Here is a 134536-nt window from a genome sequence, read left to right as displayed (position 1 = left end):
ATTCATCCGAACAAGCATTTACAGTTGGGCGAGTTAGTGCGGGTTCATGTCCTAGCAAACTGCGCAGCATACGGGGAAAATTGCAGAAAAATCTTTCTCATTACCGTTCTTTCCTTGTGCCCCATCTTGTGCGCAGTTTGCAAGAAGATGATTCCTATAAATTTCGGTCCAAATGAGGCTCACCAGAAGACAGAAGGGAAAGCTCGCGTAATAAGAGAACGTACTAGCTCTTGCCCGGGCTGGCTGGCGCAAAAAGAAACATATCGTAACAGGTTATTTCTAACATGATAAGGCTGCAATAACATTCCGGTAACCACTAAGCACACTGGAACGCAATGAAACCTTTCTGCGAATTCTACTAATATCCCTTCTCTACTATTCATAGAATCGACGCTATAGTTGGCGATAACTTGTGCAACTTCCTGCTTGCTACCCATTTTCATGTTTAAATCACCGATGACTTACAGTGTTAGTTCCCTTTGTTTTTAATCAATGTTATTGCACAACCATTACCTCAAAAATTTTTATGCTTTCCCTGAACACACAGTTATCATGAATGTGCTCATTATTTGTGAGAGGCCACGCAGAAAGAAGGCAGTTCATATCTGCTCCGACAGGAGCCGCAATGAGCTACACTGTTCAAAAGAAAACAGTTCATTTTTTTTTCAATTAACTCATTCAAATAATTTTCATTAGATACCGTGAGAGCTAAACAGGCCATATTCGTACCGAACTTAACTCCGATAATAAATGTATCATATATTACGCTTAACTTCAATCATCACGTACTTTTGATATGAGTTCTTATTATTTATTGGGGTTTTATAATCTTCAAGCCAACGTTCAACATTCGTTTCGTTGCGGGGTGAATTGCGGTGTGCTCCTTGAAAAACAATGTCGCCAGCTGCTAGCCCCCCGAAACCATTCTACTACTGCTTGTGAAAAGAAAACGCATGACAAAAAGACAGCTGCTTCTCCAAAGAAAAAATAAACATGCAGGTCACATCATGGTCTTCGCTTGGATGACGTTAAAGATGGTAGCCACGTGTAGGTGACCATAAACGCTCTTTCAAAAATACTAATTTGTACAGCTCAGAAAACCTGCTTTTGTTATGGCGTTCATTCTGTTTGCAACTGGCCGCTTCTGCGTGTCACTCACCTACTGCAGCGAAAGTTCCCTTTTCCTCTTTAATTTCGTACAGCACGTGAGGAATATGGGACCCATGTGACCGGCCTTGCAATTTTGATGGCTTTATTCCTAATTTAGGCCCCAGGACGCCTTCCTAATAAACAAAAAGTCATGCCTCAGTACAACCTAGTGTAAACAACGTGCTTAAATTGAGCATGGCATCCTACTTACCACTTGCAGTCCATGTTCTTCGTTGACCACAACGGAGGCGAAATGCCGAGTGTCGTGATACAGGTCTTCTTCCAAGAGTGAGCCGTCCAACTGCGCAACCATAAATTTATCTTAGCACCATAAATCAAGCAGATTCACTTGTATGGTTTTTATTTGTAATCGCAGAACGCACATCAAAAACTTGCAGGACAACTGAGCTTTGCCTTCAAGGGTAGAACGCGATAGCGCCCATCGCGCCCCTTGCACGTAGGCTTCTCAATTGCTAGCCTATAGCTTCGTTTCTGGGCGCATGCCTCAGCCGTGTCGCAAGGAAACGAATGTCTGTGGGCGTAACGTTGGCCGTTTCAAACTATCCTAGAATGCCTGCTGCATGTACAGTTGCGCAGTGTTGATGATGATATGCTTCTACACATGGCTCATACCCCCACTGGGGGCCTGGCCAATAATTGTTGATATGAAGTTTTAAAGTTACATCTAATGATTTAACACGAAATACAATCAAACATATAAAAGAAGGAGTGCAATAATTCCACTACGTCTTAATTTTTATTTTTGCGAATCAGCCAAGGGCTCCCTACGCGTCCGTAAGGCACCACGGAAACCTGCGCAGCTGCTCATTTTGTTCTTGCTTTTGCTGCTGCTGCTGATGATTACTTATGTTTGAACGCTTTCTAATGGGTGGGCCTTTAAAACACCCCCTCGTTGCGCAATTCACATGTTTTGACGCCTTCCGCGATTTGACGCTTCTGCCACGCAGTTATGCATGCGTTAAGCAGACTCCTCCCACTACAACACATTGATATGGTGTCTTTTTTGAAGCTATTTCAATAAATTTCGTGGCTCTTTGGTAGTACACCTGCTTGCCATGCAGAAGGCCTGGTTTCAATTCGCACTGGAATGAAAGATTTTCATTATTTATTTTCTCAATTTTGCGGTCACGGACAACGCTGATTTTCTGCCCGCAGCCAACGACGCCGACAACTACACCGGATTTTCTGCGAAAAGGGCTCGTAAGCCCTATCGAGTTAAAACTGCGAAAATTCTAGTCAGTGCGCGGCACACTTAAAACCAGCCAGAAGAACAGAAAAGGTTTGTAAAGTTATGTTGACGTTTACAAAGCTCACATTTGTGGCCCGGATCAATGAACACACTTTTTTTTTGCCTGGAGAAGTATACAATCTGTCGAGGTGCAAAGATTGCAATACTTTAGCTTAGTTTTACTTTTACCCGTGTGAGATGCTTGCACACTGCCAACGCAGTGCCGCAGTGCGAGGCATGACGATTGGCATAATTGCGCGAAAGAAATTACTAAGTGTCCTTTTGTTTTGTGGATATGCTACTCCCACTTATTTTTTTTTTAATTTCACCTTTTCAGGCAAACAATTTCCAAATACGTGGTTTTATTGATAATATGCAGCTATCGAAATGTTCCTGTCGCATCGTTCCGTTTGTTTATTAGCTTTACTTATTTTGTTTTCTAAGGAAAAACAATCATCAAACACACTTACACACTACAATGAACAGGTACAGAATACAATATTTATAATAAAGATGTGCAAGATATTTTTCATACCTTAGAAAAATGAACATGAGGGCAAGAAAAGCAACACAACTACATTAAAATTGAAAACTACCGAACAAAACAAAAGTAAATAAAGTTTCAGGGGTCTGTGCACGTTGTGGTATGTACAGCCAGCCAAATATTAACTATCGTGCCCAGCGACAACGTTTTTGTGTGTAAGCGCCGTATGCTTAAAGAAAGTAGCTAGAAATTGTTCTGTGGGGATGTGCTTTTTGGGTAGGCACATGCCCTCACCCTTTTTGTGGAACTTAATTCCATCACATGGCGAAGATACACACATAAAAAAATTGCCGCTCGCGAACGATAGTTAATGATTTGAGCGAATGTACTTAATCTGTACTTCGTAATCGGTTGGGCTTATCACTTTGTTATCGCAAGTTAAGTTAACTGCTTTGAGTTTCAACAACCAGGTGGCGGCTAACTAACAGGTTACGCTTTAAATTATTTAAATGGAAAGGAAGCTTGAGACATTAGACTAGTTAGTTCTAAAAAAAGTATCCTTACGTATGTATGCTGCATCACGTGTCCTTGATACGTCCGCAGCAAAAATTCCTTTCCCATTATTGAGCTTTTCTCAAGGTTCAATGTCAGATCTTCGTTTATCTTCAACAGTTTCGTGCTTTTATCACTGCGGCTTTCGATGATCATCGGGAAAACAAGAGTTCCTTCATGTGATACTGAAAATGAGAATTGGGGAAGCCGAAGAAACACGGCGTATGTTGGAGCTTTAGTATAAATGATATTTCGATTTTACTAATGTAACACGCTCCCACGTGATTGAACTACCACAGCAGTTGTCGATATATGTTTGCCACAAAAATTTAAGTAAAAAGCACAAAACCAAAACGGGAAGTTCATGTGAATTTTAACGTGATAGCGGTAAAAAAGACCGTGTCAAAGAAAATACGGTCGTGGCGACGGTTGCCTAGTCGGTGAGCGAGAAATCCTGATGAATGAGTGGTTTAAGCCGGAATATAAAAGATACAATCAGAGTGGTTGTCACGTGTCATACCACACAGCCGCACCAGAGATTTAAACTGTATGCAGCGCAGTTTAAATGTTCACTATAATTAAGTTAATTGTAATATTGCTTGAAATAAGCATAAAATTGAACGAAGCACCGCACCATGTGAATTACGTAAAGATCCGTTGGTTAAAAGCTGCCAACCCATAACAAAGGGCTAAGGTTCGCGTATTGCCTTGTGTGCGCGTAGTGCGTACTTCGCTATTTCGCACAGTGACCAAATATGGCGTGGTAGGAACTTAGCAAATATATTTGCACTAGGCACCCTAGGAGAGTTTACAACGACCAATGTTACGCGCAGACACACCCATTTCATCGCGCCACGGTTGAGGTGGCCATCGAGAAGCGAACCCTGGCTAGCGCATGAGAAACTCATCCCAGCGGTGTCGATAATCATTCCAGTTTAATTCGAAAGGTTAAACTTCCTGCATGTTTATTTTGCCCACTCACGTCTGCCACTCTTGAAGCTGTGCCAGCTGCAACTCTTTTTGCTGTTCTAATATGTATCGACAACTTCGTCTTTTTCTACAAAGCCTTCGCAATGCCACGCAAGAAGTAAAGCACGAGAAAAGAAGTGGAGCTACGCCACAAACAGGTGGCCAGTTGCGTATTCTACCCACAAGGCCACTAGCCCCTCGCCTAGCATCCGCCTCTTGCCCTTCGCACTAAGGGTCAATTGTCGAAGCGTATTTTTTCTACATACCCTGTAGACGTACGCAGTATTCGTCAGAAACTAGCTTACAACACTTCCGCTGTAAAAAGTAGCGGGAAATTCGAGCCCGCCGATCACTAACCAATAGCGAAAATATTTTACTCCTTACAAATGCAACTAAATCTTTGTAGCACGAAACATGAAATATATTAGTCGGCTTGGACATTTACCTTCACATGTTACGCCATGTTAGTGTAAGTATGAATCTGTATCTGCGGCATTGTATTGGCCTTGGTGCCTTACGCATTTCATTAACCAAAATGAGCTCACGATTAGTCATAAACCATGGAAAGATTTTCCGGGTCATTGTTTTAACATTTCCAAGATGTACGTAATGCACACACTATAAACTGATTTTATTACAATATCTTACGTGTTTCTGTATGAGAAATAGTTTGCAAGAAAAAAAAAGCGCATCGTGTGTGCTATCTTTTCTCAATATAAAAAATAATTAGGAAAGGACACAAGATAATTTTCGCATACTTACTTTTTGCGCAGTCACTGAAGCATAGCAAATGTACACAAATGAACAATAAGCAAAGTAAGCTTTGCATAAAGCCTTTGCTACTACACCAGTGCATTATAACGTGCGTCAAGATTTCACACGTACAAAAATCAGAATTTTAGCGCTCGCTCAGGCTTTAGCGAGATTCACCAAAGTAGCATCTGAAACTTCCACGCAGCTGTGCGCTTTTACAGGGCAGGACACCTTCCGGCGTGACGTATTTGCTTAATGCCGTCGCTGAAGCTGCTTGGACTTTCTATGACCATTTTTTTCTCTCGCAGAACAGAGACCAAGCTGAGATGTCACCTGGTCTCTTAATGCGACCTTGCATTGTGCGTTTTAGGAACATTTAGACGACACTGAAAAACGTCAGATGTGTGCGAATATGCCGGATTTATTATATTTTCATTGTAATTTCGTTCAAAGAATAAAACTAAGACATGCACATGCGCGTACATTTTATTTTCAGGTATTACAGTAAACAATAAGCGCCATTGTAACTATATATTCTAAAAATGTAGATAGTAGGTAATATCTCGTCTTATGCATGCAATCCAAGTGCCCCAGGAATGTCCACTTCTTGCATTCCTTAAATCTCTGCCGAGACCTCCGAACATTATTTAACTGTTTACAATGTTGAAGTGAAAGCGAGAACCTAAGCTATCTATACTTGGTTACAACCTTCAACGGTGCCACCATTTTCTTCTCTCAGTGGATTGTATTGATCGTTCGGGTACATTGTAACGAAGGAACATACTAGGTACATTGTAAAATAAAGCTCATAGTGCCTCTGGCTAAAATATTACATTTAGTTGAGCATTGATGTCAGCATAAGTGGTAGAAATTGTCGGAAAGCTCAAGTTTTCTATCTAACACCGGCGACGAAACTTGTAGCTGCATGTAAAAAAAACCTTAAATACGTGCAGTGGTTTACGCCACGAAATGGAAACACCGCAACTTTCGTTATTCGAAACAGTGACACGGAACAGATGCATACAGCCATTCTGCAGTAGAATACATACTATTACAAATCATAAGCCTCTTATTCTAACAAAAACCGACAGAGCTTTTCCTATGCCAGGGAGTAAAACATCGAAAATTACAGCACATGCCGACAATATTTTCGTATTTTAACACGAAAGTGTTTATGCCAGGGTCTACCAAGACTTCACTGGCGTATTTACCTCGCAGATATGGCTTCAGTAAAATGCACACTAACGGATTACAAAGAAAAAGACTGGAAGAAAAAGTTCCGTCACCTGGAATCGAACCCACCGCCTCTCAGTCCGCGACAGTAGGTCAAGGGCGTTTTACGCGTTGCACCACTGAGGCAGATAAAGGAGACTCCACAAACGTGCCTCTCCCGCATTGTCTCTTGCTTTGCTATGCGGTGTCACCGTCTGTGAGCGGTCAAGTGTAGTACTGCGTTCGTCACTAACGAGCACCGATAACAAGCGAGTCAGCGACGATGCAGCTAGGCCATCTCCACGATGAGCGCACTAGCATCGACGAGTCGCCTCAGACGCAGTTACTTTCTTTGCTTTTCGCTACTTGTTAGCATGTGGCGGCTAGTGGTCGGAGTAGCGCGGCTTCCACATGCACCAACGGTTTTCCTCCACCACCTCTGCTTCGAGTGCGATAGCACCGACTGATAAAGCTGCTGCAATAAGCGCTGCAAAAAGGCGCGATGTGGACGGGCGAATGCCGTGCCTTGGTGGAGCGAGACAGAGGCGAGCGGGACCTGGAAGGAGGTCTCTCCTGGGGAGGTTTCCTGTGGGGAGGAAAGTCAGCAAATGTTGAAATGAAATTTTTCAGTTTCCAACGGGACTTGGTGTCCTTGGTCTCCCAGACATACCATTGTTCGTGAGAGCACTGGCTACGAAAACGCAGACACTCTTCGACGATCGTGATTTCCCTGGCTACATGCTCTTGAAGTAATGGAGTAGCTCATAGAAATGAAGTTTTACAGTGACTGCCTACATGGAACCGCAGGCTGAAACACCTCTAAAAATTGAATGAGCTGCCAGTGGCCCGAAAAACAGTCGATATTGGAAATTGCGCGCTACGCGGACAGAAAGACGAACAAGCATAGTGGAGTAGGGGCTGAACTGGTTTCGGACGGTTCGATATGTACGCCATGTCTGGGACGGTATCGCGCTGAGCACCAATAAGACTGCAGAGATATTTCCCACAGTCGATGCAATAGCCCATTGCAGTTTACTCGAAGTTTCCTAACAAGAGATTACTAAAACACTTAAAAAAGCACACTTGCAAGAGACGAAGAAAAAGAGTGTAGCACTCGAAAACTGAAAAAAAAAGTTGCAGTGGCTTAGCTCGGCTGTGCCAGGATATGCGTAGCGTTAGCAAAGGTTCAGTTGAATATTCTTAGCTCTCCTGATTGTCTAGGATTAGCTTGATTATGATGCTTACTGCTGCTCCAATGACACACACACGGTAAACGTATTATGTGGCACATGTATATCTATTTCGCCAGGCAATTACTTCGGGATCCGATGAGTTAAGCTTCTTCGCTCTTCTGCGCCGTTGAGCAGCATTTGCGCTCTCCTTCTCCATGGCTATACTACACTGGCAAACGCCAGTCAGAGGCGCTATCAAACGCTCCAGCGCAGTGTCAGACGGCGACTGCACAGCGAAGGCGAACAGCTGCGCGCGCGCCGACGCCAGTACGTCTGCCACGGCTACGACATCACTCCTCTGGAAAGCGCAGACCGGCGGCGGCGGAGTGAGCGGGAGGTGCCGCCGGTGCCGGCTTCGGTGCGCCAGCTGGGTGATATCATTGATCCTCGCGCATGCGCAGCACGGCTCTCGAGGAGGCGCGCGAAACTGGCTCGGCTAGGTCAGCGTACTAACGCTACAAAAATGCCACCGCAGTCATGCTCATGCCCACGTGCGTCATATTTGCTGGTTTCAAAGGTGTACTACAGACACACTAGCGATTAGCCCGCTTCGGACTTGTTCCGAATGACCACCGCCCCAACAGCGGTAGAAAGAATACGGAACAACATGGTGCGTTTCATTCCTCGGCAGTAAGGGAGCCTGCAACTAATGCAACGTATTTTTTATATTTACGCGTCATCCGCGGCAATAGAGTGTGGGGCTGTTTACACCGTTTGTTAATAACGGTCACATTGTATAATGGGGCGGCGGCTCGGCTTCACGGAAGAGCGGCACCAGCCTCACCGAACGACCTATTTTGCACTCGATAAAGTTTGCCTGATCATTTCTAGTTACCGGGAATAGCAGCTCGAAGAACACGGCGAAGCGCTTTTCTGTGGCGATGACGCACACGTTTATGTGAACTATAGAACGGACAGCTGCAGTTCCCCTGCTAACTGTCCACACGCGTTGATGTGTGTATGCGACGTTTTCAGTATGATTGTCCGGTATTAATCGTCTTCTTTTTAAAGCAGGTGAAACATATATGCAAATTCGATGCCTGTGAGTGGAGATTAGGCTTATTCGCAGGTTGAAACCGTTTACAGAGTAATATTAATTCACATGCACACGAAACTTATATCAACAGTATGACGCTTTTGTGGATACCGATGTTGCAGGAAATCAATAGTACCTCATGGTACACGTAGAACTTCTGCCATCATAAGTGAAAAATAAAGGAGTTCAAGGCCACTTTAGCACTTTCTATAAGTTGTAAGTGCGAAAACATCTTGCACCTTGCTCAACAGCAAATCAGTCGGTATCACCAGCCTCTCGTGAACACGACGCATGTCAGTGAGGTCCAGCGCGACGAAAGACCGAGGCACCAACAGATCACCAAGGCCAAGAGGAGCGCGCCGTATCTAAACACGGCGTGACGGAATCAATTACATCAAAATTTCGGTCCATGTGGCATAAGTTAATAATACGTAGTGCACAGGCCAGCGCTCTAAGGGGTTCTAGTTGAACCCATTGTGGAAGAGCCTCAGCGCCTTAACGTGGGGTCGCAGGTCCTGAACTCGCTACCGCCAATAAAAACTCACAGGGTCGCTTATGCAATCACCTCAGACAACCCGTAGGCGAAAGCCATCTTCTCATTTTCCTTCTCAGTCGGTGCATTGATCCGCCCAAGTCCCCTCCGAACGTTTTCTGCAGCAGCGTGGTTTTCCACTGCTTCCAAGATAAGAGGCATAGCAAGCTTTCTGCAGTTAATCTTGTTTTGCGCTACCTCTGTGACTGGCCCACGTTTGACCAAGCGATGTTGTCATATGATTGCGTCATCATGTGGCGTCACGTTATGTGACTTCAAGATGGCGTCATAGTAACGTCATGATGACGTCACAACTTTCGGCGATATGTGGCGTCATGGGGACGTGAGTGGTGACGTCATCGAGTGATCATGATTTTCTGCATCACCCTTGTTGAGGCCGCCGACGCCAACGGTCAATTTTTATGTTTGATGAGGCATCTAAGAGTTTCGCTTTGATATTAATAATTGTTGGGGTTGCACATCCTAACACAGCGACATGATTATGAGGGATGGTGTAAGGGGAGCGCTCTGGAAATGTTGACCGTCTCGTATTCATTAACATGCACCTAAATCTAAGCACACGGGCATCTAGCATTACGCTTCCATTGATCGCTGACGCCAAAGTTTGCGTGTTTTCGCAACCAAAATAGCGCATCCATTGAATTTACGGTCACCGCAAGATGCGGAACAGTGACGCGACCCTGGCACATACGTCACACATGACGTTTTTCCATTGCCAAAATACGAATCCAAGAGAAAAGCTCGGCCTGGCATTGCATAGGTATCGCTATTTCAATGCCAAGAATCGCTATGTATATGGGCGGCGCGTGTTACTAGGGAGACCAGGAACCTACACGGTGCCGCCACTCTTAGGATTTTGCAAGCGTCACTATACAGACAGAACCAGAGTAGACAGCAACCTGCTGCTCTACTAATGAAGCAATGCGTGAAGCTTCGGCTTAGGTCACGTGAATCTCTCGCGTGGGGCGACGGCCATAGAGTTTCCTACAATATTTACTAGAGGAAACTCTGGCGCTGCAATCGTTCTGCCACCGTGGGAGTGGTGGGCAACATTTAATTAATATTAATGCTTGCGACTTGTGATTTTGTTTATTGTTGCGTTTTGGCATTTGGTTCGGATAAAGGAATGAATCGTTGAGAACTTTGTGAACGGTTTTAAATTAGTAAGCCTAAAAAGGTCAACATGCTCAAGTGGAGCAGCTGAACGTTTGTTAAACTTCGTCTTGCTACGAAGCAGCTGCATGCCACGCGGAGCCAAGCGGAGCCGAAAGAACAAAGCTTAAACAAATCCATGTACTACCCATCATTCTCATGCTGGCTGAAACGCATTGCGTTGCAGCTCCCATGCGCAATAGTGCCAGATTTCCAAGAGGGTGAGGGAGGCTGAAGTGGTGGAGGGCCAATTCCATCTCCCCTCTCAACAACTGGCGCACCAGCACGCGCTCCTGTTTCTCCGCTAAGTTCCCTGGAAGTACGCACGTGAGCTGGCGTTGCAGTTAATGGGAATTTAGGGGCCTCTTTGCAGGGATAGGCGCTGGCTTTCTAACGCAATATCATTAAGGAGCTTGTTCCGCAGAAATTCCTGTGTCGGTTTTGGCGTCGGCGTTATTGGTTGTGAGCGAGAATTCGGCATTGTCTGTGGGCGAAAATTTGACATCGACGCAAGTAACTAAATAATAAAGAAATGTTCGGTCCGTGTGAAAATCGAACCCAAGCGTTCTGCGTTGCAAGCACATGTCCTTCCGCAGAGGCACGCCATCGCTTGAAATTGATTCGTCAAAAAACGCTCTAAGAATGCCATGTAGTGGGAGGAGTCTCCTTAATGCGTGTAACATTGCGTGGTAGAATTGTAGAATCGCACCAGTCGTAAACACATGGGAATTGCGCAATGAGTGGGTTATTTGAAGCTGTTCACCCATTCCAAAGCGTGCAGCAGCGCAGGTGCACGTGGCACTTTACGGACGCGTAGTGGGCACTTCGCCAACTTGCAAAAGGAACAATAATGGCGTAGTGGGTACTTCGCAACTGTGCATGTAGTCATCATCATCAGCCTGTCTACGCCCACTCCAGGGCAAAGGCCTCTCCCATGTTCCGCCAATCAACCCGGTCCTGTGCTTTCTGCTGCCACGTTATACCTACTGTAGCGAAGCGTTGGAAGCCTGTAATGGGTCGCCCTCTCGAGCGCTTACTAGTGGGTCGTCCTCTTCCGCTCTTCGCGGACGGCACGCTCCTCGCGCTCAGAGTCGGCACCCCGCCTTGACTGTCGCAGTCGTTTATCGTCGCCGAGTGCCCGCTAATAAACGTCTTTATAATTTGGTGGAGGTGCTGGGCTTTCACAACAACTTCGGCCCTCATTCGATGCCCCTGGCTCTTCGATCCCGTACCCTGCCGCCTACGATGCCTCAAGACGCCTCCCAGCGGAAGAATTTCGCCCTTCTTTCGATGTCGCTCAAACTTCTCTCGGCCGCACGTCGGCCGTTACGCATGGCATCGACACTGGCGACCACCTGCCACTGCGGCAACGTCCATATCGTGTATCTCCCGCCGAACGCCGTGTAATCACCGAGCAAGTCGACGACATGCTTCGACGTGATGTCATTCGACCCTCTAACAGCCCCTGGGCGTCTCCTGTCGTTCTTGTTGCGAAGAAGGACGGTTCTGTGCGGTTCTGTGTGGACTACAGACGACTCAACAAGATCACTCGTAAGGACGTGTATCCGCTGCCGCGAATAGACGACGCGATTGACAGCCTGCAAGGCGCCGAATTCTTTTCATCTCTCGATTTGCGCTCAGGGTACTGGCAAGTACCTATGGCTGATGACGCTCGACCGAAGACCGCCTTTGTCACGCCCGACGGCCTGTACGAATTTAACGTCATGCCGTTTGGGCTGTGTAATGCGCCCGCCACCTTTGAGCGCATGATGGATACCGTTCTGCGCAACCTGAAATGGCACACGTGCTTGTGCTACCTCGACGACGTCGTCGTGTTTGCTCCGGACTTCTCCACGCGTCTTCAACGCCTACGGCATGTTTTGATGCGTTTGAGCGACGCCGGTCCGCAACTGAATCTAAAGAAGTGCCGATTTGCAGCACGGCAGCTGACAATCCTCGGCTACGTCGTGTCCAAGGACGGAATTCTTCCTGATCCCGCCAAGCTTCGGGCCGTGACTGAGTTCCCCAAACCTACGTCCGTCAAAGAACTGCGCAGTTTCGTAGGACTGTGTTCCTACTTTCGGCGCTTCATTCGAAATTTCGCGACTATCATATCGCCACTGACGAAGCTTCTCGGAAGTAACGGGCCCCTCCATTCGTGGTCGTCGGAGTGCGACGACGCTTTCGCAAAGCTCCGTCGTTTGTTGACGTCGCCTCCCATACTACGCCACTGCGACCCTGCGGCCCCTACAGAGGTACACACAGACGCTAGCGGTGTTGGCCTTGGCGCTGTCCTTGCGCAGCGCAAACCAGGGTTCCCTGAATATGTCGTGGCATATGCAAGTCGTACGCTTACTAAGGCCGAGACCAATTACACCGTCACCGAAAAGGAATGCCTGGCGATCATCTGGGCCCTTACGAAATTCCGACCTTATTTGTATGGTCGCCCATTTGATGTCATCACCGACCATCATGCACTATGCTGGTTGTCGTCATTGAAGGATCCCTCAGGCCGCCTCGCCCGCTGGGCACTTCGCCTACAGGACTACGATATCCGCGTGCTGTACCGCAACGGACGCCAGCATGCTGACGCCGACGCACTCTCGCGCTCCCCCTTGCCTGACGACAATACTTCCAGCTCAGTGTCTCACAATGCAGTTTCGTCTATCGACATTCAAACCATCGCCACTGAACAGCGCAAGGATCACTGGATTGCCTCACTGATAGCCTTGCTGAGTGATCCATCGGCGACACCATCCACTCGCGCATTGCGTCGTCAAGCGCACCATTTCGCCGTTCGCGACGACCTCCTCCACCGACGCAATTACGGCGACGGCCGCAAGTGGCTACTCGTAATACCCCGCAGTCTGCGTTCTGACATATGCGAGTCGTTCCACTCTGACCCGCAGTGTGCACACTCTGGGGTATCGAAAACCTACCACCGCATTCGCCAACGGTTCTTTTGGAGAGGGATGTACCGCTACGTGCAGAAGTTCGTACGCTCCTGCATCGATTGTCAGCGCCGCAAAACTTCAACGCACCTGTCGCCGGCAGGTCTGCAACCTCTACCTTGCCCTGACCGGCCGTTTGGGCGCGTTGGCATCGATTTGTATGGACCACTTCCTCTAACGTCGGCTGGTAACCGCTGGGCCATCGTCGCTGTTGACCACCTTACGCGATACGCCGAAACTGCCGCCCTCCCAGCGGCTACAGCGCGCGATGTTGCCTCCTTCCTGCTGCACCGATTCATGCTGCGCCACGGTCCACCCCAGGAGCTTCTCAGCGATCGAGGTCGTGTCTTCTTGTCCGAAGTCGTCGAAGCCTTGTCCGAAGTCGTCGAAGCCATTCTCAAAGAGTGCAACGTTGTTCACCGGAAAACTACTGCTTACCACCCGCAGACGAATGGCCTCACCGAACGCTTTAACCGCACGCTCGGCGACATGCTCTCGATGTACGTCGCCGCCGATCACACAAATTGGGATGCCATTCTGCCTTTTGTCACCTACGCCTATAATACCGCCCCGCAGAGCACTACTGGTTTCTCGCCCTTTTTCTTATTGTACGGCAGGCACCCGTCGCACACAATCGACACAATCCTTCCCTACAAGCCGGACCCGTCTGAGTGTGCGCCTATTTCTGCCACAGCAAGACTCGCTGAGGAGTGTCGTGAGCTTGCCAAGACATTTACTACGAATGATCAAGAGCGGCAGAAGAGCATTCGCGGTGACACCACCACTTCTGCGCCCACGTTCCTCCTTGGAGCACTCGTATGGCTCTCGGTCCCTACCACTGCACCTGGCCTCTCTTCAAAACTACTGCCGAAATACGACGGCCCCTACCGTGTCGTCGAACGCACGTCCCCGGTCAACTACGTGATCGAACCCCTTGAACCATCTTCGGACATGCGCCGTCGAGGGCGCGACATTGTCAACGTGGAGCGCCTGAAACCCTACCATGACCCGCTCATAGTGACAAGCAGTTAGGTCGCCAGGCGGCTCCCTTTTCGTACCCGGGGTAATTGTAGCGAAGCGTTGGAAGCCTGTAATGGGTCGCCCTCTCGAGCGCTTACTAGTGGGTCGTCCTCTTCCGCTCTTCGCGGACGGCACGCTCCTCGCGCTCAGAGTCGGCACCCCGCCTTAACTGTCGCAGTCGTTTATCGTCGCCGAGTGCCCGCTAATAAACGTCTTTACACTACAAACTTCTTAATCTCATCTGCCCACCTAATTTTCTATCTCCCGCTCACGCGTTTGCGATCTCTTGGAATCCAATCAGTTACCCTTAATGACCACCGGTTATCCTGCCGACGTGCTAGGTGCCCGGCCCATATCCATTTCTTCTTCTTGATTTTAACTACGATATCCTTAACCCCCGTTTGTTCCCTAACCCACTCTGCTCTCTTCCTGTCTCTTAAGGTTACACCTATCATTTTCCTATCCATCGCTCGCTACGTTGTCCTCAATTTAGGTTGAACCCTCTTTGTAAGTCTCCAGGTTTCTGCTCCGTACGTAAGTACCGGTAAGATGCAGCTGTTATGTACCTTCCTCTTGAGGGATAGTGGTAGACTACCATTCATGATTTGATAATGCTTGCCGAATAAGTCCCATCTATTCTTATTCTTCTACTTATTTCACTCTCATGCTTCGGCTCCGCGGTTACTGCCTGCCCTAAGTAGACATACTCCTGTACAACTTCCAGTGTCTAGCCACCTATCGGAAAGCGCTGTTCTCTGCCTAAATTGTTCCACATTACTTTAGTTTTATGCATATTAATTTTCAGACCTACTTTTCTACTTTCCGTATCCAGTTCAGTAATCATGAACTGTAATTCGTCTACCGCGTTACTCATCAATGCAATGTCATCAGCGAATCGCAGGATACTGAGTAAATGCTCAGTAAGTTTACAAAAGTAATTGCTAATAGAATTAATACGACATTAGAGTTCATTCAACCAAAGGAGCAGGCAGGATTTCGTACAGGCTTCTCAACAATATACCATATTTATACTATCAATAAGGTGATAGACAAATGCGCGGAATACAACCAACCCATATACATAGCCTTCATAGATTACGAGAAGGCACTTGATTCGGTGGAGACATCAGCGGTCATGTAGGCACTGCGGAATCAGAGCATCGACGAAGCCTGTATAAACATAATGGAAGAAATTTACAGCGGATCCACAGCCACTATGGTCCTCCATAAAGAAAGCGACATAATCGCAATAAAGAAGGCCGTACGGCAGAGAGACACGATCTCTCCAATGCTATTCACCGCGTGCATACAGGAGCTTTTCAGTGCCCTAGATTGGGAAGAATTAGGCGTAAGAGCTATTGAAGAGTATCTCAGTAACCTGCGTACATCTAGTAGGCATTCTAGAATAGTTTGAAACAGCCAGACTTATGCGCACGAACGCTGCTTTTCTTGCGACACGATTAAAGGTGATGCGCACGGGACCCGATTAGGCCATCGCGTAGTATTCTTGACGGTGAAACTGAGGCATCGGGGAAGTATTTCGCTCGCTCGGCCATCGAAGGCCCTTGCTACAATAAACAATTATGATTTTAAGTCAGCCAGGAACTGCTTGACTTCAACTAAATAAGAATATTAGATGTTGATGGTGTGCAATCTGTCAGCTGCGCTATCATGTAGGGGTGGAGGTGAGGGTGCTACCCGTGGTCACAGACGCTACACTGCTACCGGCGGTCGTGACAATTGGTGCGCAGCAGTGACAAAACGCGAAGGAACGAAGTGTGCTTACTAGATGTCACGACCGTCGAAAACAATCTAGGCTCTGTGAGCAACGCTTACGGTTATGGAGACATGGGCGGCGTCACGCGAGTGATGCCAGTGAGTCCACTACCCCTATTATAGTTCGCTGCACTACGCCATAGCCAGAAAAGCAAATCGCGACGTAAGCAAGCGCTTTTCTACGACGCTTCCTGTAAAACATTGACCGTGTATCTACGTGCTCCGCTGCAAATGCCGCCTAAAGATGATAGAGGAGGCGCTGCGTGAGATATGGACGCCATCTGGCAATACGTCGGCAGACATGAGCTTGTGCTGAGGATTTTCTTCCCCCGTGGCAGAGGGCGTTCGTCGGCGCGCATAGCATGGCATTTTTAGCGCAGCCACATTTTCAGCGCAGGTTAAGGAACTAGGATATTACCTATCTATGTATTTTCTATTAAAGGAACACACCACCTAATACTTACCTAGTGATGTTGCGCCTGAGATGTGCGTAATATTTACTTTTTGATCGGCAACGTTCACAAGTGAACGTTGTCACAAGACAATGTTCACTTAGAGGCGGTGAAAAATCACAGGTGTATAAAGTTTTCGGAGTGGGGCAGTGAGGATCAGGATGTCCACTAAGAAAAAAACGCCAGGCCTGCGCGGAAAGCGCAGCACAGTCAGAGCGAAAGCTGGAAGAGCGGCATTTCTAAAGCCCGTTATAAACTCTCTTGTTGCTACTAATACAAGTGCATTAGCAACGTACCCACTACGCCACAAATCATAATTTTTGGGAAGTTGGGAAGCACCCACCACAACATTATTCGTTATTCTGCGGAGATGCGAGGTACCATCTGTGAGGCATTATGTACACTTTGTTATTGCGGTGGTTGATGACGATGAAAAATTACAGCTGAGCCCTTTGTAATGGGTTGGAAGCTTTAAACGACCAACTACTTACGTAATTCATATTGTTTGACGCCCGGTCGTCATTTAACTGTCCCACCACACTTTATAATATACGTAACCGGAGAAACGAAGAGCGAGAAAGAGAGAGGGAGAACTAGCCTGAGGAAATGGATCATGGGAGCCTTACGGGCTTCCTTGGCAACCAATAGAAGTGCACTTGCCAGGAACCCATTACGCTATAAATCATCATAATTTTTGTGAAGTAGGGAAGCAGCCACTATGGAATTTTCGACATTCTGCGGAGAACCGCGGTACTCGCTAAGCACCTGTAAGGCATTATGTGCACTTTGTCGATGCTGTGGCTGATGACGATGAAGAATTATCGTAGAGGCCTTTGTAATGGGTTGGAAGCACTGAACAACCCACTCGTTGCGCAATTTGCATTGTTTGATGCCCGGTTACAGAATTCGCGTTTGCGTGACGCCTGGTTGTTATTTTACTCTTCTACCACACTACATTACATATGTTAATGTGGTTCCTTCCCGACATGAAGCCTGTATAGGGTCTTCTTGCAACGCAGTTTCAAGCACCGGCATGGCCCCGAGGTAGAACACTGGGCTACCACGCAGAGGGCCCAGGTTCGAACCTCGTTGCATCCTGGAAATTTTTTCTTATTTCCTTTTTTTTCTTATTTCGTGCGATAGCGGTTACGGACACCGGCGACGGCGGCGGCGGCGTACAACTACGGCGCCAAAAACGGCCGTTGAAATGATCTCATAATAGCTTTCGCTGTAAAAAGTAGACGCCTTGCACATCGGAGTAGCCTAAAGGGATTGCATAAGAGACCCTTGTGAGTTTTTTTGTGGGGCTTATTGGAAAAAACAAAAATGGACGAGCCGCACCTCACTCGTGCTCTATGTTCTGGTCAAAATTTCCAGCATGCTCCTGTTTCATTTTTTATGGCGGGGCTTCACGTTTGTCACCTGATGCTCGCTCCTGTTTTTTTCCGCCATGATAAAGAGCCTCCTGCCGGAGCCGATCGCGGAGGATACGCTTCCTGCCGCGTGTTGCGACAAGGCACAATGGGAGAGCGCTCGCCGCCGTGCCACTTATTTACGTGACATGAAGATACCAGCTGCTCGGAGGCAGCTGCGAGAGCTGTGTGTGCTTACAAAGGAACGCCACGAGAGCGCTGGACACGGTACCTAAATTTAGGGTAGAACAGGCAAGGGAAGGGCAGCGCGTTCGCGGTCCACGTGTCAGGCACTGAATTATAGGAGGCGTTGTCTTATATGGGGGAGTGGAGTAGGAAGAGTGAGGCTCGCGACACTTTGGGAGCGCCGGAGGGTGCACCCTACGTGGCCCCTCTTCTAGGATGTACTTGAGTGGAAAGCTGTGTGGAACACAGCCCAGAGCTCGCGCAACGGTAGGAAGGAACGGGAGACAGCTTGTGGCTAGGAGAATGTGATGTCAAGATGCCAGGTATTCGCGGTACTTTAGCTGAGTTTAAGTTATGACTTACGCACTTTATCATTACGACCCTTGGCTTTACTCACCCTACTCTATTTGCAGCGAAGCTGTGTACCTCTACCCCACAACGGTTTCCTCTCCGTGGCCAGAAACGCCAGGCCCCTAAATCATCAACAGACGCTCGCGCTCGCGTGATGCTCTGCTGTCAGATGCGCGCACTCCTTGCGTTTTCACATCGGACGAGGAGGAATGGCATTCGGAGAGGTGGACAGACGAGCCGACGAGCACGTTCGCTGTGGACTCGTGCACAACTTCAATGCCAAAACTAAATTTCGAGCTCTGGGTAGTTTAGGGGCAATTTAACAGTTGAGGTCAAACGCTATATCTTTATCTGCAATGAGGTATACACCGTAGAGCCCAGTACTTGTTTCAATAAAAAAAGCACAAAACAAGCAACAATACCTCAAGGTGGATGATAAGGCGCCTGTGAACAATGCGAACACCCTCCCAAGTGTTCCCGCTAAAGGTTGAGTTGCAGCTGCTTTGCACTTCACATGAGGGCTTCGAATGGCGTCAAACGGCTCTTTCTTGTCCACGCGCGTGTTTCCCACTTTCATATATAAATGGGAGACTCGTCTAGAAACTCCTTGAGTTCACTCTAGAATTGCTATGGGAAATTAAACAACCAGAAAAACAGTGTGAATACAATGCTCGACAAAAGGAACAAGTTTAGCTTGCTGAAAATTGTCGCTGGACTAATCACGGTATACCACAGCGACCACAAAACGATTATCACTACTGTAAGGGCGTTTATTGACGGCCCTAAGCGACGATGCACTACGGCGACAGTCAAGACGAAGCGCGGACACGCAGCACGAGAGGCTTGCTCTAGGAGAAGGGCCGAAGAGGACGACCCACTAGAAGGCGCTCGATAGGACGACCAATTACAGGGTTCCAACTATTTGCTACAATTACCCCGGGTACGAAAAGGGAGCCGCCTGGCCACCGAACAGCTTGTCACTATGAGCGGGTCATGGTAAGGCTTGAGGCGCTCCACGTTGACAATGTCGCGCCCTCGATGACGCAGGTAGGAAGATGGTTCAATGAGTTTGATCAGATAGTTGACCGGGGATGTCCGTTCGACGACATGGTAGGGGTCTTCGTATTTGGGCAGTAGCTTGGAAGAGAGCCCAGTTGCAGTGGTAGGGACCGAGAGCCATACGAGTGCTCCAGGAGGAACGTGGGCGCCGAAGTGGTGGTGTCACCATGAATGCTCTTCTGCCGCTCTTGGTCATGCGTAGTAAAGGTCTTGGCAAGCTCGGGATACTCATCAGCAAGTCTGCCTATGGCAGAAAGAGGTGCACACTCATATCGATCCGGCTTGTGCTTTGAGGGGCGGCATTGTAGGCGTAGGTGACGAAAGGCACAATAGCATCCCATTTTGTGTGATCGGCGGCGACGTACATCGAGAACATGTCGCTGAGCGTGCGGTTAAGGCGTTCGGTGAGGTCATCCATCTGCGGGTGGAAAGCAGTAGTTTTGCGATGAACAACGTTGCACTCTTAGAGAATGGTTTCGACGACTTCCGACAAGAAGACACGGCCTCGATAGCTGAGGAGCGCCTGGGGTGTGGTGCAGCATGAATCGGTGGAGCAGGAAGGAGGCAACATCGCCCGCTGTAGCCGCTGGGAGGGTGGCAGTTTTGGCATATCGCGTAAGGTGGTCTACAGCGACGATGTCCCAGCGGTTACCAGCCGACGTCAGAGGAAGTGGCCCATACAAATCGATGCCAACGCGCCCAAACGGTCGGTCACGCCAAGGTAAAGGTTGCAGACCTGCTGGTGACACGAGGGTTCAGGTTTTACGGCACAAAGAATTGATGCAAGAGTGAACGAACTTCTGCACGTAGCGGTAGATTCTCGCCAAAAGTACCGTTGGCGAATGCGATGGTATGTTTTCGATACCCCAGTGTGTGCTCACTGCGAATCAGCGTGGAACGATTCGCATATGTCAGAACGCAGACTGCGGTGTATTGCTAGTAGCCACTGGCGGCCGTCAGCGTTGTAATTGCACCGGTGAAGGAGGTCTTCGCGAATGGCGAAATGGTGAGCTTGACGACGCAAGGCGCGAGTGGATGGTGTTGCCGATGGACCAGCGAAGCGATTCATTGATCGTTGCGCTGTTCGGTAGCGATGGTGTGAATGTCGATTGAAGAAACGGCATTGTGAGACACTGAGCAGTGGTTATTGTCGTCAGGCAAGGGGGAGCGACAGTGTGTCGGCGTCGGCATGCTGGCGTCGGTTGCGGTACAGCACGTGGATATCGTAGTCCTGTAGGTGAAGTGCCCAGCGGGCGAGGTGGCCTGAGGGATCCTTGAATGACGACAATGAGCACAGTGCATGATGGTCGGTGATGACATCAGATGGGCGATCATACAAATAGGGCCGGAACTCCGTAAGGGCCTATATGATCGCCAGGCATTCCTTTCCGGTGACGGTGTAATTGCTCCCGGTATTAGTAAGCGTACGACTTGCATATGCCACGAAATATTCAGGGAACCCTGGTTTGCGCGGCGCAAGGACAGCGCCAAGGCTAACACCGCTGGTGTCTGTGTGTACCTCTGTAAGGGCCATGGGGTCGTAGTGGCGTAGTATGGGAGGCGACGTCAACAAACAACGGAGCTTCGGGAAAGCGTCGTCGAACTGTGACGACCACGAATGGAGGGGCCCGTTACTTCTGAGGAGCTATGATAGTCGCGAAATTTCGAATGAAGCGCCGAAAGTGGGAACACAGCCCCACGAAATTTCGCAGTTCTTTGACGGAGGTAGGTTTCGGGAACTCGGTCACGGCCTGAAGCTTGGCTGGATTGGGGAGACTTCCGTCCTTCGACACGACGTAGCCGAGTATTGTCAGCTGCCGTGATGCAAATCGGCACTTCTTTAGATTCAGTTGCAGACCAGCGTCGCTCAAACGCGTCAACACATGCCGCAGGCGTTGAAGATGCGTGAAGAAGTCCTGAGCGAAAACGACAACGTCGTCGAGGTAGCACAAGCATGTGTGCCATTTCAGGTTGCACAGAACAGTATCCACCATGCGCTCAATGGTGGCGGGCGCATACACGGCCCAAACGGCATGACGTTGAATTCGTAGAAGCCGTCGGGCGCGACAAAGGCGGTCTTCGGTCGAGCGTCACCAGCCATAGGTACTTGCCAGTACCCTGAACGTAAATCGAGAGATGAAAATAATTCTGCTCCTTGCAGGCTGCCAATCGCGTCGTCTATTTGCGGTAGTCGATACACGTCCTTACGAGTGATCTTGTTGAGTCGTTGGTAGTCCACATAGAACCGCACAGAACCGTCCTTCTTCGCACCAAAAACGACAGGAGACGCCCAGGGGCTGTTAGAAGGTCAAATAACATCGCGTCAAAGCATGTCGTCGACTTCTTAGTTGATTACACGGCGTTGTGTGGGATATACGCGATATGCACGTTGCCGCAGTGGCGTTTGGGCGCCACTGTCGATTCCAAGCATAACACCGGGCGTGCGGCCGAGGGAAGTTTGAGGGACATCGAAAGAAGAGCGAAATTCTTCTAAGAAGCCCAGAAGCTCGGAACGGTGGACCAGCGTAAGGTGGTCAGCAATAGAGGAAGCAAATACATCAGCGGGCGATGAACCAGACGTCGAACAGAACTGAGCATAGGGTAACTGAGGCAGTGCGTGTCATCTGGTTCGTCCATAACTTGTGCGTCTTCGAGGGGTTCCACGCTGCCGAGATATTCCCCTCGCACCAACGTAACACTGTACGGGGATGGGTTGATAACAAAAATTGACGTGCTGCCCTGAGTGACTTGCGCGGTCGCGAAAGGCACCAGCAAACCATTCCTCGTGGAAACATGGTCACATGGCGAGAGGAGTGCAACGGTGTCGGAGAGAGTGGCGCAGTAAACTGACACCGCCGTTGACGAGTTTGCAGGCACTCTGGTGTCGCCTTTGACGCGTACCTTGCTCGCAGATGGACCATCTGCCGGCGTCAAGTCAGAGAATGGTGAGAGCTCTATTTCGGCTGGTGCGCAATGAATTACGGCGTCGTAGTTGGAGAGAAAATCTCATCCTAGGATGACGTCGTGAGAGCATGCAGGAATTATGATCAATTCGACGGCATACAGAGGATCCTTAATCATGATGCGGGCTGTGCACACTACTATTATCTAAAAGTAACAATAAAACATACTCCCCCCCCCCCCCCCCTCAGCATGTGTGGTGTTACAGCTTCGCTGTCCAACCACCTTCATAGCGTGCATTTATTCCATAATTTTTATATGCCTTTTGCCGCTGTGGTTCCAGTTGTGTAATTTCTGTTTTTGCTAGTGTCTTATACTAGTTTTTACCAGTGACGACGAGCCTGGTTCTTGCTTGTGTTCTACCTTTATTGAATTTTTTTATTTTCCTCTCTACCCGCCACGGTGGTCTAGTGGTTATGTCGCTCTCCTGCTGACCCGCAGGTTTCGGTTAGAATCCCCGTCGCGGCAGCACCACTTTCGATTAAGGCGAAAGCGCTTGCGGCCCGTGCAGTTAGATTCAGGTGCACGTTAAGGAACACCAGGTGCCCGAAATTTCCAAAGCTCTCCACTACGGTGTCTCTCATACTCATATCGTGGTTTTGGACGTTCAACCCCGGGAATTATTTTTATTCTATTTCTTTGTCTCTCTTTGTACTCGTTTTCTCGCCAGTTTGAGTTATTACATCCCGCACCGGACAAATAGGCGCAGTGGGAGAGCGCGCACCAGGCTCACGTGTGCGGGGCACTGATCTCCTCTAGGAGGAGGTCGCGTGAAGCGCGGGCGTGAAGGCGGTGGAAGTTGTCCGCCTTGTCTCTGAAGCGAGCACGCGGCCACTTGATTGCTTGTGGCGGGCCAGTGTTTCTTTCCTTTTTGAAACGATGCCTGCCTGTAGCTCTGTAAACTGCTACAAGCTGACCAAGAAAGTAGTCAGGAAAGCCGTTTCACGCGAAGGTACCTCGAAATTGTATTAAGTTTTCCTCATTTTAATTAAAAATAGCAATGAGGTATGATCGGTTGGTGGTGGGACCTGCCCTTAAAAAATGAATTCTAAGGGGAGGTTGAGCGCATTCCTCCGCTGTCACCATATGTTGGCAATATAAAGGGCTACATTGCAGGCTTTGCGTGTCTGATGCTACGGCGGCCGTTCACCTGTGCGACGTGCCACTGGTGTCACCGTGTCAGCAGGATGGGCGTCGCATACAAACGATGGATACGTTTATTTCCTCACGAGTGCAGGCGCCATGAGGCATGCCCTCAATACTGCCGAACGTTGGAAAATAAACCTAGTTTTGAGACATCGCTGCATGTCGCGTCGGTCTTGCTGTGTCGGGATGCTGAGGCATCACGGTCTGCGCGGTCGCACGTCGCCTCAGTGTCAAAGAGATGTTCATCAAGATTCATGTGGTAAAACCGTGGCGCTCTACAGACGCCACCATCTTCTATGGTATACACCTTTCAGACAACAGTGAAAGTATTCCGACAGCAAGGCGAACTTAGTGGCGCCCCCCTGCGCATGCAGAGAAAAAAACTGTTGCTGATTTCTATAGTGTCAACCATGACCCAGCTTTCAAGAAACCTCAAGAAATATATCCAGAGCTCATGAGCACATGCTTCAGCCAGCTGCTGAGTCCACCCACTTAATGCCCCGTGTGAAATGCGTAATCGCATCGTATATGAAGTTTGGGGTTGTTGGTATTGCAGTGCTATCTCCTATCAATTCAAGCCGCCATCTTCCTCTGAGCTTCTGTAGTCTTTAGTTTACTGCAGACTGTACTAGTCAAGATTCTTACCCGAAGCGTAATGCTCATCTCCATTAGGATGAGTGTGCAGCTGTCAGTAACTGCAACATGATAGTTATTATAAATGCAGGTCCCTGTCTCCTTATTTATTAGGCGCGAGCGCTTTACGGTCCCGGCCTGTCCTATGCTGTCGTAGCTCGGCGTAACGCAGGCAAACCACAAATAGCATAGGCATATGTAGAATAGTGAGCGCATGCTCCCGCCAAGGAGAAGTCTGCTTCTTGTTCTTCGAGCGCCTTGATGATGATAAGTGTGGAGCATTTTAGGGGCCCGGGCTGTCGTATGCTGTGGTATGGTAGGCTAGGATTAACGCAGGCAACACCACGTATAAAAATAGAAAAAAGGAAGACACCGACACAAAGAGAGAGGAAGAAAGGGAAAAACTAGGAAGAAAAATGCCACGAGCAAGAAAGAAAGAAATAGATAAAGAGACAGGAAGAAATAAAGAGAAACAGAGAGAAAAAAGACAGAAAAAGACAGAAAAATAGAAAAAGAAAGAAAGAGACGAGGAAATAAAGAGAAAACCCAAAAGAAACAAAGAAGGCCGCCCAGCTCCGCACTTCCATCAGGCATGGTGCCTCTAGTGCGAAGCGGTCTTAATTTTTAAGCTGCTCTCAGCCTCATAAACTATAAATGTAAGCACTATTTTACGTTCGCGCTAAACGATTGCTACTTCTATGCGGCAAAGGAGGGAACTGCGCTAGTTGCTACGCATTCCCTATTCAGGAGGAGCGCGCTCTCCGTGACTTATTTTCTTGCGCTGCCATTCCCCGAAAACGGAAATCCTTTTTAGCTTGGTACTACTAATAACGCGACTCTTCGATTTAGATTTCTTGAAGCGGTTAGCTGGGCTTCTTGGAATACTAAAGTATGATGCCTTTTCAGCGCTTAAAAGAAATAGCAATATAATGCAGACAGACAAAAAATGTTCTCACTATCATTCTGCCTTTCTTTGCCTAGTGTTTTTCCTGTAGCTCTTAAGTACTGGGAGTGCATGTAACTTTAATGTTTTTTTTTTTACTTTACGCACACATGTGCGCTTGGGGACAGACAAGGCGGCATTTCTGAAACCGTTCCACCATAAGCAAAAATAAACGGCACGAAGCGTCGTAAACAAGCGATGAGTGCGCATATTTTAAAGGAAAGAAGAAACGTTCTCACAGCGCAAAACCACCACGTCAAGTGGCGGTTTTGATAGAAAGGTATCTGACAGAAAGGCGCACTTTGAAAGAGACGCCAGACTTATGTGAATACATTTTTTAAAAAAGTATGTGGCGACACAGTACGCGCAAACCCGCGCAGCCTCCGCCTCGTCACTATCTAGGCCAGCGTGACACGGCTGCATGCTACACCACGCCTCAGATAAGGGACAGCGCCCCCGCTGCGTCACCGGAGGCTTACGTCACCGACGGTGGCTATAAAACCAAGCTGCCAAGCTCAGAAGAGATCATTTCCTTCGCTACCCGACTGAGCGCAGCGTCGGTATGCTCGCCCCGCTGCTGCTACTTCGCTAATAAACAGTTGTTAGGCTTTATGTTGGGATGCGTCCTTCCATCGACACGGCATCCCACAAGTACATATAACCTAAATGTATTTGCATCTGTGCCTGCCTACTCCCCTGTCTTACTCTATAGCGAGCATAAAAAGCCCACCCCCTCCAAAAGGTTTCTGCACCATCGTGTTTTTGCACTCCCTCTAGGATCGAAGGCATTTCGAGCTCTGTGCAGCTCACCCGGTTTTGTGATGCTTACGTGATCGGCCCACCGATTACGGAGACAGTGCAAAGTGACGATTTCGTATGATGACGTCATTACAACGGCGATGTGACGCAATATTGACGTCGCAAGTTTCGGCGATTGGTGACGTCATCATGACGTCATCACGTGATGATTTTCCGCATCACCCGTGTTGCAGCCGACGCCGACAGTCAATTTACGCGCTTGATGAGGCACCTAAGGCTTTGCATGCATAGAAATTTTGCATGCTTTGCATGCATAGGCATCTAAGGCTTTGCAAGCAGAGCTTTGCATGCATAGAAAAGCGCAGCAGGCGGCAGCTTCAGGGCAAGCGGGGGAACTTCCGGTGTCTTCACAAGCTCGCGCCTGAAGCAAGGAAGGCACCAAAGAAGACGACGTGATGTTGCTGTGTGCGGCACGCTCTCCGCCATCTTGTCTAACGCTTAAGCGTTGTGTAAATACATTGTAAATACGCACTGCTTCCCTGTGTGCCTTCACGTAATATTTTGGTGGAGGTGCTGGGTAATATAGCTCCAACGGGGTCCACAATATCATCCTATGGTGTGTAAGAGCATAGATAATGCGTAGGGTCTGCGTTCATGAGCCGGTAGTCTTAAACACGTGATGGAATTTCGTCTATGTGTTAAAACGATAATGAGATATTAAAGAGTAGAGGTGATAAAAATGCATTGGAAGCAGGAAGCGTAGACTTATCTGCACTTCAGCTGGTGGCCACTACTGCTTGTATAAGTGGAAATATGAATGAACAAATAAAAAAAGTGACAATCCAATATTTCTTTTGAACGGCTACTCTGAAAGTACTGTGTCCTAGTACACTGGTGGCCACTCAGTACGGCAACAACTAGACAATGCAATAACCCTTATCTGCTCTTATTCACTTTCGATATATTCCCCATGGCTCTGTGATCTTTTTCAAAGAAAACGTACTTCAGTGTGCCTACGTTAGCGTTATACAGACATGAAGACATTTGTTTCCAGATGAGGGTCACTAGTAATAACAACAATTTATCCTGCCTTTAGCAATTTCGGTTTTTAAGCTGTGTGTAAAAGTACCATAGAGTGGCAGTCGCTGCCCCATCGTGACCCTGCCATGTAGAGGAGCACTTGTCATATGAAGAAATCTGTGTACAAAATTTGTGCACATCCGACGACGAACACAGGCTTCTGTCAGTCGTTACGCCAAGAAATCTTTGGCACAATACAGCTTGCCGGTACTACAGCGAATATTATTAATCAATAAAGAGAAACTTGGTGCACTGGCATAAGAATTATTTACGAGCATGTCTCTGTCTGCCAAAAAGGACCCTCGTACATATAATTGGTGGCGGAACCAAGACGACTACCTCATTCATCTTCGTCATATAACCCAAATGAAAATACATTTTCGGGCGTATTGCTACAGCATCTGCGCTACCTCAAAGTTTGGTCAAGCAGACCGAGAAATATCCGGCCATAGAGTTAATATACTGACTCTAGAGGAAAAGCTCGCCATAGAGCCCATGCAATCAAAACCAGGGAGTCGGAACGAAATGTTTTTCGCTTCGGTTTTAGTTTCGTTCCACCGCAAAAAGTTCCGTTCCGTTTCTGTTCAGGAAACGGAACGGAATGCTCATTCTTCATAGTCTCGTGGTACACGCTATACACATCTGTAAGGCATTATGTGCACTTTGAGCTGTGACTGATGATGATAAAGAATTACGGATGAGCACTTTGCAGTGGGTGGGAAGCAGTGTTGCGGAATATATGGGCGCCTCCATTTCATTTCAGATTCATTGCGGGGAATTTCATTCCTTTCAATTCCTCGGAATGAAAAAACAGCCCATTCGCACTCTGGGAATGGCCGGGTAGTTCAATTCCATTCCTCTAATTCCTCGACGTAGGAAAGGCATCTGATAGTTTTATCGAGTTATTAATAAACGCCCCATAAAGTTGATGTCATCAGATGCATTAAGAACTGCAAAAGTACGCAAAACACGTTAACAAGGTTGAGGGATAGTTACTTGGTGACATATCTCGTGCAGTACAACCACCTACTAATTCCAATAGGGACAGTTATCCAGCTATCTATAGTATTTGCATGGTCAGCATGTTTGAACGGATGGTGGTGTTTGAATATTGTTTATGCTCAAATGTGCTAATGCCAAAATGACGACGTAGCGTATTTTTATGCTGACAAAAGTAGTATTCAAGAAGACTAAGCAGCTTTGCCACGCGTCTCGAGCGGTCGTGATTATGGAGAAAATTAAGATATGGTTGATGGGGAACAAAACCCTCTAGATCTGCTATTAAATGGAACAGCGCACTTCTCGAGCACCTTGTGCCTTTGCATCGAATGCGCAAAACTGGCCGCACTGCTCGTCAGCACTCACGCTTGTCAAGCGCGCCTCGCAAGCATGGATGGGGTGAGGAGAGCTTTCCGTGTTCACCTGTGCGCAGGTATGCAATGTCTTCCTTTGTGTCGGGTACTAAATTGCTCGTGAGATAAAGATCAGGCTGTGCATAGAGTATGCGCCACTTTCGTTTGGGGGTTTCAATGGGCAGAAATAACTTGTTTCTCCCTTCGATATCTGCTGGGATAATGCATTTGTTTGTACACTCGCTCACGCCTCGGTTTCTAGTAGGCGTGTAGTTTATAAATGTACCGTGCTTGTAATCAGCCAAGTCATTTAAAAATACTGCTTTATGGTTAATTTCGAGGCTCTGACTTACTAATGTTTGAAGTTTGAAAAACAGCGCGTAGACGAAAACATGCTCTATTTTCGGAAAAAGGCGTAATTCCATTCCCATTCCATTCCGCGCAAAAGGCGATTAATTCCGTTTCCATTCATTTCCTCCAAGCGTTGGCCCCATTCCATTCCGGAGTCGCGAAAATGTGGAATGATTCGGGAGTCATTCCAATTCTGGTGAGGCAACTCCGCAACACTGGTGGGAAGCATTAAACAACACACTCTTTGCGCTATTAGCATTGTGTGATGACTAGTTGTTACTTTACTCTTCTGCCACGCTATATTACATATATTAACACGATTCCTTGCCCGACATGACACTTGTATAGAACATTTTTGCGAAGTAGTTACAATCCCCAGCGTGTCACTGTGGTGGAAGACCCGACTGCCACGCAGAGGGCGCTGGTTGAAATCCCATGCGATCGTAGAAATTTGTTTCTCATTTAATTTTTTCTTCTCTCACGCGATAGCGGTCACGGGCACCGGCGGCGGCGGACAACTATGGCGCCAAAATCAGCTGTTGTGATCTCATAACAGCTATCGCTGTAACAAACTTCAGCGCCGACAATGTCTTCTCTAGGCTGGCCTGCGTGACGGGCACGCATAAGTCCACTTGCGTTAATATAGACATCTCTGGTTGCCACTGTTTTCGTTTTTCGCACAACTTCAACATACCTTTGCTTTGGAATTCCTGCCTAAGGTACGCGCTAGTACTGTACCCTGAGATATGCTCACAATGCACGAGCTCAGTTTCTCCGCACTAGGTAGTTTTCTTGTGAACCGAAAAACAATTGAAAAAAATTTAGGTTTTACCCCGGAACGAAATAATAGAAAAAGTTTCGGTTACGTTTTCGTACCGGTCGAAAATATTGTTTTTTCGTTTTTCGTTTCCGGTTTTCGTCCCGTTGCGACGCCCTGATGAAAACCTATAGCTGCATGGGTTTCGCCATGATGGAATAAAGGAACATTGCCAGACCCTGAGACGCTCGCTATATTTTACGGTAGCAATCAGTTTTAATTTACAAACGTAGCCAGCGACGAGCTGTTCAGGGAACATCAACTGTGTTTTGATGCGTGAATCCGTGTGTTAGTGTAGCGTTGTCTGTGCAGCTGGCCCGACTGATAACAGTTAACATTTCCATATCTTTGTACATGGTTTTTACTAGGCACCCACTACCAATAATGCATAACGAATAAAGTTTCTCCGTTCGCTGACACAAGGGTCACTCGACAGATTCGCAGCTCGAAGCAAAGTGCGTAGGCCGTGGTCGCGCGATGCTTCGACTTGCAATGATGAAACACCTGTATCCACGTTCTTGTTCAGGTGATTGCTGCCGTACTAAGCGCAGAGAGCCATAAAGCAGAAAAATGTTGATTGCAGCGTGCAGCGGCGAATGTGAGTGAGACGTCACCCGAAAGCTTCAATGAAAACTAAAGATACACGGCACACGAAATTTTATCGCCGTTAAAAAGACTAAAAACAACTTCGCTTGCGCCTAGTTGGTACATAACTTTCAGTCCTTGTCTCATCTCTTCTTTGCCGTCCGCCCATTGCACTGAAGTTTTCAGCTTGAAAAAAAAGGGCTGTCACATGAAGTCGAGTGGTACGTGGCAACAGACAACGCACACAACGGGACACTATGGCAACTGCGAGATACACGACGTAAACGAAGTTTCAGGGGCTTCAACACGACGCGGGAACTGGCGCAATCGGCTGCGAGCGCACTCTCGAGTGTTGGTGTTGATATGGTGGCGCTATCTAGTAAACCAGCCTGCAAACGCTCCTCTCCGCCCACAGTAACTTGCATAAATAGCCGTCGTAATCTTTCGTAAATGTATTAAAAATAAACAGAAAACAATATCCACGCGTTTTTAATTGTGCAAATGCTTCTTTAGGATTGATATGTGATGGCAATAATGACAACGTTCCAAGATGTCAGCGTTCTTGTGGTTAGCGATCTCGCGGCCCAGCTTTTCCTCTAGAGTCAGTATATTAACTCTATGTATCCGGCCCCATTCCTGCAATGATGCGGCTGCTTATGCCTTTGAACTTCCAACATTGGGCACTGTCCTCTGTACAAGTTTCTTCACACATTCCCCGTAGCAGCACGTATAGAATATGCCAAAAGCTGAGATTATCCAAACCGCTGTACAGTACGTTGCCGAGAAATACACGGGTTCAGCTCACATCGTTATCAAGAGGTCTTGCTTTGATCATACTTCGTCAGATGGTTTATACGTAACATCAACTGATCAACATTTATCTCACCATTTAACGGTTAACGTCAAGCACATCAGCCGAGCTTTATGTAACAAAGGAAGCCGTTCTTTATACTTTGAGGCAACGAGCTGGACGCTGAATAGTTTTAAATGGATACTGAACGAAAACCGGAAGAAATGACGGACACATCGAAATTCTACTCGGAAGACACGAGCGTTCCGATATACAGAGTTTATTTTGCATATTTTTGACGGTAGGCTGTGTTTTCGGAGGATTGGCGGCGTGTGGCGGCTGCACGCCAGCATGACTTACGAGCCGTGACTTAACATGTAACCGCGGCAGTTGCCGCGTGCTCGTGTTCTAGGCCTGATACTTCTATTTCTCCACCTCTTCTTTACATCACACTCTCCCCATTCCGCAAAGGCGCTGAGACGTGCCCCCCTATTTAGGGACATTATCCCGCGCGGGAGCATTGATTGCGGCAGACGCCGTTCGTAATGGTTCTAGGAGCCATAGTGCAGGCTGAGCGGGTTCAGAGACATGGGTAACAGCTGGCAGTGCTGTCATGCCCGTTCCGGGTACATGAAACATCACCATACGCCACCTCCTTTAGTTCACGTTGCAGCCGCTAGATGCGGCTGTTTGTGAAAGACAAATTAGGTTCGTTATTTCCCGCTAGTTTCTGGGTGAAGTAAAGGTTGTGTCTACCGATTTCAGCACCCAATCTTTCAATTTGGCTGAAAATCTCGGCGGCCGAACTTTTCATCAATATCAATTGATAGATTCGAAAGCGGTCATAGAGGGTGTATGTGACGTGAATGCGTCTCACGATCAACATCTAGTGACACGATACATTGGCTACATATGTCGCATGCTTCTCGTGACGCCGTCATGTTGCATTGGATTCACGAACACTCCAGCATATACGAAAAAGAAAAGAACAGACCTGGCTGCCCATGAAGGTTTTGTATTCGGCGAATATGCTTCGCTAAATCAGAGGCTTCACCAATGGCAAGACACCACACCCGGATAGAAAGGCATCAATAATAGAATCTTTCACATGAAGATATCTTGCTCCGTTCCTGTACCATTGCCTAAAATCGACTTCTTCATCACCTTCATTGTCACCTTGTGATGCACTATCATCGACTTAGCCTCAATGCTGTGTTCACCGATAGCTACATGTGCTGCCTTTGTTTACACTAACCCATATTGTGACAGCCCTGCTGCATTAGAAACAGTCTAACATTTGTTGAGGCGTTTATTGGACGGTAGTCGGCGACGATATGCAATGGCGACAGTCAAGGCACAAAAACGGACTCAGAGCGCGAGCGCGAAGTGCCAAAGGCGACGACCCACTAGAAGGCTATACAGAGCGCAACCCATTACTCATTAAAGACTTCGCTACAATTTCCCCGGGTACGAAAAGGGAGCCGTCCGGCGACCTAACAGCTCGTCACTATGAGTGGGTCATAGTAGGCCTTGAGACGCTCCACGTTGACGATGTCGCGCCCTCGACGGCGCATGTCCGAAGATGGTTCGATGGGTTCGATCACGTAGTTGACCGGGGATGTGCGCTCGACGACCCGGTAGGGGCCTTCGTATTTCGGCAGTAGTTTTGTAGAGAGGCCAGTTGCAGTGGCAGGGACCGAGAGCCATACGAGCGCTCCAGGGAGGAACGTGGGCTCAGAAGTGGTGGTTCCACCGCGAATGCTCTTCTGCCGCTCTTGTTCCTGCGTTGTAAACGTCTTGGCAAGCTCGCGACACTCTTCCGCAAGCCTGGCTGTGTCAGATATCGGCGCACACTCAGTTGAATCCGGCTTGTATGGGAGTATCGTGTCGATGGTGTGCGACGTGTGCCTTCCGTACAATAGGAAGAAGGGTGAAAAACCAGTTGTACTTTGAGGGGCGGTATTATAGGCGTAGGTGACGAAGGGCAGAATCGCATCCCAATTTGTATGATCGGCGGCGACGTACATTGAGAGCATGTCGCCGAGCGTGCGGTTAAAGCGTTCGGTGAGCCCATTCGTCTGCGGGTGGTAAGCAGTAGTTTTGCGGTGAACAGCACGGCACTCTTTTAGAATGGCTTCGACGACTTCCGACAAGAAGACACGGCCTCGATCGCTGAGAAGCTCCTGGGGTGGACCGTGACGCAGCATGAATCGGTGTAGCAGGAAGGAGGCAACATCGCGCGCTGTAGCCGCTGGGAGAACGGCGGTTTCGGCGTATCGCGTAAGGTGGTCAACAGCGACGATGGCCCAGCGGTTACCAGCCGATGTCACAGGAAGTGGTCCGTACAAGTCGATGCCCACGCGCCCGAACGGACGGCAAGGTAATGGTTGTAGACCGGCAGGTGACACGTGCGTTGAAGGTTTTCGGCGTTGGCAATCGAGGCAGGAGCGAACGAACTTCTGCACGTAGCGGTACATCCCTCGCCAGAAGTATCGTTGTCGAATGCGGTGGTAAGTTTTGGATACCCCAGAGTGCGCGCATTGTGGATCAGAGTGGAAAGACTCGCATATTTCAGAACGCAGACTGCGGGGTATTACAAGTAGCCACTGGCGGCCGTCGGCGTTGTAATTGCGTCGGTGCAGTAGGTCGTCACGAATGGTGAAATGGTGGGCTTGACGACGCAACGCGCGAGTGGTTGGTGTTGCCGACGGATCAGTGAGCAAGTCTATCAGCGAGGCGATCCATTTATCCTTGCGTTGTTCGGTAGCGATGGTGTGAACGTCGATGGAAGAAACAACATTGTTAGGTACCGAGCAGGGGGCATCGTCGTCAGGCAAAGGGGAGCGCGAGAGGGCGTCGGCGTCAGCATGCTGGCGTCCGTTGCGGTACAGCACGCGAATATCGTAGTCCTGTAGGCGAAGTGCCCAGCGGGCGAGGCGGCCTGAGGGATCCTTCAATGACGACAACCAACATAAGGCATGATGGTCGGTGATGACATCATATGGGCGGCCATATAAATAGGGTCGGAACTTTGTAAGGGCCCATATGATCGCCAGGCATTCCTTTTCGGTGACGGTGTAATTGGTCTCGGCTTTAGTAAGCGTACGACTTGCATATGCCACGACATATTCAGGGAATCCTGGTTTGCGCTGTGCAAGGACAGCGCCAAGGCCAACACCGCTGGCGTCTGTGTGTACCTCTGTAGGGGCCGTAGGGTCGTAGTGGCGTAGTATGGGAGGCGACGTCAACAAACGACGGAGCTTTGCGAAAGCGTCGTCGCACTCCGACGACCACGAATGAAGGGGCCCGTTACTTCCAAGGAGCTTCGTCAGCGGTGATATGATAGCGGCGAAGAGCCAAAGGCGACGACCCACTAGAAGGCTATACAGAGCGCAACCCATTACTCATTAAAGACTTCGCTACACATTGTTCAATTTCCAGCCATGCAGAAGAGAATAATCTTGGTTCTAAAGTACAACATGCTCAACTGTCCAAATGCCTATAGATCTCGGGAAAATAGAGCAATGCTGACGTCAAGCTCCTGTGCTCGCGTCAATTTACTGTACAATCACACGTTCAAGTGACAACACTCAAGCCTCGACTGAAAAGAAGAGACATCCAGTGAATATATGTGATATTTATTTCGTACGTTCATTGTAGTTTTGGAAGTAATAAGCCAAACAACACCACAGAACCAACGAGTCTTTGAAGCTACGCCCTTTGAAATCTACGAGTATAATCGACTCCCATTTGGATGTAAGAACTCAACCGCTTGGTTCCAGAAGATGATGAATGACGTTTTGCGACCGTTTCTTGGGAAGTTTTGTAACGTGTACATTGACGATATAATTGTTTATTCCCGCAACGAGGACGTACATTCAGACCATCTTGCTAGAGTACTTCAAGCACTTTGTGATGCCGAGCTCAAGATTAAAGAGAAGAAGAGTGAGTTTTTCTAAAGAAAAGTTGTGTTTCTGTGCAGATTATTTGATGGCCAAATCAAGACAACGAAACAGGAATCCGTGGAACGAATAGCAAAAATGCAGAAGCCGTATGACTTACACTCTTTGCGGGTATTTCTGGGTTCGGCCGGGCATTTTCGGTCGTTCATTAGAGATTATGCGACAAAAACCAAATGCCTCACAGAAATGACTAAGAAGAATGTTTCATTTCAGTGGACAGCAGAGTGTGATTTTGTTTATCACAGCCTGTGAGCATCAATTCATCTGATCCAGCTCTCACTCTTCCAGACTTCAAGTTGCCCTTCGAGCTGAACACCGACGCTCCTTATTATGGCACAGGTGCAGTGCTTTACCAAAGAGATACAGACTGTCCGCGGAGCCGGCAACAGAGGGTCGTCGGATACTATTCGTACACCTCTAAAGCTCAACTACACGACTATAGAGAAAGAAGCCTTGGCAGTCCTAATGGCCGTACGCTATTTTAGACCTTACCTGGATGGCAGGAGCTTCAAGGTCTTCACGGATCATCAAGCCTTGACTTACATCCTTAACCACACAGAGCCTAGATGAATGATTGCTAGGTGGGTGGCCGAACTCCAGCAGTTTACATTCGTGGTCCGTCACAGGCCTGGGGAGCCCCTAAAGGATGCAGGTGCACTTTCGAGACTTTTGGTCATTCCTGATCAAGAGAACATCAACGCAAACCTGTTGTGGGAGGGGATTGAAAAACTCCAGTTCCTTGAAGGAAAGTTCGCAGTGCCCGACACAATGGTGCCTCGAATCTTGGAACTTCATCATGACTCCTCACACTCAGGCGGACATGATGGCTTTTGGAGGACTTATCGCAAGATCCATCAACGTTTCCAGTGGAAACACATGAAAGATGACGTCCAGCGGTATCTTCAGTCGTATCATCAATGTCATGTTCACAAAGCCAACTACCTTCAGAGAACGGACGAGATGGTCTTGCCTCAACACTCCGGCATACAGTTTGAAGTTGTCCACGTGGATTTTGCAGAGCACAAGAAAAAGGCTGCTGGAGTAGGAAGAACACAGTCTTTCCTAGTGGCAATAGACCAGCGCATAATAACAGTGGCTGCACGGCCGGGAAGAGAAGACGCGAATAGTGTGATTGCTCTCTTGAGCCGTGAGATGTTTAAGAGTACAAAACTCGTGATATCAGAAAATGGACCAGCATTTCTAAGCCAGCGTTTGCAAGAGTGGGCGAAGCGACGTGGAGTTACTTTTGCGACGCTGCGCGCCGTACCACCTGCAGGAAATGGCATGGCTGAAAGAATAATACGAGATTTGAAGCAGTTCATTTCAATGTACCCAAGTTTTCAAGGCGGATAGAAGTGCTGCTTGGAGACAGCTGTTGTTCATCACAACCGATCGCACACTGCGAGCATCGGCTGTAGCCCGTATTTTGCGGCATTCGGAAAGGCACCAGTGCTTTCTGCTGATCAACAGCTTCGCATTGCTGACTGCCTGCAATTGTGCGAAAAGCGAAAAACTTCGGAAGCATACCAGCGATATCGGGAAGATATGAAGAGAAACTTCGACCGCCGCCACAACACGCGGATACCTAAGATACAGCTGAACGATCTGATACTCGTCAGAAAGGGCCTTCCCGGCACGAAGCAGGTGTATTTGGGACCTTATCGAGCGGTGCAGACTGCACTGCAACAAGGCGTTCTCAAGAGGGTTGGTTACGTCAACGACGATGGTGTGCTGGAGTTTGCGACTGTTGGAAACACCATAGCCTAGCCCAACGTGTATATATATATATATATACGCGTGGCAATGCGTATATATATGAGTATATAGAAAAGATGATTCTAGGTCCGGGTAAATATACGCAGTGAAACAGACGCGCGTACGAAGCGATTTATTGACGTTTCGGCCGCGGGTCCGGCCTTCATCAGGTTCTGGTGAAGGCCGGACCCGCGGCCGAAACGTAGTTAATCGCTTCTTACGCGCGTCTGTTTCACTGCGTGTATATATATATATATATATATATATATATATATATATATATATATATATAATCATTATCGATCAGCTTACAGCGCAAAAAAGACGAGTCTGCAAACCAAGGATGTGGCGACACGAGCGCTGACTTTCAACTAAGGTTTATTGGAAGGAAGGGCACGAATAAATACATAAGATGTCAACCGGCTATCAACCGTGTAACTACGCGTGTGCGTCGGAGTCATCCCGGTGATAACCAAATTACTCAGGGCACGTGGAACACCTACGTGCGTCAAAAATATACATAAACACCTTCTCTTATAGTTCACCTTTTCTGGCGATGAACTATAACCAACTAGCCCAGATTTCCCTTTATATATATATATATATATATATATATATATATATATATATATATATGCGTGTGTGTGTGTGTGTGTGTGTGTGTGTGTGTCCGTATGTATTTATTATATATTTTTTCTGCTCTATCTTCGCACACGTCAATGTTTGTTACGTGTCACCCTTGGATGCTTTATTATGTACCTGTATTTCTTTATGTACACCTCACTGTTAACGGATTGTCGGCACTCTGCATTTCAAAGTTGTTATCTCCCCCTACACTAATGCCCCACGCGGGTGCTGTAGGTACTGTAAATAAAGAAAAATAAATAAGTATAGTGCTTTTCCGGAGGAAACGTCCAAGCTCTGGGCACATTTTGACCTGCATCACGGCCTACAACAGTTTAATAAAATTGTGGTTACCGTGAAATATCTGACTGTATGAAGCACGTAATGAGACATTACATTACATTAAAGTGGAGTTGGGTGAAAAAATGAATGGCATTTATGTAAAAGCTATCTATGCCCTGCCTACCCCACCTAAGTATCGCAGGTCAAAATCGATTAATTAGATAAAAGAACAAAATGTACTAACAGTTCACAGTCGACGCAACAAGGAACCATACGTTTTGTTCGTTGTGTGGCCCAGGCTATGTCGAATACTTCTAGGCAACAGCATTGCCACGCGTTCGCCCTAGCGTTCAGAAAGGAGCTTCCGTGCTTTACCGATGTGAAGCGCCATCACTCCAGCCTCTGAAAACATCGCTTGTCGCACGTTCACCCACAAAAGACGCACCCATTCGGCAGGCCGCACCCCCGTTTTATGGCGCGGCCATGATTAAACACAGATCTACGGGAGAGAAAAGGCGGAGGCGAAACGTCCAGCGCCGGCACTTAGGCGCACAGCAGTCGGAGCTGCAACCAGTAGAAGAAGAGTAATAATTCAACGACGATTGAGATAGAGCCTAATGCAAATTCTGAACGCAGCTTCGTGTTGGGGCAAGGCCAATTGTGTTTTAAGATTTGTCTTTGCGCAAGGGAGACAATAAAACATTTATTTAAAACAAATATTTTATTCTCTCAAGGTATCGACTCTAGACCATAAATCAGAATTTTTTTCAAGTATGACAGCACCCACTACGTCATTATTCGTGTTTCTGCGGATAAGCGATGTACGCGCTACAGATCTGTAAGGTATTATGTGCACTTTAAGGTATTATGTGCACTTATGTGGATTAGACACGCTTCGTGTGTCTAATGATGATGAACAGCTATGGCTGAGCACTTTGCCGTGGCTGGGAAGCATAAAACCAGACACTCGTTGCGCAGTTAGCATTGTGGGATGAGCGGTTGTTATTTTAAGCTTCTGCCACGCTCTATTACATAGGTTAACGCGATTCTTTGCCCGATATAATGCCTGTATAGTGTTGTTTTGCAAATAAATATCAAGCAGTGACGTGGCTCTATAGTAGAATACTTGACTGCCACGGAGGGTGTCCGGGTTCAAATTCTATTCGATCCTGGATATTTTTTTCTCATTTTATTTTAACAGCGAATGTGTTTAGCAAATCATTCCTCGTGAGTCGAGCGCAGGAAACTATCATGATCTTAACGGGTATGGGCCACTGTGCGGCTACCTGAGAAAGAGTACAGAGAGAGAAAGAGAGAAACTGACAGAGAGGCGGACAGAAATATATGAAGAAAGAGACAGAGAAAAATTATTGCCGAAAAACGTTCTGCACTAGACGGGATTCAAAAAACGTTTACAAAATATCAAATATACACACGAAAAGAACAGGAAACTGTAGAAATGAGCAGAAAGACACATGTACAGAACAGAACAGAAAATAGCAGATGAACACAACATAAAAAGAAGGCACAACAACACAGGCGAGTTCATGTGGAACTGGCTCTGTACCGTAAGATGCCGAGCAAGCGGCCCCCTCCATTTTTCAGGAGATCTGAAATAAGCGTCAATGACCGAGCAAGCGCCCCCTCCCCCCCCCCCCCCACGTCGCTCTCCTCCCCTGCGACCACTTTTTTTTTCAAGATGAGGATCGCTTGTGTAAAAAGAACCACAAGAATGAGTACACTGAATGCGTAGCTGGTGTTCTTTATGCAGTTTCGTTGTCATGTGGCCGGCCGTATATTGGTCAAATCGGTCGCTGCTTCAATGGTGACACTTGCGTCACCATTGAAGCATTTCATTAGAATCACGGATGGTCATTTTAAATGCGGAGCATTTCTTAGTCGCACCTGCGGCGTCTGCCGCCGTCTACACCCCCACTGCGCATGCTCGGCTCGTCTCGTGCCGGCAGCAAGCCTCTCCTCTCCCTCCCTCGCATGCTCGGCTCTTCCCGTGCCGACAGCAGGCCTCTCCTCTCCCTTCCTCCCGCCCTCCTCTCCGTCCCTCCCTCCTCTCGATCGAACGCAGGCGGTGTGTATATAAGCGGCGGAGCGCGCGTTCGGAATTCAGTCAAAGGCGTCTTTACTTGGCTTTCGCTTGATGTTACGCTTTGCTTGACTCGAGTAGATGCGATGGAAGCAACAGTACCTTCAATGAGCGTCCCATCACTCGTTGAAGGCAACGTTACCCCACCTTCACCGTCGTCGGCGTCAACAACAGCAAGCAACGCAGTAGACAAGGCTGCGAAAAGACGAGCACACGACGCTGAACGCAAGCGTTTGAAGCGAGCTGCGGACCCGGAACTTCGTGCACGAGAAGCTGCTGGGTGACGGCAATGACGGGCTGCGGATCCTTCACTCGGGGAACGAGAAGCATCTGCAAAACGGCAACGACGGACTGTGGATCCTGAACGTCGTGCTCGAGAAGCAGCAACCGTTCGTGAACGTCGAGCAGCGGATCCATCATTCGGGCAGCGCGACACTTCTCCGAAACCCAATTACGAACCATTCACGCTATACCCCCACCACTCTGCGACGCATTTACTCGAGTTCCCCCCGTGGGAAGATGCGGGCGACATTTTTTAATCTTTAGCGGCTCTCCCGCCGCCATCTTGAATTTCGGTCCGGGACCTAGCAAGCGCTCCTTAATATATCTGGTCGGATTATCCTTCACCGAGGAGGGGGGGGGGGGGCTTGTTCGGCATTTTGCGGTAATAGCGATAGCAATTATAGGAGGGTTGCAACGTGGTCTTTTTGGTTACTCATATGGCTTCCTTTGGGTGTAACGCCAAGGAAACACGAACAGGAGAAGGCACAAAGGACGAGCACAACGTTATTAGAAACGCTTCCGAGCGATTTGTGGTGTTCCTTTGTGCCTTCCCGTGTCCGTGTTTCCTTTGGCGCTACAGCAAAGGCCTTTCAAAATGCAAGTATATGGACGCTCTCGGCATACACACACTATATATATATATATATATATATATATATATATATATATATATATATATATATATATATATATATATATATATATATATATATATATTGTCGCGGTGCACCGTAAACGGACAACCAAGACGTTTTGCAGAAGAGCGAGCAGCCCGTTTTATGCAGCAGCATAGACAAGACCATAGACACAAAACACGTCTTCTTCTTCGGTCAGAGTCCCGTTCCGCGAGACTGTCCGAGCCCACATCATCTTCTTCGTTGTCTGCATTAGAGCGGGCGCGGCATTTGCCTCCCTCTAAAAGAGCATCGCCTCGATGCTATAGTCGGGTCAGTTGTACATAAAGGCGCTTTGTACAAGTGACAGTCGCTCGCAATGTCACTCGCTTACGTACGGCTTCATGCGCACTACGTGCACAAGTTCAGGTCGGTGCTGGCGACGCCTTGTACAGTGGGGGATATCCGGGACGACCTCATAGGTGACGTCACTTAGTCGTCGCAGCACTCGATAAGGCCCGAAGTATCTTCTAAGCAGCTTTTCGGATAGTCCCCGTCTTCGTACAGGCGTCCACACCCATACCCTGTCGCCGGTTTCGTAGATTACAGGCCTATGATGCAGATTATAGCGACCGGCGTCGTACTCTTGCTGTTGGTATATTCGCACACGTGCGAGCTGTCTGGCTTCCTCCGCGCGTTGAGTAAATACTTCGGCACTCGTTTCAACGTCGTCGCATTCGTGTGGCAGCATCGCATCCAACATTGTCCTTACTTCTCGTCCATGAACAAGACGGAATGGGGTCATCCGTGTCGTTTCTTGCTTAGCCGTGTTGTAAGCAAATGTTATATAAGGTAGAATCTCGTCCCAATTTTTGTGCTCGATGTCTACATACATTGAAAGCATGTCTTCCAGGGTTTTGTTGAGCCGCTCGGTCAGTCCGTTGGTTTGTGGATGGTAGGCTGTCGACTTACGATGAATCGTACCACTGAGCACCAACACATGATCTAAAAGCGCTGCTGTGAATGCGGTTCCGCGATCTGTTATAACGATCGATGGTGCGCCGTGTCTCAACACAATATTCTCGATGAAAAAGCGGGCCACCTCCTCTGCTGTGCCTCTCTGGATGGCTTTTGTCTCGGCGTAGCGAGTAAGGTAGTCGGTCGCCACAATAACCCAGCGGTTACCAGCACTAGAAGTAGGAAGTGGACCCAAAAGATCCATTCCGATCTGGCCAAACGGCGTTGGCGGGACCCGGACTGGTTGTAACAAACCGGCTGGTTTCGTCGGAGGTGACTTGCGCCGCTGGCAATCGAGGCAGGTCCGAACGTGATGTTTCACGGCAGCGGCGAGTCCTGGCCAGTAGTACTTCTCCCGCACTCTGCTTAGTGTGCGCGTGTAGCCTAAATGCCCAGAGGTGACCTCGTTGTGGCACGCTTGCAATACTTCACAACGAAGGGCGGTAGGGCGAACAGTTGTTCTTTCACGCCGCGCATAAGGTAGCGTAACTTCTTATCCTCGGACATGTTGGGATCAGCCCTACGACACAGGCGTGTCATGTCCTCGGCAAACATTGCCACAGTTTCGTTAGGTTTCTGAATTCTTAAATCTAGTAACTGTTGAGCACGCTCTCGACGATCGACGCTAGCAAAGGTGTCAATGAGCTGCTGTCGAAAATCATTCCATGTCAAGATACGGCCTTCTCGATTCTCAAGCCACGTGTGAGCGCTGTCATCGAGAGTGAAATATGCGCGGGCAAGCTTTTGTTGAGCATTCCACTGATTGATGTCGGCAACGCGTTCATAGTGGTCAAGCCAATCTTCAACATCTTCATGCGGGGCACCACTGAAGCGATCAGGTACAAGTGGCTGAAGAAGAGTTACCTGTGGCGGATTGGGAAAAGAGGTGCCATGTCTGTGGCGGGCTGGTGTTGGCCATTGGCAGATGTACGAAAGGCCTGGTAGTCAATTCCTCGAAGGCGGTCAGCTCAGGAGAGAGGCCTAGCAACCGCCGACTGAAGCGGTGGACGGGAGTTGTAACAGGTGACGGCGCGTCAGGACTCGATGAACGGCTCCCAGATTGAGTGTGGAGCATCAGGCAGGGTTGCGGTCCAGCACCTCCACCAGTGTCGCGGTGCACCGTAAACGGACAACCAAGACGTTTTGCAGAAGAGCGAGCAGCCCGTTTTATGCAGCAGCATAGACAAGACCATAGACACAAAACGCGTCTTCTTCTTCGGTCAGAGTCCCGTTCCGCGAGACTGTCCGAGCCCACATCATCTTCTTCGTTGTCTGCATTAGAGCGGGCGCGGCATTATATATATATATATATATATATATATAGGCCACAACTAGAAATAAAAAAAACGAAAAATTTTAGAAGCGCGCGACTGTAGATTCGCACCTGGGACCGCTCGCTTCGCAGCGCGCCGCGTTAAATAATCCGCCTTTTTCATTTTTTTGTGCTGCCCTCTGCCGTTTTGATAGGGGTTTGGTAGGGGCCGGGAGTACCGGTAGTGCAAGAAGCAAAGCCTCCGAGATTATGAGACGTTTAGTGATTTTCCTGCTAAAAGAGAGCGCATGCGTGGTGGCGTCGTGAAAATTGCGGATTCTGCCAGGCGCCATACGTGCTTCAGCATGCTAAGAGCGACCTATTTACATGCAGAATTTACCGCTGGTGCTACGCCGAGCTCGGAGGTGCTTCATTGTCTTCACTGACCCGCGAGATGGCGCGAAGGGTGTGCTTTAGCCGCGGTTGTATCTACTATGCTAGCTACACCGGGTGTTGTGTAAACGAGACGCGGAAGAAGGACACGAGAGACACGCGCAGTGCTGGAGTTATGTGCCTCCTGATTATGCGTATACTCATTATTTATTTTTTTAGGCTAAGACACCAATATCGAGTCTACCCGCTACAAAGGGTAATTTCTCATCACATCATCATCATCAAATGTCGTCGCCCCGTCGTGTTTCGCAGAAGTTCGGATACGCGCGTCCAGCGTTTTAGTAACGTTGTGCGCGTCCTAACACTACTTTGCCCTAGAGGGCATGGGGGCCTGTGCACGCGCGCTTATCTCGTGACTGGGGGAGGTTTGTGCGACTTGTACTCCCACCGCAAAGTTTCCGTTGAAGCTATAGGCCGCACGAAGGTCACTTCGCTCGCCGCAGCGGCCGCCTTTGCGAAAGGAGTGAGTTGCTAGCTAGAAGAGCCTGAGTAGGCGCTAGTTGGTTGTGCGTTGTAGACACTCGCAGAGCGCTGCTCTAACAGAAAGAAGTAACAACTGTGACAGCTGTTATTACGCGCTCATCCCGTGTGTACCTTTGCGTTCTTTTCGTGCGTCTTTCTTTGTGTTTGAACACTGCGGAACTGTCCATATAATATTTATAATATCTGGGGTTTTATGTTCCAAAACCACGGTATGATTATCAGAGACACCGTAGCGGAGGGGCACGAAAATTTCGACTATCTGATGTTCATTAACGTGCACTGACATCTCACAGTACACGCGCCTCTAGCATTTCACCTCCATCGAAATGCGACCGCAACGGCCGGGATCGAACGCGTGACATTCGGGTCAGCAGCCGAGCACCGTAACCGCTACGCCACCGTGGCGGACAAAAAGTGTCGAGCTGTGACGGTTATTAGTTGGCGCTCGTCCGCTTTTTGTGCGTCCATTGCGCTTGACCAGCGCCTTCCAAGCTTCGAGCTGCTAGCTGTTTTGCATGTGATAGTGCAATTTTTGGCTATCGCATGTATTGCTTCGCCTAAGCGGCGAGACTGATGTTTTTTTTACATCTCGCCGCATGATTGTTTGCATAGTCTGCATGATGGTGACAGACGATCCGGAGTGGTTTCAAATTAAAATGGAAATGGACTTACAGTAAATTCATGTACATTATATTGAATCAGGAGCGAAACTAGTAAATTAAGAGTCCCTCGCAGAGCATAGGCTTTCGCCTCTAATCTGCTTAGAATTATCATGATGAATCCGGTGACTTTCGCAGACGCATTGGAGTTAGCCACGAGGTGAGGCTTTTCCACTGTACTGAATGCGTTCTTCGCCGCGGCAGCTATCGTACAGATAATGTTAAGGATCATCGATAGATCGTGACACCGTCTTTTAGGGGCGAAGCTCCTCTTAGTCTAACCTTGTACGGCGTAAGGCGTAACCGGCAGTATACTACGACCTTTGCAAACTGCCCACTACTTCGTCTCTGCAAACATCTCACTACGACCCATCACCGATCCATTACTTCACCGACCATAAAGAAGTTATAATGAAGGGGGAACGGAAGCCACGTCTAGCTACCACTTACGATTAATACAATTTCTTGTATAAATACATACAGTGTTTGTCACGTCTAAGATGATGTACTGGGCTATCGCTTTGATTACTGCTGGGCGAAACCACTGAAGATTTCACGATGTAACCATGATTGCTCCAGGAGCTTCGCCCAAGCTCTTCATCATTCACCCGTGGACATGCTGTGAATTTTTTTTCATTTCAATACAAGTGACCGTTTGCTCATATATATACTCAGAAATAAGTAACGCAACTTCTTCTCTGTATTTCTCTACCACATTGATATTGCTATCAGTGACTCGCCTTTATAGAAAAGATCAATAATTTGCCGCAGTGCATAAGCTGTAGCACGGTATTTGCAATTCGATAAGTATACTAATGTGTCCGCTTTGGTATGTCACAAAGCCAGTGCTTCTTAGCATATGCATTTATTCTGCCCAAGACTGAAGACGCCTGCGTCTGTCTTTGGGTACGCAGTCTCCGTTAAGGCAGATCTGGAAAAGAAAGCTTTAATATTATCATCCATCAGTGCGAAGAAGACTTCAAGTTTGGTCAACGAAAAATTTCCAACTCTCATTTACCATGAAATCGATTGAACTACGTAGGCATATGAAACAATGCATTACCAATCACGAACTTTCCCAACAGTGTGTCGAGCTAGCGTACTGAATTCTATGAATCAAGACCATTGCATTAGGACTTATCAAATATCAGCAACTAAATATATTGCCAGTGGATGTGACGGGAAGAGGCCCGTAAATGTCACCACTTGCAGTATTGATAACTTCTTGACGCGAATTATTATGTAAGACAAAGCGAATATCCGGAGCCATACCTAGGCACCAGCCTCTCCTAAACATATTTAATTAAAAAATGTATATAAAATCGTTGCAGCGAATCATTCACAATCACGATTGTGCAACAGCCGTGCGGAATTAAGCCTTGTGAACAATAAGCCGCATTCGTCGCTTGTGCGTGCCAGACAGGTTGAAACAGAACATCAGTCACGCCGTGCATTACTCAGTCGTTCCAGTAAAGCACTGCCAGTGGCGGGGAACCAGTATGAATATGCATTGAACGGCAGGATGCAATAGCCGCGAAGTACAACGTCACCTAAAGGGTACGTTTTAGGGATGTTTCACTTTTAAAAAATGGCGAAGCTCGCACTACGTCGCGAAAGGCTCGAAACAGCGAAGCTTCACAATCCCGAAGTCTAATCTGATTGCTTCTAGGTCATTGCTAGGCTTTAGCTAGGTGATGCTAGGTTGTTTCTAGGTAGCTCCTCAGCGCCGACAGGTTCGAGTTGAACAACAGAAAATCACAGACACGGCATGAATTTTCAAACTCCAGAGACAAACTAGCACTGAAGGCGAGCGTTTGCACCTCCTATAGATTTACGGGCACGTCGTCGTTCGCATAAGGCTTCTATCGCTTCGGGGTCTTCTCGGAGCCGCGGTTGCTTTTCTAGTTCCCTAGTATTCTCTCGTTGTACGTGCCACTTGAAGCACTCCCTACAGATGCTTCAGCGAAGCTGATACTTGCGGCTGCGGTGTTTTTCAACAAGCTAACCCCGATATTTTTGTAAAGCTTTTCTCTATTACTGGTATGTCTGCCTAGATGTCTGAATTACTGTTTGGCGCCCGTCTGTTGTCTCCTTCCTTTCAGTGGACCAGCGGTGAGTAGTGGGATTTGTCGAATATCTGTGGCACATATTCCTTCATGATGATGACAGTGTTTCCTACACACCAAAGTTTTTACGGTCGGCATCAATACGTTCGCTGTTAAAATAGTAATGCGCATGATTTCTAAGCCGTTGCTTGTTTGGATATTCGAATTTGTCCAAGCATCCTCCTCTTATACGGCCTATTCTGTCATGGTGCAATTGCAAAGAAAATCCGAATACGGGATATTCTGATTGAGTATGCATCGAATAATGAAAATATTCGATTCTTATTCGAAATCTCCAATATTTGCACATCCTTACTAATTACCATAGAAATCTTTTCCGAAACCTTCAAGACACATTGAATGTTTCAATGTAGGCGTTACGTGTTTTGCAGTCATGAACTTACATTTCGTTTGTGTTTGTCGCAAGGTGTACCATCAATGAGAAGCATCGGCCAGTCTGAGTCTGAAGCCTGAAACTCCGCCCCTCGTACAAAGCACCGTGCCATGCAGTTCACTATTCCAAGGTTCTGAAATACACAACCCAAAAGCACAACATACAAATAATATAGAAGCCTGGTGCATCCTCTAGATCATCAATTTATTTCGCAACTTTTCCTGCTGCTGTCAGACGGTATAAAGTGCCTCACGCAAATTATATTGCGCGATTTTCAGTATCAAGCCATTTTTGCGCTCAGACCCTGCAAGATACTGCACAATGAGCGGTCGAAAAGCAGCAACCTCCATTTAGGAGCATACCCGAACTTTGCTTCAGCTAATTGTCTCGCTGCCTTATTTAAAGAAATTGGCAATACTGGAATGACCCACTGGCTTTGTAGATCATCCGTGACAGGCTGTGCCTTTCGCCTATAGATTTCCCCAGCAATCTGCTCTGACCTTGCAATTGACAATGTCTCAGACTGACATGAGAGGTATACCGGCTGCAAACATGTGAATTTTGTTGTGAGCGCTTCTTGTACCAAAGCCCGGGCGATGTGCAGGCGAAAACCAGTAGTGCAGAGCATAAACAAACAAGGCTTGCATGCTCACCGAACGAAAGGTCAATGGGGCAAAACGAATCAAATGGCAGTCAAATCTTGCCATCCGAAACGCTAACAAAATAAAAACGTGTCTTTCTGGCAGCAGACTTACACATTTGTATTCTCCTGTTGTATTCTGCGCTCACTACGGCCCGGTTGTAACCTATGCTCACTACGGCACTGTGATGTCAGCCCTGCGCTGACTTACGGCCCCTATCACAGAACAATGGCCTATAAATCAGCCACACTTCCAGTAAAAAAAAGCATAATGCACATACCCTCATGAAGTATGTCGTTTTAAGAGTAGGATATGTCATTCTGCATTGCTTGTCTCGATCTAGTATGTCTCCAGGAATTTTCGTTGTATTGTATTTTTTCTTAATGCGAACTCTTGTCGTTATTGTATGTAAGCATTTTATGTCTGTTGACCTGAAATGCACATAACGCACCGTTAAGTTTTATTTTCCGCAGTTTGCGTTAATGTACGGTTTAAAAAAATAGCAATCGCATGTATAATTGGATCCTGCAGAACATCTAGACAGCCCTCCCGGTTCGTTAAGTACGCTGTTGTGCTCGTACGACACTAGAGTATATGTTCATCCTGAAAAAAAAATTGAAGGCGTACATGCGCGGGCGCACGACCGGGGAACCATGTCTGTGCACATTTTGCTCCTGTGAATCGTTACAAATTAGTTCCAATTTTAGTCATTCGATGTTGCGTAATATATATGTGGCTTTAGCTCAGCTAAAACTGCGCAGAAGGCGGAACACAAGTGTAAAGCGCTCGCCCTGTCTACTTCTTCTTGTGTGCCGTCTCCTTCATCGTTTAGCTTAAATAACATGCTGGAGTGTGGCGTATAAATGGGCCTGCTAAAAACGTCCCTGCTGTTGACAGATATGGCCGAAGAGCAATGATAATAAGGCTGCACTTGGACTAGGTGCTATGGTCACATCGCTATCCGCGGTGCCACGAGAGCTCACAGAATGACAAAGACATCCTATGAGGGGTACGACTGACACTCTTTGTTAGCCATCAGGCAGCCATCAGTCTTGATCGAAGACGCAGTCGTGACGTCGGATGCTGAAAGGCTGATGTGTCTCTCTGGAGACCTTACTTTCTGCGAATATTACTTAAATATATGTCTTGGCTGCCTTGAGTGATACATATTGAATTTTTCTTCGCTTCAGATGACTCGCTTTCAAACAATTTTCCTGATGCCGCGATTGCGCTTCCAATGTTTGTAGTTGTTCTTGTCGAAGTAGCTGTTGCTGTCACTTAGGTTGGTAGATTTGCATGGGCTGGCCTTGCTGATGTTGCTGCTGGAATTGCTGAGGTGACGGCCCTTTTGGAACATGAGACTGATTTTCTCGGCAGCTTGATGTGGTGTCCAGTAGGTAGCTGCTGCACTGTAGGCTGTTATGATCGGCGGGCAGTGAAGATATGCCGGAATTCATAGACAGCTGTTTAGAGGCTCCTGCGACGCCGTGCAACATGGACACTTCTGCCACCCGGCAACGTGTAATATTTGATGCGTCTGGCCCCGCCACGGTGGTCTAGTGGTTATGGCGCTCGACTGCTGACCCGAAGGTCGCAGGATCGAATCCCGGCCGCGGCGGCTGCATTTTCGATGGAGGCGAAAATGTTTGAGGCCCGGGTACTTAGATTTAGGTGCACGTTAAAGAACCCCAGGTGGTCGAAATTTCCGGCGCCCTCCACTACGGCGTCTCTCATAATCATATCGTGGTTTTGGGACGTTAAACCTCAGATATTATTATCATTGATGCGTCTGAGCCTTCTGGGTTTGTTGGGCTCTTGTATAGGTGTACACTACATGGTGATATCGCAGCAGATATGGCTTGACTAGTTTATGATTTCGAATGTTGGTAGCATTGCGTAAATGTTGAATTAAACCCTTACGAAAAAAAAACACGTTTGGGCTCCTTGTGTCGCGATCGGGTATTTTCCCACTGCATCACCTCGTCTTCCGTAATATCACTAGCCTTTTGAGGCATGTGGTAACAGTTATGAGGTGAACACGATCCACTAGAGACAAAGCGAGGTGATGGGACACGTTTGTGGGTCGACGAATCAAGTGCATAGTGCGATTCGATAACGCTTCTGATCATATGGTACAGCGACAAGGTAGAAAACTCCAATTTTCCAGAAGGTAAGCGTGACGAAAGGCTGGTTCTTTTAGGAAAATGTCTTTGGGGACTTGCAGTCAGCAGATGCTTTACTTTTTCTTGTGGGAATGGCCGATGCATGCTCGGTGTTCGAAGGCGTCAAGATTGCCTGTGACCGTGACAAGTGAGTGTGAGTGTATCGAGATGGTGGCCCGCTCCTTTGAGAAAAGGACCTGGACTGTAATGACTGAGCGGAACTTTCTTCTGATTGTATGTTATTAATAGGTCTTCATTATATTTTTTAAGCCGGGTGATCATTGCTTCTTTTTTTTCCAACTTTCAATGTTTTGGAAGATGTGCGTCACATAGAATCGAAATCCCTCACCGGCGACGTATTTGTTGAACTTAGCGACCATATATCCTTTCCGACCATGACGCTACGCTAGTGCAGAGTTCACCCTCACGTGGTGGTGAGGGTGAAGCACGCAGAACAAAAGTTGTTTGTTGGGCAAACTTGTGGCCACTAAAAGATAGACTCAAAGGACGAGCATAGAGTAATATAAAAAAGGTTAAGAGGGGACACTCCCGTAGGCCCCTGCGGCTGATTTGGGTTCGCAGCGCACTAAACGGAAGTGGGGAATCCTAACAGCCGCCTCAGAGATGAGAAATCGCAAACAAAACTAAAAAATGCCGATCTCAGAGGCCATCATTTAGCTATAGGTAAAGTTACACGCCCCCAGAGACCACGTCTGTTCGTGTGATTGTCTCGGAGGTCATACACACACACACACACACACACACACACACACACACACACACACACACATATATATATATATATATATATATATATATATATATATATATATATATATATATATATTATATATATATATATTTTTTTTTAACGCGTTACTTGCATGCATTAGCTTCGTGTAAGCCACACCGCCAGAGCGGTGAGCACACAATGTCATTGTTTATGCAGACATGACAATCGTTGGGAGAGACGAAACATTTTATTTCAAGTCACATTCTCAGTAAGTACATCTTGGAAAGGTGCAAAGGGCTACCTGTCGTCTCGCGGAATCCTGAACCACTTAGTACCACGCTCTCTCTCTGTCCTGCCGTTGTTGTTGCACCACGCAGCGCAGCACTAGCTGCCGTAGTACTCGACTCCGGACGGCATGACCTGGAAAAAGAGAAAAAAGTTGATCGTATTTTCTCTGGCCTTCGCACAAATTGTCTCCGACGCACTTCTCAGCGCGCTTTCGCGGCCAACGAACACGGCCAACGAACACTGTTCTCATTTCTCAAGTTCTCTCTCATTCGGCTCTTAACATAGGCGTCAAGTAAACTGCGAATACCACAAATAACGATCCTAAGGATAACTGTACTCTTTCACACATTTGCACACCCATGCAGTGAATTAGAACTGCGTGTAACGGCATTGTAACGGCACAAAGAAAACCTTACGACGCAAGCGGCGACTCATTTTTGGCGCCAAGAAACGATTTCTTCGCTAACGAGCTGCGCAGCATTTCAAGTTGCTATTTCTTAATGCAAAGCAATTCACGAGCATCATACGAGAAACGTGAAGCACAAAGAAGCTTTCGGCGTTAAAACACAAAGTGCGTCAAATGTCAACTTAAAGCTGTCGAGACAAATACATTGCAAAGTAATGAAGGGAAAAAAGAGCCTAATGAAGGCGTTCTTACCAAGCAGCCGCCAAGCAGAGTGACTTCCCGGCAGACGATCCCAGTGAATTCCACGGAGCAGGTAGAGCCAATTTTCTATGCGTCGCCGCGTCGTCTTGCCATGGTCTTGCCGGCAAACCTGACCATATATGGCCATGACCGCTACCAATCGATGATTTCGAACCGTCCAATCGCAGACGATAAAGACGGATTTAGAGACGCACTGCGAGCGAGCGGAAGCCGCTGCCGCAGCCACATAGTCTGACAAAGAGAAGTAGATGTACCGTGAACCAGAAAAAGGTACTGCAGTAGATAACTAGCACGCGCGTTCTCTTGGAAACAGGGAGTGACGTGCTGCCGTCTAACGGCTGGCGGGCAGCTGCGTAGCTCCGCCGCTTATAGGCTCGTGTGTCCACTCTTGTGATTTTCTGTTACTCTATGGGACGAGCAATACTCGCTGTTCAGTGATAGCGGCGCCCACGGCCATTGGGCGTCGACTAATCTGATAGGCGGAACGCGTCATCTTTTATGGGAGACCAGCGCTGGATAGCTGGCGCGCCGAAAAATGGCGCCTGGCGGGGAGTCCCGACATAACTCAGCCGCTCGCATGGCCTCGGAGCCGTCGGCTAATCTCTGAGGCCACGCCGCTCGGGCTCAGACGACCGGCCGCACTGTACTGCGGTGAGCGCACGCGCGTGTGCCGTTCCCGCGCTTCATTTTGGCACGAGAAGCTCGAGCAGCCATTGCGCCAGTAATACTGCTCTAAGGTTTAGAAAAAATAACTTTGTCTGAAGGCTACTTTCTCAGGAAAGCGCTGGAAAACGGAGTAACGCCCTGCAAACCAGACTACGCCTGTGCATACGGCGTCGAAGAGACAGTGCTGTGCCGTGCTGGCGGCTCCGTCGTCACCATTTTCTGGTTGCGTCCTGGGATTTGTGTCAAGCTAGTGCAGGCTCACAAGCCTCCATTGATAAGTACGTGCGGCGTCAATACCAGCTGCCCACTACTGCAGTAAAAAAAAGAAAGTAGGAGGCAAAGGGTAGCTGCGTCAACGTTTTTCTGCCGTGGTATGTATGCCCAGCCCGCGGTATATATTCACGCGAACGTTGATCAACCAAATCACCGTGCTAGCAGCATGTATGGTGTCGCGCTGTTATGCTCGAGGGCGCGGGATATATTGCAGGCCACGGTGGCCGCATTTCGATGGGGTTTAAATACAAAGAGCACCCGTGTACTCAGGTTTATGTGCACGTTAAAGAACCCCAAGCGGTCAAAATTACTCCTGATTCCCACACTACGGCGTGCCTCATAATCATACCTTGTTTGTCACGTAAAACGTCAGCAATTGTCGATGTTGATCAAACACGTTTATTCTAAACAGACACAGGCAAGCGAAAAAAAAAAACGCCAGGCCTGCGCGGAAAGCGCAGCACAGTCACAGCGAAAGCTGGAAGAGCGGTATTTCTAGAGCGCGTTATAAACTCTCTTGTGGATACTAATACAAGTACATTAAAAGATACCCACTACGCCACAAATCATAATTTTAGGGAAGTTGGGAAGCACACACCACGAAATTATTCGTTATTCTGCGGAGAAGCGAGGTACCATCTGTAAGGCATTATGTGCATTTTGTTGATGCGACGGCTGATGACAATGACGAATTATGGCTGAGTCCTTTGTAATGGGTTGGAAGCTCTAAACGACCCACTAGTTACGTAATTCATACTGTGTGACGCCCGGTCATTATTTAACTGTGCCACCACGCTTTATAACATACGTTAACCGGAGAAACGGAGAGCGAGAGAGAGAGGGAATTAACTATATTGAGAGCCCGAAGAAATGGATCATGAGAGCCTTATGGGCTTCCTTGGCAACCAATAGATGTGCACTTGCATGGAACCCACTACGCTATAAATGATCACAACTTTTGTGAAGTAGGGAAGCAGCCACTATGCAATTTTTCTTCATTCTGCGGAGAACCGTGGTACTCGCTAAACACCTGTAAGACATTATGTGCACTTTGTTGATGCTGTGGCTGATGACGATGAAGAATTATCGCAGAGGTCTTTGTAATGGGTGGCAAGCATTCAACAACCCACTCGTTGCGCAATTCGCATTGTGTGGCGCCCGGTTACAGAATTCGTGTTTGTGTGACGCCTGGTTGTTATTTTACTCTCCTACCACACTACATTACATATGTTAATGTGGTTCCTTCCCGACATGAAGCCTGTATAGGGTCTTTTTGCAACGCAGTTTCAAGCACCGGCATGGCCCTGAGGTAGAACACAGGGCTCCCACGCAGAGGGCCCAGGTTCGAACCTCGCTCCCTCCTGGAAATTTTTCTTACTTCCTTTTTTTTCTTATTTCGTGCGATAGCGGTTACGGACACCGGCGGCGGCGGCAACGGCGGACAACTACGGCTCCAAAAACGGCCGTTGAAATGATCTCATAACAGCTTTCGCAGTAAAAACTAACACAGCACGTTAGGCGAAATAAACAGTGAGTAAAAATCCAAGACATCTGACCCTTTTCTAGCGAGGCATAAATTGCGATGCCACTTCGCCGCGGCATCCAATGCACAAATAAGCTTTACAGCATCGGCTGGCTCTAGAACGCTAAGTTTTGAGCAGTCCGCTGCTTTGTTCGTGACAAGGACTCTGTCTGTAGCACAAGTGAAGTTCAACGGAGGTATCCATCGCGGTGCGTATTTCTCATAACAGTTCAGCGGCTTCGGCGAACGTGCCCCCGTACGCATCTCGTAGAAAGGCAGCTTTCCTCCTGCGTAACTGTTTGCAAATAATGTAGACTACCTGCCTATCGTATCATTCGCTGCAAGCGGTGGCATCAGAAAGAGCATGGTGGTGGTCAGATGAAAAAAATGTCACATATGCCGCATGCTGCATAATATGTACGTTTCATTTATGAGAAAACACCGATTAAATTCTGCTCGTTGGCCCCGGTTTCCACTGGTGGCCCTCACTATCAAATACATCTAGCAGACATGCGCAATTCAGTTTAGAAACCAGCCCGACGCCACTAGACAGGAGAGCAAGAGCAGGACATACTGTGCTCGCCTGATTGCCGGGATGCAACGTCGCATCCGTTCCTCTTCATATGATTTAGAAGAAAAGCATAAAAAGATGCGTCCTTCCTCATTTCTGCGTATTGTGGCACTTGAATGCGCAACAGTACGGCCAGCATCATTTTGCTTTGATTCTGCGTTACGCGCCCGCATCGCCTCAACCAGTCGCCACTCTCGTCCGCGGGAGCGGCTCGAGTATGCGCGCATTGACCGCCAGAGCGGCACTGCCCACAGCACGGAAACTCCAGCGCTGGATCCCTATACGTGAGTCATCGAACCTTCCCGCGTTGTCGCTGCTGCTCGCGCAAGATCTCGAAAAAGTTTGGCTAGTAGAGTCCTGCGCGTACTGAAATATGAATCTGATGAAATAAGAATCTGAAATATTCGCGGAGCTTCCCAAACATTGCTACGTGGCCTGCGCCGAGTGGTACTAACAGTTTTCGTGGACTACATATATTATTAACTGTTGGGGTTTAACGTCCAAAGCCACGACATATTTATGACAGACGCCGTAGTGGAGGGCTCCGGGCATTTCGACCACCTGGGGTTACTTAACGTGCACCTATGCACAAGAAATGTACTCAGTGAAAGTATATTGGGGAAGATAGTCGTAGTCCATTTCGTTGAAACAGCTTGTTACAAGGAACAGAAGAAGATGACTTGTAATGTGCCGCTTCAACAAAATGAAGTTCAACCAAGTTCCTATTATGATGTAGTATATTTCTCGCACATCAGCGTATGTCCTGTGCACCCCTCTTCTTGTTTCTCGTCTTGTGACGCACTAATTCAACAGAACAAAATAAAAGACGCAATAAGCAGCTATGCCTTTGCGGGATAAATTATATGCAACTGTAATCATGAGCACCGCAACGTTCCACTCTTGATGGTGGGAAGATGCCCACATTCAGAGTAAATTAGTGTCCGCTGAATTCAGTGTTAATGTCCGCTGAATTGCTCAGTATGGCCTCTAGTTTGTCAAGCCGAAGTGAACCTATGCTTTGTGGCGCGAGAGTAAAGCATGTGATGAATGACTCTGTAGATAATACAGCGGCCGCGATCTGGGAGGGGTTGACGAGGTGTACCATGACCGCAAATCGGCGATGTCGGTGGCACAGCTGGTACGGAGAGCAAGTTTGATCGCATATCTGGTTGTGTGGGCTGTTGCAACAACGATATACTTCTTGCCATAAGCAGAGGCTGAAAAGAAAACCCAGGAGGCCAGGACCAACTTAGAAGAGGTGATCAAAGAAAATGTCAAGTGCCTGGAGGAGCCTAGGCGGAACCATGGTGCGTTTCCCCGCCGTTTCTGCAGTTCGCATACGGCAAAGTAGCAGCAGACAGAAAGAAAAGGACTGGGCCCATGGAGCTGACGCCAGACACCGCCGCATGTGCGAGAAGCTTCAGCGTGACTAGAAGTGGGGGTGTTATGCAGCTGGCTCATTACGCCCGATTGTGGGTGTGAAGGTACAATGAGCAGTGGTTCACACCCTGTTGTGTGAACTTTATGGTGGTATAACGTGGCGTCCTTGAGTACGAACGAGCGAGTGGACGGGTTACGTGTCGCGGTATACTGCTTTTGAATAAAGTCACGTAAGCCTGAATCTCTGCGCTGTTCGTCACAGATGTGGCTTAAGGTCGAGAGCGTGAGTACGCCTGCTGACCTTCATCCAAACCCACAGGAGGGTGCATTAGATTATGAGATGCAGCCAGTGTCTAAGTGGAGTGGGCCAGATTTCCAAGGCAGAGTAGTAGTATTCGTGCAGCTGTGGTGCTCAGCGACGGGGGCATCCAGCGCAATTCTTCAGGGGTGAACGCCAGGAGAGTCGATGGTGGTCTGTAGGGGCAGTGAATGCCGACCATGTAAATACAGCACGAATTAGCGCACTGCCCACACGAGAGTAAGGTTACTGAGCAGTTCCGTTTCAACGCGATTGTGTTGAAGAGATCGTTTAGCGGAAATCCCACTGTCAGCATCGCTGGCTGTCAGCGAAATTTCATATATATGTTAATAAATTAATATTACAAGTCTTCGGTTGTAAGGGGAATCGAACCCAGGCCTCCTGCGCGGCAAGCAAGTCACGGCGCTACTTGGCACCTGCGTGGCCTCCTGTGTGGCAAGCAGAGAGCTACGCCGCTGCTTGAAACTATTTCTGAAAAAAGAAAACACTGACATTACCGCACATAAGTTTGCGTGGCAGAAGCGTATACTTGTACCAGGCGTGAAACGTGTGAATTACGCAAGGAGTACGTGGTTTAAAGGCAGACTCATCACACAGCACTGAGGGATAATTATTCATCCTAAGCAGCAACAAGGTTTACAAAGGGTGAACGTGTGCGTGTTGACCTACGGTCTCGTAGTGCGTACTTTGCCAATTCGCAAAAGGAACTAGTATGCCGTAGCGGGCGCTCCGCAACTGCATTTGCCGCCAGCATTCGGAATAGTTTGAAAGAGTCAAGGTATGGCGCACAGGCTTTGCTTTCCTCGCGGCAGAGTTGGGGTGTCCACCAATAAGCGTGGTCTGGATAGTCATTGAGAAGGCGATGCGAACGAGATTCGATAACCCTATCACGTTCTACTCTTGACGGCGAAGCTCAGGCGTCGCTTTAATTTTTTGGGAGACAGACTATGGCTGGTATAGGCGATAACACGGGCCTGCTCATTCTCGTAATGGATCAAGCAGCACCATTTTCTTTATCAATGGCATCTGGGCCGACATGTATTTTGGCATATACGTCGAAATTAGATAAAATGGGTGGCTTTAGCAATCTCATGAGAGTGGAGAACGTCGTAACCTACACAGCACCCCAGGAAAACAGAACGCCTTTCTTCAGCAAGTCTGTGAGATTATGTGCGATGTTCGCCAACTTGCTCATAAAACTTCTAAAGTACGAGCGCTGTCAGAGAACGCTGTGAGCTTCCTCATAATCTCAAATCATAAATAACCCCGGCTGGTCAAAATTTCTCGAGCCTTTGCCTACGGCGTTCCTCATAACCATCTCGTGGTTTTGGGTTGTAAAACCCCAAGAGTTATTATTATAGGGTTGCCTCCACGTTTTCTTCAGCCATTGACGAACGTCAGAATTCATAGCAGCGATAAGGGCGCCAGTGTCAATCTAAAACTGTAAAAGGTATGCCGTCCACTTCACCATCGTTCACTTTCCTTGAGGCACGGAGGGTCAGCAGTGGAATTGGAGGCCAGGTGGCAGCAGTAGAGAAACCTCCAGCAGCTGCGCACTTTAGCTTTTCGAAGGCAAGCGTGGGGTGCAGGAGAACAACGAGGGTCAGAGTGGTGTAGGTGACAGGTAAGCTGGCTGCGTCTTGTGCAGGACAAGTGCCTGTAATGGGTGGTGGTCGTATTGTTAGCGGCTGAATTTGGTGACTCATCGCCGGATTTTAGTACTTGGTTCTACCTTCGGGTTGGATCAGCCACAATGACCACTGTCGAAGTCGTGGGCGCGGCCCCTGAAGCTTTATATATCCCCGCCGGTAGAGACACCTGCAGTGGCGATTCAGCAGACGCTGCGGAGCTCCGCTGCGTGCATGTAGAGAAAGCCTTCACCATAATGTTACATGCAGGCAGACATAACAACAATGCGTATTTACGATATATTTACACCATTTTCAAGCGTGGACAAGAAGGCCGAATGCGTGCCAGTTTTCGAAACCACGTCGTCTTTGTCGATGCCGTTCTTTGCACATCAGTATCGTCATATACAATTATGTACACGTTCAAGAGTAAAAATACGCATAATATATTGCTAGTTTATCACAGCCGACCCTATTGTGTCACTTTACTCAAGGCCTAGCTTCAAATATTACGACACTGCCTCGAAGACCTGGCGCGGGCTCCGAAAATGAGGCGGTGCAGTGCGTGCAAACTGAAAAATGTGGGCTTTACTGATTGAAGAATCGCCTGAGGAAATAATTGAGAATGTTCAGCGAAATTAAATTTAGCACGTCAGTTATTGGCAGTGTAATAACAGACATATTGCCCGGGAAACTGTATGAAGCTCGAATTTTTAAAAGTGTGGGTGCAAGATTGAGATCACGGAGTTTACTGGCATGAAATGTACATACTAAAAATGGCCGTTTTGCATGCCGAAAACCCGATATCAATATGAGGCACGCCGTAGTGAAAGACACTGTATTGATTTCGCTCACCTCGGTCTCTTTTACAAGCACGTACGTCTAAGACAAATTTCATTGCTTCTTTTACAACCATAAAAGCTATCTGTGCCTTCAACGTGGTGATATATGAAATGAAATGAAATCTCGTTCTCCTGCACTCGACAACTACTTAACTTGCCGTAGAATCACTCCTAAAACACTGTGGCATCTTAAAAATCCAAAATGCATAGCATACGAAAGAACAGATACTAATTGATCCAGAACTAGGAACCATAAATCTGCACCTACCATGCTACCAGAGACATTGAGTAGTCGCAGCATGACGAAAACTTCATGCTGTTGGCGTTCTCTTCAATGTAACTCATCAAGTATCCTGTTTCCCAGGGACACCGAGCTGAATCTGCTTTGATACCCTTTATATGAGCATCTACAGTTGTGCCATCATGTGAGCATCCCAAACTGCGAAGATAGTGCGAAGATAATGGGTGGTTAGAAATGTCCTGTGTCCATTGCTTTACAAGCACCTATTTGACGCAGCTATATCTTTTGTGCCCCGGCCAACAACACTGATGCGTCGGAGCAGAAGGGTTCGCTACACATTGCTACGATATTATTGGTTTACGGAAGGTAGGCCTGCAGAAGTTCACAACGACAGCTAAACCAAAATTGTGTGCAATAACTTAAAGAATAAGTTTGCGTCTTGGCTCATAACGTTGCCCTTCATCTTTTTTTTTAATATTATGCCTACATGCTTCCGTTACGAGATGAATTCACGAACCTTGACTGGAGATATTACCGCGTACGTGGCACGCTGCGCCTAACCTAACACGTTGCTCAAAACGATTTAAAGAAAATTAATTTGGAAGCATTCATATCTTATAGCATGGTGTCATCGATGTTTGTGGGCATAAGCCCTATATGCAGATCTGAGATCGTGTGCCACAATGCGCTATGCTTCAAGCTTTTTTGAGTAACTACAGTTACTGCAGATCTGACCTGAAATTACTTCTTATTGTACGTCTTTTACAGATCGCTTCACGGTGCATAAAATTTTAAACATCGATTTCAAGTAGTCATGGCGCCCTCTAGTTTAGCATACCGTCTCCAGCGGTAAATGTATCATTCGAAGTCAGAGCTTTGATCACTTTTGAGCCGTCCGTCATATACATAAGCTGATTATCTTTGTTGTTATTCTTACAACGAATTCGTGAACTTTGTTAACACCATCCGCGATGTTGTCCTGATAATTCATCGGGCAAAACGTACGCAGAATATCAAAACGCATATTAAAAGGAGGTGAATAAAAATATCGGACAGCCGAAACTGAAATATTTTATGCAGTCTCTGCAATTATTGGACCGCCAAAAAAGTGTTCAAGGGTCGCTTACTCGGATGGTGCAACTTTATATCAAAAAATGATTAAGCTATTATCCTATAATTAGGTTCTACGTTGTCCTGGAATCATGCCACGTAAGCTTTGAAGGTACGCTTCTCATTGATTATTATGCAGAGAGCTGTGCTGCCCCGAAAAATGAAGTTAGGCAATAACTTCAATAAATACTCAACAAATTATACAGCCGCATAATCGCTCTTCATATTCTTCAATTTGCTTTCCAATAAACACGGTTGAGCAATTACTACTTACGTGTGCGCTAGTTCATGGGCTATAATTCTGATTCCAATAAATGTATCAGCTTTATCTTCTCCAAGGCCAACTCTCGTTCTCAAGCACACGGATCCGACAAATGCGAAGCCTGTGGTAGTATTGAAAACATATTATATTCTTTGAAAATTAGTTAGAAAGTTCATGAATTGTTTAGCTACAATTTCGTGATAACATTTCATATGATAAGGCATGCACTTATTAAAACTGTAAAGGGCGTTGTCCTTAGTGCGCTGCCGTGAAAATTTGGTATTTGCATAATTCGGTAACACAGAAGCAACCTTTCAAGCTGGCTTCTCTGCGACAAAATATGGTGCCGTGCTCCTGATCTTCCCGCGACCCGACATAGCAGTGCACAAGCGGAACTAGCTATGCCATGAAATATCTAATAATTTTAAAAAGTGTGAATAGCCGGAGAGCGAAAAATAAATGGTTAAAAGTATCTGCCTTGGGGTTCCCGAAAGCCAATGCCATCAATCGAATTAATAAATGTGTGCCTAATGTAGTTAAGTTAAAACTCGATCTAACGAAAGCCAATTTTACGAAGTTCCCTGTCTAAGAAAGAAACTTATATTCCCCGGCACATACGCATAGCGTTCAGGGTTGTCCTCAACCCGAATTAGCGAAATATTTTGGCCAGCAAACCCCGATAAAACGAAGTTTTCCTCTAACTAATAATAATTGCTGGGGTTTAACGTCAGAAAACTACGATGCAATTGCGAGGGATGCCGTAGTAGAGGGCTCCGGCAACTTCAACCACCTGAAGTTCTTTAACGTGCACCTAAATCTAAGTACACGGGCCTCAAGCATTTTTGCCTCCCTAGAGAATGCGGCCGCCGCGGCCGGGATTTGATCACACGACCTTCGGGTCAGCATTTGAGCATCAAAACCACTAGACCACCTTGGCGGCTAAGTTTTCCTCCAACGCTATCACGTTGAAACATATAGGCGCCTGAGTGTCAGCCCCTGCTTTATTTTGATAGGCTGCACTCCGCACTTACACGCGGAACAGAACCGGCAGTCGATAGCGCGCACCGGATGGTGCTAGATGCAGTGATGGTTGCTTTGGCTATTTCATCGTTTATGCGACAGAGAGCTCTGATCGCCTCCTGGAACCTTTGTCGCTCGACCCGCTCGCGCAGCCACTGCATTCGTTCTCCGCGTCATCCCATATCGGCAGCCTGTCATAGGTTCATGCTAACACTATTACATTTTCAGTGATAACGCGGAAAGAAAACAGTGCCAAAGACGGAGCACAAGATAAAAGGAACAACAAACACCAGCGCTGCTGTTTGTGGTTCCTTTTCTTTTGCGCTGTTTTCTTTCCGCTATGTCGTACCAACACGCCCAACCATCTGCATTAGCTAAGTTAGTTCAGTGGTAACCTAGTTTGTAGATGTCACCTACAATGGTACTCTGTCAAAAATGCAAAGCCTGTTCTCTCATGTACAACAATGGTAGCAACCGTGCCTCACGTGAGAAACTTCTTTTTCTAGCATGATCATGGGAGAACGAACAGATCATGCCAGTTGCTTTGTCTAAGACAGCCGGCTATACGCTCGGCATTGCTTTTGGATTGCTTTTAATGAGAAGCAGGCCTATTGTGAAGTCACGTTTATTACATTCCGCTTAAATTCAAAATCGCTAGTTTTGTTCCGAAGACATGCCTTATAATAATAATATCAAGTGCTTACAAATAATAATTATCACCGAGCCATCAAAACTATATTTCACTATATGTCCACTGCATGCACAGCCAAGTGCTAATTTGGAGTCGGAAAACACAAACATGCGCCGTTGTGCTGACAGCGGCATGAAAAACATTGTGTGGCAGTGCCACATAGAAATTAAGCGCCAATAGAAAGTAGAAAGCCTATTATTACAAAAACAACAGCAAAAAATTAAGGCAACTTGGCACTAGTGGTGCCATTCTTGAAGGAAGTGCGGAGCTGGGTAACCCTCTTCTTTTTCCTCGTTTCTTTCTCTTTGTTCATCTCCTTCTTTCCTTTCTCACTGCTCTTAATTTTTTCGGCCTTTTTCGTCTCTGTCTCCTGTTTTTTATTGTTTCTCTCACTGTATATCTATCTATCTATCTATCTATCTATCTATCTATCTATCTATATATATATATATATATATATATATATATATATATATATATATATATATATATATATATAATAACGGTCATGCGAAAGACAGAGAAGAGAAAGAGAAGAGGAGGAGAACGAAGTTTTTGGAAGGCCGCAGCGCGCTACCACCATCATCCATCTCCTGTAAATAAAACCATGTCATCACAACTCGCTGTAGCAGTTGTGGTGGAGGTGCTGGGTACTCGACACCCGAAAACGGAGGTTGAACCGCAAGTTCTCCGACAGAGCCGTCGCCTTGCTGGATTTTCACCGAACCCATCTGGGATGGACATGTTCCACAACACCGACGGACCACAGCCTCCTCAACTCCTACGCCAACCAGTTCTACTCCACAGCTACGAGATGCCCGTCCCTTCGCCGGAAGACCGGATGAAGACGTCGAGGCTTGGCTCATCCATTACAAACGGGTGAGTGCCGCCAACAAGTAAGATGTCGCTTCCCAGCTTTAGAACGTCGTGTTCTTCCTAACAGATACTGCGTTAGTATGGTATGAGAATCACGAGGAAAAGTTAACGACGTGGGACAGATTTGTTTCTGAAATCAAAGAGCGTTTCGGTGACTCCACGACGCAAAAGAAGAGAGCAGAACAGACGCTCATGCAACGCGCGCAAGTGCCAGGCGAAACCTGCACGACTTACATTGAGGAAGTCATAAAACTGTGTGGGATGGTGGACTCTGGAATGACTGAAGAAGACAAAGTTGCACACATTCTAAAACGAATTGCCGAGGACGTTCACAGTTTCCTCATCGTGAAAGATGAGGAAACTGTGAACTCCCCATGCGATGTCATTCGGCACTGTCGCACATTCGAACAACACAAGACGAGGCGCATCACGCCGAAGTTTGCCAGGCTAGCCAATGTGTCGACAGTTGCAAGCATAGAGAGCAACCAGCGGCTCGATCTCGCATCAACGATCCGGCAAATAGGCCGTGGGGAACTCAACCTGTACGCGCAAGTGGCACAACCAAGCAGTCATCACTCCCACCTGCCACTAGAGTTCGAGGCAAACGTTGGGTCCTTCTCCTCGCATCAAGCGGCGAAGGGCATTGAGGAGTACGATCTCACGCTTCGACAACAGCCACGTCTCTACGATAGAGGCCCTTCCTATCACGCTCGAGCACAACGAGGACAGCCGCGTTTTTATACTCGAGACCCTGTGCCTGACTACGTCGCGCTGACACAAGGACAGCACCGACCCTATTACCATGATGCGTCTTACGACCGATATAACGGATTCCAGCGAGCTGCAGAGACCCGTTACCCGCATTATAACGAAATTGCTCGTCGTCCGCAGCGGCCTAGGATTCGTTTCGACGAACACAGCATGAGCCGCGACCCTCCCGTGTGCTACAACTGCGGTTCCACAGTACACATAGATCGGTATTGTCGTCAACGCCGCCCATCACGAAGGACACCACCCATTTTCTCGCCACCAGGAACCGGTACATCATAGGACCTGCGGACGACCGACTTGTTTCCGAGGGACCGTTTCTCGCACGAGACCAGACGCAGCGACTCCCCAGCCTCTGAGCGGAGTTTTACACCACCATCTAACCGACCCCGTCGCTCGCCATCCCCTCGGCGTCGTACGTCCCCTCCGCCGTCGGGAAACTAGCATCCGCGGCCGATGGAGGTGAGGTCGCCGGACGGTCTTTGCAAGATATACCTCTGCCTGTTGTGATGTTAAAAAACAAAGTGAATGTGTTGATTGACGGAATACTGACGATAGCTTTAGTTGATACTGGGGCGACTGTGTCTGTGATGAGCCTCGCCTTCGAAAATCGTCTAGGCCACAAAATCATGTTTTCTTGGACCGACGCCATTACCTTTCGTGGATTAGGCGGCGAGTGACTTCATCCCCTCGGTGTTTGTGCTGAAAGTGTTTTGTTGGCTGGAAAAGTGTTTGCGTCGGAATTCCTGGTTCTTCCTCGTTCGCACGATGTGATTCTTAGTATCGATTTTCTTGAGCAATGCGGCGCTTCCGTCGACTGTGGTAGCGGCGAAATATTGTTAAACCAGGTATTTATACCGGCACTTTCTGATCAAAGTTCACGTGGCGAAGACAGGAACACAGTCAGTGTGATCGATGAAGTGATAGCACCATCTTGGTGCCTGACACCAGTTCGTGTCTGTTCAAGTGCCGTTGATGCTGCTTGTGTTGACCTTGTAGTTGCGCCTCTCAGCATAAACTGTGCTAAAGAGAACATACTTGTGCCCTGTTCTGTCATGTGCATGGCAAAAGGAGTCGCAACATTGTGGGCGCTGAACTGTTCCACCACGCCGGTTGTGCTTCCTCGCGGTATGAAGATCGCTTTCTTCGATGAAGCCCCATGCAGCTCAATAGCGGCAATAACTGCGGACCTCGCCACAGCTTCCTCTCCTAGCGATAATCATCATGATCTAATGCTCGGTATGATCAGTAAGGCTCTCTGTCCAACGGAACGGCAAGCGCTGGTACAGGTTCTTTCCCGGCATGTTGCTGCATTCGACTTTGAACATGGAGATGCGCAACTTCAGCTACCGTCATCCCGAACTCGCCACAGAATAGACGCTGACTCAGCACACCCCATCCGCCAGAAGCCCTACCGAGTGTCATCCTCCGAGCGCAATGTTATTGCCGAACAAGTAAAGGACATGATGAACAAAGGTGTCGTTCAAGAGTCGTCCAGCCCGTGGGCAGCCCCGGTAATCCTTGTGCGGAAAAAAGATGGTTCCTGGAGATTCTGCGTGGATTACAGGCGTCTAAACCCAGTGACGAAGAAGGATGTCTATCCCCTACCGCGAATTGACGACGTCATTGGAAGGCCGCAGCGCGCTATCACCATCATCCATCTCCTGTAAATAAAACCATCTCATCACAACTCGCTGTAACAATATATATACATATATATATATAAAGGAAAGCAGAGGGTACTTCAAGGGCTCGTTTATCTTTGTTAGACACAATATTAATGAGAACTAACAGATAATAACGCCAAGGAAAGTACAGGGGGTGTTATCTGTAGTATTTAGAATATATATGTGAAGAAAGTAAAGTGGACGAAAAGATGACTTGCCGCCGGCAGGGACCGAACCTGCGACCTTCGAATAACGCGTCCGATGCTCTACCACTGAGCTACGGCGGCGGTCATTCTCCCGTCCACTTTCTGGGGTATATATGTTGATTTAAACCTAGGAGTGTTAGTCAGCGCCAATCGCAGCCATGGCGGCGAGTGTGGAACACTCTTTTTTAGCCTGTTGGCGTCACGTAGCACGTGATCTTTTTTACGAGTAGGCAGCTGACCAATAATCCCTCGCATACTACCTGAAGGCATTAAGTCTGCCAGGACGAGACCCTCGCTATGAATGAAGGAAAGCAGAGGATTTTTCAAGGGCTCGTTTATCTTTGTTAGACACAATATTAATGAGAACTAACAGATAATAACACCAAGGAAAGTACAGGGGGTGTTAGCTGTAGTATTTAGAATATATATGTGAAGAAAGTAAAGTGGACGAAAAGATGACTTGCCGCCGGCAGGGACCGCCGGCAGGGATATATATATATATATATATATATATATATATATATATATATATATATATATATATATATATATATATATATATATATATATATATCTTCCTGGCTCTTTCATTCGTTTTTCATCTCTTCTCTTCCTGCCTTTTTCTCTCTCGCTCCATTTCTCACTTGCTTCCGCTTTACTGCTATACACTATTTTACTCTCTACCATCCTCCTCCCTCTCATTTACCATTCCCAGTCCCTTGCAATACAATGCTATACTAGACTATGTTTCTCTGCTAGCGTAGCTGGATAGTCGAGTGGTTGCGATACTCGCATTCGGATCGTGTGGAAGCCGGTTCAAATCCCGCCTCTTCGAGAAATTTTTTCCCAAGAACTTTTTCTTTTTATCTCTCTCTTTTTGTGTTTCTTTTACCCTCTTTTTATTCGTTTTTTCGCCCATCAAATTTATTGCATCCCACGTCGGACAAGGCGCAGCGGTTGCGCGTCCGCCGGGCCTACATGTTCGGGGGCGAAGCAGAAGATGAAAAAGATGGCGAAGAGAGCGCGCGCCGGCTGAGTCATTGCGTGGCACGCGCCTGTTACGCCAATAAATGTTTTTCTTGTTCTTGACTTGGCTGTTCGTGTCTCAGGGCCCAAGAACCACCACAATTGGCGAAAACATTTATGGACGTAAAACATTTATGGACGTATTACATACACTTTCACTGGTCAAACAATACAATAGCGCTTCCTCAAGTCCTAAACGTTACAGTCACACGCGAGCTCTTGACGCGTCCTCACAGTCGGTCGTCACTCACGGTACCGTCGAAGGGGCAACGACGCAGTGAGAATAGGTGCAAGAGCACGTTGTGCGAGTGCGCCCAAGCAGACCAGGCACTGCTCGCTCAGGAATGCGAAGGCCCACGCTGCGCAGGACATACCACCAAGGCAGCGCCCTCAGCAACTGGTTGTGACGGATTCGAGTCTGAAACAGGCTCAGCTGCATGCCTTGGCCCGCGCACTCGTCCACCAGAGGAACAGCACCACAGGCCCAGTACGGAGCACCTACTCGTCACGGACACGCCAAGCTCGTGCCGGGCTGGTCTGGTGGCACCAGCTCGGTCCGTTTGGTCCCTCAGGCCGAGCATACCGCTCTCTTGCAAGATAGCTGCGTTCCTGCTCAGCCCGTCCACGTTCCGTAGCTCACGCGCTTCACGTTCATCTCTCTCTCGCGCGCACACATTTGTCTTCTTCAGTTCTGTTTCTGCTTCGGTTATGGGTAACAGTCTCTTACCACAGGCCCCAAGACCTCGAGCACCTGATACCACGCTTTCAACAGCTTTCTCGGAAACGTACTTTTCTAAAATAAAGTGACGGGATCTGCTTAGAACGTTCTAAGAATCTGAACGCGAAAAACTAGTTGGACTCAAAGTGATGCGAAATGAAACTTAGAGCCTGCTCGGCAGCTCAAGAACACACAGCCTAGCAAGCAGGGGCACTCAGATTGGGACTGGACCCTTTTATAAGCGAACGCGGCTCGCAGGCCTCCCCTCGACACGACTATGACAACGCCTCACCGTTCTTGACGTCCCTACTGCGCAGCTGCTCACGCAAATCGCTCAAAGACGAGGTGGAGCTCACGCACCTACGTTTTTTTTAAATGCGAATGCATTTCTTAGTTGGGATATGTCAGGCGTCCGGCGTTGTCCGCAGCGCCCTCTCCCATAGCAACAGCTGCGGGCGCGTGCGCTTAGCCTTGCCCCTAGCAACCGGAGCATGTGTTGCGAGAGAGTGTAGGAGAGGGTAGGTGCAATGCTTCGCCACCCGCTCCTTCTCTCGCCGTTCGTTCTCTCTCCTCCCTGCGCCCCACTCTCCCGTTCGCTGGCTGGGCGCCTCTCAAGAACATCCGGAAAATTGTGCTCGAGACGCCACTGTGAAACGCCAACGCCGAGCCGAGAACGCTGGCGCCCCACTCTCCCGTCCACTCGTGCCTCACTCTCGACCGTTCGCTGGCTGGGCGCCTGGTGTAGGCGAATGTCTGACGGCAACGGTACCCTCTCTAGACGCAAGAAATGCATTTGCATTTCCTCACGATTCCCTTCGGGGAGGTGGGGGCATTTTTTTCACTCATGGGACGGTGCAAAGACGAGGTGGACGAAGTAGACGCGCAGATCGAGGGCTCGAGTACTTTGTCATTTTTGGTGGCAGATTTTTGGTTCTCGCACGACCATAAAACACAGATATTTAGGGTTTTACCTTATAAAGCCTTTCTTGCCCCGAAAATCGTCTAAGTCTATTTATTTCTTCTTCAGGTTCCTGCTTACTTAGATTCCTTCGATGAGAAAGAAAAAAAAGACTTCAAACCTACGAGAGCAAGTGTGCTGTGCTCTAAGCACTTCCATGACAGCGACTACGTACGAAGCCCGTCTCTGATGCAGTCGCTGGGATTGACGATCAAGTCTATGCGAGCGAGCAGCGACGCGGTTCCTTCTGTGTTCCCGCCCCGCACCTGAGGGGGCCCTCGCCCAGGACGTAAGGTGCTTCCGTGTTAAACGCTGCTTTGATATGTCTTACGATGACATCTAGAAATCGGGTACTCTACACGACAGTCGCATACTTATGACGCAGCAAATATACAGTTTGCATTTCAAAACACCACCATTGCAGTACTGGCCAGAATTCCGAAAAAATCACAGCATATCCACGGGGTGAATGATGATGAGTGGGGCGAAGCTACGGAGGGAATCATCTGTAAACCGTGAAACTCTTCCGTGAAATGCGCCCAGTACATAATATAAAGAGTGTGAAACATCGTGTATATATTAAACATCAAACATTTATTGTACTGTTGGTTTACGTGATCCCTTCATTATCACTTGTGATTGGTGAAATGCAAGGAAGAAGTCCGCTCCCGAGCGAAAGAGCGCCAAGAGCGACCGCATTCCCCGCTCGCCCTGTGCGAATTAAAGGCAAGGCTAGAGGGAAGACAGGACGCGCGTTCCACGACGCGAGGTCGGTAGCATGCCCAACGAAAGCCAACGGAACGCGATCGTGCAAGTGCTCCGGCTTCGCATCGCCTCATGGTTCCATTTAGCGTCCCAAACCAAATATATTGCTCAATTTGTGCCTTGCGTTTTTCGTAGAAATAATTTCTTTATCATGTACATTAAGACGAAAAGTTGAAAGCTCACTAGAGTGTATCGCCCGCAAAGTATGTCTTTTAGTGTGATTTAACTCTCGTACAGCAGGGTCCTCGCGCCGTTGCCGGTCCACCTCGCCCGTTGACGATCGGGCGAGGTGGCTACATACAACTACTACTACTACACTTTAAGAAAAACATCTGACGTTCTTTCGTTCTACTTTTACAAAACATCTGGCGTCTTTCGTTGGTTTATTTCATCAATCAACGGCGTTTTGAACAAAATTTTTATTGTTTAATCACTCACAGGAGAAATGAGGTAAACAATGGCTGCTAATGGGAATGAAAGACAGAAGAAGTCGGCTTTTAGCTAACACTTACACTTCTACTTCTACTAACGTTTCCTACTGGAACATGCCAATGGCTGCTAATGGGGAATGAGAGACAGAAGAATTCGGCTTTTAGTTAACGCGCACGCTGCGAATTTTTTATTGTTCAACAACGCACAGGAGAAATCTCCCACCGGCACCACCTTGGAGGTCAAAGCGTAAGACTTGTTACGGACTATTACGACGACTACGAGGGACGAACGGGTGCCGCCTTAAGGAGCTTCGCCCCTAAAACAAAGACTTCAGGCGCCTTCATTACTTCAGAATTCAGCTGATAAGTGTACCGCTCATTGTGCCATTGTCTTTGCACATACTCGAGACACTAGTGCGCTATTTGAGCACTACCTGAATACGCCTACCTGAATTCTAAGGCGTAGCACTTGTCTATTCTGGGTAGATGAATAATTTCATTTAGGAAAACTTTAGCTTGGGGTGCTGTTTTGAAGCAGATATAGTATTTCGTTTCCATTGCGCAAAATTATTTAGCACCTAAAGATATATAAAATTATATTATATTACGGAGGCCAATATCCAACAGAACTGAAAGTACTGTGAGTGAACGAGAAGTGGAGAGCACCGTTGCTTGGGTGTCATTCACGCGAATGAAACATATGTACCCAATACGTTTTTCATCACACTTCACCGCAACGTAACTATCACGGACCAAATATAATGGGGGACTTCGTGCTCAGGGAAAGCGTGCTGGTTCTACGACTTCAGTCGGTGAAGGGACGCTTTTGACAATGTAATAGATAATGTCACGTTGCTTACCTTGTAATGCTGTTTCAACCCTGGAACCTTCAACTGCAGCCATATCTAGCCTGAAATAAGGATACTCGTGTTTTATTTTTTCTTAAGATGCTGTGTACGCGCGCTTATATAAATTGCGCATTTCTTCAATACAAGTAGGTATTCTCCATTGCTGGACTGCTGTACAGAGGTGATGGAAAGAAACGCGAACAGCGCGACGCGTTAGTTCTCCTCTGTTCGCACTTGTATTCATCGCGTTCCTACATTTGTGGCAACGCAGACACGGCACAGTCGTACCTGAATGATTTTAGTGTCATTAAGGGACCACCGTATAGTCATTCACTCAAGTGAATTCACTCTGGAAAATGACTCCAACCGTCCCTGGATGACTCTAGTGTCATTTTATTACATGCCAGTTTAAAACCGCATGAAAAAAAAAGTGCGAACAGTGGACCGCGTATATGCCGCACAGTTCGCGTTTATTTCCGTCGCAGTAGTATACTCAGAACTAGGTTTGCAGTGTTCATGTTTCCCCCTGGACAGCGCGCCCTTCATCAGATTCACATTTAAGATGCTACAGCAAACCCAAATGGTACCTGCACCAGACAGACCAAAGCGAGTTCGGACATGTCTAGTTTCCAGATAGATGGAGTACTTTGTAATTCGTTAGTGTGCCTGCTGCGCAGTTTTCACCTTGACAATTTGTTCAATGCAATGAGGGCAATGGCGCCGTTCAACAGATGGGATAACCCAAACGAGGAATAGTGGAGTTGAAAAGGATGTTTTGTATAACACAGTATTACACTCGACAAAAATTATGCATTGTCTCTGATAAGTTTCTTCTGTATAATTAAGTTCAAGATCGGACGAGTCGCGGAGGACTGAATCAGCCACTGTGATCCGATCGCAGAAATCGCACATTTCCTGAACTAGTGACAATTAGGTGTGCGTGCATGTTATGTGCGATATCTTTCCACTGCCCTGCTTTTTTAAACACGACAGTGTTTCATGATGGGGTCCACAAGGTTTCACTGACCTATTTCCGTCACGGATATGACGTTGGTGAAACGCATACTAACGAATGAGAAACAAAATCTTGAAGAAAAACTTCTGCCACCGGGAACCGAACGCACGACCTCTCGGTCAGCGACCATAGGCGCCCGGCGTTCTACCGATTACGCCACCAAAGCACATGAAAGAGGTTCCACAAACGCGTCATAGGAGCGATCCTTTTACAGGGGCCCTCCGACTAACTTTATACATGAACAGAAAATGTGGCCGAACGGTAATCGAGGCTCCAGTAAAAATGCCAGCCAAACATTCGAGCGCGGCATGCGCCAGGTAATTCACAATTTGAATTCAGCGAGAAATATCTCGCTCTTGTCTCGACAAATTGTGCCATAGAATGGCCCGACTGCATCATAGGCCGACAGACATTGGAATTGTATGATTTGAGCATTGCGACCTCCATAGTTGGTGAGGACGTCACGGGATGCCGCCATTCATCCGCGCCACACTGTATATTACAAGACTTACACAGCGCAGTACTACACCAGCGCGCTTGGGATTACGCTGAAAGTGATCGAAGCGTCGAAAGAACGAAAGACGCTCTGAAGGTCACGACGTGTGGACGTAGCTTCTTGCCCCCTTGTCAATGCACCTTGTGTAGCTTTGAGGGCGCTCGCTGGGACAGAACTTGAGAGAAAGCGCTCAAAGCGTGCGGCAAATTCCCACAATTCCGCTCATACTTGACGCATTCGCAAAATTTTGCGGCAGTCGATTCTGGAGACAATAAACTCCAACACAGACGTCAATTGATGATTTTTTGGAAAAGTATTGTAAGGCATCTGTTGGTTTCTGCAAGGTATTGCAAGGCACCAACATTGTAAGGCAGCGTAAGGCACCAATATTGTAAGGCAGCGCCGTGGCCGTCATGTCCCACACCCCTGCTGTTCTCGGTACTGATCAATAGCCTTGCGAGCGCCCGCATTTCACGGGCCGCTATACATCACGGAAACGTGGGACAACTCTAGACGACTGTACGGCAAAAGTATGCCGTCACTACTTATGCTACTCAACGGCATCCCAAAGGCAAACTTTCCTGTGGAAACAGAATATTACCGCATGCACTACAAGGCAAACACTCGCCAGGGGGATAGAGGTGGAAAACAGGACATCGGTGGTGAAACAACGGTGTCATGTGTCAGTACCCTGGATGATACTTCCAAGGCTCCTGCAAAGCAATAGCCCGTATAGCGCAAAACGCAAAAGTCGACGCAGCCCACAAGCCGTCCACCACCATTGGAGGCCTAATGCTGGGCCCAAAGACCGGACACCTGCAGAAAAAGCGTAGGGCGTGGTGTACAAGATTACGTGCACCGACTGCCCTTGTTCGTACATTGAAGATACTAAGAACTTTCGAGAAATATTTCGGCTACACAACGATGATATTCGTCAACTATAGAATGAACGTAGCTGAGTGGCAGAGCACTGCAAGCCTGGTGTAGCCAGGGGGTAGCACACCGGTCCCGTGGCCCCCCCCCTTTCCTACCGAATATTTTTTTCCATGGCATACAGAGCACAAAATGCACTCGACCACATTTGCCTGCCCGTCCCCACTTCAGATCAAATAGGTACCTGACCCCCTCCCCCCGAAGAAGAATTTCTGCCTACGCCCCTGCTGCAAGCAACCGGACCACCGGATTAGTCCCGACCGTGCTGTCGTCCTTAAAAAAAAGTAACCTCTTCGGTGGCGGCTCCTCCTGGAATTTGGACGTATACAGCAGACGCCTGGAAACATCAACCGGACGACAGGGATGCTGTCATCCGTATACTATCGAGCCTTGCAACAAGTCCCTGCTAACCTCGAACGTTGGTCACGAAAGCGTAAACAAGTGTTGTGCAACCCGGTCGAGAACCGGCTTTGCGCGCTGGGCTCACGGTCCTCTGCATATACCGCTCCTGGACATTATCCCGGAAACTCAACTGTTCGTTTTTACTTACCTTATTCTGTAGGGCATACTAGCGTCAGTAAAATAAAATCCTCATGCAAGTTCTCACCCCTGAAGAAGCCGGCCAGGCTTTGAAACTTCGGGTATTTTAGAATATATTTTGATTGGAGTTTACTCTTTTTCTTTATTTCCGCGTGGCTTCTTTTAGTGGTGCGACTTTACAGGAATTTAAACTATGCTTTTACTGGTCGAGTTTGTTGGGCACTATGATCCAGTGATCGGTGTGCATGCCAAGTGTGATCGCCGAGTTCTTAATATAGCAGAGTAAGCAGCAAGCTGCACACTAATGGAAATACAATATCTGGAATGGGAATGGTTCTTCTTTCGCATATTAGCATCTGATCACATGAGAAAGCTTAGTTGTTACTTAAGACAGCAGGTTGGGCTACTCCACACGTTGTGCGCAGACGGCTCTCAACCTTCTCTGCGAATGGTGATCCTCTCACATAGAAAGCGCCGAGTATTACAGTTTGTCTACTAAGCTGTAATCGCCGTAAACGCGGTCAGGCTTGTCCCTGTAGGCACGCAAGAGACCTTGATATGACTAGAGCGTAAATGGCCCCACCATCTCAAACAATTTTAAACTCGTCAAGACTTTCTGGCATCGCACGGCCGTTAAAATCGAAGCTGTCTGAAAATACTGATGTGACTGAAAATACTGTTGTGAAATACTGATGTGTTCCCAATTAATATTAAAATCACATTTCAAAACAAATATTGCAGTACAATGCCCCACTGCAGAAATAGAATAAGGTATGGTTTGACAATATGGCAGCTGAGGCCAGTCGTTCCTTCGATTACGTTGTTATTGCCGAATGAACCAGCTTTACTTCATAATATAATATGCACGCCATATGGTGAAGAGGCGTGACAAACATTTCACATACTTTTTTAGAGTTCGAATGAAACGCATTAGCTGTGATTTCTATGTTATTTAGAACTACATTACTCCACTTGTTATCTTGCTATAAAAATTGCACGACAGTAGTCCTGGCAATTATGACACAGCGAACGCTGTTTTATTTATTCCACTGCTGTGACTAAATCATCCAAGCGTATGCTCTTACACCATCAAGAAGCCAATTGAAGATCTTCCTTTCAATGGTGTTGGTGGAATGTCTGCGACGCACCAACGCATTCTAGCGCGTGCACACACCGAAACATAATGAAGCATTTGTATTCCAATTTTGTGTATTTTCTTAATATTTTAACTGGTACAATCTCAACGTTACTCGTACATTACGCATATTTCAATACCGGGTAATGTAACCGCACCCTACAGACTAATTTCTGTCCATTGATATCTTGTCTTTAGCTGTCATTTTTGGTTTCTAGAACAAAAATTAGGACAAGATACATGTCATGAAAAGGAGTCTCCGGACCGTGATTCAGTTGTTTCATTGAACAGATCAAGCAAGCATTACTCACCCAGTAACGAAAAACACAATGTCGTACCTTCCGAACTTCTTTTCACGCTTATCAACATATTCAACTAAATTGTAGAGAGACTTTAGACCGTCGATAACATTTCCATATCGGAACGAATAGTATGTCTCCTTGCTTTTCTGGTGGAAAAAAAAGAGGAAGCTACTTATACAGGAGAATATTGCCCTAAATTGGTAACATCGAACAAAATCTACCAGTTTGTTGCTTGGTTGCGTTTTACATTGAAGCTGTGTATGGCTAGGCCAAACATTCTGTGCACTCCCAGCAATACAGCTCTTGTTTTTTACCCTCTAGGGATTAGTGGAAGGTCAAACGTGTAACCCGTAGCGTCTTAAATGCAGCGGCGGAAAAAAAAGCTCATGCATTATTAGCACGGGGAAAATGTTTTTTCGCTCGTGCTGGATTTTGATCCCGGCCCCCTCGCTCCGAAGCAAGTGTCTTAACCGCTCGCCTACGCCCTTTTTTTGCTTTATTGCCTGTTGCCAGACATGATGTTGAACACATGAAAGTGACGACAACGCAGAGTGAATGAAAAAACTGAATTTCAGGGCACGCTTTTTGCATGACACAATATCTGTAAGAGTAAGCACATAATGAAGCCAATGAATGTATAGGGGACGTTAATACTCTTTTAAGTGCATTGTAGTAATTGTGATATAGATTTCAAGATAGCAAAGACAACTGGCCGCTCGAAGGGATCGAACCCGCAGGTTCGGTCCGTGCCAGCGGCACATTGTCCTTAGGACAGCTTATATTGCCCCTGGGGATAGTCTCTCCAACAATGCGCGTGTGTTAAGAAGTGAAGCCAACAATGAGGTAATGGGTTGTAGTCAAACAGTATTAAAATATTTTATTGCGATATCAATTAAATGGACATTCTTGTCCGATTTTATTCGTCGCCGTCAAGTCCCGGACATGTATATGTATGTATATACAAATAAAAGTCACAAATAAAATATTTCAGAGGAAAAAATTCCGAAGCGCTCGACCGGGGTTTCGAACCTGCGGCCCCTCGCTCCGCAGCTCGCTGCCGTAGGCCATTACGCTATGCATAATTCGTTCTCCAGGATACTAACGGCAGCATACAACGCACGCGGCTTTGGGTAAGACACACGGGACGCCCCACGTGACTAAGTAAAACTTATGCGAGACGCGGGCCATGCTGCATTGATGCCCGCGCTGCGTTTGCGTCCTATCGCTGGCGACCCACGCTAGCTTTCCATTTTGGGGTTGTAGCGCCGCGCCACTCGTGGCCAAAAGGTCAGGGAAAATGAAGAGCGTCCCGTGTCTCGTGGTGGCGCGAGCTAGTGGGAACGCTTTGGCTCTTGTAAACTTATGCCACAGGAGGGAAGAAACGAGACGGCTGAACCAGAATTACACCGTGACTAGAATCCCGAGGCTAAAATTACAGCAAGAACGCACGAGGCACCCACGATGAAAAGAAACGTACGACACAAGCGCTAACAACTGCTTTATTCTTTCATACGCCAATGCATATAGAAGGTCAAGGCAAACGTACCGCACATGCGCACACAACAATAGCTCGAAACCAAAACGTGTAACAGGGATGATAGTGTATTAGATACGCGAATACATCAAATCTTATTCAGATGGTTGCAGGGACAAAGAAGTGAAGAAGTAAGAAGGGCAAAGAATTACGTTTCCGCTGTAATTTTAGCCTCAGCAATGTGTACCAACTAGAACCAAGTAAAAATGTATCTTAGTGATCGGAATGAACGCCCGCAGGGAACGCGAGCCGTGGCTTTACGTGTCACCGCCAAGCGCCGGCTTTATCTTCTACTCTTGAGGTCGCGCGCTCTGCGGTTTTGTTTGCCGTCCAAAGGAAAGCGCTGCAGTGTCTTGGGACAACGCGAGTGCAAGAGTCCGAGAGTGGCTTGTGTAGTACGCATGCGTCCTGGCGGCTGGCAAACTCCTTGGGTCTCCAGTTCTAAAACTGTGTAGTGTTTCGACGGAGTTGAGATGTGCGCATTCGATTTGTATTTTCACATAGAGGGCGTGGTCGACCGTGCTCGCGCGATTATCTCTTGAGGGGCAATTTTCTACGTCTTGTACTTTCACCGCAAAGTTTGCGTTGATGCAATTGACCACATGAAGGTCAGTTTGCTCGCTCCAACGGCCGCATTTGCGAAAGGATTCATCTGCTAGGTAGAAGCGCCAAAGTAGGAGTTAGTTAAAGTAACAACTGTGAAAGTTGGCTCTGGTCCTATATATACCTGTGCGTTCTTTTCGTGTCTCCTTATTTGTGTTTGAGCAGCGCGCTGCAAGTGCCGAGCTGTGACAGTTTTTAGTTCGTACTCGCCTTGTGTGTTTTGTTTTCCTGCGTCCTTTGTGCTTGAGCAGCGCACAGCAAGTTTCTAGCTGCTTGCCGTTCTGCCTGTGACATTCCAATTTCTTGATAGCACATTCATTGCTTCACCCTTGAGGCGAAACTGACTTTTTGAAAGAAAAGCTGGAGGACTTCCATTATTTCGTATAACACGGCTATATTTCTCCTTAAAAATGTCTTCCCACAATTATTTGTGCTTAGTAATACATCTACCAAGCAACACAACACCTTAGCGGGTCAACCATCCTCAATGAGAGGAAAGGTCGATGAATTGTTTATATTCAGATTTGAATGTGTTGGCGAAAAAAGAAAACAATTTTTACGTCCACCCATTCCTTAACTATCAGGAACACGAATGTTTTCAGAAGTATAAGTAAGCGATCTATCCGCTTCACCCAAATACGATGGGATTGACACAGACTCACGGCACTGCTTACGTGCTGACATTAAGTTTCAACTCTTTTGTAACAGTGAGAAAAATGGCCACATTTTGTATGCTTTAAAATTATTTTTTATTATGAGTAATATGACAGATAAAATATAATATTATTGGTCAATATAAAGCTAAGTGATTGTGCTTTTTATGGTGTTACTTCGAAAAATTATTTACGCTACAATAGGCAAGAATGTTAATGACAAACAAGATTTATTGAATATTGCACTGAACATATTAATGTTGTCCTCCCAACGTGAGACAAAAAGACAAAATAATCTGAAATATACAAATATTTACTCAACAGTTTTGTATATTAGTAGAATGTTTGAATGATCTAGGTCAAAAAGCTTCATCATAAAACAGCGTACACACACAAGGTGATGAAGTTTGACCAACTCGCCCAAATAGCTACTTTGCTCAAAAATCTTATGAGTTATATTTCTTGGGCTGCCCAGCGAAAAATGCATTGTTCCGTGAGGTTGCACGGTTATATTTCTCCCTCTACAATTTTTCCATACAAAGTAATACAATAAATATAACTGGGAAGAGGAATACATTTTTTTATTGATACATAGTTATTTTAGCAAATTATTTTAAGTAACAGCACAGAAAGGAAGATAAGATACCAAAATGTAGGACTGAACATCGCACCAATACTTCGTAAATTATGGCTTCACCGCACACAATAAAAATATTCTGGACTTGTAAGCTTCAAAGAAGTCTTGACATCTCAATGTCAAAATAGGTGAAACCATGTCTGAAATGCACAATATGTAAAAATGTTTTTTTTTTCTAAGGCGATGTGCCACTAGGAAAAACAGGCGTTATAAGTCGCATTTGTCCGGTTGTCAGGTTTCTTGATATCATAGCACTTTTTTATTTTCTCCGCATCGTCAATCGGTATGACCTGTTCTGAATGTACTGGTTTTGGGCACTTGTAATCGTGGAAGCTCCACAATGCCCATATAAAGTGGCAGGAAAATGAAGTTCACCATATCTGCGGCCGTGACTAATTCCCAACAATCATCATCCTCGGCATAAGATTGTTTCTGCAGGATTTTCAACCACGCATAATAAATTCTGTTGACACAAATTCTGTTTATCTATTTGGCTGTGAAAAAGATGCCCCAGACGCCGGTTTTCCTTTTGATACATATCGTTTCACTGCGGAACACTATTCTAAGGACACGGGCGGGCACCCTTTTTGGCTGAACATTACTCTCTACTGGCTGAAGATGGTGTCACCAAATCTTCACTATATACTGTTTAGCCACTGAAAATAGAAGATATATTGTTGCGAACATCCTCAAGACGTTTGAATCGCAGTAAAAAATGAGTGTGCCAAAAAAACGTGACCCGCTGATCAACACCTCACTACGATGCGGGATCGTTCTATATTTTTTATTATCATCCAAACTACATTTCCAAGATTTGACATGAGCCTCAGAGTCACTTCTGCTAGAAGCAGCAGACAAACAGCTGGCAGACGCAACAGAAACAACATTTCTCAGAGCGTCTCGTTTGCGGGTCGTCTGCCAATTTTAGCGAACGAACCAAGTGAACCGCCATCTTTGAGTCGCTGTTCAAAACGTCAGCGCTCGGGAGGAAAACTGACTTCGCAGAAAACGAAACATTGGTGCTTACAGAATATGCCAGATGGTGCAATTAGTTGCTAGGAGCGCCCGTATACTTTAATTATCGCTCGGCGCGTTCGGGTCACCGGTGACCCACGTTCTTTCGGCGCGGTCACGAAAGAGTTAAGGCGAAAGCCTTAGATGTCTCGTCAAACCCGAATAGTGACCGACGGCGGCGGCGTCAGCTTCATCTCGAGTTGTTGTTGAATTAACTTTATTCTGGTTTAGAGAACACGCAGATAATACCCCGCGCCACCCGGCTAGTCCCACGCAGGGACCGTCAAGCTGAGGTTGGCGGGCCGATCGCAGGGAAAAAATCATCGTCACATGATGACGTCAAGGGGTTACGCTCAGCTCGGCAAAATTTGTGTTGTCACCATGAGGTCAGCTAACGTGACGTTACATGATGACGTCATCACACGCATCGTGGCTTGGTCATAGGTAGACGTATGGCGAAGGAAGCGTAAAACCACCTGTGGTGTAGAAAGCATTCAAGCGGGGGTGATGAATGCAATCTGCTGGATTCAGATTTTCTTGGCAATCCTAGCTCATTAAGTAAGCTTGTAATTGTACAGCATATCCTCATGGAAATATATGGAGGGAATGTACACGAAGTTTGAAGTAAACAATGGAATGCAGCAAAACTAGGCAGGGCAAATTAATTTGTATTGAAGGCAATAACATAGGTTAAAAAAATTAAGGAAATTTTTCACTAGCTTCGCCAAGCCTGAAGGAAGTGCCGAGCTGGGCAGCCTTGTTTCTCTTCGGTTTTTTCTTTCTTTCATTCTCTTTCTTTCTTGTTCGCTTTTGCAGTTTTTGCTGTGTTTTTCCTGTTTTTTCTGTGAGGGCAACAGAAAGAAGACTTCTCTATGGCGCGGGCGCGCGCTCAATATGCTACAGTTGCCTATGCTATATGTGGTTCTGCCTGCGTTAATGTGATCGTGATAAAGCTCGAAGAACAAGAGGTGGAAGACTGCTCTTTGCCGCGAGCAGGCGCCTAATATGCTACACTTGTCTATGCTATATGTCATTTTTCCTCCGTTGAGATCACCATCAAGGCGCTCGAAGAATAAGAGGAAGAAGACTTCTTTTGGGGGGGAGCGTGCGCTCAGATGGCTATGCTATATGTGGTATTGCCTGGGTTGCGCCAAGCTACGACGACAGCATACGATCACAGCCTACGACAGCCCGGCCCTCTAATTTGCTCCACACTTCAAACAAAATTTGTTAGTATGTGTTTCCAGCTTACGCGGAGAGTTGAAGTTCTAGTAATTGGTGACTGTAGTGTGGAAATAAACAGACGTCAGGAAGCGACCATGTCCGCAGATATGTTGAGCGAACATTCAAAACGAGTGCCGGTTGTTGAGATAGTGGGAACTTCACACTGGTTTTCGTTGTACATGTTGAAGACAGACACAGTAAGACACTTAGAAAACCACCAGTGCGAGTGCTCTAGGAACCTCTATGTGTTAAAAGTCCTGTCTACCTTGAAAAAAATCGAACACCGAGCTCAGCGACGCTAACAGTGAGACCAAGGGGTGTACTCGGCTTACCGTTAGGATCCCCACAATCAGTTCACGCTTTTTATAGCCATAGGGCAAAATAAAGATTTCTGGGTATTTAACACCTTCAACCAAATCGACGCTGAAGACAAAAGCTGACTTCAACAAGCTACACCGTCTTATTCTTACCAGTTACTGTATAGAACATCCTGAGCTCCTCATCGACAGATCATTTGGGGAAGTTCGAGTGTCATGTGTCAAACGACGTTAAGGGTATATGGGTGAAATTTGTATGAGTATCAGTACAGTTGACAGTTGGGCGAGTTGGTCAAAGTTCGTGTTAACGTGTGAAGCAGCGCACTGGGACAAGGCACAAAAGGCACAAAACGACAGGACAACCGCTGATTTCAGTGCACCATTAAGCATGCTTCTCCGTTTGTGAAATGTATGACTGCAGTTGTTTATTGTTATCCTATGAAATGTGCAGAGTTGTAGATCGGCCAAGCTCGCCGGTGCGTTAACACAAGGCTTTTAGAACACAAGAGATCACTAACAAATAATGCATATTCTCACATTGGACGGCACTGCTCAGAACGTGGCTGCACGCCGCTGTTTCCTGAAACTGAAATACTTTCCAATCACAAGGATCAGCGCACCAAGGAAGTTATCGAGGCCGTTCATCTCACTAAAAGAAAAGATGATTGCATCAGTCAAGCATCAGTAGTTCTAAGCGATTGCGAAGCGTCTTTTTTTGATGATCACCGAAAAACTGTTGTACGGCACACGTCACACCCCAGACGTCACGGGCAGACGTTGTAAGCTTTTATGTACGCATATTAACCATGTTTTTCTTTGAAATAAACTAGTTGCGAGTAAACGCAGCGGTTGTCCTGTCGTTTCGTTCATTTTGCTCATTGTCACCGTGCGTTGCTGCACACGTTAGCATGAACTGTATACGAGTATCTTGGCCATTGATGTTATGTACAAGGCACCCTGCTTGCTCTGACCAAGGTTCCAGACGTCGACGGTATCAAGGGCCACTCAGATTCCACTGAATAAATACATGTTGTTTGGGGTAATATACAATGTCGACGCTACCATTTCTTGTGACGACCTTGGGACGCTAATGAAGGCAGTTATGGACCAAACTAATATCATCAAACTCCCACGTTTGCGCAACTCGCGTCGGGTAAAGATTGTTTTCAAAATTGACGCTCTGCCATCGCACGTGAACGTACAAAACTGTCGTTACATCATCCGTCCGCTTATACCATGAGCGCTCCTGTGCAGTAAATGCCAGAAAATGGGCTATTGGGACAAAGTTTGCAGGAAGATTCCGATTTGCCCCGCTGTGCAGAGTTACACAATGCGGAATTCTACCGAGCAACTCTCCCGAAATGTCCCCACTGTCATTGATCGCACAACGATTCACAAGGACACTTGCTGTTACTGAAAAAAGACTGGAGTATTTTGTAATGGATTGCACGGTTCAATGCATAAGAGGTCGCTGATATCGCGAGAACGAGACAACGACGCCCGCGCTCGCGACGGAGGTCTAGGTTTACGGCTGCCCAGCCTAGAAAGACACCGCGACCTCCTACTCCGACAGACAGCCAAACTTCTCTGAAACGACAGCTGCAACCACTGCCACCACCACCACAACTCGTTGCATCTCATTCGAAGCACCGAAGAAACGCAGAGTCGCGGATGCCGAGTGTTGCGAAAACGCAGTCGCCGGATGCCGAGTGGCTCTCATTTAATTCCATTTCGCTCTCACAGGGAGCAGCGCAGAATGCATCCCAATGTACTTCATCGTCCAGAGATGATTTCCACGACGAAGGCCTGCAAGTCCTCGCTGCGTTGAGATCTCTCATAAGCGTGACACACAATATACTCCAAAAGATAACTAATCAGATCAGCTCGCACTGCCTGTTCCAAGTTCCTTGGAGCCAGTTCTTGAAAGCCTTCTTAAGTGCGGAGAACTTTAGGGCCCGGCTTGTCGTTCATCCATGCATCTCATGTGACGTCATCACGTTCACAGTCAAGCGCTCAATACAGGCCTAAAACAAATCTAGCATTCATCAAAACATGGTTAAAATGAACGAAAAAGGTCTAAGATAGAAAAATCGCGAAGCTCACACTAAGCCGCGCAAGGCTTGGAACAGTGAAGCTGGATGGTTCTGAATATTAATCTAATTGCTTCTTGGTTGTTTCTAGGTCTTTGCTAGGTTATGCTACTTGTTTCAATAGGTTGCTTCGAGGTTGTTTCTACGTTGATTCTCAGCACAGAGAGGCTCGAGTTAAACTACGGACAGTCACAGACACGACACGGGTGTCCAAACTGCAGAAACAGAACCTCGTTAGCGCAGGCCTTCTATCGCTTTGGGGTCTTCTCGCAGCCACCGTTGCCTTTCCCGTTCCCTAGTATTCTCTCGCTGTACGCACTCGGGGTCTTCGGCTGCCGCAGCCGCAATACTGAAGGGGCGAACCACCTGACGGAACTCGGTGCAGACGACACGTATCTCAATTGGTGTAACAAGCAGAAAGTCAATAAAGCACATCAAAAAGTAGGGTACATGTCGCCCACCGGTTTGCGAAGCTGCCACAGTCACAGCGAAAACTGCAAGAGTGGCATTTCTAGAGCCCGTCTATAGTGATTCTAGTTCACTATAAGCCCGTCATAATCTGTCTTGTGGTTGCTAGTACAAGTAACCACAAGATTTGTGGCGTAGAGGGTACCAGCGTACCCACTACGCCACAAATCAATTTTTGTCAAGTTGGGTTGCGTTCACCACGACATTATTGGTCATTCTGCGGAAAAGCGAGGTACCATCTATAATGCATTATGTACACTTTGTTGATGCGACGGCTCTTCACAATGAAGAACTATAGCTGAGTCCTTTGTAATGAGTTGGAACCTTTAAACGACCCACTAGTTGCGTAATTCGCATTGTGCGACGCCCGGTCGTTATTCAACTCTCTCACCACGATTTATAACATACGTTAACATGAGAGAGATAGAGAGGAAATTAACTTTATTGAGACTGAGGAAGTTCATCATGGGAGCCTCATTATCTTCCTTGGCACTTGCTAGGAACCCACGACGCTATAAATCTTCATAATATTTGTGAAGTAGGAAAGGGCCACTATGCAATTTTTCGTCATCCTGCGGAGAACCGCGGTAACCGCTAAATACTTGTAAGGCATTATGTGCACTTTGGCGTTACAGTGCCTGCGGTCAGTACTCCGACGAGGATGCCACGAACAGTTGATGTATGAAACCGTGAAACTGCACCACCGTGTAATTCAAAAAGGCCACGATATTGACTTCCAGTGGTTACCTGGCCACTGTGGCATCAATGGAAATGATTCCGCCGATCACGCTGCCCGCGCATCACATCAGGAAGCAAACATCGTCCCAGTTACGCTTTCAAGGACAGACGCTGCAAGGCAAATTCGACAACTGGCCCGCAGTCTCACACTGACGGAGTGGAACGCACCAAGCATAAAACATACCAGACTACATCAGCTGAACCCTTCACTGCAACTCCAACCTCCATCCGGCCTTCATCGACGCGGAGCTTCGCTTCTCTATCGCCTTTGGTTGGGAGTTGCTTTTACGAAGACATATACAACGTTAATTGGACTGGCAGTGCGGCATGCGATGTTTGCGGCACCGAAGAAAACATCGAACACTTGCTATGCCACTGCTCTCGTTTTGCCTCGGAGAGACAAGTACTGTCCAACGCACTGCGGCGACTGGATGATCGGCCAATTTCCGTGCAGGTGCTACTACAGCACCGTCCACATCTCTCGACGGCCCACATGGCAGTGAAAACACTGGTGTTTTTATTGCGATAGCAATTATATGGACAGTCTCGGCTGAATTTTGCCGTCACCGTCGCCGTCATGCACCGTATATGTATAAGTATGTATATATATAAAAAATCCGCAAAGAAAAATAATTCAGAAAAATGCTTCCGAAGCGCGGAATCGAACCAGGGACCTCTTGCTCCGCAGCGAGCGGCGCTAACCGCTACGCCACGAAACGTAGATCATCCACGTAGCTAACGGCGAGCGTTATATACACACCCTTTACCGCTGGACGGACTCAGAGACGGCCGGCGCTTATAAGCGTTTCTTCATTACCAGCGAGATGGCGCTAGGAGCACGACGGGCGCATTTAAAATTCGTCGGCGAGCTCGCTCGCTTCTTCTCATTACGCAGGGAGAACCTTGCCCTTCCGCTGTCTGCTCGCGCGGTTTTCTGGCGGTGAGGGGAAGAGGGTTGTTTCAAGCTTTCACCGTGGTGTCCGCGCTCATGTTACGGAGCGTACGAAAGTCACTCGAGCTGAAGGGACGCCGCTAAACGAACAAACAGACCATGAGCGCGAACTATCAAGTGTCACAGCTCGACACTTGAAGCACGCTAGTTTGCTTCGCTGCTTCGGCCGCCTTTGCAACAGGAGCGCTGTTCAAACTGAGAGTATCCATTGGCGAGCCTCACTTCGTATAGCATTACTTTCTTGTTTTGAGAACGACTGCCTTGAACGAACGCCTGTGACTTGTGGTACAATCCCGCACGCTGTAGTGAATTCACTGTATGTCTCCTCCCCTTTTTTTTTTCTCTCCCCTCCTCTCTATTTTTCGTCTTTCTATTCTCCTTCCTCGATCCCCCAGTGTAGGGTAGCCAACCGGAAGTGTTTCTGGTTAACCTCCCTGCCTTCTCCGTTTTCTGTTTCCTTCCTTTCTTCCTTGTTGATGCTGTGGCTGATGACGATGAAGAATTATGGCACAGCCCAGTGTAATGGGTTGGAACCATTCAGCAACCCACTCGTTGCGTGATTCGCATTGTGTGACGCCTGGTTACAGAATTTGCGTTGTGTGACGCGTGGTTGTTATTTTACTCTTCCGCCACGCTACATTACATAGGTTAATTTGGTTCCTTCCCGACATGAAGCCTGTATAGGGTCTTTTCGCAAAGCAATTTTAAGCACCGGCATGTCTCTGAGGCAGAATAATGGGCTTCCACGCACAGGCCCAAGCTTTGAACCTCGTCGCATCCAGAAAACTTTTCTTCCTATTTTGTTTTTCTTCTATTTTGCGCGATAGTTGTTACGGACACCGGCGGCGGACAACCACGGCACCAACGTCATAACAGCTTTTGCTGTAAAAGATGAGCGTCCCGTGGCTCGTGGTGGCGCGAGCTAGTGGGAAAGTTTTGGCTCTTGTAGTCTTATGTCATTATGTTACATCGGTGTTACACCGGAGGCTAAAATTACAGCACAAATGCACAAGGCCACCACGAAGAAAAGAAACGTACGACCACAAGCGCTGACTAATAACTGCTTTATTCTTTCACACGCCAATGCAATCTTACCGCACATGCGCACACAACAATAACTCTAACCCAAAATGTGTAGCAAGGATGAGAGTCTATTAGATACGCGAACATATCAAATCATATTGAGAGGGGTGTAGGGACAAAGAAGTAAAGTAGATGTACGAATGAGAAAGAATTGCGTTTCCGCTGTAATTTTATCCTCAGGAATACGTACCAACTAGAACCAAATCAAGCGTTAAATTAGTGGCCATAATGAACGGCCGCAGGGAACGTGAGCCGTTGCTTCATGCGTCACTGCCAAGCGCTGTCCTTATTTCCTTCTCTTGAGCTCGTGCGCTCTGCGGTTTCGTTTGCCGTCCAAAGGAAAGCGCTGCAGTGTCTTGGGACAACGCGAGTGCAAGAGTCCGAAAGTGGCTTGTGTAGTACGCATGCGTCCTGGCGGCTGGCAAATTCCTTGGGTCTCAAGTTCGAAAACTGTCTAGTGTTTCACCGGAGTTAGGATGTGCGCCTTCGACTTGTACTTTGACATACGGGGCATGGTCGATCGTGCTCGCACAATTATCTCGTCAGGGGGAATTTTCTACGTCTTTTGCTTTCACCGAAGAATTTACGATGGAGCTATAGACAACACGAAGGTCACTTTGCTCGCAGCAGCGGTCGGGTTTGCGAAAGGAGTGATCTGCTAGCTAGAAGAGCCAAAGTTGGGATTACTTTGCGAGGCTGCCTAACAAGATTATATATATATATATAATCACTGGTACCACGCCACTTCACTGCCGAAGCTACCCTTATCCAGACATCTACGCTTGCAAAACCACAGCTTTGAAAATATCAGCGTAGCTCTTTTAGAGTCCGGTTTCCAAAACATGCGCGTGCGCGAACAACGTGAGGCATATTTTATTTTTAAATTTAGAACATTAACAGCCGGCATTAATGAGTACCCTGGAAGACTCTCTTGCCTCCGAGAGCTAAGCCAAAATGAATTTGCCAACACGGAATCATAATTGGGATCATGGCTGTTTCTTGATTTGCTCGTACGTATGCAGTGCCGTTTACTTTCTTGCTCTTCTTCTTTCCTTCTTTGTTGATTATTTTCTTTACACTAGTTGTACGATGTAAAGTGCCTACGCTCCCCTACCACTGGGAGGCTGTTCACACGGAGCGGGCGGAGATGAAAGGTGGAAGCCGACCCATTAAGGAACACTTCCCTCACATGCCTCATCCTGCCTTCCGCGACAATTCTGGGTGGCCCGGCGCAAGACGCGAACGGGCAAACACTTTAGGCCATACGCAGTTTGCTTTTTTCCCCTCGCCTCGTGACTGCGTCGGTGTTCCTCTCTCTCCTTTTTTTCCGTTTTTTTTTCCTTTTTTTCTTTCCGTAATCTGTCTCCCCACTCTCTGAAATGTCCTTGAAGGCGAGAGTGACGCGGCAAGAAGTAAATTCGAACTTCCACGTCAGTTTTAACCACGGTGTAAGAATATTCAGGTGTTGACACTGCGCGCGCCTAAGCGGCCAGAAAATGTTCGGTCGTCGGTCCGTTGAGCGGTGCGCCATCTCATGGCTTGAGGCGGAGAGCGCCCGCGAGTAGCCGAATCACGGTGGTGCTGCGTCATCGCCGCCGCTCTCGCCGTGCCCTCTCCTGTTGCTCTCTCGATTTCGCCCCTCGAAGCCGCTTGGCGGATGCACATTATCCAGCAAAATGGCACAGAAAAATGCACGTTATCAGCAGCATGCGCGTTGCTATGGAGACGACTGCCCCGCTTTTCGTAGCGCCCTCTGCAAGTCATCTGATAAGAACCTGAACATTATCTGGACACGCGTGGATTGCGGTTTCCCATGCGTTGGGGGAAGAGTGTCATCACCTGAGTATATTCTTACACCGTGGTTTTAACTCATATCCTGAGGAAGGGAGGTCACCTCCCGAAACTGTTGGGAAATAAATATTTATATCACTGTTGACAACGCCTCCGTTGTGTTATACCTGCTACTATATATATATATATATATATACATATATATATATAATATATATATATATATATATATATACATATATATATATATATATATATATATATATATATATATATATATATATATATATATATATATATATATATATTTAGGGTTGTCCACTGAAATTCTTCAAGGGTGGACGATTGTTAGCGGCGTGGGCGGCGTGATGTTTTTCGTTTCCCAAGTTCTCGTTTTCTATGTGCATCCACATTTCATCTGTGGTCGCGAATTTACGACATATATGACGCACATAGAAAGCGGAAGCAAGACCTCTTGTGTTCTAGCGCTGGCATCGGTGTAGGCGATCCTTGAAACCACAAGGCCACTTCTTTTGATATAACCAGGCTCGCCGGCGTTGCGCGCGCGCAGTTGTTGATTGGCTCAGGGGTGAATCGGATTGGCGGGCGGTGCAGCGACTCGGTCAGTGGCATTTCCACCCGCCACCCACCGTGGGGACAACATTATATATATATATATACATATATATATATATATATATATATATATATATATATATATATATATATATATATATATATATATATATATATATATATAATACGTCTGGTTCGATGTAATGACTGGTCGGAATCTTTGGAGTCATGCCCAATCACGTGAGCGTGATGTCATGCAATAACTGCATCGAATACGACCCATCGCTTAGACTAATTCAAAACTATGCAAACATAAAAAATACGTTCTTTTAAATGCTGCTTATTTCTTGCCTTTTGTTCTTTGATATTCTTCAAACATTTTCGTTGTCACAAAAACTAGTTTCCTTGTTAGACGAAGTCACATGTCTGCTGCAACTTGCGGTGTGAAAATAACGTGTACACATTCAGCACATGACTACACTCAAACAAAAACATTAGTCCTGCAAAAAGGGAGTAATATCAGGAGCAGGCACCGCAACCGTGCGCCCTGATCATCTCCCTCGACCGAACGTTGAAGTTGCGGGGCAAGCTTAAAATCCGCGCTTCCCACTGTGCTCGAGTCCACTGCCCTATGTACGCCCTATTGCAGGTCGCCAAGATCGCTGCGTGCTATCATATAACAACCAATGTAAAGCTTAATAAAATTCTCTGTTGGGCGTGTTGGTTCATTCTGCAATAGACTGAGAGCAAATGGACGGGACACAAGAAGACAAGACGACTACACTAGCGCTCACTACCAACTGGTTTTAGTCAGAAAAACGTAAGTATATAAAGCATAGTACACCACAAGCGCCTGCGCATACATCAAGTGAGAAGAAAATTTAAGATAACCATTTTTTTAAAAAATGTTTTCTTCTCACTTGATGTGTGCGCAGGCGCGCTTGTGGTGTACTATGCTTTATATACCTGTTTTTTTTCTGAATAAAACCAGTTGGTAGTGAGCGCTCATGTAGTCGTCTTGTCTTCTTGTGTCCCGTCCATTTGCGCTCAATGTAAAGCTGATTTATCGAAGAGTAAGGCAGAAACATTTCTAGGTATCGCGGCTCGGGCCAACTAAAACACTCAGCAGTTCTGCACTTTCATCGACTCAAGGCACCTGGAATAAAGAGCAGTGACGATTCTATGTGTTCTAGAAGGGAAAAAATGAATTTTTTGAACCAGTAAGCGTGTTTGGCCAGTCCATAAAGCATTTGTTGGTTTCTGCTCATAATTGCGTCGCCGTTAATGTAATTTTCTGGCAAGCAGAACAAAATCAAGCATACCAGAATGCTCTGATCATATAGAGCCAATGCTCAACTGTAGGCTAGTCTGAAATTCCGTTGCACAGGGCGCGATCGCGTCGCATAGGCAGTCCGCACCTCAGAGAGCCTATAGTTCGCTATCGTGAGAGATGGAAGACAATCTGCATAGCGAGACCGTGGAAGAGATACGTTATAAAAGTTGGTTATATAATTACGAAATTGCTCAGTTGTACGACAATTTCGCCTGACCTGTTGGCTTCCCGTTGTGCAGCCGACAATGACCACTCTTGAAAATGGGGAAGAGGAGAGGGCTCAGACGCCCTTATGTATCACTGAGGGGCGCTAGCGCCCCCCTTAGCCCCATCACACCTCCCTCCTCCCGCCCCCAATTGATACGCCTATGTCCATATACTCAATTTTGGGCACGGGACAAGCCAATTCTCACCTGAACCTAACGAGACTCGTCCAGGGTGACACTTGGCTGAGATCATTCCAAGATGAAACCTCATGTGCGCCTTGACATGTCCTAGACTTCTCTATGCACTATACCGTGCATTGACATTCATTATGCTAGTGTTGTTTCTTAGTGCTCATGATTGTGTGTGTGTGTGTGTGTGTGTGTGTGTGTGTGTGTGTGTGTGTGTGCGTGTGTTGTGTGTGTGTGTGTGTGCGCGCGCGCGTGCGTGTGTGTGTGTGTGCGTGTGAGCATGTGTGTGTGTTTTCGTTCTTGTCTACCGATGTTGTTGTAATATATGGCGCATTTTTCATCAATCTTTTTGTAACTGATTGCTTTTGTGGACTACCATTGGGTGTTCAAACTGCTATGTATAACCCCCCCCCCACTGCAATGCCTGAATGGCGCTGTGGGTACGAGAGTAAATTATTTAATTAATATAATTAATTAATTAGTATTTATTAACTATTAATTAATAATTAATTGTCGTTGGTATCATGCCAGGCTATTGCGATGTCGAGGATTGCTTGTTGATTGGCATGCCTCTCAATTGCACCACTGGGTGCAACTGAAACCACATGTTATTCCCTTACCTACGCGAAGTCTGTATAAGTAGGGTAGAAGTGTTTTCGAACTAAAATGTAGAAAGCACAGTCTTAACAATGACAAATACCACGCTACAACGAAGCCGGCAAATAATTAACAGAAGGTATTATTGTCTTCGCTTCCTTGATCGCAATTATTGATTTACCTGGGAAAATTTCATAAATGTTGCAACTCACCACTGTTACGTCAACCGAACGGAACCAAATTCGCATTTTTGGTCGAGTTGCGGTACGATAGCGTAGGTTAATCTGAAAAAAAAAGTAATGAAATGATTCCGTTATTACAATTAAGTGTTGTGAACGCTCTCCCTCTCAATGCGAGCTTTATTGAACTTAGCTTGACTGTATGGTGTGAAAGCATTACTGGGAGTGAAAAATCCATTTGTCTTAGTTTTTGCGCTTGTCACAAAGCCGTTGTACTTGAATGTGGTTATTCAGATTTTTATACAGTGATTTTTACGGGTCGAATATAAGGTAATTTGTGTTCTAACAAAAGTCGGGAGATTTGCAGGACATTTTTATTAACGTAAAACTGTGTGCCCAATTTTTATAACAGTTAACGTACCATATAATTAACGTCCACTATTCTTTCCCAATTACAAAACTACGTACACAGATCTGGCCGAAGTCAGAGACATTTACATTATTTTCTCGAGCTGGATATTTCGACACGCTATTTTTATTTTAATACATAGTGCGGCCCGCAAATTGATCCGAAAAGGACAAGTACGAAAATATTATATAGGAATATTTTAGTGGATCCCATGCCAGCCAGTCTTGTCGTCATCCCAAGTGACTAAAGCTTCGAACTGCCGTGCACGAGGGAGCCTGGTGCTCGGCAGTTTGAAGCGCGCCGGTACCTATTTTAGCGGTAGGTACACGGGGCAAGATATCGCTGCCTCCCATAGAGACGGTGGCTGCTCCACTTGTAAACCACGCCTGTGGTGTGATAAGGAACGGCCGCACCATTTCCGACAACCTCATCGGTTAAGGCGGGAAGTTGGGCTAGTTGGTTTCGAGAATAATGGTTCATGGTGCTAGCGAAATAGGAGACGGGAACGAGAAGAAGAAACACCTGACCACGCTAGTCCCGTGTTTTTAAAGACGATAGCCTTTCTTGGGTAACTTAAACGCAGAAATTTTGGTCTGTCTTTCTGTCTGTCTGTCTTTCTGTTTGTCGGCACGTCCCTCGATTCAGCCACTCGGCCAAAGTTGAACCACTTGCCCAAGGGCCAGCCGTCTTGAACTGGTACGGCTGTTCATACTTGTGAACGTTGTCGATCAAAAAGTAAATATCATGCATATCTGAGGTGCAACATCACTAGGTAAGAATTAGGTGGCGTGTTCCTTTAATAGAAAATGCATACATACGTAATTTTAAGGACCCTAGTTTCTTAAGCTGCGCTGAAAATGCATAAGATGGAAGCTTGAGCGAGTTGGTATGCGTTCATCTTTGTTGAAACAGCACTCACTAGACGACGACGAAGTAAAAGAAGGCACAGGACAGGCGCTGCCTGTCCTGTGCCTTCTTTTACTTCGTCGTCGTCTAGTGAGCGCTGTTTCAACAAAGCTGAAAATGCGACTGCGCTGAAATTTGCCTTCCTCCGTGCCCTTCGCACGAGCTCCTGGTTGTGTTTCGGTTTCGGTTCTGTATTGCACTGTACGAATGCCATGGGTTGGTTTTGAAAAACTTTAGTTTTGAGAAGGCCAAGAAGGTGAAAAAAATATTTAAAAATGAAAAGCAGCGTTTGTGGGCGGCCTTCAGGCTGCCGGTTGTGGGCGCCGCTCTGGCGTTCCTGTTTTACCCAGGCGACGTGTAAATAAAAGAGTGTGTGGAGAGTACTCGTTCAGTGTGGACGTTTCTCTGCTTCAGCGCTTCGCACCAAACAGCTTTTTCGGGCTGGCTGGCGTCCCCGCCAGTCGCGTTGGTCACCGACCGGCGGGGACGCTGCTGCTGCGCCGGGACTACCAGCACGCAACACAGCACTCATGTTTCCCGACGTATTGCCAGATGGCGTCCATATCTCACACAGCACCTCTTCTATCGTCTTTACACGACATTTGCAGCGAAGCACGCAGATACGCGGCCAATTTTTTCGTCTCGTCCCCACCTTTTATTTCGCTAGTACCGTGACCCATTAACCTCATCGGGCCCCATTTCGATATCGTACGCCCCAATCGCCGAGCGCCAGGTCGGGGTACATCTCTGCCGTTAGGAAATAACCGGTGGGTTAACGGCCGATCCTGGGAATACAACCTTGGACCATCCGCATGGGCAACAGTCGCTCAAGCCTATCGCCAGCTCATGGTGTATCTAAATCAGTGAAAAACAAGTTTTAACAGATTTAACGTAAGTGTCACAACTATTATTTGCATACAATTCGTGAAGATTGCTCAACGTTAGATTGGTTTAGATTAACTAAAGTCCCATAACGCACTTTTCCGATCAGCCTTGAAATGACAGCGGTCATACAGTTCCAATGAACATCGAAGCCGTTTGCACTTTCTTTTACTGCACCGAGGAAGTGTCAGATAATTCAGTTTGGATAAAGTTTACTCACGCAGTTAAATTCAATCATCAGGTATTTAACCAGGTACTTGTAAGACTTGAAGCCAGCCATGAATGTAGAATCTGCTACAACACGCACTTCGGGATATATAATCGGAACGTCGTACAAGCCTGTGAGTAAAATATTCGCGCATCACAGCATTAGGAGAGCAAACATTATTTTATTGTGAGACCATCTTCATATATGAGTACTGCAGGCAAGATTTTGGCATCTGAATAATCACACATCTCAGAGAAAAGGACGCACCTGTATGTCACAATAATATCTGGGGTTTAACGTCCCAAAACCATGATATGGTTAGGAGGGACGCCGAAGTGGAGGGCTCCGGAAATTTCGACCACGTGGGATTATTTAACGTGCACCTAAATCTAAGTACATGGGCCTCAAACATTTTCTCCTCCATTGAAAATGCAGTCACCGGGGCTGGGATTTGATGCCGCGACCCTCGGATCAGCAGTCGAGCGCCCTAACCACTAGACCACCGTGGCGGTGCGACGCACCCTAATGTAAGCATCGTGGCTATGAATTCATTGATGCTTGATACGAAAAACGAAGAGCATAGAATGCTATGAGATGTCAAATCAAAGAGAAGCGCTTTTTTGGCGAATTATTTAGTATATTAAAATTGCTCCATTTCAAATACGCTCGTCCAGGCGACGCACTATTAGAAGTGTGATGAAAAGTATCGACTGTGGGTTGACCTGCTTTCAGATTGAGACAAAACAATTCAGTAAGCGAAGCGATTCGGTAAGTTTATGAAATAGTACAATATAATTAAAGACAACCGAGAAAGAACATCAATGTTGATTATTCGGAAAGGTAAACGAAACAACCGCAACATTCTTCAAATTAAACTCCAAATTGCATCTCGGGAAAAGGAAATTGCCCTAAAAAATACGGAAGCTTTACGTAATTTGTAGCGTACCTATGGTTGGATAACGCCAACAAAGCAATGTGCTTTGAATTTTTATTAGTGAATGCACGACATAATGGAAATCTAAGATGAATGACCATACCCAGAAGGAATATCTGGATAAGTTTATGTGTAAAAATAATAGGCAAAATGCTCTTGCCATTTTCCACGTAACAGTGAGGGAAGATTCGCCACAGGATGCGGTATCGTCTAATGTCGGTACAAAGCAACGAAATTGAGTGATACGACGGTCAGCTTCACATCGGTTTGCTCAACATATCATCGCTCCGATAACACTGACAACAACAGTGTAAGTCAAGAGCGCAGCAGGCGGCATTCGCGCATGAGTGTTCTTTGTGAATTTACGTTTTGTAGCAGATCTAACTTAGAACAGGTAGCGCAAAAAATACGTAGACACGAGCCAGGAACATAAACACGAGATGAGCGCTAACTTCAGACTAAAATAATTCTCAGAATCCACGTCTATTTATAAACCAGCAAAGATCAAAACACCACATCGTCACCCAAAAAAGTACATCTTATCCCAGAGTGAATAGCATGACACAACAAGATCCTGATCCGCGCTTACAACAAAAACGATACACGCAGTAGGCAACGCAGTCAAGATAAGCGAAAAACTGAACTCGAGAGATTACGGTACGCGTGCTTAGACTAGAGACTTTTATAAAGCGGAAAGCGTAGGTGACAGGTTAGCTCTAACGAAAGGTAACTCACAAGGGTGTATGCTCAGGGAAGGCTCGCTGACATACTCGAGATCGTTTATTTGAATCAACAAGGCTTCCACGATCTCTCAGGACGCCTTATTACGGTTCCAGCACAACGCAGTTGTGTCAGGTAAAAGCGGTTGAGAACCGCACTGTCCACAATGCATCGCGAGATACGAGTATGGTGAACCTTTGAGAGAGCTGAAATGCTCTCTGAGCCTAATATTCAAACATCTGCCCGTCTGACCGATGTATTTACGTCCGCATAAAAAGGGATGCAATAAACAACATTGCAAGTGCAAGAAACAATGAGGACTAAAACTGCGCTAAAAAACACAAAGACGAGCCTGCGCGAGTCCTGTTTTTCTCGTTTTTGTCTTTGTGTTTTTTAGCGCAGTTTTAGTCCTGATTATTAATTTAAACCAATTAGCCCGACTTGGTGCTCTCCTGCAAGAAACAAAACGCATACCGTGCATCATTGTACAGTTAGCCTTTTTGTGGTCTTCCTCTAGAGTCTTGGACAGATAGCGCCCACCTTGTTTTTCGCTTTGAAAACAATGTCAACATAATGACGCGATACCGCCTTTTGGACGCGATGACATAGCCCATGGATGTACGGTATAACCGTGAAATGTTTCTTGTCTAATGTCCGTACCTTTAAAGCATAATGTGCTTCTGCTTTTACGGCCTGAAAACATTTGAAGCTGGCCGCAGTAATTAGAGCTTCTGGGTACCAAGCTTTCCGAAGTTTGCTCACTCACCTGCACATTCGCACTGTGTTACATCAAATGTCCGCAAGATTTGTTTATTGCTGAGTATATGCAAGAAAAAGCGATGCCTTGCTTGACAAGCTTCGAATGGCAGGAAAGTATGCGCAAGTCTAAAAACTGGATTACGTTGTCTTTTGTTGTCTCAAACGAGAAAAAGAAACCTTGGCCATGCTCGTTAAACGCCTTAAACACATATACTACCTTGTGGTCGACAGCTGGCGCATGAACGAAAATGAAACCTCAGAATTTTATGCGTCACGCCACAAGGTGCCTGTTAATGACTGTCCACCCTAGCCAAAATATCTGACTTGCATCTCTTTTTATGCGGACGCAAATCCATCGGACAGACGGGCAGATGCTTGAAAATGAGGCTCAGAGAGCATTTCAGTTCTCTCAAAGGTTCAGCATACTCGCATCTCGCGACGCACTGTTGGCAGTGCAGTTGTGTACCGCTTTTAAGTGACACAACAGTGTTGTACCGGAGCCGTAATAAGGTGTCCAGAGAGACCGTAGAACCTTCTTTGATTCAAAAGAACGATCTCGAGTGTGTCAGCTAGCCTTCCCTGAGCCTGCACCCCTGTGAGTTAACTTTCCTTACAGCTAACCTGTCACCTACGCTTTCCGCATGATAAAAGTCTAGTCTGAGCACGTGTACCGTAACCGCTCGCATTCAATTTTTAGCTTAAATGGACTGTGTTGCCTTCTGCGTGTATCATCATTGTTGTAAGAGCCGATAAAGATGTTGTGGCGTCATGCTATTCACTGTGGGATAAGATGTACTTTCGTGGGTGACGATGTGGTGTATTGATCTTTGCTAGTTGATAAATAGGCGTGGACTCTGAGAATAAATTTTGGTCTGAAGTTAGCGCTCGGCTCGTGTTTATGTTCCTGGCATGTGTCTTTGTATACGTATATTGCGCTACCTGCTCTACGATGCATTCTTACAAACTCGCCCTGATTACAAACTCGCCCTCGTAACATCTAACTTGTCGTCTATATGAGACTCTGCCTTGTGTACTGGTTTCAAACCTTTGCACGGTCGCATTAAAATTGCAAGGACATTGTTTTACGAAGAGGAACGAATGGTATTGTGGGTAGGGCTTAGTGGGTCACCCTTTCCAGTGACATCCGGTTGGTCTTTACCACCCATTGCTCCTGGACGCCGGTCGCTCCGTGGTGGTGGTAGCAACTTTATTCAAAACTCCGGCAAATTCGTGGCCTGGGCCCAGGCCACCTCCGAGTGGTACAGGAGACCCTGTTTCTATGCCACATGACGGGCTTGCTGGATGGCCCACAATTTATCTTGCAGGTTTGACCTGCGCAGCGCGGCCATCCACCGCGCTTCAGCTTCATCTGGGTGGACTGCATTTTTTTCGCCTATAACCACACATTGCCAGAGTGTGCCTAAGAGATGCCTGAGTACAGCCGCAAAATGTGCAGTTATCGTCTGAACAGACGCCTGGGTATAACCTCCTGAGGTAGACGCGGTTGGGGAAAGTCTGGGTTTGTAATTGCCTCCTGTCAACCGATTGGGCCCTGTCGAGTAATGGGGCTTCGGGGTGGATAAATACGCCTAGATTTTTGGTAAAATTTTGTTATGTCACAGTATCTGGTTATTCTGAACCTCTCTGTCCAGCCCTGCACTGGATTTCCATCCCCTGGAATGGACCTTTCTACACGGGCGCGGAACGTGAGACGTTGCGCTACGAGGTGGACCTCTCCATTGAGGTTGGGTACGGGGGCTTGTGGGGACGTATGAGCGGGAAACCATATAATATGTCGTTTTTTCGTCTCTTCAGAGGCGGTATAATTTGCGCTTGCGTTAAGGCTAGATACCGCCTCTGGCGAAATGTTGGCTTGTGATAAATTTTTTACCGCCGCCTCCAAGTCACTTGGTATATATCTGCAACCGGGGCAAACGATGGCTGGGGCAATCGCCACTTCTTGCGCTGCCTCAGGGGTTTCGGAGCGTACACTACACGAGCTGACCAATTGTTTATCAGTATTGAGGACTGCCACTGCGAAGCCACGTCGATCAGCGTGTTCTGCTGCGTCTACAAACAACGCTTCCTTGTCCCTACCGAATGCTTCTGGTAAAGACCTAGCTCTACTCTTTGTCCGACCATGATTGACTTCGGGATGCATGTTCTTAGAAAAGTTAGCCACCTGGACCTTTTCTCTGATCGAGCTGAGGAGGGATGTCTTGTCGCCGTGCTGTTTGTGATAGAATATATTCAGTTTGTCCAGGATGCCTCGGCTCGTTTCTCCGCAGAGTGACGAATAATGGCGTAGTGGATGCTTCCCCCTTCACAAAAATTATGACTCATGGCGTAGTGGATACCTTTCTAGTCTACTTGCATTAGAAACCCCAAAGCAGTTTACAGCGGGCTCAAGAAATGCCGCTCTTCCAGCTTTCGCTGTGATTGTGCTGCTCTTTCGGCGCATATCAGGCATTTCTGTGTATGCTTTCTTTGTCGCCGCACTGCGCCCTTTAAGTGGACAGATGCCGATTGCGTTGATTTATTCTTTCTCCTGTGTCCATATTTCCAGGCATTACCTTCTTTTTATAAACGACCATCTTAGGTCGAATAACAACTAAGCCTACGCAGAATTGGAGAATCCCTAAACATCCTATGCGCAGTGCCCAAAAAAAGGGGAGAACACCCACACGTTTGCGGATTACAAGCCTTCACAAAAACTAACGTGACTACGTTTTTAAAGTACGTGAAACTGTTAGTCAGAAGAGAAGCTCTAAAGAACGTACATTTTGTATAATGCTTCAACGACATTCAGACACGCAACTGAGTTGATACTAAAGCATTCTGGCAAATGAATATGATACCTCGACAGCAATTTTCGAACTTAGTATGTAGAAAAACAGCCAAACGAAACCAGTTGTTTTTGGCATGTGTATATCCATTAGACTTATAAGAACGCTTCTACGGTGTTTCTGCTGTCTCAGGAGCAACAAACAACAGGACAGATTTGATATCCACATAAAGGTGGAAGCCGTTGCATTGCTCATAGGCATGAAAAGCGGGAGGTGTGTGATCTTATCTTGTGCTTTTCACGTAATACTGCATACCGTTTCTTTGAAGCTGCTGTCTGAGGACTCCTCCCGCAAAATTTATCAAAGGTGCGCATTTATTTTAATATAGTAAATAAGCATTTCGCGCCCGGAAATTTGGCGAGTCTGCGTTTTTAGTACACCTTTTTTCTTTTACTTTTGATAATGTAAACGAAATAGGTGAACCGTATATTTGCTACTTACTTCCCGCGCGCTCAGATGTTACGTTGCTTGGCTGTAAACGCTCCCCTGTAGGAGAAAAATAATACGCACGATCAGAAATGTTTCGACAGCCGTCATAAGTTCCTTGCCTGGTCAGGCAGGCAGGAACATAGTTCGCGCATCTACTTCTACATTATTACGTTTCGTTTTCGAACTATTATATGGTTTACATCCTGCCTTATGCGGTTGTCGGAGCTAATACGAGAAAGATCCACCTCTGACAGCGTTGAGTTTTTAAACTTATTATCGCGCTGCACCCGCCGCGCGGCCAAAAGTCAACATCTTCTTCATTGACGAGCACCACATGCCGAGGCGCTACAAGGCTCCCCCCGTAGAACCTAAGCTATAAGAGTCGCCCAGTGAACGTGCTTGGATGGGGGCATCCAGACTGGAGATGGAGGCCCCGTGATCGTGAGAGTGAACCGCAGCGGTGCTTACATGTTTGAGCGTCCGCTTCCAATGCGGGAGCTACCGGGTTCGATTCCCAGTGCCGACCGCGAACCCACCGGTTTTTCTAAAGGGGTAGAGAAGTACACCTACCGGGCGCTCAGTTGTTAATGGGTACTCATCTTAAAAGGTCGCCCCTTAAGGTTCTGTAAAGGCCCCTGGGCGCACCTTAACCCACCACAGCCTTGGTGAAATAGTTGAGCATCCGCCGCTGCTGTGGGAGGCAGAGATTTGCTGCCGCCGGGTACCTAAAGGTAAAATAGGGACAAGCGCACTTCCGACCTGGTGCTTGACAGAACGAAGTTCATAGTGGCTTGGGAGGGCACCCACCCTCTGGGAAATTGGCGGCATGAGACCGCCAGACCTAAAAGTAAGGTAATCTTTTTTTTCACGTATGAAGGTTTGAATCAATCAGCAGCCATGACGTCTTCGCAGCCGTTAATGTCCAGCGCGAACGTCTTAGGTGTACGATTAAGTACTCCAAAGGGGCCGTCCTAGGTCGGTATGACTGGTAGACGTATGTACTCACGTCGAACGAAGACGTGGCTGCAGTGACGTAGATCCTGGCTGAAGAAGACAGACTGGCGATGTCGGTCGACAGAAATTACAGGAGCAAGGTCGCGTAACGGAGCGTGCAGCTCCCGAAGGTGCGTGGAGGCATCATGTGCGGAAGGTGGCGACGACGGCTCGAATAATTCTCCACGAAGACGAAGGGAAACACCGTAGACTAGTTCGGCTGATGAGCAACCGAGATCCCCCTTCAATGCTGATCGGATGCCCAGAAGTACGAACGGGAGGTGGTCGAGCCAACGGTCTCGTGGCTAGTGGCCAGTGAGGGCAGCTTTCAGTTGTCGACGAAGCCGTTCAACCTTACCGCTGGTGGAGGAATGGTAGGCGGTCTTGTGGATGTGTCCAATGCCCAGGCGTTTGGCAGGGCTCATTGAAATTGACGATCTCGGTTGTTGGTGACGAGAGAAGGGCGTCCAAAGCGCGACACCCAGCCGCTTGTGAAAGCGTTTGCAACTCTCAGTTCCGTAATGTCGGAAGGGGAGATCACTTCCGGCCATCTGGTGAAGCGATCCACACATGTCAGCAGGTAACAGGCCTCTTGTGATAGCGGAAGAGGGCCACCATTGTCGAGGTGGACGTGGGAAAACTTCGCGTCTAGAGGCCAGAACAGGGATGTTGACGTGACTGTGTGACGGTGAACATTAACACTGTGTCATTGAAGGCAGGTTTGCGCCCAGCTTCCGAAGTCTGCACTAATACTTGGCCGACGGAAACGAGAGGTGATCAGCTTCTTGGTCGCACGAAAGCCAGGATGGCTGATGCTGTACATTTGATCAAAAATTGTGTGACGTAAAGGCGAGGGCACGAAGGATCGAGGGACACCAGTGGAAGTTTCACATCTTATTAACGAGGTAGAAAACAGAATCGGACACTCCGAGAAAGAGAGAGAGACGCAGATAAGGAACGAAGATGATGTAGCTGAGGGTCGTTGCTCTGGGCACCTGTAGCTCTTTCATGTCTAGTGGTGACTTGGGTGTCAAGGCATCGATGCGGGAGACTGCATGAGCGGCAGCATTTTCCGGCCCATGGATGGGTCGGAGAACCATTGTAAACTCACAGATAAAGCACAGTTGGAGGTTCTCACGTGCAGTGTAATTGCTCTGATTGCGGCGGAAGGCAAACGTCAGGGGCTTGTGGTCTTTAACGACGTAAAAGTCCGGGCCCTCCAGAAAATGGCGAAAATGCCTGATGGCGAGGTACACAGCAAGAAGTTCTTGGGCGAATATACTGTTTTTGCTTCCGGTGCCTTTAGTTTTTGCAAAAAAAAATCAAGTGGCTGCAACCGGATATGTGGTGCTCGAGAACCGCGCCGACTGCCACGCTCGATGCATTGGTGATGAGACGAATAGGGACATCAGGGCCGATATGTATGAGCATGGCGGCGTCTGCCAGCGCCTTCTTGGGAGTGGCGAAGACAGATACAGCGTCATCAGTCCACTCTAGTGGCGTAGCTGGACCTTTTTTATAGCTAACAGGTCGGTCATGGGCTTCAGGACTGTGGCGCACTTTGGAAGAAAGCGTTGCTGAAAGTTTAGTAGAGCCAGAAGTTCTCGGAGTCGTTTAAGTGAAGTAGGAGGTGGAAAGTCTTGAACAGCTTTCACTTTGCTGGAAAGTGGCTGTATACCTTGTGGTGTTACAAGGTAGCCTAAAAACTCGATTGTAGCACCGCCGAAGAGGCACTTATTCGGATTAATGAGAACACTGTAGTCATCCAGGCGTTGGAACAAGGTGCGCAGGTGGGCTTCATGCTCGGAGCCGGATGACCTTGCAACGAGGAGGTCATCAAGGTGGGCGATACCAAATCGAGACCTCGCGTGACCCCGTTGAAGAGCGCTCAAAAGTCTGTGCAGCGTTGCATAACCGAAAAGGCATCCTTACCAACTCAAACAGAAGCAATGGGGTGGTGATGGTCGTTTTCGGAATGTCGGAGGGTTTTACAAAAGTCTGATGATAAGCCTTCACTAACTCCATCTTAGAGAAGATCGCGCACCCGGCCAAATTTGATGTAAGGTCTTGCATATGAGGCAATTGAGAGCGGTCTGGGCGTTGAGAGCGTGGTAATCCCCACATGGTCTTCAGTCGCCAGGATCTTTCTTCGGCACCATGTGGAGCGGGGATGCCTAGTTGCTTGAGGAAGATCGCACAATGTCAAGTTCGAGCATGTGCTCAAACTCGCGGCGAGCGATCGCGAGGCGTTCTCCAGATACTGAATGGGGCCGTGTAAAAACGGCAGGTACAGTGGTTCCAATTCGGTGAGCGATGCAATGCTTCACCGGTGACAATCTCGTGTGCGGCTTCGTAATGTTGAGAAAGTCGGCGAGTATTTTACCGTACGGCGAAGCGGGTGTTAGAGCTTGAAGTACCGTTGACGAGGAAGTGCAGAGTATACCGATAATGGAGAGGCGCGTAATGAGATCAATGAGGCCATGAGCATGCATGTCCATTGCAAGGTTGAAAAAACTGAGGAAGCCAGCAGCAAGGACAGCTTGCGCGACATCAGCGAGGATGAAAATCCAGCGATACATGCGGCGTAGTCCAAGGTTAAGTGCAAGGGACAGTTCGTCGTATGTGTGAATGGCGGCGCTGTTTATCGCTAGGATTGGGCAGGTGTGTTCTTTGCGACAGCGACCTGCACACGAGGCCGGTATGACGCTAACCTAGGTTGCTGTGTCGACTAGGAAACACGGGGCAGTGATCTTGTCAAAAACGTATAAGAGGCAGCATGCCTATCGACCAGTACCACTTGGCGCTGTCAGTGGCTGGTTGTCACATTTCCCGACCAGGAGCACGGGCGGGTACACTTGCGAGCAGCCGCACCAAATAGACGGTGGTACCAGCCTGCGGTCGAGGATGAGCCGTCCCGTGGCGCGTCGATTGGTCGAAGTGCCGGAGAGCGCGGGGCGTCGAGATGCGACTACGTAACTGGCACCTCTACGAAGGTCAGCAATGCGAAGGTACAAAGTCATCGAGACATATGACAATGTCGCCCAAACGGTTCTTGATGCTCGCGAGCGTGGGGTCTGCAGCGGTGGCCAGTGGCGGTGTGATAACGGCGTTGATGCATTGTGCCCGCGAGTAGTCCGGCACTCGATCAGCCGTTTCATCGAGCGTGTCTAATGGGACATCACCAGCAGCCTTGTGAATCGGGACCATGTTCTGCAGTAAGCGTTGGAGGAACAACTCAAGCAAGAACTTGTCTTGTTGAGGGCTCGAGGGCCCGCCAAGGAACTGGCTCATGCGTCGACACGTGGATGAGCCATCCACGTGTCGAGGGGATGGCTCGGGTATGGCGAAACTATAACATCAGCTCAGTCTTCGGCTACGTCCGATGGTAAGGAGTGACATCAGATGTGAGCATTTGTTCTGCTGGCTGGTGATTTGCCGTAGACGCAAATCACCACCAGACGCCTGGACCCGCCCAAACCATGTGCTGGGGCTGTTGGGCGAAAATGATGGTAGGTTGGCATGTTGGAACGCAGCCAGCGCAGCACCGCTAGGTCTGGCGTCTTCTTGTGTTTCAAGGTGGGTAGGAAGGGTGGATGAGCTGGCGGGATTCATGTGGGATCATTGGGGCTGCGTGTTCTTTATCGGGTCACCATTAACCCTCGGAGCTAATACGAGAAAGATTCAGCTCTGAGAGCGCCGAGTTTTTGAACTGTACTTTCTTTTATTATTATCGCGCTAGACCCGCCGCGCGGTCGAAAGTCAACTTCCTCTTTCTTGACAAGCGCCGCGTGCAGAGGCGCTACACGGTCAATTAACAGCGTACGTTGTTCGACAGCTGTATTGGCAACAATGCTGCAGAAGGTTGTTTTATGCAGTCGTCCCTTTCTCTTCATCTCCTTATACATGCTGCTGTGTGTTAGCGTGTTCAACTAGATATCCTGTGAAAACACATCCTATATAATTGTTGGGGTTTCACGTCCCAAAACCACGATATGATTATCAGGGACGCTGTAGTGGAGGATTCCGGAATTTGGTCCACCTCGGGTTCTCTAACGTGCACCTAAATCTAAGTACACGGGCCTCTACCACTTTCGCCTCAATCTAAAATGTGGCCGTGGTGGCCAGAATTCGATGAGCCCCCTGAAATAGTGTGGCAGTTTCGGTTTCACGAAACATGCGCCCTCGTAGCGGTTGCCGGGCGTCCCTAGATCTGGTGGAACGAAGTTAGGATGGTGTGGATGTTTACATTCATAATGTTTAAGTTTTTACACATACATTTTATTTAAGTGCAAATAAGTATATTTTATTTATTTGTCCTTTTTATTTCTTATTTTGAGAATTTTACACGGGTCAGAGGGCAGAAAGTGGTCGACTTGTGTTCGTGGCGCTTGCCTCCGCTCACCCTCGCCACACGCTCAGCAATATCACAAGCCGGATCGGTCACGATTATCTCACTTGGCTGACATGCCAAACATGGATACGAAACCGATAAGTAATTCGATGACGCGAGCAGTGAAGGGAAGCTGTAGTAAGCCACGTCAAGCAGGTTGACCAAGTGTTACACGAAAATGCCTAATCGGGGCATAACACATGTTGCGGGGCTCTGTGGTTTTTTAAACCCGCGATTTCGAGTTCCACTAAGGTTTTCAGGTTTACTAGCGACAGCTAGAGAACACAAGTATTTCGGCATATTATTTGATAAGGTATACGTTTTGCATGAGTACACGAGTAAACGAAATTCTCTGGTTAGCCTAATAACCAGTTAAGGCACTCAGTATTACTTCAACACCCAGTTTTTTTCGTGCGAACATATAAAATAACGTAAAATGCCGCAAATCTTCATGAAGCATATGCGTCAGTGCGATTGAAGGTGATGTACTTAACAGTTTAAGCTATAAATACAACAAGCTAACGGAAAACGTTTCTTACCAAGCACAGTTTGCACGTTATACTGTTCCTTTTCAATGGGTTCCAAAAGATGGGCGTAATGGCCTTCACTTGTTCTTCCCATTTCTTCTAATGGCCGTATTTTGAGATTCGGTCCAACCACACCATTCTAGTTTAAAATATGCATAGACACAGTGGTTAAAAACATGCCTCAGTGAATTACACTATGATGTATTAGGTACAGAGCCGGTAAAAAATGCAGACTGATGCGAACTGACATCCCAGAAAAGCAAAAACAGACATCGTAGGAGGTCGTAGAAGAGGCTTCAAGATGATGAAAATGACGCATAAGATTTTCTGCTGCAGCTAATGTTGCTGATGCTCGCCCAATTAGTATTTATATTGTCACGTGGCCATGACGTTGACGAATGCAGCCGCCTGCGTATTCAAGACGAAACTCGTTATTCGAGCGAACTTGTGCCCTGAAAATGAAATTGTAACGTACAAGCAATTGGGCGAACACTGTAGTTGGTCAAGGGATAATCTGATATGCGGTACGGCTTGTCGGCATTTATACATGCGACATCGAACATAGCCTTGTCGCTGGTGGCCGTAGTATTTCCAGAAGAAACTCCGCTGTTCGCGTTTGCGCGCTCAAGCCTATCGGAAGACTCTGAAATAATCTGGAAGGTTCCCAGACATTCGGGCGTGGTTTGCGTAAGGCAGTGGTTATGCGTATGACGGAGCAGTTACATTGCAAAAAAAGCAGGCCTGACAATGTTCAGGTGATCAGGGAAACAAACGTCGACATCGGAGAAAATTGTGCGAAAAGCACAAGGTCTCCTACCTTATTGTAATACCACCTGCGTACAGCGAAACCTCGGTGATACGAATCTCACGCAACCACCAAAAATATTCGCGTCATCCGAAATTCGTATCACCAGAACGCATGAAAAATTAGAATGCCACAAAAGAAAGATGGTGCACATTTTCATTTATTGCTTTTCAGGGCGGTCGCAGCGTCAGGAAGAACCCTGAATGATTGTCAGTTAACTTTTTAGATGTCGGCAATCTTACCAGCACTCGTAAATATATGGCCCGTACGCGTGTACTTAATTAAGGAACGAGGTGGCTTGTGATACGCGACAGCAGTAGCCCCTTCCAAGTTTTAGTATGCTTTTTGCATGACAACCGAGTACTGCAGCGAAAGTATCAAAAGAAGCGCTTTCACGCGATAGATCAAGGCCACAAAATTAGAGAACCACGGTCCTGTGTTATGATTTTGTTATCGCGGAGGTGTTGGGAATGTTTTTTGGGAGATTAATGGCCGTGCCTGCACAAGTTCGACCAAAATGGTCGCGCATGTTGACGTTGTGAGGCTTGACGCCTTTGCAAGACCGTCCTCGCCTTCTTTCTGTCCTCGTACACCTTTCACGGGATGTCTGATGCACGAGGTAGGCATGTATAAACACAGTACAACGACAGCAGCACGCGTAAACGCGTTAGAAACAAAAAAGCACGGCGCTAATGTCCTCTGTAATCTAAACGCGAGTGTGCCCTAAACGCGAGGCACATAAGAGCCTCAAAGATTCGCGCACACAATCTCGCAGGCCGTGACGCGTATCTGAAGCTTAATTTGGCCGTAAGAAAAGTCTTACGCCGTGATTTTGACGATTCAGCGGTGCGGCGCGCCTGCCCACGCTTTCGTTCCCGCGCTCGCACGTGCTTAGCGCGTCTTTCGCGAAAGCGCGGACAGCACCTCTTCGTACCTGGGCGGTAACGTACGTTCGTATCAAACGGCGCTGGTTGAAAATCGGTTCGCAACAACCGTACTTTATTATATTGCAGGCCAATGGGCCTTAGCCGGGACCAACGAAAAATTCGTATCATCGCAGAATTCGGGCGAGCTGTGATCGCATCGCCGAGGATTCACTGTAAATTAGAAATTTCTTTCCAGAGAGATAGGGCAGGCTAGGGTAACCAGGGTCAGAGAACCAGCACACGATTACCCAGATAAATTCCCTACGTACTTACAGCATGTTTAATGGTGAAGATAATCAGCGTGAAGCAAAAAAGTGCCGAAGTACAGACTAGAAAGAACCCATTGTAACTTTCGCTTCCTCTGTCCACATTTGCCTGTACTTACACACTTCCGTTATTCGCGCTGCTCAAGTTCACCATAAGCTTAAACCAAATCGCAACCACAGATATTCTTATTCAGCATTTCTAAGCTGGTACAATTCGTTACAGTGCTTGATGTATACGAGCATGTAGTGCATATGTAGCGCTAGATGTGTATCCAGTTCCTGTGTTCTGTCTGTTTTTGGACCCACTTTTCCTAATCATGGATCACCAACTTGTCTACACCCAACTCTTCTAAAGCATATGCAGTGACATATTTGTACGGCTTGTTTACTTCGATGTATTGGCTTTTGCAAGTTTCTGCAGAAGATAAACAGCGTGAAGTTGGCAGTTTAGTGATAGCATCGTCAATGGGTTTGTATAATTGTTTTATGGAGTTTAATGTCTCAAAGCAACTGTGGCTACGGGAGACGTCATAGCGGAGCGCTCCAAATAATGTCGACTACCTAAGGTTCTTTACCGTCTACAGAAATCGCAGGGCACACAGACCTCCAGCATTTCACCGAAATGCTGTCGCCATGGCCTGGATCAAATCCGCATCTTTCGGGCCTGTAGTCAAGCACCATAACCCCTGCGCCACTGCTCCACTGCTGCGCGCTCGTCCATATATTTGACTTTAGATTTTTATTGATTGGCATTATGAAATGAAAACTTACAACTTTCAGGGACACATCGTCTTCGGAAAGCATTACTGACGCAAGCTGTTTCTCGTCGTGGTACAAGCCTTCTTCTAACGCGTCTACATCAAACTGAAAAAAAAAACACAGATATGAATGTGTTACATCGGCATAATGCTGGTGTCTACGCCGATGAGCTTTTGTGTCAAGCGAACAGAAGAAGGAATAGGAACTTCCCATTTTCATAACACCAAAGACAAATGATTTGATTGAGTTACCTAGATGACCACTTAACGCGTAGTTTTGAGAGCTCATTTCAATGCGACATATAAAAGCTAGCCTACTTTAGTGGTGATAATATTTGTTGTGTGCAATGGATGTACTTCGGAAGTCAGCTTTCTCTTTGAAAGTGCCTCAAAATATGCTCTGAAAGACTATAATATCACTATGCAAGGCGCTCTTGTACCAATGATGACAATGACACTGCACAGTTATTGCTAGAGAAGAGCATGCACGTGTGTGAAAAGGCTTGCATTCATACCAGTAGTGAATCCTAATATACAAGGCATAACACTGAACAAATAATGCATTAGCACAGATGGCTACGAAGCTGCACGTAAATTTCACTTTCAATCCTAAGATCACTCATGATCAGTCGCTCTACTCGGGCACTTCTCTAAGAGTTACAGTGTTTCTGCGATCGTGCATTATTCGCACATAAAATTTCGTAAAAATGTCTTTATATCCGTTCCTCTCAACGGTACGAAAACAAATGTTGCATTACAAAACCACATTGTATGTACCTGAAATCGGCACTGATATGTTCCGAGAGCACCGAACATTCCGAAAGCATCGTTCGCATTTTTATGTACCTAATTTGATTCATAATTTTCAAGATCAAATACTAATCGAAGCCAACGACATTTCGATACATAAACTTCTGACTGCAGTGAGCGCACAGTTGGGTAGAATATACAGAGTGCACAATAGATGTTTAAAAAAAATGACGCCCCTAGAAAAATGACATTTTCGCTCCCATTGCATGCTGTACGTGTACGCTGCATGCCCGCGATTTTGCCAGACATGAGCAACTAGATATATAAGACTGTTTTGAACGGCGCTTGCGATGACTACTTCACAATGTTTTCCTGTGTGAGTGTGTCAGACACCGCTCTTTCAGGTGAAATACACAAAGATATACAGGTCAGTAAAAGATTCCCAAGGTTTATGCCGTTGTGCCTGATCGAATGGCCCTATAAGTTCCCCAAATCATAAATGTTTTATGAAATCGCTTACTAGGATAGGTATATACGTGGATAATCGATGACCGCTTACGATTTTCCTGCCTAAGCTATGAACAAGCAACTGATCAGCAAATTTTTAGTGGGAAATGGCCCTTTCCTCTAACGTGGTGGACGGCTAACGATATCTATTCACTCGAATTCACAAATAAAAAAGTCCGCAAATTAAAAAAGGTATTTCACGGGTTTATGTTAACTTTTTCATTCTATTGTAACATTATAGCAGTCTACTTTAGGTGTTAATTTTTTTACCAAACAAACAAGCGCCAATAAAAAGTTACGGCGAAAACACGTGCGGTCACTACAGCTTGACTAAACATGGTCCACCCTCTCGAAGCAATGACGGGGGAAAAAACAAAAATACAAGCAACAGCAAGTAATCAAGCAAGCACAACGCGATCTCATTAGTTGACATTGTAAAAAAATGGTTGATCCCTCCGTCATAGGAATTGGTATAACACGAAAGTAACACGTGTCCTTACAGAAGTAGTTGAATGTTTACAGTACATCAATATAAGGGAGCTTGGTCAATGTCTCTTAGTGTTTGGCAGCTATAGCACCGATTAACGTGGATGCTCCAAAGTAGACGCTTGGTAGCACATCTCCATCCCGACGACTAACGTCCATGATCAACGATTAGGCAAACCTTTGTTGTAGCTGTAGTAGTTAATGGTGAGAGAATAATCAGAGAAAGCTGTGCGACAGCCAGAAGAGCGTCGACTAAGACCGCCATTCCGCGACGTGTTAAACAGTAAACAGACGACCACGGCCGCACTAGAGGGTAAAGGCAACGCGCGTCGTGTCTTCCCTCTAGCCCGCTCATGATAATAAAGATGACAGTCTTTCTTGGGGAACTTAAACGCAGAAATTTTGGTCTGTCTTCCCGTTTGTCGGCATGTCACTCGATTCAGCCACACGGCCAAAGTTGATCCACTTGCCCAAGGGCCAGCCATCTTGAACGGCTGGCTAGGTTTATACTTGTGTACATTGTTGATCAAAAAGCTAACATTACGCATATCTGAAGCGCAACATCACTAAGCAAGTATTAGGTAGTGTGTTCCTTTAATAGAAAATATATAGATACCTAATACTAGAGACCCAAGTTTCTTAAGCTGCGCTGAAAATGCGAATGCGCTGAAACTTGCCTTCCTCCGTGCCCTCTGCACGAGCTGATTGTTGTGTTTCGGTTTCGGTTCAGTATTGCACTGTACGAATGCCATGGGGCGCCGCTCTGGCATTCCTGATTTACCCAGGCGACGTGTAAATAAAAGAGTGTGTGGCGAGTACTCCTTGAGTGCGGATGTTTCTTCCGCTTCGGCGCTTCGCGTCAAACCGCGTGTTCGGGCTGCCTGGCGTCCCCGCCGGTCGCGTTGGTCACCGCCGGTCTTCGCCTGCTGCTGCGTCGGGTCTACCAGCCCGCAACACAGCACTCATGTATCCCGACGTATTGCCAGAGGGCGTCCATATCTCACGCAGCGCCTCTTCTATCGTCTTTAGACGACATTTGCAGCGAAGCACGCAGATACGCGGCCAATTTTTCTCGGGGCGATGTAAGCGGGGAACGCGGTTAGGCAGGCGCGCGTCGCAGAGCTGACAAAATTGCACTTCTGCTATTGCAAACGCCCTGAATGGGACTGACACGTAGCAACGACGCGTTGCATGAGCTTATCGCTAAGGCCACGATCACGATGCATTACTTCACTTTACCGCTCCCACACGGCCACACCACCCCATTATGGCATACACATTTGAGCGCTAATAAACGACTCAGGACAAAGAGGTTTCTTTGCGCTCAATGTTTTATACCATAATACGATGCCAACTAGCCCACCTAGCTATCCTGACAACACCCCGCCTACAAAGAGCACTTAGAGATGAACGTGTGAGTGTAAAAGGCGCGTTTGTAAAGCCTCCTGAGTTTGTGACGGTGACGCATAGGATAGCATGCCCGGCCTCAATTGTCGCGGACCGAGAGGTCGTGGGTTCCACTCCGGTTCATAGATTCTTTTCTTTAGGTTTTTATTTGCGGTCTGATCTTGTGTATTTGTTCGATGTCATTTCCGTGACGGAAATATGTCACTGAAATTTTCGTGGACCCCGGCATAAAACACTATCGTGCTAAAATACAAGCGAAAACAGGGTGATAATATTCACCTATACAAAAAATATTATTAGTAGTACATTGGTATTGTATACAAACATAACATAAGATAGAGAAGACAGAATGACATCGTATTTACAGCCTTGGTGAAATGCAATGATATTGTTACAATGTAAAGCACTAGAATTTAAACAATGTTCAGGTAAAAAGAGCTCAATCACATTGGTAGTGTTGGAGAGAGCACCGCTTTGCATATATATGGGTACAAAAGATTTGGCAGATCCCACGTACTGTGGGAATCGATGTTATGCGAAGCATGCGCGGGATGGCGACTGCGGCGTAATTTTTCACATTTAGCGAAACGTTACGGAATGACGCAAAAGAAATGTGGAAGTGGTACACTCATATGCTGAAGAGTCGCACATGTATCATATAACCCGTTGTTTAATTGCATAACGATGCCAACAGCAACATGGGTGTTACCAACTAGAGCTGTGCACGGGCCGTATTTCCGAGCCCGAGCCCGGCCCGGGCCCGCTGACTTTGTCGAAGGCCCGCCCGAGCCCAACGGCAAAGGGCTGCGAGCCCGCCCGGCCCGGCCCGACGTACGAAAACACAATCCCGTGCCCGGCCCGGCCCGGCTTTTTGAAGGTTCGCTGCGAAAACAAAACATCGTTTTCTGGTAATTTGGCATTTTATTGAGCATATCGAATATGATCAAACGACACACGACGAACAGTCTCTAATAGAGACTGTTCGCAGCATTTTGCTATACAAGTAGACGGCCGCATGCCAGCAACAATGGAGTTCGCTCGCCAAAGCCGTCACGTGTATGGGGTATGCCCATGCAAGCGTCTGCTTGCACGAAGGCGATCTACGTCGGGTCGCACACCGAGGGCCTCCTCCGGCTCGGCATACACAACACCATGGAGGAAATTGCCGAGGCTCAGGAACGGGCCCAGCTAACTCGGCTCTCCACCACGCCAGCCGGTAGGCGGATTCTAGAGGAGATCGGACTCGCCCCCATTAAGAACTTGGCTAGCAACACCCAAATCCCCAGAGAAATAAGGGAGAAGCTTGTCGTCGCTCCGCTGCCCCGCAATGTCCATCCTGTGCACAATGCAGGTAGTCGCAAGGCAAGAGCTTCAAAGATACTAAAGCAAATGGCCAATGACAAGACTGAAGCAAGCTTCGTGGACGCCGCCGCGTAGCGAGACGGCAAGGCTTTTGCGGTTTCCGTCATGGACACGCTGGACAAAGTCATCAACTGTGCCTCGATTCGAACGACGGACCCCGAGGTGGCCGAGCAAGTGGCCATTGCACTCGCCATACAAGACGGTCGGAGAGACAACGTGTATAGCGATTCGAAAGCGGCCGTCAGGGCATTCCAAAAAGGTCGGGTTGCCCGGCAGGTAGTTGAAATTCTGAAAGGCTGCAAAAACAGTGACAGCTCCATACACTCCATCTTTTGGTTCCCTGCCCACGTCGGGCCGATCGACGGGGTTCCTCTGAACCTCAACGAGTCTGCCCACGAGGCTGCGCGTGGCTTTACCGACCGCGCTGCCCTCGGATCGGGCGACTTTCCCCCCGGACACAGGGACGCTTCTAGCACGCACAATGAAATTACAAAATTCTTTTACTTAGAGAGAAGGGTCTTCCCGCCGCCTCATTCCAAGCTAAGCAGGCCGCAGGCAGTCACACTGAGACTCCTGCAAACTAACTCCTACCCAAATCCGGCGTCCCTTAATAGCATATATCCGGAAATTTACTCGAATAGTTCTTGCGCAGCCTGTGGCGAGGCTGCTACTCTATCTCACATGCTCTGGGAGTGCGGGTCGTTGGGCCCGAAGTTCACCAAGGAAGAGTGCGACGCGCTCCTACGAAGTCCCGTCTATGAGGACCAAATCCTGGCCGTCCAGCGCGCCCGTGATCGGGCCGGCAGGCTAGACCTGTCGGTCCCGTCGTGGGATTAGCCGGGTGCGCGATTAATCGCGTTTTGCTGGACCAAATAAACGTTTATTCACTCACTCACTCAGTCGCGTGACGCCGTCACTAGCTGAAGTGGTGTTACTTCTCTGTTTGTCGGGGTGCAACAGAGGCAGTGCTTTACCTGCTCCTCTTTTGTTTAAAGTAGCGAATGAAAAGGAACAGCGGTAAAGGGCGGTCGCGGAAAAGGTGCTGTATGCGTGCTCGAAAACAATTCCCGCTCATTCTCTATATTTCGGGCTTGAGTCGGGCTTTGCGCCGGGCCCGAGCCCGGCCCTATAAAGCTCAAAGTAGCCCGAGTCCGAACCGAGCCCGAGGTGAAAGTACGTCGGCCCGCCCGAGCACGGCCCACGGGCCGGGTCGGGCTCGGGCTTTCGGGCTACCCGGAGCCCGTGCACACCTCTATTACCAACACCAGACGCGGTAAGCTCATATGTAGTGCTTATATTCTTCAATACTGGATAGAGCGAATCTGAACAGGACAATGAAGGAACACAGATGAACAGGAGCGGTTTTACTCGCAACTAAGGTTCATTTAAGAAAGTTTCCCTAGATATATGGTACACATCCGAGCGGTACGCGCAGGCGCACTGCTCGTATACGTTACAGTCACAACTGCAGTTGTTGCAGTTGGGTTACAGTTGTTATGATTATACTTGTCCGTTATGACGGGGAACGCATGCACGTTTCACGAACCTGTGTGTATGTGTAGGAGGGGTTCTTGATTGTTCTTGAACGAGGTCATCGTCACCGTGATCAGTGAGCACCAGCAGCTGGACCGGACTTGCTATCGGATCCATTCGTGATCGCGGCTACGAGGGCTCAAAGTGTAGTGAAGTGCGAGGTATAGTGCAGCTGGTGGAAATCCTGGATGCCTCTTACGACGAAATGATCTATGAAGCCTCCTGTCCTAGGCGTGGCAGCGAGTTCTTTTGACGCCCTATACCCATCCAAGACGCCTTTCACGCAGTATAAGGACCAGCCGTTGTTGGGTCTTGATAAGTCAATGTTGAAGTCACCGGCAATGATGAGAGGCCTGGTTCTCTCGGCAAATTTATTGTAGGCAAGCCTACACCCCGTTTTCTTTTTTTGTAATCCACGTAGTCCACGTTGCGGGCTATGCGGGCGAGTGGATGGTAGTTGAGCTTCTACCAGGGGTGTTCCGTCTTAAGCATCACTTTCCTTGCGTCGGCCGCGGTGGTGCAGCGGTTACGGTGCTCGGCCGCTGACCCGAAGGTCGCTGGTTCGATCCCGGCCACGGCGGTCGCATTTCGATGGACGCAAAATTCTAGATGGCCGTCTAGTGTGCGATCTCGGTGCACGTTAAAAAACACCAGATGTAAAAATTTCCGGAGCCTTTCGCTATGGCACCTGTCATAATCATATCGCGGTTTTGTTACATAAAATCCCAACAATTGTTATTATTATCACTTTCCATGATTGTCAGTGTGTGCGTTCGCCGTTACTGTGTTGGTTGAGACTCTATATCACCTGTGGCACGTACCCGCATAACACGAACTCTAATATGCGGGTATGTGTCACACGTGACTGAGAGAAAGGGTTTCATGACGTACGCGACAGCCATTTTGGGTTATTCATGTCAGGACCACTGAATCATGTTCGTCGTACACTGATCCTCTGCTACGCCAATTTTAGTATATAAAAAGTTATGGAGACGGCCAGGAGAGTGCCCAGACCTAGGCGGCTAGATAGATAGATAGATAGATAGATAGATAGATACGTAGATAGAAACGGCCAAAGTGCCTGAAGTTCGCTAAGAAATGCTTCGCATTTAAAAACCTAAGATAAACATCCATGTATTTTACGTTTTGTGCATTTTCCACTAAAAGAAATATACGAAAGAAGAGCTGCTACTCCTACAGGAAGGGGCACCTTATCTGGCATATTGAAACTTATTTGAATGTCAAACAATGTCAAAGTTGAAATGAACTCCTAGCTGCTATTACACTAGGTAATCATAATAATACTAATAACTGTTGGGATTTTACGTCTCAAGACCACGATGTGATTATGAGAGACGCCGTAGTGGAGGGCTCCGGAAATTTCGACCACCTGGGGTTCCTAAATGTGTACCTTAATCTAAGCACACGGACCTCAAGCATTTTCGCCTTCATCGAAAGTCCGGTCACCGCGGCTATTACACTATGTCGTGTCTGGCAGAAAGCCAGCAGGCGACACGAAAACAAGACACCCCGAGCATGAAATAGACGAAGTGACAAAAAGAATTCAAGACTTCGAATTCCGGAGCATGCGTAACACTGCGCATCGCTTCGAGGTGACAATGCTTCATAGGATCTGCAGAGCTGTTACGGATACTGTAGTAAGTGGTATAGGGGACGTCATTTACGTAAAAGAAATATAGTTGTTAGTCCAGAGCCTCTTAAGTGGGGATCACTTTAGGACTCCGGCTTGCGGTCCATCTATCTCATATGGTGTTATCAAACTCATCGTATAACGCTCAATACAGGCTCAATAACGCTCAATCAAGCAAGGTTTAAAATAATATAATTAGCAGAGATAAGCAAGATGTAATTCTGTTACCTAGCTTAAAATAGCTAAAACTTTTCGCCGCTAGAGAGGCTCCCACCGCCTCATCGAGCGAACGAATGCCCCTCCCCCTGCAATGGACCGGCGTCGATACGTGACTACATCTGATGGTAGAAACAACCTGACGCAACACCCTGCACACGACGCACATCTAAACTGCCGTAACAAGCAGGAAGTTGATAAAGCACAGCCAAAAGTAGTGCACATTTCGCACACCAAGTTTGTGAGTCTGCATAATAAGATTGTACTCGTGCCGGGGAAACCCTACATGCTTACCTCAAACATTGGCGTCATTGACGCTTAGGTAAACGGAGCAGTGCGAACAATACGAACGGGAATCGCTGGGTACCCATGCGATGCACTTCCTCAGGTTTCGCTGTTGTGCAGCTTCCATACGTTATTTCTACCTTGGACGTTTCTCAACGGCAGTTCGTGTTTTTTTTCTTCTCGTGTTAAGAGATCCTCAGGCGGTATAATGTGACAAACCACGGAGAAACCTACACCTTTGATTACCATATATTCTACTGCCTGGGGTGGACCGCCACGTTACGGTGTAGCCTTCTCACGAAAAATTTGTTGATTCCAAGTGATTACAAAAGAAAGAAGAAGTTTAGGTTTGCTAAGCATTCCTGGTAATTAAGTTGAAACGAAAGCGCAGATCACGAAAGTCAAGCAGCATAAACAACTGATTGCCCTGTTGGGGATAACGCCTTACACAGTACGAGTTGTTACGCATATTAATGGTAGATGGGAACACAGAAAGAACACACGAAATATCGCATCAGCTTCTTTTTAAAAAAAAATGTATTTTTGACTTACGTATATATGCTCCGGTACTCCATGACGATATGTTCGAAGAACAAAGTCCTCATGAAGGATTGAGCTTGGCTGCAGGTTTAAAATGAGCTTATCGTTTAGTTTGAGGACTCTTGTGCCTTCGTCACGCCCATCGAAGACCATGGGATAGACAATCTGTTGGTCTTTTTGGACTGAAAATTATTGAAAATTATTACAATTTTGTATGTTGAAATGCACTCGCAAGCGCCAGCAATGCTGTGAATGCATTCCACACATAAAATGGTTCTTGATGTATTCTTTCTCAGCGGCAATTTCGAATGCTCTGGCTCACGTTTTCCTCATACTTACTCCTACATATGCTTTTCTGTTACATTGAGATGCGTAATATAGCAGCGTTGAACATTCCTTTAGCCAGAATATAAATCTCCTAGGCGCGATCGCCTTTACTACTTTAATTCAGTATTTAGTGGGACACCGCAAAGATCCGTATGGGGTTTGGCACAAATTTATATGTACTGTACACTTCACAGGTAAAATAGATTTATATACTACTGTTGCTGAGAAATGTATTATGAAATATCTAGCATGCGACCAATTTCACAAGGATACGTTTATCGAGATTATTTGCACCGCGTATGCCACCCAATGACTGCATGATTAATAAGTGCTCGTAGATCTGTATTGTAGTTCATAACGGTACATAGCAGTGCACATGGAAGCAAGCGTTATTCTGAAGTAAAGATAAGCCCTGTATTGGTCGAACGGATGACGAGTAGGTAGAAATAAACCCGCTTAAGATGTAGAACCGTGAGCAATATGAAGAACACCGAATTCGTCTTTATGCAACAATTACTCATTACGCTGCGATACGAATGTGATACATTGATTTGAAAACATACGTTTCCACTAGAGCACTTGGTGCTCTGGTCCCTTGGCGCGTACCAACTGCTTTAACCCCAAGGGACCTTTTGAATGCAAGAAGAATAATAATTTGTGCAGTTTGGCGTGCCAAAAACCACGATTTCACTATGACACACGGCGTAGTAAAGGGTTTCGTAAATTTAGTTCATCTGGTGCTCTTTGATTTGCACGGACATCGCAGAATACACGAGCCTCCAGCACTTCGCCTGCATCGAAATGCGTCCGCCACGATTGGGACCAAACATTGCGAATTTCGGCTCAGCAGCCAAGCACCGTAACCACTATGCCACTATCGTGGACTAACTGTCTCAATGAAATTTCAGTGTTCCCTTTCATATTGCTCGCGACTCTACACGCAGGCTAGGTAATTGGCGGCAGCAGACCTCTGATTTTCTTTAGACCTGAGACCTCTAATTGAGACCTCTAATTTTCTGAGACCTCTAATTTTCTCAGCAGACCTCTGATACCTATTACGGAGCAGTGGGAGGCACAACTCGCCAGCTCAGACGCGGGTGTGTAGCTCGCACTCCTGGATCACGTCCGGCGGGCAGCTAAGGCCAGTGGAGCGCTTGTCGTAAGGCCCCAGCCATAGGAGCTCAAAGATCCCCGCTTCCCGTGAATAATGTTTCACTCTTTCTCTTTCTGTTGGGTCTACCAATAGAAATGCACTTGAAAGGCACCCGCTACGCCATGAATCATATTTTTTGTGAAGTTGGGAAGTACCCAATGCGCCATTATTCTTCATTCTGCGGAGCAGCGAGGTTCCCGCTAACATCTGTAAAGCACTGTGCGCACTTTGTTGATGCGGCAGGTTATGGAGATGAAGAATTATGGCTGAGCCCTTTGTAGTAGGTTGGAAGCTTTAAACGACCCACTAGTTACATAATTCGCATTGTGTGACGCCCGTTCCTTATTTCACTCTACCACCACGCCATATAACATATGCTAACGTGAGAAAGAGAGAATGAGACAAAAAGAACCGGCCTGGCTGCTTGGTGTAATACTGGGCTGCCACGCAGAGGCGCAGGTTCGAACCCCGTTCCATCCCTGATATTTTTCCTTGTATTACTTTTTCTTATTTCACACGATAGCGGTTACGGACAGCGGCGGCGGCAGGGCGGCCAATTACGGCGTCGAAAGCGGCCGTTGTTGCGACCTCATAACAGCTTTTGCTCTAAAAGATGCACGTTAAGATGTAAAGCATCGAGATACATCCCAAAAATTTTGTTAGGCGGGCCTGCTACGAGCCTATGGAGTGTTTCTGTGCTTGCGTAGGGTAGGATATCACGAGGTGTTATCTGGTGAGCATTGTAAGACACCAATCAAAGAGCAATGAAATACTAATCTACTGCTTCAGTACTATACGCTCATATGAAACGAACCATGGCTGTTGCGTGCCGCGCTGTACATTTTGTGAAATATTTGATTTTAGAACTTCATAAACTGCTACTTATCAAATACTGGTTGTCCTGTCATAATATTTCCCAACGGAGGCTCTATATTTCCTATATATTTGACTCTGATTGCTTGGATTAGATTCACAGCTGTGTAGTGGCTGTAGGTTAAAGAACGACTGCCGCGTGTTTTCAGCTTACACTTTCATGTGGAGTTTAGGGTTTGTTCGAAATAATAAGGAAATCGGACGTTGGCACTGGTGCGCGCAGACAGTATTGTTGGAACAAATAGGCACTGGCCACTGTGGTCATCGTCGACCGACTTTCGCGTCTACCTCTTCCGTTAGAGGAGTACCACAGCCCAGAAAAATATTTATTTCCTTATAAAATTAGAATATTCTGCGCGGTGAAGTGTTTTCCCGTTTTAGCATACGGAGCTGCTTGAAAACCTCCATGAAGAATTGAAATTATTTAGTCATGCCGCCGCTGAGAATAGGTCCCCTTCGTTAGGGATTCCAAAAAAGCGCATGGCTAGTTCTCGATAAATGATTGTGCGAAACAAGGTATATGCGAATACCGGAAAAGTTTAAAATTTATTTTCACGACATGCTAAGGCTTAGGAACGTTCTCCTAACAAAGTCCATGATTTGCAGTGTATTTCAAGATCTACGGAGGCAATAAATATGATTGAGACGTTAAACCCCAGATATTATTATTACAATAAACATGCAAGGTGTACTCAGGTGAGATACCATACTTACATGCCGCAGCATTGCAGCCTGTTAGCAGTGAACCCAGCCATACGGCACTGGTTAAAAATCTAAATTGCATTGCTTGCTTGCATGAGAGCACGGCTGCATATGGTTGGGATGAACAAGTCCGAACAAATTGTCCTTAAATATTACTTATCTCTAAAGCCTGTTTCAGACCTATCTTTGACATTAACGATATAAGCTGTAAGCATGTCTTCTCTGGGAGTAAGGGAGAACTTTAAAGGTGCTTGTGTCAACATCGGAATCAGTGAATGCTTTCTCCTCCTTGTAGCACGATTTTATTCCCATCCCAAGGTTTTTTGTTCTTTCTTAGGCGGTCAGTGGATGAAGTAACATCAACGTGTAGGCAGCTCACGTCCTACACTTTTGAAGTCATATATAAAAAGGCACGTTACAGTCAAAAGCTTATCAACGTTTTACTAAGGCAAATTATCTATTCCCAGTGCAGTTATTTCCACAAGGAAGACTGAAGGTATGCAGTGCTATTTATAGATCATAAAATATTCCTAATACTTAAAGTTGACGCCCACACCATGCTTTGAATCAAGTTTGTATGTTTGTATATAAATTAGAGTGGGTTGCATTTGCTAAGTACACAAACTCAAAGAAAAGTACGTCCACGTAAATTTTGTGGTGCAGTTTGACATATGAAATTCCTGGCATCCAACCTATTCTCACTAAAGAAGGCACAGTACGTGCAGTGACATATGTGAGCCAGACAGCAAGTTGATATTTCCTTCATTGTCGCGCGCCTTCATAATAATAACTTAGCGTCAAATACAAGGTCTTAAAAATAAGCATCACTAATTAACCTTTTCTGCTAGATGAGACACTGAAAGGACAGCCTGTTATGAAAATTATGTGAGCCATTTGACCTTCGCTGCGCTGGAATCAGTGCTTCTTGGCAGCACCTAGTGTGCATTTGATTTAGACTTAGTTGTGCTTTATTTAGGCTAGCGACTAGTGTCAATTGCACTACGATAAATAAATAGTGTAGTATTTGATGAGAAATCGGAAGGTTGTTGTGCCATGGGTAGCAATTGAACTATGTCGTAATATTTCTACCAGAACGTATTTACAGAAGTCAGAAGCGAAGATGGCGAAATGGGAGAGACAGCGAACGTTTGGCCTATCGTCTGCTCACAATTTCTAAAAAAAAGATGGTGCCTCATGGCCTTTCCACCTTTTAGACCTACGCCAAGGCATGTACTGACATGGCACTAAGCTACCTGAGCCATTTAAGACTGTCGACATTAAAGGCGAAGCTAAGGGGAGGTGTGGTGTCCTATTAAGTGACATTGGTAGTTGGATGTAAACTTTTATTCTGGCCTGTGTTGCCATCTAGAAGTTATTCACGAAGGCGAACACAAATACAGAAAGGCCATTGAAGGACGAAGAGCTCTGAAGAGCACAGAATGCCCCCGTGGCATTTGCTACTCTAGAAATACCGCTACGGCTAACGCAGATTCTGACTCGACGTTAGTCGTATCTCTACGAGACAGGAGCTACTGTCGTCAAGTCTGTCTTGCGTCAGCCAACTGAAAGCTTGACTCTGAGACTTTCGCATTAGCTGTCGAACGCGGTATGATCACGAGAATGACATTTTATCAGGCTCACGTACAAGCCATAAAAGTGTGCCTGTTTTTGCGCAAAGAAATGACGAGGGAAGGGTTTAAGGGGAGCGCGAATTTTTCCCTTTTTATTCAACATATAGTGCAACGAAATACAGTAAGCTCTCACGTGTACGAACGTCGGTTTAACTAATATTTCAGAATAATTGATGTTTAAAAAATCCCCGGCGGTTTCCTTATGCAGTCTATGCAAAAATCTTTCAGTTAAACGAATTTCTGTATAGTAATATTCCAGTTCAACGAACATAATTCGCATACCCGGGCTCATTTTTGAAGTCTATTCATTGAAGTTGAAGACTACTGCAGTGTGACAGTGAGCGTGTTACCTGTGCAGAACTGTCAGATTTAGAAATTGTTTCCAGTGTTCGTCCGGAACCGCAAGAAGAGTGCGACGAGAAAGTTGTAATGGCTGAGGCATGTTCAAATCCTGTATCTCTAGTCGAGGCTGTAGGATTTACGAAAGTTCCGAGACTTCGTGTCACAGCAACAAGGTGGCCCAGAGGCAGTGCACAGAAACGTAGACTCTTTGGACAGCTTTCTGTCTTTCGCTTTAAAGACGCCAGTCCAAGTAAAAATTATGGTGTTCTTTGCAAAATAAATTGCATTTCACACTTTAACTCAATGTGAGCTACGCCCAATGCTGTTCCACATTCTACTGAATATTCAGTTCAGTAAACTTTCAGTTAAATAAACCATTTCCTTGGGTCCCTTCAAGTTCACTCAAGGGAGAGTTAACTGTATATAGGCACAGATATGCGCAGCAAGCTAGAGAAACTGCGAGCGCATACGAGAGAAACTGCGAGAGAGACAATGAGTATCACTGAGACATAAAGTACCTGAAGCTATTATATGGAATGCCTTCAAGAATTCTCAAACCATGATGTCCCTGCTTTTACCAAGAATCTGAATCTTATTCAGGCATGGCTCAGGCTTATGTGAATTGTAGTGGGTCGGCAAATGTGCACAATCTTTACCTTTTAGCGAAAGATCGTAATCCCGCGCGCGCTGATTCACGCACCTTCCCATCAGGCCGACATACGTCTTGCCGCAGGATGGCGAAAATTCATAAACACCGGTGGCACATTTTGTGTACGACTTGGCAGGCTTCTTGCCACAACCTCTTTTTAGGGGCGAAGCTCCTTATGCCGTGGGTCTGTCCATCCTCCGTTTGTTTGTAGCGTTGTAGTAGCCACCTCTAGCTTGTGAGAAGCGCGCGTTCTGGTATGCAGTAGAAGAAGAAGACGACGTTGACGAGTGAGACTCTCGTGCGTGTTCGCCTGTGTGGCATTCTTTCTTCTTTACTCGCGCGTTCTGGTATGCAGTAGAAGAAGAAGACGACGTTAACGCGCCATGAGGCTCCCTCTTGGCACGCTTTCTTTTTATCTCGGAGTCGCCAGATGGAAGACAAGGCTGCGGAACGGAGGGCACGGAAGGCGGCGGCAGCGCGCTCTCACAGACAGAATCCTGAGGTGTGAGCCCGCGAGGCCAAAGCTGCACGTCGACGCCGCGAAGCAGATTCCGCCGTTCCAGCCCGCGAAGCCGAAGCTGCTCGACAAGCTGCACGGCTGCGGCGAGAAGACCCCGCCGTTCGAGCCCGCGAGGCCGAAGCTTCCCGGCTGCGGCGCGAGACTTCCTTGATAACAGTTTCGGCCATAGTTACGGTGTGTGCGACAGATTGCGGTTCTCAAACAATCGAGTCACACTATCTTCCATCAAGAAGGACCACGCTCGCGCCAATGCCATCGCCGTGCTGCAGCGCGAGTTCGCTTCGCCGCACTCATCATCATTCACCACGTGGACATGCTGTGATTTTTTTTTTTTGATCCCATGAGATAGTATACGTGGGCATAGCTGAGACCGCTTCCGCGGCGCAGAAAGAACAATCTGCCCGCCATGTCTGCTTGCAACCTCTTTTAGGTTGTCTACAGCCCTGTGCAGGTCTCACCGTTCTCCCCACTTATTTTGCCCCAGTGCCGGGGTGTTCACTTTTGAACTTCTGGAAGGGCGACTCGGCGATGGCGATAAGTAGCGGGCTAGGGAAAGCAGCCCAGGACAACGGATCCAATTGGTTTTGAGAACCCTTCTGCAAAACGTGTGATCATAACGTTGAAAGAGCAGACTCTAGACAATGCTTAGCTATGGCCCTTTTCACAGTTTCGGAATGCACCGACTCGTATGGCAGAAATTCTTCTGTAGACCTAGGCGAATAAAGCCAACAGGCATGACGCCCCTGCCGGGTAAAGTTCAAATTAAGAAACCACAAACAGCCGCAAGCCGGCAACTCGTGTGTAAATACCAATACATTCCTGAGACGGCAAAAGGCCGCTAAAAACATTCTTAACAGTGGGCTGATATGAAGCAATGGTTAGTTGCTTTAACATAACCAAGAAAATCGTCATTGTATGGTTATGTATGGTTAAGCATGGCTAAGCATGGTTATGGGTAATAAATGTTTAAGTTGGCAGTCAGCGCATGTCCCGTGTTGTTCTTCCCAATTCTATCCAGTTTTTTGGTGCTGTTTACTACTATGAGCAGAAAGAATGTTCTTAGATCACAGGTTGTCAGTAGGGTGGTACGCACTCGAAGTTTGCCTAGCTTGTTGCGCATGTCTTTGCCTTACACGGTGCCCCAGCTATCTCCAGACAGAGCTTTAAAATATGCCGACGCACTCTATGACGACGCGACAAATTGGAGGTTGCTGACTATTGTCTCGAGCACGTCACACTTTTTGTGTTTTTCTTAAATGCCCAATTAGGAAAGTTTAAATAAATAGCTTCTGAAGCAAAGAAGTTGGTAAAAATTCCAATCTGTAGTCGGCAGTCGACACTGCGCTCATTGTTTGCAGCGCAAGCACGGTAGTGCCGAAGGAAAGGGGTAAAAGCGAGGAACGGAAAGCAAAGAGGGACGACACGACACTTCAATATGCACTTTAACCACTTAGCCCAAATAGCCGTTATTCAACGTCGTGTCTCTTTCTCCTCCCTGCTGTTTTAATGAGGTTTGTCGTTAGTATGGATTACAAAATTGCCTAAGGCTCAGTTCTTCCAAGTCTATACATAAGTTGACTGTTATTCTGGGCTGTAGCCACGTAATTTGTTCACCTTGACGCCGAGAAAACATTTGTGCTGTAGTTTCAAGGAAGTTTATTCCAATGACAAGTAATGTTTCATATGCACTCTAGCCTTACATGAGTACATAAAGCCCTGTGTTGTTCAGCTTTTCAGTGGTTTCGCCTATACAGGTCTATATCGACAAAAGTCCAAACGTCTGTTAGTTAGCAGGATTGTTTTTAGTGCCTGTTTTATGAAACATCTATGTCGTAAAAAATTAAGAACACAATTTTTAGGATGATAACTGTCCACAAAGTACTCCGATCATCTGTCCCAGAGAGAACGGTTAAAAGAAGAAGCAGGTTTTTTACAACTCATTTTTACAATCAATGATAACATTACCGTTATTCAGGACATTTCCTGCAAACACCGAGACTGATGGCTACATCAGCCTCACAAGGCCCCCTGCCCCATTGAGTTCATACAGCATTCACAATGACGCATTCAAAAGGATGTACATTATATGAGAATTGCGATTTCCACTCAATATGCAGAAAAAAGACATGGCTGATCATTCCGTCATAGCAATCGGTATAACACGAAAGTGAAACGTGTCTTCACAGAAGTAGTGCTTATTGTGTAGTGATATATGAGAGCTTGTACAATGTCTATTTGTGTTTGGCAGCTATAGCACCGTTTGCCGTGGATGCACCCATGTTGACAGCATGTCTCTATCGCGACGGCTAACGCCCATGATAATGATTAAACCGTTGTGGTAGCTGACGGTATGAACATATATTTGGACACAGCGAATCGTGCATCCCGCGTAAGGATGATATCAACAAGCTCATAATCAACACTGGTACCCGGTATGCACTTCTTCAAAGCGTCGTCAATTAGGGAGAGAAACGGCACGGTGTGCGCTTTCTAGTAATGGGTAGCCGACGCCTGTGCTCATGCATACATAACACACACTGCGCTTCAGCAACATGGGAGGTAGACGTTCGTAGCCTGAGCCGCAAACGCGTGCGTCCCGCTGGCCTCTGTCTCGCAGGCGCTGCTCTCGCTCCACCAAGGCACGACATTCTCCCGTCGAAATCGCGTCCTTTCTGCAACGCATATTGCAGCAGTTTTGTTAGTCGGTGCTCTCGCAATCGAGGCAGTCGGCGGCGGAGAAATCCCGTTGGTGCCACTGATCTCCACTAGGAGGAGCTGGATGGCGCATCGAGCACGCGGGCGTGAAGCCACCGGATGCCGCCGTTTTTGTCCCGGAAAAGAGGTTTCTCTTATTTTTTTTTAAAGAAATACCTGCCTGTAGCGCAGTAAACTGTACGAATCGACCGTAAAAGTCGTCAGGGAAGATATTTCACGCGTAAGTACCTCAAGGTTGCATTACTTTTTACTAGGGGTGTGCGAATACCAAATTTTTCGAATACGAATCGAATACGAATATCCACCTTCGAATATCGAATCGAATATCGAATATCAAAGGAAAAATGCCTCCACAGTAACAATATTTTATTTAACATGTAGCTATTTGAAAAAAAAAAAAAAACATTAACAGCCTGACTGGCAACACAACATACACTGCTATCTCCAGAACACAATGTCCAGGCTAGCGCAATGCACATCACAACACAAGCAAATATCACGGCACAATGAAAGTAATGAATACATGTTATCATGAAGAAATATGAGTTGCTCCACATGATCAGACAGCAGGCGCTCCCTTGTAACAGAGAAACCCCCCCCCCCTTCCACTGAAAAGGCACGCTCGCTTGGAACAGAAGTGGCTGGTGTAGGGAGTTACATGGGGCAAAGCTTTGCCAGACTGGGGTATCTGAACAGTCCGCCACCAGTCACGTGGGTCACTGTCTTTCTTCAGAAGTGTTCCCGCATAGTGAACGAGTGGTAGTGCGGCACGTTACGGCCGCATAATGTTCAAAATGTACGGTTACATATACGCCAACAGCGCTGCACGTCGGAGACGCACCAGTAATAAATCATACGTATTGGGGCGCTCGTCGCAGGCAGATATCGTGCCTCCGTGTACTTAGGATGTTTATCGCTCCCATCGGCAACGTTTTTAGCGATACGAACGCAGCAGAAATGTGGAAGACGAGTTATCTTATGCATGATAATCGAATCGCATATTCGAATTTTCCGAATATTCCATGTTATCGAATATTCGAAACTTTTCGAATACACGATTTTCGAATCGAATACGAATATTTGGAATGTAATATTCGACGAATATTCGAAACTTTCGAATATTCGCACACCCCTACTTTTTACGCATTTTGTACGTTGCAGCACTCCGCCATATTCGGACGGTGTCGGCACAGCGTCTGTCATCTTTCGTGTAGCGTTCGTCGGCGTCTAAAGTGAGGCGTAATAGCAGAGTTGGAAAAAAGAAAAAAGAAAAACGATCATAACAACAGTTGCCACCCTAGAATATTTGAATTGCGCGACTGAGACGGACAGAAGACGCCAGCTTTCGGGACAAACAGGGGACCTTCCGGTGGCTTCACAAGCGCCCGCCTCGCAGAGCGGGGATGCGCCGTCCAGCCTTTTTAATGGAGGTCAGTGGTTGGTGCACGTGGAAGCTGCACTACTCCGATGAGCCGGCGCACGCTAACGCGAAGCCAAAGGCAAACAACGTAACTGCGTCAAGGGTGCCTCGGCGACGCCAGCGCGGCCACTCTACGTCTGTGGTATCGAGACGCTTTAGCCATGACCTCCGATATCGCGTGCAATCTCGGAGTAAGCGCTAGTAAGTACCGATCGTGAAGCATTACTTCTTTTCACATCTCACAGACGGCGGCACCGGCCCGCTCCGCCCGCCGCGAAAGAGAATGTGTGAAAGGTATAAGGCGCGTTCGTGCCGTTTCTAGCATCTCCCGAGTTAGCTTAGTCGGTAGAGCGTCGGGTCCTTGCCGTCGCGGCCGCAACGTCGCGGGTGCAATTCCCAGCGGGGTATCTTTTTCTTGGTATTTTTTTCTTTCTCACCCGTTGGCGTCCATTTTATCAACGTCATATCCGTCACGGGTGTACTTGTGGACCCCGGCATAAAACACTTTCGTGTTAAAAATCAAAAAGATAATTTCCACTACGTTAGGAGCAAAAAAAACATCGTTTACACGCCGTCGTAGTTATTGGCATAACACGAAAGTGAACCGCATCTTCCCAGGAGTATAGTTGATTGTTTATGGTACATTCATGTATGAGAGCTTGCACAATGCCTGTTGGTCTTAGGCTGCTATAGGACTGTTTGACGTGGATGCACCCCCGTTGAGGCCTAGTGGCACATCTGCATCCCTACGACTAAAGCCAAAAATTACGATTTAACCATTGTAGTAGCTGAAAGAGTTACCATACACCTGGACACAGCATATGCTGAATCCCGCTCAAAGATGCCATCGGCAAGCACATAATACTGGTACTCGATACGCACTCACTTAGGGCGTCATTTGAGGAGAGAAACGCCAAGGTGTGCGCTCCCAGTCCCCATTAATAGCTTAACCTACGCCTGTGCTCCTATATACCACACAGCACTTCAGGAACGCGAGAGGCAGAGCTCGTAGCTTGAGACGTGAGAGCTGGAAAGCGTTGCGCTTCCCGCTGCACTGAAAGCAGAAACTACCGAAGTGCTCACTGTCGGCGCTCGTTAGTGTCATGAAATGGCGCTTTGCCAGATTCAATATCGAAGGCGACGATCAGGATGCAGTACTTCACCGATCCCAGACGGGGACACCCCCCCCCCCGCCTACCAAGGTCACTTTGGAAGGAATAAAATATGACAGATATAAGGCGAGTTTGTGAAGCCTCATGTATAAGCTGCAGTAGAGCTTCCACTCTGTTGCTGCACATTGACGCGTTCAGACGCAGAGTATCATGCTCCAGAGTGGTTGTCGCGGCGGAATCGGGCCGCGGTAACAGGGACGCAGCTATGTAAACTGACAAGTACCGTTTCATTCTGCCTAACCTGCCCGGTGCACGGTCTGTTTTAAATGTTTTTATTCATGGTGATCTAAGAGCCAGTCCTTTTTATGCAGCAGTGCGTGTGTTATCTTCGCCCATCCGTGTCTGTTGCGCTGTTCTTACATCGAAGTCTTTTCGAGTGGAAGACTGAACGGACACGCTGGATCGTTTGTGTCTGCTCCCTGGGGTGGTCGCTTTGGGGGCCTACTAGATGAAATAGGCGTGGGCGGCAACCTTCAAAAGTGACGAAGGCTTCAAGAGATTTATTGCAAGAAGCAATGCCAAAGTGAAAGCTCAAACTTGCGTCGTAAGGATCTCCGCATCAAGGTCCACTGGCTCCTATGCAACACAGCCGATAATGAGGTGAGCGCGCTGCCCTGTGACCGTGTAACAGACATCACTTGGGAGCGATGGTATGTAAATGAGGTTACCGATAAAGGACGAACAACGAGAATTTTCACCGTGAAGCTGAAAAGCGGCATTAATATTGAGGATATGCCCCGTCAACTACGAGTTGCTGGTGTACAAGCCCTTGCGATCGTTCCGGGCCGGGCTGCACTGTAACTGAGATGTGGCAATACTGGCCATATTCGGAGATATTCTCGTGCACTACGCTGCGGACAATGCCGTCATCGCGGGTATAACCACGCTGTCTGCGCTAGAACGTACGCGAGTGTGGCCGCACCTGTGGGGAGAATGGGTAGCGACTACAACGCGAAGGTCATTATGAATGAGGCGGGTGCCGAAGAGGCGGCTTGCAGCACACCGCTATCTGTCGTCGCAGATGCATCGGAAGGCGCGCTGGCAGCGTTTCCACAATTTCCCAAGCTGCAAAAGAGCAGCGTCGCGCGGAAGGTGCGCCAGTGACATTGGGTTTGGGGCAGCCGTGGCGCTAGCAGCAATAATAATAATAATAATGATGATCCGGTAGCGAAGCTTTGGAACTCTGAAGTGGGCCGCCAGTGGCTACTAGTAATTCCCCGCAGTCTGCGTTCTGACATATGAGAGTCATTCCACTCTGATCCGCACTGTGCGCATTCTGGGGTATCGAAAACATACCACCGCATTCGCCAACGGTACTTTTGGCGAGGGATGTACCGCTACGTGCAGAAGTTCGTTCGCTCCTGCATCGATTGTCAGCGCCACAAAACTTCAACGCGCCTGTCGCCGGCAGGCCTGCGACCTCTTCCTTGCTCTGACCGGCCGTTTGGGCGTGTTGGCATCGATTTGTATGGGCCACTTCCTGTGACGTTCGCTGGTAACCGCTGGGCTATCGTCGCTGTATACCGCCTCACGCGATACGCCGAAACTGCCGCCCTCCCAGCGGCTACAGCGCGCGATGTGGCCTCCTTCCTGCTCCATCGATTCATGCTACGTCACGGTCCACCTCAGGAGCTGCTCAGTGATCGAGGCCGTGTCTTCTTTTCAGAAGTCGTCGAAGCCATTCTAAAAGAGTGCGACATTGTTCACCGCAAAACTACTGCTTACCAACCGCAGACGAATGGCCTCACCGAAAGAATTAACCGTACGCTCGGCGACAAGCTCTCTATGTACGTTGCCGCCGATCACACTAATTGGGATGCCATTCTGCCCTTCGTCACCTACGCCTACAATACCGCCGCTCAGAGCACTACTGGTTTTTCTCCCTTTGTCTTATTGTATGGCAGGCACCCCACGCACACAATCGACACAATCCTTCCATACAAGCCGGATCGGTCTGAATGTGCGCCAGTTTCTGCCACCGCCCGAATTCCTGAAGAGTGTCGCGAACTTGCGAAGACCTTCACTACGCATGACCAAGAGCGGCAGAGGAGCATTAGCAGTGACAGAACCGCATCTGAGCCGACGTTCCTCCCTGGAGCGCTCGTATGGCTTTCGATCCCTACCACTGCAACTGGCCTCTCTTCAACACTACTGCCCAAATACGAAGGCCCCTACCGTGTCGTTGAACGCACATCCCCTGTAAACTATCAAACCCATCGATCAATCCTCGGGCATGCGCCGTCGAGGGCGCGACATTGTAAACGTGAAGCGCCTCAAGGCCTGCCATGATCCGCTCATTGTGACAATTTGTTAGGTCGCCAGACGGCTCCCTTTTCCTACCCGGGGTAATAGTAGCAAAGGTTTGGAACTCTGAAGTGGGTCGTCCTCTCCAGCCCTTTCTAGTGGGTCGCCCTCTTCGGTTCTTTCAGAGAGAACGCAGCTCGTGCAGAGAGTCGGTCCCCGCCTTGACTGTTGCTGTCGTCCATCGTCACCGAGTGTCCGCCAATAAATATCTTTATAGTCCTTTTATTTTTCATCAAGTAGATAGTAGAAACGTTGAAAGCAGAAACAAGCCAGGTAAAGGAGGATGTAAACGTACAAATATGCAAGTGGAAGAAGGACCCATGGAAACTTCAAGGGCACAGTTGGCAAAGGAACGAAGGTGTCGGCCACCTACAGACAATATCGGCACTTGCCAGTGAATGAAGAATCGAAATGTTTCAAGATTTCCGGGCATAGTAAAGTGTGAGTGAAATGTCGCAGCAATATGCGTGGACAGGGATCATAACACTTAGATCACAATAATATTTATCATGCTCTAAGAACTATGGACACGAAATAAACATAAAATAAGCTATGCTTACCTAATTAGGAAAGGGCTACAAATTTACAACAGGATGACGTTGAAACGCTGGCCTCATTGAAAACTTCTTTATTTTTTCGTATGTCCTAGTTTTTTTCGGCTATTCACACATTGCCGCAGCACGCATATACAATAGCAAACGAAATTTGAAAAATCACTTTTCTCAACTACTGGAAGAACCCGTGCTGCAGAGCTTCGCTCAGTCGATGATGTTTAGAAGTCACTGAATTAAATGTTTTTCAATGAACCACATTTCCGAACATTGATCAACATTCACGCCTTCATCAACTCAAACGAGGCTGCTCTTTAAAAAAACTGCAGTGTATTTATTATTGTGCAGAGAGCGGCGCAGTACCTTAAGTGTTATGTAATCATAAAAGCAGCAGTGCGAAATTTTAGTCGGCTGCACTAAGCCACATGTATTGCCACCCATTCACAGACAAATACCGACTGTATGATCTAGCTTTAGTTTTCAGCAACACACTCTGTCTTTTTTAATGATATTCCCAGAGATATTAGCCTTGTTTATCGCCTGCCTTGCTATTCCACATGTCGGGTGTTGACTATGATATATACACTGATCACATGTACATAAAAATAATAGGCACAGTCAGAAACACACTTATATGCACATAGGAGTTAATCATAAAGTTTGCCTAAGGCGAGCAGTCCTCAAAAACACCCACAGCGCTTCTGTGTTGCGCATCGCACAAACGCTGCTTTGCCACAGCTCCAAGCTCGAACCGCTTTGCAAATGAAGTGCTGTCTTCAGATTCTGCCGTTGTGCGTCGTAACGGGAACAATTATACAGAACGTGTTATAAACCATGCCGGGTGCTATACGTGGTGCACGTTTGACAGTTAGACCATCCACACTATGATGCGTGAGCATGCGTGCAAGCTAGTTCGCGTGTGGAAATATTCGACCGAGAGATCCCATAATTGCACGCTATTCACCATATGATGTGTCCAGGTGTATGCAAACTTCAGCTACCACAAAAGCAAAATAATTATTTTTGGCATTAGTCGTCGGGATGCAGATGTGCCACTAGGCGTCAACGTAAGCGCATTCACGTCAAACGGTGCGATAGCTGCCAAACACCAATAGACATTGTGCAAGCTCATATATGGATGCACAATAAAAAAATCAAATACTCCTGTAGCGACGCGGTTCACTTTCGTGTTATGCCGATTCCTATGACGGACTAATGAACGATGTTTTTCTTTCAACATTCTAACTTGCACGCAGTTGTCAGCTAGTAAGTAATACTGCTATTTTAGTGACATACTCATGTTTTCTTTGAAGTTGAACAGATTTTAAAAAAGGAACACGGGGTAACATTCCCGAGCAAGTCACTAAGCCTATGTACGATGTAGGTGTGCTGACTGACGAAGAAATCATAAACACGAAATTGTTGCCATTTCAATAAGCTCGAAAGGCCGTCGCGACACTCCTCGCGCTGTGTCTCTGCCATGAAGTATCTACAAACAAGTGTCTCCGCCATGACGGAGACACTTATTGGCGTGGTCGTCCTTATCAGGGTTTATTTTCTTCTGATTCTGTGCAAGCATCATTTGCGTAATCCGCAACTAAGGGGCGCTGCACGCTAACAAACTAACAGTACAGCATGGGCTAAGAATTTAGAAAGAGTCAGGAACTCTTTTCAAATTTTCTTTCTTTCAATAAGGTTTCTAAGTCAGAAACCTTATTGGAATTCTACCAGGTAGAAGAATGTTAACGGGCCAAATTATTTTAAATGCGAAGAATTCCTTGGAAACTTCTGCGACTTTGAGCATATCTATCTATCTATCTATCTATCTATCTATCTATCTATCTATCTATCTATCTATCTATCTATCTATCTATCTGTCTGTCTGTCTGTCTGTCTGTCTATCTATCTATCTATCTATCTATCTATCTATCTATCTATCTGTCTATCTATCTATCTATCTATCTATCTATCTATCTATCTATCTATCTATCTATCTATCTATCTATCTATCTATCCGCCTACAATTGTGTGCTCTCCTGGCCGTTTCGTTAATGGGATGCATACCAAAATTTGTATGTCATAACATGTCTGTATGAGCAACATAAATGACCAGTCATAACATGAAAATCATGACACGTATGTTCTCATCAGCATGAGTTACATGCCACGGTCGTGGTGGTTTTACGGCCGACTCGTTTGCTGGATATATATACGAGAATTGGTATGACGTGACAAGAGTGTATACAAACATACTTGACCGGTCCAAACGTGTAAACCATCACACGCATGTCATGTACACCATGATTTACATGACATGGTCTCGTTACGCTCGCGGCTGTTTAAATAAATGGATATATACCAATACCGCTATGACAAAATATTTCTGTTGGCCAAACATAAAGGGCAGGTCGTAAAGAGAAAATCATGACATGCATGTCATGTTCGGCATAACATAACTGCCATGCTCATGGTGCGCTCGCAGCCGTTTCGCTAATTGACATGCACCAAAGTTGACACTCAGTGACGTGACTGTAGGGTAAACATAAATGACAGGTCGTAACATGACAATCATGATATGCAGATTATGTAGCGCATGATTTACATGTCACGCTCATGGAGCGCTCGCGGCCGGTTGGTAAGCTTGGCATACACCTAAACTGGCATTGCGTGACGTGACTGTATAAACGCTGTTCAGCTTATTTTGCGGCGGAAAAGCAGCCATCAACATTGAACTTGTCAGCAATCTTTTTTTTATACGGCGAGAGAAACCATGTGTATACGGAATCACCGCTATCATCTTACCTTTCCTGATTTGCCATTACGCGGTTCTACTTGAACATTTTTAACTTTCTTCAAAACGTCGTTGTTTCACCATCATTAAAAGTACTCGCGTTCATTGTGAACCTAACAAAGTTGTTTTACTTACTCACACACAAAACTAACTTCGAAATCATTGTGCCGTTCTAATGCCCAGCGACGTGAACAGAGCGTGAAGCACACAAGGACGAGTTACCAAGCGCTGAACCGAAATTTTTGAACACGAACATGGAAAACGAGAACAAGATAGCACACGGGGTAACCGCTCGTTTAATTGCGCATGACGGCAGACATGAAAACAAAAACAGACACAAAGAAGTAATATAGCTAAAACCAAAAGAAACCGCGAAAAGACATTAGGAAAAGCAACAGGAATATCTCTAGGTTATCTGACCAGATGAACTAAGGTAATCTGTTTCTTTGTCAGTAAGAGCGATAGAAGGTTTGCTGATGCAATTGCCTTTAGTGATAGGTGCAGCTTCAATGATGATGCGCGTGCTATCCTGATGATGCCTAGCTAAAATCTGTGTGTTATCAAATGCTGGAGCACACCCGCATTGTGAACAGTGAATGGCAAGAAAGCCTTCTGTCACTGTGCGTACCTTTTGGTTATGCTCCTGCAAAGGCACATTAAGGCAGCTGGCCGTCTGGCCGATATTGCCCGCGAGATCAAGCGGAGTCGCGGCCTGGCGGCTTCTGGCTGAACCGCGCCTATTGTGGATTGCGCCATGCGTCGTCTTCTAGCCACGTTGTGTTTGCATGTGCGCGTACGTCATGCAGGTCCTCAAAAGGCGGTTTGTTCCTTTGCGTTAGTGCAACTTTAACCGCTCGTACGTATGCCTAACACGATCTAAAGAAGCATTTGGCCTTGATCGGCTGTATATGTACTGTTATAAGATCAGTGAGTGCACTTGTCCAGAGTGCGGTGTGTGGTCGTCGTACCCTCCGTTCACGAGAGCCATATCAGTGTAGGTGCCGATCTGTGGCTCAAGCGCATTGCAAAGCGCACTTGGCGTTGTCCTAAAGATGAGAA

The 134536-nt window shown here is 47.1% G+C and overlaps 2 protein-coding genes across 2 annotated transcripts; both read right to left on the bottom strand.

The window, feature by feature from the left end:
• Nucleotides 1-19792: 19792 nt before the first annotated feature.
• Nucleotides 19793-96816, bottom strand: LOC119403322 (venom metalloproteinase antarease-like TtrivMP_A). Its single transcript, XM_049418276.1, has 9 exons — nt 96780-96816; nt 93250-93368; nt 90866-90937; nt 74658-74794; nt 70240-70289; nt 60266-60374; nt 58909-59079; nt 35420-35555; nt 19793-19966 (listed from the first exon to the last, which is right to left on the bottom strand). The coding sequence occupies exons 1-9, from the start codon at nt 96814-96816 to the stop codon at nt 19793-19795; spliced, it is 1005 nt and encodes a 334-aa protein (XP_049274233.1).
• A 2085-nt stretch (nt 96817-98901) lies between these two features.
• On the bottom strand, nt 98902-119500 carry LOC125759676 (uncharacterized). Its single transcript, XM_049418722.1, has 5 exons — nt 119395-119500; nt 116340-116509; nt 107604-107696; nt 104848-104974; nt 98902-98982 (listed from the first exon to the last, which is right to left on the bottom strand). Exons 1-5 carry the CDS (start codon nt 119462-119464, stop codon nt 98930-98932), a joined length of 513 nt encoding a protein of 170 aa, XP_049274679.1. The 5' UTR covers nt 119465-119500; the 3' UTR covers nt 98902-98929.
• Between the last annotated feature and the right edge of the window lie 15036 nt (nt 119501-134536).

The sequence above is a fragment of the Rhipicephalus sanguineus genome, chromosome 8, assembly GCF_013339695.2.
Source record: "Rhipicephalus sanguineus isolate Rsan-2018 chromosome 8, BIME_Rsan_1.4, whole genome shotgun sequence".
Taxonomy (NCBI): domain Eukaryota; kingdom Metazoa; phylum Arthropoda; class Arachnida; order Ixodida; family Ixodidae; genus Rhipicephalus; species Rhipicephalus sanguineus.
This window is presented reverse-complemented; position numbering and strand designations above follow the sequence as displayed.

Coding starts and splice junctions, on each gene's coding strand:
- LOC125759676 (XM_049418722.1), bottom strand. CDS start 119,464: ATGCAATTTAGATTTTTAACCAGTGCCGTATGGCTGGGTTCACTGCTA. Junction 107,697..116,339: donor GAGTACCGGAGCATATATAC/GTAAGTCAAAAA, acceptor TTTTTTTTTCAG/TTTGATGTAGACGCGTTAGA. Junction 104,975..107,603: donor ACGATGTGTCCCTGAAAGTT/GTAAGTTTTCAT, acceptor ATTTTAAACTAG/AATGGTGTGGTTGGACCGAA.
- LOC119403322 (XM_049418276.1), bottom strand. CDS start 96,816: ATGGGTGGTAAAGACCAACCGGATGTCACTGGAAAGG. Junction 93,369..96,779: donor ACCGGATGTCACTGGAAAGG/GTGACCCACTAA, acceptor TTTTACTCACAG/GCTTGTACGACGTTCCGATT. Junction 60,375..70,239: donor GGTTGAAACAGCATTACAAG/GTAAGCAACGTG, acceptor ATACTACCACAG/GCTTCGCATTTGTCGGATCC.